Source organism: Emydura macquarii, unplaced genomic scaffold, assembly GCF_026122565.2.
Source record: "Emydura macquarii macquarii isolate MOO-44397 ecotype Brisbane River unplaced genomic scaffold, CSIRO-AGI_Emac_v2 contig_1644, whole genome shotgun sequence".
In the NCBI taxonomy this organism is placed as follows: domain Eukaryota; kingdom Metazoa; phylum Chordata; order Testudines; family Chelidae; genus Emydura; species Emydura macquarii.
Window position 1 is genome coordinate 24,290,788 of NW_027131781.1, and position 120,088 is coordinate 24,410,875.

The following is a 120,088-nucleotide window of genomic DNA, read 5'->3' on the forward strand; positions in this document are numbered from 1 at the left end:
TGCTGGAACGTCTCTTGCTTCTGCAAGTACTTTCCTGTTATAGCTTTGTTGCATAGAGTTAGTTAAGTGTTAAGTAGAGTAGTTAGGTTTTAATAGAAGCCCTTAGGGGGGCTGAGCCACGCCCGTCTCACCTGGCTTTAAGCCTTGCACCGCTTGCGGCAAGGCTTTCCCATGATCGCTGCCTCAAGTGGCTGGGAGAGCAGCCCAGGAGGGAAAAATGCCAAGTTGGTAAAGCTTTCAAGCCCAGGACTCAAAGAGAGAGAGACATTCAGCTGAAAGCTATCCTTATGGAAGCAGTGATCTGCCCGGCCTCCGAGCCATCTCACTCCACCTCAGCACCGAGCATCGCCTCGGTGCAGAACTCACCACCAGCACCGGCGTCAACTAGACATAAAGAACCATCCCCAGTGCCAAAGAAGAAGAGGTGGCAGCACATAGAGCGTACACACTCAACACCGGCACCATCAACACGGGTGGGGTTGAATCCGAAGGTGCACCAGCCACAGCCTGTAGAGCATGCTCCGGTGCCTGCATCTCCGAGCAGGGAGCCTCCCCCGACTCCTGGGGGTGGGGGAGTGCCCTGGAGGTGCCGTCGACACCTGAGGCTTGCCAGGCGGCAGGAGCCTTGCTGGCCTTGCCCACACCTCTGCCCCCCTCTCCGCCGAGGGACAGAGGGCTGGTGTCCCGGGGTAAACCCGTGCTGGGTCCCCCCGGAGACTGGTTGAGACCTCTAACGGGAAAAGTCTCCCACCAGACGGCCACTGAGGGTAGAGCGTGGAAGCTCCTCTCTTAGCTCAGAGTCTGACTTGTTGAGCATATCCTCCCCACGGCACCGAGGTTGGTCCCCAGCACTGGAGGCAACACATTCCAGGTGGCACCGCTCGAGGGCTGCCTCACAGTGCAGCTCTTGATCCCAGTCCCCGACACCAAGCTGTTCATCGAGGCGTCACCGGACCCATTCATTAGCACGGAGCCTGGCACCAAAAGGCTCACCTGCCTCAGCACGTCGCAGATACTGGTCGTTGGAGTCGGGTTCAGCACTGCAAGGCTCCAGGCGGCACCGTTCCCGGTCTCCCAAAGGGAAGCGGCACTGCAAGTCGTCTGTGCCGAGACGGACATAGTCCTCGACTTCTTCAGAGCACACCTCGTGGGGGGCTCATATGGGACAAGGTACTGTGTCAGTCCCATCTTCAGGTGCACAGTCAGTGCCCCCCCGTGCCAGACAGAGCGCAAGGGCCATTCCTCGGCTGAGGAATCGGACCCAGAGGAGGGACCCTCCACGGGGCCCCGCCAACAAGGGGGCGAGCACCCACAATCCTCCTCCTCCTCCCCCCCAGATAAAGCAGCTTCTTGGGACTACAGGCCGCCGCTCAGAGACTTTAAGGCGCATCAGGAGCTGCTGAAAAGGGTGGCCTCCAATCTGAATTTGGAGGTCAGGGAACTCTCTGAGGAGGAGGACTCCCTTTTCAGTGTGTTAACAGCGGAGGGGCCATCGAAGGTGGTCTTACCTGTACATGACAGGGTCCTGAAGCTGGCTAAGGCCCCGTGGCAACACCCTGCCTTGGTCACCCCCATATCCAAGGACGCCGAAAAGAAATATGTCCCCGCGGAGGGGTTTGAGTATCTCTTCACTCACCTGGCCCTGGGAACCCTGGTGATGGACGCGGCCAATCAAAGAGACAGGCAGGGGTACCAGGGCTCCACTCCCGAGAACAAAGAAAACAAAAAAATGGATTTGTTCGGGAGGAAAGTCTATTCCACTGGGGCCTTGCAATTCCGAATTGCAAACCACCAGACATTGCTAGGCCGGTATAATTTCATTCTGTGGGGCTTCCTCAGGTGGTTTGCTGAGGCGTTGCCCCAGGAGTAGGCAGCAGACTTCACCACGGTCCTAGAAGAGGGGATCGCGGTGCTGGGGGAGGCACTACAAACTGCCAGTGACGCCGCTGACACCGTGAGCAGAGCTATGGCCTCTGCCATCGCCATGAGGCAGCGTTCGGGGCTGCAGTCTTCGGGGCTTTCTCAGGAGGTGCAGCAGTCAATACAGGACCTTCCATTTGATGGGTTGGCCCTGTTCTCCGACAAGACTGATGAAAAGCTGCATGGCCTCAAGGATTCACGGGCCACACTGAGTTCCTTGGGCCTCTACACCTCAGGCCTCGAGGCGCCAGTCACAGCCATAGCTGCAACCACCACCCAGGCCATGGCCTAGACCATTTCAGTCCCGTAGGGACAGAGATAGAAATAGGGGGTTTGGACAGCATAATAGGCCATTCGTCCTCAACCTCCCAGCAAAGGCCCCCCAAGGGACCAGGCAACAAGAACGGTGAATTTTGATGGTGCGCCTGTGGGTGGCACTCCTACTTTTCTCCCGGATCCATCCCGTCCCTTTCTTGACAGGCTAAAGCCCTTCTATGCAGAATGGGAAAATGTAACATCAGACCATTGGGTCCTCGGAATAGTTCTCCGAGGATATGCCCTACAGTTTACAGCCTTCCCACCAAACAACCCTCCCCACTCCGTTCCTCTTCAGGGACCCCTCTCACAAGCAGCTCCTCCTACAGGAGGTAAACACCCTCCTCGACTTGGGGGTGGTGGAAACGGTCCCGCCACACGAAATAGGGAGAGGATTCTATTCCAGATATTGCCTAAGGCCCATATTAGACCTACGCTGCCTAAACAAATTTATCAAGCAGCTCAGGTTCCACATGGTCTCCCTAGCCTCCGTTATCCCTGCTCTGGATCCAGGAGATTGGTATGCCGCCCTCAACTTGAAGGATGCATACTTCCCTGTACCTATCCTTTCCAGCTACAGGCGCTTCCTTCGGTTTATGGTAGCGGGGCCCGCTACCAGTTTACGGCCCTGCCCTTAGGCCTCTCGGCTGTCCCCAGAGTATTCACCAAGTGCATGGCGCTAGTGGCGGCCCACTTGAGGTGCAGGGGGTGTGTGCAGATTTCCCCTTACCTGGACGACTGGCTAATCAGGGGCAGGTCCAGGTCCCATCTACAGGATAGTGTGTCCCTCACCTGTGCCACATGCAACAAGTTGGGGCTCCTCAAACGAGCAGTTGACCCTAACCCTGGTGCAGCGCATAGTTTATTGGGGGCCACCCTGGACGCTTCTGAGGCCAGTGCCTTCCTCCAGCAATGTTGGTTTGAGGCTATGGCTGCGATTATCACCCAGCTGCACCGGTGCGCCACGAGGACAGCCAGGCACTGCATATAGGTGTTAGGGCAGATGGCAGCCAGCACATATGTGCCGAGCAGACACCCCTTGAACAGGGTGGTCATGGTTCTCCCGTCGGTCCTGGCCTCCCTGAACTGGTGGAGGACCCCGGGGGCAGTGTTGAGGGGTATCCCCTTCAGGCATCTGGCCCCGTCCGTGACCCTGGTCTCCAACGCCTCGGATGTGGGGTAGGGAGTCGATATCAGTGCCGACCTGGGCACTCAAGGGCTGTGGTCTGAGAAGGAGAAGCACCTCCATATCAATGTGAAAGAACTCAGGGCTGTCAGGCTGGCCAGCAACGTGTTCCTTAGGTTCCTGAAGGGCAAGGTGGGGCAGGTGCTGATGGACAATACTGCAGCCATGTTCTATAACAGGCAGGGGGGAGCGCTCCTCGGCCCTCTGCCAGGCGGCCATTCAACTGTGGGACTTCGCATTGAGGCATGACTTTCACTTGTCTGCCTCTCACCTCCCGGGGGTCAGGAACGAGGCAGACCGCCTCAACAAGTTGTTTTTACCCCACCACAACTGGTCATTGCACCCGGCGGTAGCGACTCATCTTCCGCAAGTGGGGTGTTCGCCAACTGGACTCATTCACGTCGTCCTAGAACAGGAAGTACCCGAGGTTTTGCTTGCTCCAGGGTCGCGAGCCGGGCTCCATATCCAACGTGTTCCTCATCAAGTGAAAAATCAAGAGGGACAGAGCGGACATGATACTCATTGCCCCAGCCTGGCCGAGGTAGCATTGGTACAGTATGCTGCTGGACCTGTCGATCGCCCGGCAGCGGCGCTCCCGAGACGACATGACCTGCTTTCCCTGGACTTCCTACACCTCACGGCCTGAAGAGACTGTGGCTAACGGAGGGAGAGAGAGCTTGCTCAGTGCAGGTCCAACAAATTCTGCTGGGCAGCAGAAAACCCTTCAACACAGGTCGTGTACCAGGCCAAGTGGAGGCGGTTTACCTGCTGGGCGGAGTCCCAGGGCATCCTGCCCAGCCTCTCTCCTATCCAAACAATCCTGGAGTACCTGCTCCAGCTGAAACTCCAGGGTTTGGTACTAGCCTCCCTGAAGGTCCACCTGACAGCTATCTCAGCTTTTCATCAGCTATTAGAAGGAAGATCCCTGTTCTCCCACCCCATCTCGGGCAGGTTCCTCAAGGGGGTGGAGAGGCTGTATCCACAGGTCTGTGACCCGGTGCCTCCCTGGGATCTTAACCTGGTCCTCTCCACGCTAATGGGGCCCCCCCTTTGAGCCCATGGCTTCATGCCTTCTGCTCGTCCTCTCATGGAAGGTAGCCTTCCTGGTGGCCATTACCTCCACCAGAAGGGTCTCCGCGATTAGAGCTTTGACCTCAGAGCACCCCTACACCGTATTCTTTAAGGAGAAGGTGCAGTTGAGACCTCACCCAGCCTTCCTGCCCAAGGTGGTCTCTGTTTCATTATAAATCAGGATATTTTCCTCCCCGTATTTTTCCCCCAAACTGTATGGTTCGGAGGAGGAGCAGAGGTGGCACTCGCTAGACGAGCCCTGGCCTACTACAATCGATAGGACAAGGCCCTTCCGGAAAACAACGCAGCTCTTAATCACAGTAGCGGACTGGATGAAAGGATCACCTGTCTCCACCCTGCGCATCTCCGCATGGATCACCTCCTGCATTAAGTGCTGCTATGAGCTGGCAAACATACCACCCCTAGGGATCATCACAGCGAACTCAACCAGAGCTCAGGCCCCATTGGCGGCCATCCTGGAACTGATGCCCCTGCAGGACATCTGCGACACCGCCACCTGATCATCAGTACACACCTTCACATCCCACTACGCCATCATCAAGCAGGCAAGAGAGGACGCGGGATTCGGCAGAGCCATGCTCCTACCCACCTCCAAGGTATTGCTTTTTAATTACCTATATTGGAATGGCTATGAGCAATCACTCGAAGTAGGAAAAACAAGGTTACTTAACCAGTAAATGTTGTTCTTTGAGATGTGTTGCTCATATCCATTCCACACCCATCCTCCATTCCCGCTGTTGGAGTTGGCAGAAAGAAGGGACTGAGGGGCCGTAGGGTCGGCAGTGCCTCATATACCGCGGCATGAGTGCGGCACTCCAGGGGCACTAGAGCTGACCCTACGGGGTCTGCTAAGGGGAAAAAAGTTCTGGGAACCCGTGCACGGTGGCATGCACTCACCTATATTGGAATGGATATGAGCAACACATCTTGAAGAAAACAGTTACTGGTAAGTAACCCTGCTTTTCAGATGGTACTTGTGATGGGAACCATGCCAGTAATGAGATAGAATAGTATTTACAGCTTCTATGTATTGGAGAAGCAAATTCCTCTTCAGACCCTGCTATCCAATTGCATTTTTTAATCACAAAGAAAAAAAAAATCCCCAACTATATAGTGTAATACTTTAATCAGGGCAAGCTTGTGAACGGAAGGCAAATCTTCAGCTTTACTCACTACAGCCTACTTTGTTTCTCCCACTTCTGGTTACCCTCATTTCTGAATTAGGAAGGCATGCAAGGATTAAATGTTAAGTGTAGAGCTTTGTTCCTTTGCAGACCTTCAAAAGTATCTTTAACTCTCCCCCCAGGCTGTCATGGAGTCAGAGGCTGAAAATAAAAATAAAAACAGACACACTTAGCGCTAGGGTTGAGATTCATCATAAGACCTATTATGGAAAAAAAGGGATCCCTCACATTCATGGAATTACAGTCAGGAAACTTTTCTTTAAATTGCTTGCATAGGAGCTGAATACACTAACTGATTTACATCTCAACTTGAAATCAAAGTTTTCTTCCACATATGAACTACTGAGTTCTACTAGTAGCAGTACACAAATTGTAGTCAGTGACTTGAACAAGCTGTTCTTTTTGATTATAACGAGGTCGTTTGGAGAGAGTTTTAGCAATCTAGATCACGGTATGTCCCCTTTGGTGTCTATTGCATGCATACAGGAACACAAGGGCTTGTGTTCAAAATGTGTCAGTTTTATTCTCTTTTGTTCCAGCAGACTGAAAGTTCCAGAAATTTACTAGGAACTATACAGAATATGAAGGTTTATTTCAAAAGAATACATTTGCAAGAATACACATAGATGCACTCAATGTAACAGTACCTTCTGCAAAAATAGGTTACATAATACCCAGAAATGCAAGGAACAACCTTATTCTCTACAAATTAGAAAGCAAGTTTTATAGCCTGAACAACCTTCAAAATGGAGGTTACTGTTGTGTATGTTTTGTTATAAGTAGCTAACTTTAAAGCGTGACACCACAGAGCTAATGCTGGTAAATTAAACTACTAGCACACAGCTGCAAACTATTCCTTTATATTTATACAATGTTAACAAATATTTTGGTTCCAATTTATTTTGCAGAGCTCTAGTGCCGCAGGGAAAATGCTTATCAAAGATACACAAAAACTATCCAAAATTACAACGCAACTATTAAAAATGCCTCCAAAATTGAGAGGAAAAGTAATCATGTTAAAATTAAAAAAAATTAAACAGGATTTCCAGACAAGACTTCCTGTTTGTATCTAATCATGTAAAGTTTAGAAGAGATTTCAATAAGTTATCTTGAAACCAAGCAGCAGTGGATCTTAGAATCTTCGTGGAGGTCCACCCTTAAACGGCTTAAATCCTGAGCCACTTCCCCTCTGCATGGAATTGCCTGTGATCTGTACAACTCTATTAATTGGTGAAGAGTTACTGGAAACAAAGGTTTTAAAAAGAAGTGTTAAAGTGTATTTTGAGTGGAAGTATTATGAGTTTGTCAACACGTGTGTGAATAGTACTAACGCTCATGGAACAAAACTGTGGAACCTCAGAAGAGGCTTGGTACAACATAATGAAAGCTTTCCTGACAAAGAGGAAGTTACACATTTTACAGCAGAATACACTGTTGCAGCTGAACATTGCTGCTATTGAATAACTTCGCTAGTAGCAGTGCAGGGAATACTCTGCACTGTTATGAAAATGATCCAGATTCATGACTAAGCCAGCTCAACTCATGGGAAAGATGAGTTTCATGTTGTGCAGCCGCAACCCCTTCAACCGATTAGCTGGTGTTGCCTGGTTCTCATCCAAAAAGACTATGGTCGCTATGAAGAGCTTTGAGAGCTCAACAGTGGGGAACCAAGGGAAAGGAGCGTTTTTTGTACCTTGTATGTGGAGACATCATGCCACCTCCTCCACGGCCATCTCCCATTCTCCTTGCATCATGATACCCACTTCCTTGAGAACTAGGTCCATGCCATTCTTTTCTTGGTCCAGTTTCACGACTATGGCGTTCAACAACATGTCTGTCTTCATTATAATGCTAGGAAAATATACAGCCATTTATAGCAAGTCTGAAAAGGTCGCATGGCTTAAACTACACTGATTGAGTATTTCCTTCAAGAAACTTAGACACTCATTTCATGCAATGACTTTGGATTCCATCCAATGTATTCATGATGGAATTTACCCATTTCTCAACTCAGTGTTTAAAAGGTAAATTCACCTTCAAATTAAACGATTAGATCTGATATTTGAGTCTGATCATCTTACTTGAAAATACCATTTTTTAAAAATGGTAATATAGGAATTCCTTTGTGAAGCTGTTTCTGTGCAGCTTCAATTTCTCAAAGTTGGCCTGATCCCAAGGACTGGGAATCAAGAAATCTGGATTCTACAGCCAGCTCTGACATTGACCTATTTTGTGACAGTGGATAGGTAACTTCACACCTGTACCAGTTTCCCACCTGGAGAACAGCAGCTATTCTTCCCTTTTTTGTCAAGCACTGTGAGTTAGGATAGTTAATTTTACCTGTAGATCTCAGAGAAAGAATAGAGTCTGAGAGGTTCTTTTTCAGTCACTGTCACACTAGCAAGATTGATTACTCACTACAGAAGTGCCAGCAAGGGCAGGTCAGAAATCTAATTGTTCTTGGGATTTTTGTTATTGTTAGCAAACACTTTAGACATGCTCAGCCCCCAGGGAAAAGGCTGCACTGTATTCCAGTTAACTACTCCCCCCAAATTGATGTGGTATCTATCATTGGTTCCAGCAGCTACATCCATTGTTTTGATCCACCTGAAGCACATTAGATCCCCAAGAGAAGAAATGGATCTCACTTTTTGGATATTTAATGGAGAGAAACATGTTACTTTTACCACAGCACAGCAAGATGGGAATGGTACTGCACAGCGGTATAATACTATGGGTATAGAGGTCATTTCAGTCTCCAACAATTTCAATCAACATTAAACAGTTATAGAGCAGTAAAGACACTTACCTGCCCTCCACTTCCTCTTTCTCCTATGACTCCCCGTTCTCCCTCTCTGCTTCCATAACCAGAAGCGCTGCTACGGCTACCAGGAGCAGCACTTCTCACATGTCCAGACACCTCTCTTCCCGATCTCTCTGGTCTCTCTCCTCTGTAAAAAAAAAATAACCTAGTCAGTCAAATTTTTCTTTTATTGGCACGAGCAGTAGCTAGTAACAACTTTGTGTCTAGGCTAGAGAGAGTTCAATTCTGTGTATTTTGGGTTCTCAATGACTTGCAAGTAACTTCCTAAGAAGCAATGTGTAGGTCTGAATACTTAACACCTCATCTCAAAAACTGCTAATAAAAATAGTCTGCATCCTAGATTCTCTCACAGAGCTACTTACCACACTGCTACTATACATGCCCCAGAAGGAGGACAGCAGAAAGCATGAATTAGCAATACAGACAAGGTTACGGCAGACGTTAACAGAACCCGAGTTCTAAACTTTGCCAATTTCTGGTTATCTAATGTTTTTGTTTTTAAGGCAAATTCTCAAGTTACACTGATGCTATGAATTGGTTTTGCTGGAATCACTATCAGTACAGCTTGGTTTAATAACCAGCAGACTATTACCTGGCATCCCGTTTGTCTGTGCTTATGCCTCCCTCATTCTTCCAATTAGTCTGTCTAGGTGGATTTGAACCAGTCTCTCTTGGATGACGACTATGTGATATTTCAGGCCTATCATGAATTATTACTGTTCTTCTCTCATCTCGGTCTCCTCGCACTTCTCGTCTGTCAGTATCTCGAAGTTCACTTCTTGGTTGTGGGGGTTCATTTCTTCTAGACTCACTGAAATTCTTAGGGTACCTCTCAAACCCAGGTTCCTCTCTTCGCGCTGTCGGGCGCGTCTTTTTTCCTTCACTCTGATTTACAAAGCGTTCTCGCCTGTAGAAATTGGAGGGCAGAAAAAGTTATTTGCCCAGTCCACTAACTATTCTACAACCAATCTCCCTCCACTTCTACAAACATGGACTGGTGGATAAAAGATTCTAGACTTCTTTCCCCTGCTTGTTTTATGATCATATATCTCCACTTTTCCCATTCTGACTGCAGGAACCATACTTGCTGACTTCTAGGACACCAGCTGTTTCCTTACGTAGTTCAGTCAATTTAGTAGCTACGTATATACAATGACCAAAATGTGAACATCTACATTTATTGTAATGGTATAAAACTATTACAAGGTTCAACTCACAGCAGGCTGCAGAACACAATTTCTATAATGAGAACACACTTCAGAAACTCCTTTCCAGGACTATGAAACGGGGTGAATAAACCACAGATCCAACAGAAAGGGTAGGAAATTTGTCTATATAAAGTTTAATCAAAAAGTTTGAAAAAGGCTGCTTGGGCAGATGTTGCCATTTAGCCACAATTGTACATCAATGTCCTATCTAGACTACTGTGAAAATGTAGCTCTATTCTTCTTAGCAGATGTGCAATGTGCCTCAGGGTGGCACGTAACCAGGATTCGTCACTGAATTTGGTCTGCTCATTGGATCATTAGTTTCCCTGGCTTGGGCCGATTACTGATAGAGAGTGCAACGTGAACACTGATCCATGCCTCCCCATAGCTCTACTGGCCTACCATGAATAGTGGAGACACTTCAGCATTTAAAAAAAAAAAAAAAAAAAGACTGAACACCAACATCAAGCCTTAAAGACTACTTCCCCCAGTACCTGGCTTAAGGATTCATGGGCAGAAACTTCAAAGACTATCATGGGTCTCAAGCAGGTCTTCCGTGACTCTTAAAAATATTGTCTGCAAACATACCTTTCAAAAGAGGATGATGGCACTGATGAACCCTCTGGGTATCGCCCCCTCTCTCTGTGGTCAAAGTCATTAAACCTATTCTGCTGACGACTGTAGTCAGATCCATGACTAAAGCGTGCATCTGTATCCAAGGACAGCTTTTTATTCTCATTCCAATAGGGATCATCTCGCCTTTTAAAAAAAACAAAAACAAAAAACAAAAAAAAACCACATTTTTAATGAATACTTTACAGCAAGTTGTACAATAGTAAAAATGTGTAAGAGAGATAAAAAGTTGTCTTCAAAGTGAGTCTGTCCATTATTTAGTCTTCAAGAAATTTCCAGCTCTTGTAACAATGCTTAGAAATGATAATTTGTTCCAGTTTTCCATTACTTAATTTGATAAATGCATGACTTTGTTCATTCCTTTTTAATGAAAATCATTTTAGAAAAAAAAATCTAGACCATAATAGCAGTTTCCATTTTACCTCAGACTGCTTGAAGTAGACAAATATTCTTGGTACTAAAATACTATCTGTACAAATATCCAAGACTACCAGTAAGGACACACTGTTTGATTTCTGCACAGGGTAGAAACTATGGATAGTGAACACCAGAAGAACTTAAGGTAAGTTTTGTCTTCCAAACAAAATTACAAGAGCTAACATAGAGACATGTGGAGGACAACAGTAGCCAGAATGCCCCGTTACTCTGAGTGTTGGAGACATTATGTCATAGAACTATGAACTGATCAGATTGTCTATTTGAGGCTCTCTAAAGTAAGGTTGCGTGTTAATAAGTGTGCTATTAACAGCCTTGAAAACTGAAGTCCAGTTTCCCATTAAATACATACACCACTTATGGCAGCAGCCATATTTTGACTCATGTGGCAGTCATGACCACTTCGAGGAATGGTTTAGTATAGGTGATTCAAGCCTTGTTGAAAATACTAACGATGCCAATTGTAAGAGTTATCATCAGACAAGTAGTCTAGTGTAACGAAGACAATTCATGTCACTGAGTTGAATATTTGTCAGCAGCTTCTATCACTGAACTGGGAAGGAACAGATACAGCAACCTAGAAGCTAAAGGCTCTGTATTGCAGTACTGATTCACTGAGCCATCCAGCTCTAAGGATTTGAAGTTTTAAAACCAAGAGGCGGCAGCTGGAAACTTCCACAACTGTTTAAAATCAGGACAGTAAAATAGCGTGCACACAAGTTAAACCCTTGTTGGGCCATGAGAACTCTATCATATGATGCTTCCCTCCCGACTACAAGAACTGTCTCTCCCCAGAGTAACAATACACTCATTTAGGCATATTAGGCCCCAGCAAGTAGGTCAGAAGCAGTGAATATGCAGTTATGATGGCAAGTGTTGAATCCTAGCCAACCAAGTGTTCTCTGCATGAGACCACTTAACAAAAAGCAGAGGTTGTTTGGTAGCAGGAGCAATAGAGGACCTGGAAAATACACTACCTGTGATCTACATCACGTGGACGTTTCAAAGAGTTCCTTTTTTCCTGTTCGTAACGAAGCTGCTGCTGCTGGCGACGAAGCTCCTCCCTTTCCCGAGCGATACGCTCTGCTTCTTTGCGACGCTCCTAACAAAAAGGAAAAAAAAGAAAAAGAGGATTACATAATGAACCTATTAACTTTGTACTAGAGGCAAACAACAGTTGCCAGGGATACAGAATTAATTCCCAACAAACACAGATAAAATTCGGTTTCTGTACTAAGGCTATGTTCAGACTGACGGTGGCAAAAATCGCCGCTGCCAGATTGATCTTTCTTGATTGATTGAGCGGTCAGTGAGACCCGCTCAAAATTGATCAGGAAGTCGACTGAGTAAGTCCACCCCTTCAAGTAGCGTAGCGCTGAGTCTGCGCAGTGAGAACAGCGCAGAAGGGAAGCAGAGCAGTCGATGTCAGTTACGCAAACTACTCTGCGTAAATCACGCGGTAAGTGTGAACCAGCCCTAATACTGGAGAAACGTGCAGTAACAAAGACATTAGTCATAACTCACTATGTAATGAAGCAGAGCCAAAGGACCTTTGATATGCCATCTCATTACACACTTCTAATACCAATATGCTCTGAAAGGCATTTCATTTTCTGTTTGCAGTAAATTCAGTTACAGATTTAAGTTAGATTAACATAGCCAACAGAATTCTTTAGGCGCTTGATTGTGCACATCCACTGAGATCTAGACAACTCTCCATATATGCTACTGAACAGCCAGAGGGAAAGCTCACTACTGAACTGTGTACAGTTATATAGATTACACATAAGTAACAGGTTCCTTAGTTTGTGCTTTATTGCATTTTCATACTTTGTGGACTGCAGGTTCATTCGATTAAGTTTATTTTCTGCTTAAGAATCACAGCAAATAAAATGGAAAGGATTAAGTACAGCATCGTAATGATGTAATACTGCCTTTTGTGCAGACTGGCCTGTACCTGTTCAATACGAATTCGTTCTCTTTCCAAGCGCTCTCGTTCCATTCTTTCCCTCTCCAGTTTTTGTCTTTCAATCTCCAGTCGTTCTCTTTCCCTCTGCAAGCGCTCACGTTCTTCACGTTCACGTATGATTCGAATGCGTTCTCTCTCACGGCGCTCTCTCTCAGCGAGTTCTCTTCGCCTAGAACATTATTAATTTTAAAATTATGGCTTACAGGAGTTGCTTATTTAAAACTGCTTTCTCCTGTATAATACTACCACAGTATAGTCAGCAGGTGTTCAAACTGAAAGATGTGGTTGTGGGCAGGGTCGGTCCCCATCCTCCCTTACAACCCAATTGGGTGATCTGTACTGCATACCAAAAAGTCCATTTATTTAAGTGATCATCTGAGGTGCATGTAGATTGGATGTTGATCGAATAGGGAGCAGGTGTGTTACTGTATTTTTAATTGGCACCTGGTCTGATGCTATGGTCTGCATTTTCAATCTGCCAGGACAACAGCCTAGCAAAGGTATATATAAGGTGAGAATTAGATTCTTTGCTGTGTACAGCCTGTGTCAGCTTCAGCAGAGCTAGATAACCATCATCAGGGAGCCAATTACTGCTCCCCCAATTCTGACTTACAATAGCTGGGCCACATGCCAACGTGCAGCGGTCACACTAACAGTTCCCTACCCTCACACTAGGCTGCAGTGAGGGAGATGTAGAGCTGATACATCAGGCTCTGACACCTGCTGGAAATTCCCACCACCACAGCAATCCTGGCAGGTAACTCACGGGTTGTTTCTGCTCCCCTTGCAGAGCTTGACCCACATAGAGAGCAGAACAGGGGAGAGTATCTGTGCAGCTTCACAGACAGACTGACGAATGGGAGGCAAAACAAACAATCCCATATCATGCCCCATTGCCACGAAGATGCAAGTTAGTACTTATTGAATTAACCATTTCTAGTCACATCTATTACAGTAACCTGGACTAAAGAGGTCAGTAGTTTAAAGAAATAGATCAATCTCATGTAAGAGCTGACATACTACAGACCGTTATGGAATACATACCCGTTATTCTATCCTATGGACACATTTTCTATAACTGCTGTAACCTTCAGAGGATACGGGGGAAGGGTTAAATGAAACTTTTTGCACCAAATTTGGTCTCTAGATATGTGACTGAAGTGTTTTCATACTAATTTGACATGTGAACATGGTATTTGAGGAAAAAGCTTGTGATCAAATGTATTATAATTGGATTTCTAAGAGAAATGTTTACCCAATTAAGTCTTAAAGTAGTCTTAGCGGAAACAAGAATTTATCACTACCTTCGGAGCTCAACTGCTCGACGTATTCGTTCTAATCGAACCATGTGCTCCCGCATTCTTTGTTCCTTCATTTTCTCAAAAGGCAAGATATCTTTTCTACCTCTGTACTCCCTGAATTTCATTTTATCTTGAATGAAACGCTCTTTGTTCCTTAACACCGGTGGCTGTAGAAAGAAATTCCAGTTATTTCAAAAGTCACATAGGTCTAGAAAGCTTTCTGTATGCTATGCTAGTTTACAATATATCAACCTCAAGAATATTCTGAAGCTAACTATCTGCAGACAGTTACTTGCTTATTCATTGGAGATACGGTGGTTAAGAAAGTAGTGTGGAGACAGACAAGGATTGTGTTTCAAGTTGAGAGAGATACTTACTTTATCAAACCTTCCCCTTCTCACTGTCCTAGTGTGACCTTGGTCTCCTTTTGTTTGGTCTAGAACTACCATCTGACCTGGACTTTTTCCACCTAAGAAAAATGATGGTAACACAAGCATGAGTCTAAAGATGGTCTTGATTTAATATTACAATTACAAATGAAAATAACCACATTCAATGATGAAAATCAACTGCCTGCTCTGAAAAGTTTACTTGCTAAAATGAAAGTTGAGTCTTAACCGATATGACTCTCTATGATAGGACAGGTATGTCAATACATATCTGTGTAAATTAAAAGTAATACAAACTACTAGATTTTTGTATGACAGCACTGGAATGACTTTCTTACTTAATGATGACAGCGCTGGTACTAGAGATTTTAAGGAAACAAGGGTTTAGGGTTTATATGCAGTGGCATATTGAGTATTATCTGCTGCTCTAAAAGCAAATGAAAAGATGAAAACAGAGGCAAAAAAGTTATATTGCATACTTATTCGTTTCTTTTCTTCAGCTTTTTTAGTGGATTCTTGATTAGGGCCACTTGATCCATTATCATTCTTCTCATCTTTACCTTCAGTTTTCTTAGCTTCTTTACTTTCTTTTTTCTCAGATTTGTCAGATTTCTTTTCCTCTTTTTTGGCTGACTGAGTTCTTGTTAAAAGGGACATAAAAAAAGGTGAGAAAGGTTCAGTTATATAGTTTCAGCACACGTCATTATGTGTGGACAGTTCATTAAACAATAAGATGCAAAATAAGCTCTTACTTGCTCGTTTTATCACTTGATGCAGTCTTCTTATCCCCCATGTTTCTACCAGAGCCAGACTTCTCATCAATTTCTTTCTTCAGCTCTTTCTTGGAAGGATCACCTTTTACCTATGTTTTTTTTTAAGAAAGGTAAATTTAGTAGTATATGACCCCACAAACAAATAATCCTTCTTAGGTAAGGAGTATATATTAAACTTACTTTCTCAACAGAAATTTGTTGTCCATGCAGCTCTGTGCGATGGAGGTGTGCAATACATCTAGCCACCTCCGTACTGGAAGACATGGTTACAATGCCATAACACTTTGCTCCAGGGCTTCGTGCATTTGTGACCACCTTTGCACTAAGGACCTAAAAAAACATTTAAAAAATAAAGCTTTACATTCTGGATGCAGCTGTTATATACTCTCTATTCTTATGGAAAATTCTCACTAACAGTAAAATTTTGTGAAGTCTTAAATATGTTACCCCAACTCTCAGATTAATCACACTAAGTTGCATACCTGCTCAAAAGTAGAACACACACACGTTTTAAAAGTCTTATGAAATAGAAGAATAAAATTAGTACTTATCCACTAAAACAACCTCTTGTTAAAACTTCACCACACTGTTTACGTCTGTTAGATGCACAAATGAACCACCACCAACTTATAGTGGCAAAACACTCCATGCAGCAATCCACTCCACAAGTAAATATGGAGATGGTAACTTCTTCAAAAATCAATACCAGACTGTCACGTAATTACAGTAGTGTGCGCCTCTTTCTGAGTGGATATAATTGAGCAGGGTGCCACCTCTCGCTCCCAGTTAGGTCCAACTTGCTACAACTACATAAATGCTGGGGCATCGTTTCTGGATTCTGCAGCACTGAGGCAGAAGACTTCCATTTATTGGAGATGCTGCATAAATTCCAGTTTAAACATGCAGTATTGTGGCCTGTTTTTATTTACTTTTATTTACACTGTTCTCAAATTCAATTTTCAATAGGCTGTAAATTTATGTATTTTTACACTAAAGGAAGTCTGCACTGTGGAAAGAGAAAAGGACAGAGCTGAAGGGCTCACTACTTGAATAGGAACATTTAGAGATGTTCACATCTGAGGTGGTGCGATATAATTTAGGCCTGTGCAATATACACATCAGCTACATGTTTTAGAATAACCAACAGTGAAATATAGTGTTCATATGCAATTTATATCTACAGGTTTCTGGTTCTAATAACCCAGTGAGATGTAATTGTACAATCCTGAGCTTGTTTCAGGAGGTCTGCAAACTGAGGAAGACACAAAGAGTTTCTGAAGACTGAACAGATGCAACTATAAGACAAAAATATTTAAATGAAGGTTTAGATTCTGTGGCAAACTGCATAGCTGCAGAATCCATGAAGTCCTGGGGTTAAGTCAACATACCAAGCCTAGTAAACAAACCTGTGTAAACAGTTTTATGGATTTTAAAAAGTTGTATTACAAAGATGAAAAACTAATTCAAATTACCAGTTAATACCTAGACCACTGTCAACTTTTGTAGGATGCCCCAATCCAAAACTGTGTAAAATGAGCTTAGAAAAACAGAGCTGTCTGTTTATGTTAAGGTGTTTAAGGTGAAAGGCTGTGTGGATGCTTATTTCAATCTGAGAGGCTTCTCCATTTAGCTTAGAATAGACATAAGCCACTCAGACCAAAAAAAGTCCAGTCTTTTGCGCTATTCTAATCACTATTCAGAAGAAGAAAAAAGACCTATGAACAAGTCTGATGATTTATACAGTTCAGCTCCTCCTTAATCCCGACCTAAAGAGGTCATTTTAAGTTGTGATACAAAGCCTTTCCATTTGATCACTACAGACTATGGTATAGCCAGACAGACAGACATAGGCCACTGTCAGTTTAGAAAAGGAGGGACAAGACTTCTCTCTCATATTATATATATAGATATAGATTAGATTAGATATATAGGCAGTAACTCAATACCCCCACCTCCCCTGGACTCTCAGAAGCTACTCCAATAAAAGAACTTCCCCCTTCACTCCCAAGGTACTCCTGCATGGATACACTTATTCTGACTGCAGCTCTTGATGTTAAAGTTATGTAATTTAGGTTTTATACTGGTCAGTCAATCATATCTGGTCTTAGATCAAGTCATGTTAAAACATAGGAGTTTGTCAGTTCAAGTTCTTTCAATCCAAATACCGAACATAAAAATACCTTTCCATATTTGCCAAAGAGATTTTTCAAGTCAGCAGCTTTCGTGTTGGAAGAGAGTCCACTAACCCATAGGTTTCTAGTTGAACTTCCACTGCTACCACTAACACTGCTTGCACTTCCTGGAACAAGTTTCACAAACAGAACATTCAGTTACTAAAACGTGGTCTAACGTTACCATGAGTAAAGTTGTTGCCTCAATTCATGCTTTCAGAAAAAGGACCATTAGTTCATATAATCTGACCTCCTGTATAATACATACCACAGAATTTCATCCAGTTACCTCTGTATTTAGTCTAATAACTTGAGACTAAAACTTATCTTCCAGAAAGGCATCCAGTCTTCATCAAGAATATATCATCACTTCCCTTGGTCGTTTGTTCCAATGGCTAATCACCCTGTTAAAAATGTGTGCCTTATTTCTAATTTGATTTTGGCTGGCTTTAATTTCCGGCCATTGGTTATCCATGTCTCTGCTAACTTAAAGAGCCATTTAGTACCAGTATTGTCTTTTCCTGAAGGTACTTATAAAGCACTGCAAAGTCATCTCAATCCCTTTTTGTTAAAAGTTAAAGGCAACTGAGCTCTTTAAAGTCTCTCACTGTAAAGCATTTTTTCTCAAGCTTCATATAATTTTTGTGGGTTTTTTGCACCCCCTCCAATTTTTCAACATCTTTTAAAATGTTGACATTATTAGAACTGGATCCAGTATTCCAGTACTCACCAATGCCATAATGACAGGCAAGCTCTCCTACCTACTCACTACTCCCCTTTATACATCTAAGGATCACATGAGCTCTTTTTGCTGGAGCATTGCACTGGGAGCTTGTGTAGAGTTGCTTATCCACCATGACCCATAAATCTTTCAGAATCACTGGTTTTCAAGATACTGTAGGAACATACCTAGATGTATGACCTTGCAGTATTGAAACAGGGTCCTAGGCATACATGTAGGCAATGCCAAAAGTACCAAAATTGGAACTTCCAACCCAACCAACTATTTATTCTAAAAACTGACTTGCTATCCTCCTACTGGAGGGTGTATAGTCCTTTCCCATGTCATTTAGAGATGAGACTGCTCTTTCTGTACTGGGCCTCAGTAATAACAGAGAAAATTTGAACAATATCACTGACTGTAATACTGAAGTGTACTATATCTAAAAATACTAGATGGGGAATTATGAACACCTAATGCTTAGAACCTCCTTTTACATAGTGTACTGCATGCAAATCCAGAAGAAGGCAAATGTCCACGTGTTTTAAGATACCACTGAAAATCTTTTAGTTGTCATCTTATGCTTTAGTTGTAACAAAATAGACTTGCTGTATCCTAGTTATTAAAATGTTATTTGAATTTATGCATGAAGTTAAACATGCAAAGAAAACATAATGAACATGTATCTACAATACTAAGAAAGTGACAATTTCATGTTGAACACGTGAAGTGTTTTTCTGAAGACCAATTCCATTTGCTGGATAGCATTCTGTTTAGTTCCAAAGAAAATGTTTTGTGATGGGGACAAGAATTTCATGCCTGACAATTTAAGGACTTTGGTGAGAATCACAGCGAGGGGCCATATCAGTGTTTAGAACAAATAAACTAACATTTTAGACTTGGAGAGCAATTGGTTACATTACTCTGCTCACCAACTATATTCTATGTAATTTTTGTAACAACAGATACAGCAAACACAAATGGAATTTCCCTGCCAGAACAGTAGCTAAAAGGAGTTATGACTCTGCTAACTAGATAATAAACAAATGCCGGTAACTGGCATTGCTGCTGGTACAGCTACTAAGTGGACAGCTTCCATTTTTTAAAAAGGGTAACAATGCAATGCCAGGAGAATTTCTATAAACATGAAATTTAAGAGAAAGGCTTAGAGTATTATATATCAGCCCACAGGGCACTGACTAATTTTAGGTTGTGCATCTGAAGTACTTATTCTTATGGCAAGGAAGACATAACAGGTTAAGAGATGTTCTGTGGTAGACTCAGAGAATCATAGAATATTAGAGTTGGAAGGGACCTCAGGAGGTCATCTAGTCCAACCCCCTGCTCAAAGCAGGACTAACTTCAGCTAACTTAGCTTTTGGTCACCTCCTGGATTGATTCCCAAGCTTCACGTAAAGTAAAAGAGGTGGCTATCCAATGACTACGAATATAGTTTTACAGTATTCTATGCTGAAATCACAAGATGCAGCAATATAAAACTAAGTACTACAGTAGGAGATAAATTACCTTTATCATCCTTTGTTGTTTTGCTGTCTTTGGATTCCTTAGCAGAGCTGGAGAAGCAAATCATCAGAAGAACATTGAAAACACAGAATTTATTAGATATTGCATTTTACACTACTACTAACAGGCAAGTTAACATTTCAAAAAGGGGTGGACTGGGTTATATTTGAACAAAATGATTCCCTTATGGATTCTTGCACTGATTTTCCCCAAGATGCCTGAAGATCTAGATTTTCTGACAATTCTATTCAGTGGATATATGGCATTCTTCTCCAGATTTCAGGACGGGGACTTGACTTCATTTTGTGTTCTTAGAACTGATAGCTGTTCATTACCATCACCACAAGGATACTTAAACTTGTCAATTTGAAAAAAAAAAATAAATGCTGACAATTCGACAATGCAATCAGTAGGACACAGTGTCTATACGAAGATCTTGAATTTTTAAAAAATAACTTATGGCGGTCAAAAAAAAAATCTATAGGCAGGAGCATAAGATATTAATTATAAGATGCTTGCTGCTACCCCCTTAATGTAGAGTGATCTTACTGAATGCTGGTACTCAGTATCGTAAAGAACTGACATAGAAAAACAAACCTCTTTGCTTGACCAGAGGCCCCAGCAGACGAGGGACCTTTCTTCAAAGTATCCTTTTCTTTGTCTCCAGATTCTGCTTTCTTTGAACTTTCTCTGGCTTCCTTCTTGACTGGATCACCCTTCACGCAGTCTTCCTTCTTACCATCTTTATGGTTCTCAGTCATCTCATAATCCTTGTTTTCCTTCTCCAGGCTCTGTGCAATGGTGTCCTGCCCATCTTTTGGCTTACTTGCTTCAGAATCTGTAATTTTCACATTTTTACCTGTTTCTAGGAGGTCATCACCATCAAAATCCAGAGTGATGGCATCTTCAGCCTGGATTGTAACCGATATGTTATCATCCTCAGCTTCTTTCACAGATGTGTTAGCTTCCATCTCTTCATGAGCCGTATGATCAGCCTCAGCTAGGCTTTCTTCTGAAGGCAGAGATTTAGATACTTCTTGTGAACCATCACCAGAACCTGCTTTATCTAAGAGGATTTAATAGGAATAAATATGGCAAAACAAGAAGTTTAAACAATTTCATATGCATAAGCTAGAATAGGACCTAGAAAATACAAAGCCAGTTATTAGCACTGATGGAAGGTTAGGGAAAAAACAAGCTGTATTAACATATAAATAAATCCTTTACCCAGGATCACTTATTTGCCATAGCAAAATACATTTTCTAAAGACAAATACCAACAAACATTAGGAGTCAGAGAATGGTTCCATCCTGCAGATACAGTTTTTCATAGCAAGTATCCATTTTCCACGTTAGGTGTTAATATGCCATAAAGAAAGGCTTTCTTCAGATGCTTGCAGTTTGATTCAATCAATGTTTGAAAACTTCCTGGTTGTAAGACAACCTTCCAAAATCCTTAATTACAGCTGGGGAGTCTAAGTCAGTCTTCAACACTATTTCAAGGTTCTGTCTTGATCCTCCTTTCTGAACAGCTGTTTGGCAGTCAAGATAGCTGTACAACTCTAAAGTTCCCACTTCGGTTTCTGCAGTAAAGTTCGTTGCAAACTGGTTTTCAGTCTTCATCCACTTTGCAGATTTTCAGTATTCATTCTCAGTCCCATAATTAGTATCGTCAACAATATTCTTGCATTCACACAAAACAGAAGCTTCAGCCATAGGGTCCCTTGTAAACAGTGAATCTGTAGTCTTCTGTAACTTCAATACTGTCCATCTTGCGTAAAGTGAAAGTGCTCCATGTCCTTTCTAGTCCACAATACGTAGAATCCTTTGACTTCTCTCTAGAAAGTCTCTGGTTGGTCAGATGTGTCACATTGCTTCCATAGTGTCAGTAAGTAGGATGGCTTTTTAAAAACAAAAACAGCTGTTTAGACTCCTCCATGTTTCTGAAAGCTTCTTTTACCAAACTAAGCACAACCTGGTGGCACGTGAACGACACTGTGTGAAAAGTCAAGTAGATGATGGTCCATAATTGGTAGTGTTTTCAAGTTCAGAATAGTAACGTATGGTCAGTTAAGCACCTACCAGTTACTGCAGCGCAAGTCAAACTTGTGCATCAAGATTTACTGAATCATAGAAACAGAAGTCCTTGTATATTTGGTTTATTTTTTTCTTTAATTAATAATAGGCATACATCCACCACAGTAACTGATATGTACTATCATCAATTCTTAAGAGAAAAATAAACCCATCGAGTGCATGGATCTTAGTGAGCTTAATACAGAGACAGTCGATGTTTAGTACTAGAGACAAACCTAATATTAAGACTAAAAATTAAGCAAGTTTCATCTTTCATCATCAGTTTAAGGTGTTTGAAAAACCTCTCAACTCTACTACACCTCAAAAACATACCTTTTTCATTTTCTTCCTCTTCACCATTCTGCAAGACAAGGGGAAATCAGATTTAAGTATTTGTTTGCTCTGAGAGTTTAAGCACAACAAATAAGAATTTTAAGTCCACAGGAATCCAAATTTATGAATTAAGAAACTGTTTCCAAAAAACTCAAGAGTTTAACAAGAAGTTTTGTACACATCTTTTGTAGCCAGTGAGAATTTATATCACAGCATTCATTAACATCTTTATTTTCCACTTAAGGACAGTCCCCTTTCTATAAAAGTTCCTTTTCCAAGAAAGGGAATTTAACTGTTGGCAACATGTTACCAATTTATTGTGTAGCCAACAAAGTGTTTCTTAGCTATATACTGTTTTCTAGTGTTAAGGTCTTCAGAACAAGATTAACAAGTAATATGACCTCTTTTCTGTTGAATTGTTTCATCAAAGGCCATTAACTAGTGTTAGTGTTGGAAGTATGGGACCCCTGCTTTGAGTATTATACAGCAAATGTATGATACAAATGCTGTTTACTTTCTTGGGTTATTAAGGTTAACTGGGAGGGGGAGAAAGATCTTGCTCACTACTAAAAATACTGCTTCCACATGTGTATTTCACACATTCTAGATGTCTTCATCAGAAGTATCTGGAACTCTCAGTATGAATTTCAAAACTGGAAGAATTTTTTTTTTTTTTTTATAAAGGTAAAAGTATCCAAACCTTCATCTCCAGAACATCATTTTTAACATTTTACCTTTGGAAATGAAGTTCTGAACTGAAAGAAGGTTTTGTATACGCTGTGTTAGAGATAGCGTATATAGTTCTCAAGCGGCACTCAAGAAGTGTCTCAAAGTATTTTCGGATCGATTACCTAAATGTGTGTTGAATGCCCCCACAAGAGTGAAGTATAGTCACTTTAAGAGGGCATCTCAAAGTCAAGGCCATCCATAATACAGTGAGCAAAGCTTGCACTGCAGTCTGTTTTATACCATCAGAAGCTCAAAGATGCAAGTCTGCTAACTTAATTGAGAAAGAAGGTCACTTTAAGCCAGGCTTTGCTTCAATTTCCGGATCACAAGTTTAACAAGACTGTTTGAAACTTACATGGACCGTTGGAAAACTATCATCTTCTGTATCCTGAAGATCATTTTCCTGACATGAAAACAGACAGGAGACTTGCTAAACAAGTGAATAATGACACTTACAAAAGCATCTAAAGAGCCCGTACTACTCAGACAGGTTAAGAGGAGCAAGGGAGTTTAAAGTAAGTACTACCTCTTTTAGTGAGAGCTGAACAAGACACAAATTTTAGCTTCCCAAAGAACTTTGGACAGACTAAACAGAGATGTGTTTTTCGGATTAAAATTCATATAAATTTTAACAAGTCTGGCAAAGTACCTGGTTTTCAAAGTCCTTTTCTGCCTCTTCTGTTGCATCTCCCTGTTTTGAATCAAGATCTCTCTTCTTTTCTGAAGAAGGCAGTTCTTTAGAATGAGAGTTCTCTTCTTCATTTTCACAAGATTCTTCAAAGTCCTTCAGTTCATCATTTCCATCTTGATCGCTTGTATCTTGAACCTCCAATTCACTTTCCTTTCAATCAGAACATATAATATAACTAGAGGCATAAGCTAGATTTTGCTTCCAGAGAAATGTAGAGCCATTGTTTCTTCAAAAGGATATGAAATAGCTCCACTTTCAATATTGTTTATTGTTGTCATTCCTAGAGTTCCCATTTATTTTGATGCACACAGCATGCTCACATGTAAAATGTTATGCATCACGATAAACCAAGCCATATAATTGAATAGTCTATGGAATTAGGTATGATCAAATATCTTATAGTACTGTAAACAGTCTGAATAATGATTTAGATCTTCATTTCAGCTTGCATCAAACGGAGATTTTCAGGTAAAACTTTGCTTTATTTACCTGACTGGAACAGTTCAGTATATAATTTCTCAAAGAAACTTATTTACCTTGACAAAGGAATCATCTTCCACTGAAGCATCACCACCACTTAGTTCATCTGTTTCCTGTTTTTTACCTAAAATGACAGGATACACAAACAACTAGAGTTGTCAAGTCTTAAAATAAGAGTTGTTTTCATAGGCATTATGGTGCGGGGAAGGGAGGGCTCAATTAACTGTTCTCCATAACACCACAGCTCCATTACACTACAGCTCACACACCATAGCATAATTCCCAAAGAACACTGTTTTAAGATGAAACTCAATGGCTATGAAGTGGAATTGACATGTAATCATTTGTGTGTCATAGTCAATGAGACCCATCTAACAAAATGTTACTTCTTCAGTTTTGACCCCTCTCCTTTAGTATTTACATGGCTTTTCAAACTCAATTCTCAAATTTAAAAAAGGTATATAGTAATTCTGATAACTATAATTAATGCCACCTCACTGTCAGCAGCCAACTCTAGGAGCTAAACTTTAGAATTAAGAAAATGGCCTGGCAAGGAATATGAAATTGAAAATATTGGAAATCTCCCTCTCAGAGACAATTGTCTCAAATCTAGCACTGTGAATGTACTTTTTTTTTTTTTTTTAAATTAAAGAAGTGGACAAAACTACTGACAAAACTCCATTGGAGCCCATCAATCTCCTTTCTAGAGGAGTAACCCAAATGTTGTGCACTTCTAAACATACAGTTATTCGGAATCATTTGAAGACATTGAATCACTTCACGTAATCTCAAGCATCAGCTTTGAGTAAGCTTTGAAGAAAGATCAAAACGCATTCTGATCAGAATTGGTGTGACTGGGTTTCTGCTGGAATCCAGCTATGACCATCATTACAAGATGTGGCTGGGATGACAGCAGTTATGATCACTCAACTTCTCCAGTGAAGGCTTTTTGCTGTGTAGTGTATTTGACAATATTAACGATATGCTCTTCAACATTTCATCCTCCCCTTCGTCAAATGAAAGGACTGCATACTAGATAAAGTTCATCACTCCTTCACACAAATAGCCCCACACCCACCTCTGATGTAGCAAACATACATCTCTTGAAGAAAATGAAAAAAAGAATCTGAGGCTACAGCTACACTGACAGCGGCAAAGTCACCGCCGTCAGATGGATTTCTCTGGATCGACTGAGCGGTCAGTGAAGACCCGCTCAGTCGATCCAGAAATCGACGTACTAAGACCACCTTCACAAGTGGCGTAGTGTTGTGTCAATGGGAACGCAGTTCCTGTCGGCGCGGCGCAGTGCAGTGAAGATGGCACACAGAAGAGAAGCATAAGTCAACGGGAGTTACGCAAGTTTTTTGCGTAGCTTCAGTAACTTCCGTCAACTGCCGCCAAATCTTGGAGGTAAGTGTAGACAGGGCCTAAGTCTTCTAAGAGGCAAGTTCTAAACAGAACTTCAAAACTTGCAAGCTACGTGACTAAAGAGGGCACATATTGACTCTAGTCTCTCATTAGTTACATGAGTACAGATACAGGTAAATGCCCTCAAACTAGTTTTTACAAATGCATTTTTAGAATTTTAGATCAATTCAGATTGAATTAAAAAGGTATCCTTTTGCCACGTTTAGCTAGCTTAAACTTTGAGAAATGTCTGTTTTATATTAGGAAGTACAATACCATGAAATTAGCAAAGTACAAGGGGCAACAAAAAAAATATGATCAAAAGGCTTGTTTTAAGAAACTAGCCTCCCTTAGAAGGTGAGTGACTTCACAATAGAAAAATCCTTTCAAATCCATGGAATCCTTTGATCTTGGAAAAATGAGTAACAGACTGTTTCAGAATAGTACCCCCTTTTTTTTTTTTTTTTAAACTTGGGCAATTCATATCGCTCTAGTAATGACTCTATTCAGGTATGCTCCAACAATCTTATATAGTTTACATAAACAAAGGATAAATGAAGAATTAAATGTAACAAAAAGTGTCTTACTGAATAGTGACTTTTCTACATGCCCTTTTGGCTTCACAATTTGCTTCTTTAAAAAAATTCAGTCAACTAATTTAATGCTTTGTTGGCCTTCACTGGGCTTCTCCATGTTCTATCTTAGTTCCCTGAACTTCTCCTGCACCTGTATCCAGATAAACATACACTATGCTCGTGATCAAGTGTTCTTGATGCTACAGGTGTCCAGCCTATTTCATTCAGTCTCTAGACTCTTCAAAGGGTCTTTCTAAAATTCATCTGCTTGCTTGCCTCACACAGGCAAGATTAATTAGAATCATCCGGGGGAGGGGGGGGGGGGTGTGTTAGGGGTCACCTTCCCCCAACACAAGTCTCAGACTGTATGGCACTCAAAGGCATCTTTCTTGAAAGCCAGATTTCTGAAAGCGTCCTCACCAGAAGCCAAATGAATGGGAGCATCAGAATGAGTTTTCCAGATTTTTTTAGTATAACCTAGGATCTGAGGATACTTGCTGTTACTCCAAGTCTCTCTCCATGAGGATCAAATACTTGCAATCCACCTTAATACAGTGCAAAAAAAGCCCACATTTATTCCTTGATGTTTCTGAACACAAAAAAAAAAGGTGTTCAGAAGTATAAGAAAGGACAGTCCTCATCTTCAAGTGAAACTATAATGCCCCTGCCCCTCAAAAAAGTATCAATACAACTTATCCCACTACAATTACTACTTAAAGGTGCTGATGCAGGTAGTTTTCTAATGTTGGCACAATATGGCTCTCTACTACTGACAGTATGTCTTAACAAAAAGAGGCCCCCAGACTGAAGTGTTCAGCACTGTTCAACAGTGCTGATGTGAATGAACTAGATTACTACTGGTCCATCCACAGATGAGCAAGAACAGATTTAAATAGTGTGCCCACACAGCTAAGGTCAGACGCCCAGAAAGCATTTTTCAGTGAGAGAACAAATGTTATAACAAGATCAGCATCACCAACAGCTAAAATGCATAAAAGTTACTGTCACCAGAGAACACCTGATGGCACAGCTGTGATTATCATGTGGCTTATGAAGCAAAGCAAGATGGTAACACACAGGGAAGAAGTTCCCCATATCCAAGTCATCCAGTGTTGCTAACACAGCCTGCTATGAATCTGGGTTCTTGAACTGGAACTATCAATACATGTTTTCTGGAAGGCAATACTATACCACTTACACTTGGGGAGAGAGGCACTACTTTAGACACCAGATTTCATAGCCCTTGCAGCACCACTACTTCCAAACTGCCAAAGCTTATCTGCTTAAAGCGTGGTGGGCCTTTTCCTGCCTGAACTACACCATTCCTGGGACTGGAGCAAAGGATTCATAACAGAGTTAAATCTGCATGCTGATTTAATTCTCAACTCATTTACATGACACAGGTAACTATTCTGATTGTTTTAAGCATTCACAACCCTGATGATTCAGGCCACCTAAGGGTCTAGTGAATTATGAGAAAAAAGAATATTTAACTAAAATGTAACTGAGTGGGTGTTAAATATAAAGCTTTGCTAACAAATCAGGCACAGATTATATATTGGCCACATTATATTTGATGCACAGGTAAATTAAATACACAGTTTTAGCACTTTTAGTGTTTAAGAAAAAAAGGTGAAAAAATGTGATTATTGTATTTATCATCTGCACTGCAGTAGCAGCTAGCAGACCCAATCAGGCCCTACACTCAGCAAAGGTGGCCCCTTCCCCAAAAAGATTATACTTTGCAATAGTATTTAATTGTAATGGGCCTGATCCTGCAACCCTATGTTACCATTTGCCCAAATAAGATTAACATAACGTAAGTAGGGCCTTACCAATTTTACGGTGGTGAAAAAAGGTGTCTCGGACCATGAAATTGGCCTTTCCCCATGAAATCTGAAGCCCCTAGCTGCTAGTCCCGGATAGGCTGGGCCGCTGACAGCACAGAGTGAGTGTGGCAATCTTGCCACCCATCTACGACAGGTTAGCAACACTGCTCCCCCAACTCCATTTTGGGTCAAGACACCCACCTTGAAATATCAGCCAAACACACCAGAAATCGTGAAATTGACTTATTTTCAAATCCTATTGCCATGAAATTGACTAGAATGGACCATGAATTTGGTAGGGCCTTACAGAGAAGTTGACATTTTATCCTATTTCTGCAATCCAATATGGTACATTCTGAAGACATTGTACAATTATTATAGCTTCTCCAGGATGCCACTGTTAATACTCTAAATTAAGAAAAAAACGGAGCCAAGTCAGAAATGATCAGTTACTACATTGAAATTCTCCAGAGAATAGATTTATAGCCTTTGCAAACACAGAAATAGCCAAAATATTCTTTTTTAGTGTAGTTTCAGGTATATAGATCAAATATATTCACTTTAAGAAAGCGGTTTAAAAGTTTGATAAATAAAGTTAACAGAAAGTACATGAAAAAAACTAAGGAAAAATAAATTGTGGTAATACACTTAACTCCTGATAAGCAACGGAGCATCACAGATGTCATGAGTTTGAAGGTACATACTTTTTTTTAAACATATGTATGTATTGCCGATCCCTTTATCCAAAAGAGAAGAGTTGTATTTTACTTAAGATAAAGATGCCTCATAAGTCTCACAAAGGAGTCTCAGTCTCGGTGGTTGGCTAGCTGTTGATTTGAATTATATCAAGTCTGAATACAACGTAACTGGTGAAGACAGTCATCCAATACTCAGAAGCCTGCAAACTGTAACTGAGGAAGTTGCTTAAGGGAATCTGCCAAAGGGCGAGTTGGTTAAGCATTAACATTCCTTGAAAGCTTAAGGGCAACCTGAATGGCCTTGGTGATTAGCTTGGTGACTAGCTTGGTGACTGGGTGTATTCGGAAGAGCTGACCACAAGTATGATTTTGAACCCAGAACTGTGCATAGGAGAGTTCACCTGTATTTATTTTACAGCTCTACACTAAGAAGTGGAAACTCAATCTTCTTTATGTCCAGTGATGAGTTCAAATTAGCTCCTTGTGCGGTTGTTCTAATCAGCAAAATTGTAGAAAGAAATTGGGAAGAAGAGCAGCATGAAGATTTACTAATATGGTACTAATATCAAGGGAAAGACTTGGGTGGCAATTCAAAACTAAATTCAAGATTAACACAATTCATTTGTGCGAGCAGGGAACAGAGTACTAATGCCATTCTTGCATTCTTTGATGCAGTTCAAAACCATTGGTGCTTGTTGAACTAGAGGACTTGATTAGTCTCCACATGGGCCAGCTCACCATGTGGCGTAACATTTCAAAAACACTGACAGGTCTTTATGTTGGCCATGGAGACTCCTAAATATGGATGCATTAAGGACAGGGTGTTCCCCCTCACTCACTCTGATAAGGTTAAGGAACCTGATACAGGGATAGTTAGTGTGACAGACCACAGGAGGGGCTTAGGCTGGTGAAGCAATCCCTGATTGGAAGACTAAGCCCAGCTGAGCAGGTGTGGGCTGGGCTAGTATAAAGCCAGGAAACTGGCAAAAGAAAGGGCTGCAGTGAGGAAGCTTGCAGACACCCTCTGTGCATTAGAGAGGGAAGGGAGGAACCCAGGGAAAGACCCTGGTCCTGAGGGAAGGGTGAACTAAGGCTTAGTCTATGCTACAAACTTATATTGGTATAACTATATTACTCATGGGTTTGGAAAATCCACCCCCGAGTGACAGTTGTACAAACCTAACCCCTGGTGTAGACAGCGCTATGTCGATGGGAGGGCTTCCACTTTGGCTGTGTTGTAGGGTCCCTGGGCTGGAATCCACAATAGCAGGCAGGCCCAGGTTCCCCTATCAACCACTGATGGAATGGCATTGCCTGGACAGCAGAACCAGCAAGATTCTATACCCGAGAAGGGGAAAACAGTGACATGGATGGAGGGCTGAACCACAAAGAGGAAACTACAGCTCCTGGACCGAGAGAGAAGCCACAGAATGAGAGAGAGGACAATACTTTAAGAGACCTCTAGGAGAGGAATTATGAGACCTGGGAGACAGCAATTCCCAGAACAGCCAGGAAGAGGCACCACACATGGTAAGTGAGTACCCCTGACAGTGCCTAATAATAAAAAGGAAGGGGGGCAAAGAGATGAGATCACACTACTAGGCTGAGACATTTCAGGAGTGTCCCAAAGTAAACTGAGTGAAATGGTGGTGGAAGATTATCTAGTATAAAACAGATTAGCAATCATAATTTATCTTGTGGCGAACCAGTGTCTACTGAACCCATCAGAAAGAGACACAGGTAACAAGGGAGTAGCAGCAGGGAAACATATGCGAGTACAGACAAGTTTTATACCAAGAAACTTGACGGAACAATCAGCATGACCGTGTAAGTCACTTCAAATATCACCATCTCCCTTGGATAGGATATTGTGGTTTTTTGTACAGCAGTATTGTGTACAGTTTTTGTATTGATAAGTATCATGTTTGACTGAAACAGAAAATTTTGATTATACATCTTATTCTACAATTGTGTTGGTGGATGTCATTAACATCCAGGAAAACTATGGATTTTTTTTGGAGTAGAGATGTGCCTCATTCTATTTTATTGCTTTTGAAAGACAGGCATTCAGAGGGACACTATCTAATTTAGTAATATGAAGGCTAGGTAGTATGGGGAAATAAGAAGGCAATAGTACCATAGCATGTGCTATTCATACATATTTTAGTGATACAATGGGATTGGATAGTAAAAGGAACCAAATTAATTCAGGTAGTAAGAAGGTCAAATATCTATAGGCAGCTAGCTACATGTTACTTCCACCAATACACACTACCTTTAAATTGGAAGTATGGCCTGAAATTAGATCAGAAAGGAAGTTGTCATCTGAAACCAATAGGTCTTCTCTTAAAAGTAATTTAACAAACTAGTGTCCTTGCTTGCATTAACATCTTGGTATTAAAATCTATTTTAATGTTTACTTCTCATTCATCTTGTTTTGTATGTGCTATGGACAAAGAATGTTTCAATCTCAAATTCCCCAGTACTAGCACAAAGCTGAAGTATAGTGGGTTGCAAATGCTTCAGGGGAATGTTCACATCTAATTTCACATAAATTACCTAATTCTCTGGAGGTGAGCTACTGGACCTAGACATCTGACTAAGTTACTACGATCTTCATACGTGTCCAGAACAACATTTTGGTGATGCAGCATTCAGCACTGGACAGGAGATTAAGGAAGCAAGTTCTCTTAAAAAAAACCAAACCTGCATGCAAGAGGATTTAGCTACTAAATCCAGGAATGAAGAGGCACAACAAAAGTTACTCAAGCAAGTTTTATTTAGCACTGAGAATTCTATCTGGGCCTGAAACCTTAGACATTTGTTAGCTACAAGTAGATGCAGAAGACCTCACCACCTCACATGAGCTCAAAAGGGAAAATCCCTAGTGAGAAGCCCTGCACTTCTCTCACTTAACTGCTGGGAATCCCCCTTTGGGGGCTCCATCCTTCCCACAAAAGGAGAATTAGATTAGTATCAATTTGGGAAGAAGCTAGCATTTTAACCAGTGTGGTGACCCCACACTCTGCTGAGCAGGGTGTTAACCTATTCGACTGACATTAAGAGAAAAGATGGAAAGAGGGTCATATGCCTTGGTTTAAACAGGATGGGACTAGTTTTTCATATGAATGTCCAGAGTCCAAGAACTTTTTTCCACAATGCTGGAGATGTTCTGGCTTTTTTTTTTTTTTTTTTTTTAATATCGGAGTCAGTGTTGGGGTATTTTCTAGGTACAAACTCCGTTCAAAACATACTGCTATAGTGATAGCAAGTGTTCTGTTGAGAGGACTTGAAAGGGGCACCTACCTGGAAGTCTGTTTCTTTCCTTTTCTACAGGCACCATAAAAGTCACAGGGACTCAGGGGAAAGAGAGAATACACCCTCTATTCACTCTGCTATTCACACAGGCTAAGCTTTTCCAACCCAGACAGAACTGATCAGAAAGTAGCCATTTGTGTATTTCACATATCCAGAATGTAGACCCTTTTTTATTTTGAAAACCTCTACTAAAGGATGTCTGAAAAGTTTGAAATTGCTGCTTGAATGGAAAAAGTTTTGGACTCTCCTTTCACAGATGTTCTGAGGAAGGCTCTTTACAATTTTATCCTTCCCCTAGCTTCTTTCTAATAGATCTACCACTTCTCTTACAACTCTAGTGGCCGTCCTTGTTGTTCATAGGTTTCCCCCATCCCAGCAGTAGCTGTATGAAGACTGGGGAGAAGTAAAACTATCCTTTCCATAAAACTCTGAATAGCACCAGTAAAGCCTACTGAGTACTTAATTAGCTTCACCCTGCAGCTGCTTGGAGAAAGCTATGAGCAGCAGCAAGACCACTACAGCAATTTGTCAAGTCCATTAGGAAGAAAAAACTAAATTTGTTCACACTGGGCGACTGTTTTTGAAACCAAAAACAGCTAGACGCTTATGCTGTGTCTACACAACAGCTTATGTCAGCAGTTTATGTTACTCAGGGTATAAATAAACCAACCCCCACCAACATAAATTACACCAACATAATAGCGCTCATGTGCACAGTGCTATATTGGTAGGAGAACTTCTCCTACCAACATAACTTCTGCCACAAATGGCAGAGGTTTTATTTATGCCAACGGGAGAGGTCTCTCCCATCGGCACAGTGTTTTCACCAGATGCACTGCAGCTGCCCAGCTACATGAGTACAGCTGCACTGCTGTACATATCGACATGCCCTTATTCTTAAAGGAAAGTTCAGTTCTGAAGAAATTAATGACTTAAATTCCACTGCTCACCAGGGAAAAATTCTCAGTGCAAGCTGAGTTGGTTTTTCAAGTGCCAGTCTTTCCAACGGAAGGAAATTATTAGGTTTACAAGAGATTAAAATATTAATATTTTAGTAGAAGAGTTAGATCTTTGTCATGGAAGAAAGAAACAAGCAGGAGGGAAACCAACATCATCAGCTTAAACCTAACCCAAAAAAAAAAAAAAAAAAACCAATCAAACAAACAAACGAACGGCTATCTGGTTGCTAAGCAGTGACTTTGTTCTCAATATGCCCATAACATGGAAGTATTACAGTAAGACTACCAAAAGCCAAGACGGGGAGAATCTGACAGATCATACTGACAGAATTGAATACATTCCTCCAGGGTATTCACTTTAGAAGATGACTATATCCAAATATGGTACAATAGTATCATTCTTCCATGCAAAGTCAGCCTAGCACTGTGTTGTATGTTATAAAAACTAAAAAATATGAACAAAGTATGAATTATATTCAGGTTTATCAGAGGACCCTTGTTTATGGAAAAATTCATGAATCAAGTAAGTATCCCATTATAATCAATTTTCATAGGTTTTCAACGTAAGTGAGAGGAGAAAGCGAACTTATCTTAAGACAGTGTGTTGATGGCATCTTTTTGAAAAAAGGGAAGGATTCATATTCTGTATGCAAACCCACAATTTAACCCTAAGATATGGCTTCCAGCTTTTCTATAACTAGCAGCTGTTGAAGACTTGTCCCCACAAGGTAATATAGTAGGGAAGGTTGAGAGACAGGGTAGAGGCCTAATATCAGGGCTATCCAAGAGGGAGCTTGTCAGAGGCCAATTCAATATAGGTATGTGTATATCATTCATGATTTAGAAGGCTGAAGAAGAAAGTAGGCAAACACTCCTCATAGCAGCAGAAGGAATAACTCAGGTCTGTTTACATTTTGCTTAAAAAAAAAACACCACACCTCAAATCACCCTGTGGAAACAAGATCAGTATAAATGTTTCTAAATTTTCAAGTTTTCATAGAATTTTCTTAAATTTCCTCATACAGTGTTCACAACCTTAACAATGAAGCAATTTCACCTGAGTGTGAAATTGACTATTAAAAGCAAAACCAAGTCACTAGTCTATTTTCATTGCAGTAAATGCAAAAAGGAAACACGGCACACATAAGACTCATTCAAAAATTCTTTGTGCGAAAATATTTCAGTTTAAGATTGACATGCAATTCAGTTTTAGACTGGTTGCTATTTATGGCATACTGTACTATTTATTTTTTCAAGTTGGATGACAATCTTAAATAGATGCTGAGCATTTCCAGAAAAAAAAGGTAAGTAGGAGTTACCTGTATATATCTGTAAGTAGTCACACAAATACATTGTAAACAATGCTACACATCTCAATTTGGTGGGTTTTTTTTTTCTTTTTGGGGGAGAAAGAGGGAAGAGAAGAGAGAGAACCACATTTGACTACATTTGTGTAAAAGTGGGCAAAATTGTATAACCATAACCAAGCACAACTACTCAGAATTTGGGCAGATATCCACAAAAACTATTTCTCAGTATTCAGACTCAGAAGAAGTCTTATATTTCTAATTTGACAATTAAACTTAAAAATCTCAAGTCAATAGACTTTCAAGATATAATTTCCATTAATAGATTTTAACCTTTGCCTTTTGTTGGTTTCTTGGTAGGTGTGTCAGCGGAAACAGTTATTTCAATATTATCTGGATCTCCTCCTTCTTCTTCAATAGCCTAAATAAGACAAAAATAAATAATGTTTTATCAAGTTTAACTGGAAATTGATCATTTCCAGTTACAAAAGCCTAATCAGGTGTTCTTCCTAAATACAAAGTATTATTGAAGGGATTCAGACTAGATAGTACATTTAAAACACCTTGGGAGGGGGGAAAGACAGGACACTACTACAGGGAATGGCAGCAGCCTACGCTATTAGATTAACATTTTAATAAAATCTAACACAGGTCAGCCAATTACTCCCACAAAACGTAATGCTACGGGGCCATTTAAATGTAAAGACAAAATGTAGGTCAGGTCAAAGCCCTAGGAAGAAAACTGCCTCACTAAGACTATTAGGAGAGGGAAGGGGAGCCCAGCCCAGCGCCGAAGGCGAAGAGGCGCTTCCTGGCTGGGCTCAATCCCGCAGCACCGGCGCTGGCAGCTGAAAAAAAGCTGTGGGGCGGCGATGTCCAAACGCAGATTTCTCCCTAAAAGCGGGCAAAAGCGAGACCAGGCCGATGCCACCAGCCTAGGGCACCACCCCCAGCCTCCACCCCCACCCAACCGCCAGGGTTTAAAGCGGGTGTGCGGCGGGCTCGCCTGCGGGCTGCGCGTGGCCAGACAAGCGCGCGAGCCCCTCACCGATGCGCGGCGTTTCTCGTGGGCGACAGGCGCGAGGCCCCACCCCGGGCAGCGCCAGGAACGGCCGCTGCTCGCCCGCCCCTGGGGCGCAGAACGGGGCCGCCCAGCAGGCTCCCGGTCCAGAGCCAGAGAGCAAACTTCGGCCTGGCCTGGCCGCGCGGCCTACGCCGGCCTCTCACCTGCTTGAGCCGGGAGATGAGCACGGTCTTCACGCCGGTGATGTCCAGGTTGCGCCGCTTCAGCTCCGATTTGAGATCGATGACCCGCAGGTCAGTGATCTTCTTACTCTCCATCTGGGCTGGCCCTGCGGCCGGGCCGGCGGGAGAAGAGACGGCGGCAGCGGCGGCCATCTTAAGGCGAGTGAGCGCGGCAGCTGCACGCACAATGAAACCCCCTCCGCCGCTCGCTCCCTCCCTCCGTAAGTACCCGGATGGCGGCAGCCGGCAGCGCAGGACGGGGCTGGACCGGGCATGCGCATTGCCTGGCTACCTGCTCTCGTGTGGCTTATCTTGAGCCCTGTCGTTTCCTCACCACAGAGTAGAGCAGAGCCTCTCCGCCCTTGGCCGGGTGGGCGTGTCTGGGGTGACTCTGGTCTCCCCGCACGGGGCGGGGTGCTCTGTGGGTGCACTGGGAAGGAGGTGGAGGTGAAGGTGGGCTGGCCAGGAAAAGATGCTCTAGCTGGGGGCTGTGGTTTGCTTTGTGCACGCTCCCTGCCTGGCACCCCTCCTGGGGAGCCCCTGAGGCCCAGAAGCCAATGTGCAGAGCCTCTGATCAGCCAGCCCTTGGGGGCGCTGGGGTTTGGGAGGTGCTAGGTCACAATGGTTGACTCAAGTCTCCGAAGCTGAACAAGAAACTTTTTTAGCCTAAGGACAACAGTATTATTCCGAAAGCTACTCCAGCATTGCCAACGCCAGGTCCTCACAACCCGTGGGTCAAGCCCACCCAGAAGAATGAGATTGGCTTAGAAATCATGTAAATTACAAAGAATCCTCCACTTGTTATTTGCCTTCTGGCTTTTGAGCCTTTAGGCTTCATGTTTTTAAGCCTTCTCTGAAACCATGACACCATTGAGTCCAGTCCCCATTCACATAATATATATCCATTCAGAAATGTAGCAAGAATCATCTGTCTGAAAACCAGTTAGGCTGTTTGCCCACACTACTCCTATTGGAAGCCGGTTTCAGACCCTCACTCCTCTGATGGTTAGAAACCTTTTTCTAATTTCCAGTCTAAATGTATTCATGGCCAATTTATAAATGTGTTCTTGGGCCAAAACTGTCCTTTAGCTTAAATATCTTCTCCCTCCCCGATGTTTACCCCCTGCTGTATTCATATAGACCAATCATATCCCTTCTGTCTTTATTTTGCTAGGCTGAAGAAGCCAAGTCTTTCATAGTCTCTTTTCATAAAAATGGAAATCCTTTCCATTCCTGTGTTCCTAATTATATGCCAAGTCTGTGTTTGCTGCTCTCTCTTCTGAAAGGAAAGAATGAAGAATAATACAGATGTAAAGCACGAAGGATTCTTTCGCCAAGAATCAGGCAGCACAGACAATACTGAAGAGGTTTATTCACGATACTGGGAAGTCTGATAAATCAGCTTCAACATCATGGTGTTGCAGTGGTCAATTACATACGCTTTCTTATCGATTGCATAGTACTTTTTAAATTTTTTATCTATTCACTTTCAAATATAGACATTGTCCCATCCGGAGAGAACAACAGTGATAATGGTTGTTACATGCAGAGACACTTTAATCACTCTACTTACATCAAGGATCCTAGGGCTACACTCGGGGCGGGGGTAGGGTGGAGGAAGAAGGGGGAGGGAGGTCCTTACAGATAGGTGGCAAGTGAGACAGAAATTCTAAAAGCAAATGTGCTGTTCTAATTGGAATTAGAATCACTAAGAGGACATCTGGCTTCCTGAGCCATCGGATGCTTACACTAGCCATTGTCCTTGAGGATCAGGTATGCTCGTTAGCCATTTAAATGAGTTTCGACCCACAACTTGTTAGCTGAAAACAGCTTCAAGCCTTATAATTCCCTCCTGTTTGACAAATTGAACTCATAAGTGAGATATGATCAATTATTTAGATACTTTGATATTCATGATATTAGGATTATACGGGTGAGGTGTTATGGAGGGGGGAGGAAAACAGGGTGTGGGGGCAAGAGTAGAGAGTATAGTAAAGTTGAAAACAGGACGAGAAGAGAAGCAGCAGCAACAGCTATTTGCAGGATAGTCCACCAGGTGATGAGGCTGTAGGATGGACCAGAAGTTGAATCTTCCAAGCGGGTTACAATCTGGGTGGAGAGTTGGACCTTCACACGGCCTTTAGCAGTGTTCTTATGAATGGTGGCAGACAGAGGCAGCAGCAAGGACCCCTTTAGCCAGCAGCTCCTTTGCTATTTGGGCAGGGGTATTGTCCGGAAATAGATTGCCATACCACCAAGGAAGTGTTGTCATTCCAGTGAAGATGCGGCCAGGCAAATGAATGTCACTTGGAGTGAAGGAGTCTGTAATCTGTAGACGCATGGAGGAGTTGACTGGACACTGCAGTGGGCCGTAGTTGTAATATGATGCAGTGGTGATAAAACACCACTGCGTGGCCGACACTTGAACAGCAGTCTCAGCATCCAGGAGAGGAAGGATAGTAACAACCACAGAAGAAGTATTCAAAGGGTGGAGGGTAGAACAAGAGCAAATAATATAGTCAGCAGTTTCTGTACAACAGTCCGAAGTTGTTATGAGCACGCCACCACTGGGGGAGGGAGACATAAAGCCAGAAAGTCCTATTGGATAGGCAGTGTTGTTAGACACACAACCAATAGATTTAAAATAAAAAGAGGAAGGAAAAACATGGGTGGGGATAACAAAAGGGTATGTAAGAAGAAAATCAAAAGAGGGGGTGGAAGAGGTTTCAGGGGTAGGGAGGAGGCAACCATTAACTGAGCAGATTTATGTTTGCCAAGTTTGCAAGGGCAGAGGAAGAGAAGGTATGGGAGGGAGGAAAACCAAGGCATATATCTAACATATCTTCTTTTAACATATTGAAAAAATCACGAGCTAGCATATCACAAGCACGTCCCTTAGATTGGGATATAGTCATGTTGATTATGATATCGGAGGATTTTTTAATTGCTGTATAGAATCCATCCATGGCTGTGTCAATAGCAGTGAAAGAGTATAATAAGCCAGCACTGGTGTATTTTAGGGCCTGGGTAGTCTGGCTTTTAACCCAGGCATTGTAAGATCTATCCGATTGGCATTAAGCGAGTTTATCATGGAATTTGAGCTTCCAAATAGTCCCCCAATGTCACCTAGGTTGCCTCGCTTTTGTCTTTTTACTGTGTGGGTGCGGACAGTATATTGGTGCACTAGTAACTTTAACTGTTCTTGTAGCCATTGTAAAGAATTGGTGGTCGAAACATACATTTTGTAATGGTACAGTAAACTTAGACAAATCATATTTAACTTTAACAGAAACCATAATTACATCATGTAAAAGCGTATTCTTAGATACCAAATAGATAATACCATCAGGAGGGGTGGAATGGAGCACAGAGCATGTGGCAGAGGGGATATAACCACATTTTCACCTGAAAAGACAAAATTAGTGCACAGAACACATATTAGATAAACTTATTTATACATCTTAATTCTGGTTTTGTGAACCCATGTTGGGATTTCTTGTACCTTCATGGATGTATCTGTATGGACCAATACCATATGCGGACCTGAGTATTTTGGTTGGAATACACCAGGATTGTATGTTCTTTCCATGACCTGATGTCCCTCCTGTTAATCCACACAGGAGGGGGATTCTGGGGAGTCCTGAGTTTCCTGTCTGTCTTTGACAGTCAGTCTCAAAGGCTGCAAAACTTCATTTAAACATTTGATGTATTCCCATGCAGTATCAGAAACCAGAGGGAGGGGAGCCGGAATTACACATCCTTTTCCCCAAAGACATGGTCATTCCAGTAATGAGTTCAAAGGGTGAGACTCCTGTAGTGGCATTAGGAGTTGCCCTCATCGAGAGGAGAGCCACGGGTAGTTGAGCCACCCAGCTAGTTTCTTGTGAAAGTAAGGCTCTTGTGATTTTCTTTTTCAGTGTTCAGTTGGCTCGTTTCACTAGCCCAGAGCTCTCAGGGTGGTATGGACAGTGAAATTTTTGTTTAATGCCTAGAGCAGAGCAGACTTCCTTCATGATTCGTCCTGTAAAGTGGGTTCCCTGGTCTCAGTCCACTGAACATGGTAAGCCCCATTGAGGGCAGAATTCATTGGCCAGTAAGCAGGCCACTGGGCTGACATCATTTTTAGAGGTGGGAAAAGCTTCAATCCATCAGGTGAAATGATCAGTTATGACCAGGCAATATTTTTTTTCCCTCTTACAGGTGATAGGGGGCTGATGAAGTTGATTTGAATCTTTTGCATAGGACCCGTGGGTCAAGGCTGGTGTCTCATTGCCACTTTAAGCTTTCTGCCTTCATTACATTTAGCAAATACAAGACACCGCCGACAATAGTCATGTATGTCTGCTGTCATCTTGGGCCACCACCACTTTCCCTTGATGTGGTACAGCATAGCTTTTGGGTTTGGGGGGGTTGGTAGGTGATAGAGATCACAGAGGTGAGCCACAATTGATTTAGGGGCTACAAATTGCTGATCCTTTGCAACCCAAGTGTTGGCATTATCAATTTTACAAGCATTTTCAATCCATGTCCATTTTTCCTCTCCAGTGCATTGTTCTTGTATTTCAGGTAGTGAAATTTGCTTCATGTCAGGAATTTGGGTGGCTGCCACTTGGAGATTTTCCTGTGGAATTGTTGCAGCCTTTTTAGCAGCCTCGTCTACAGCTGTATTTGCGAGAGAAAGGGTGTCATTGTTCTGGTATGTGCCTTGATCTTAAGCACAGCCAGCTTAGAAGGTTTTTGAACTGCTTCCAATAAGCCTTTAATATACCCCCTCATTTTTAAGAGGGGTACCGAATGAAGTGAGGTAACCCCTATTAGTCCAAGAATCAAGATAGTCATGAACTACCCCAAATGCATAGCGGCTGTCTGTGTAAATGGTAACAGCCTGGCCTTCAGCCAAGAGGCAGGCCTGTGTTAGTGCCACTAATTCGGCTACTTGAGCCGAGCAGGCAGGCGGCAAGGAACCCAAGCGGAGGCAAGTACCTGACAGGTCGCAAACTGCCCAGCCGGCACAAGGCTGACCGGCGACATAGTACTGGGATCCGTCAACAAACAAAACAAGATCAGAAGAGGGTAGTGGTTGTGCAGACACAAGTCGGTCCTGTATAATGGTGTCCTCAGAAAGAGGGCACTGATGAGGTTCCCCTGTTGTTGGCATTAAGGTAGCAGGATTAAGAAGGTTAGAATGTGCAGTTGTATTGGGGGAGCTTAGAAGGGTGCATTCCCACTTGGACCATCGTGCTGAGGTGACCTTTAAGAAGCAGCCCCCGTCCAAGATGTTGTGAACTGCATGAGGCATTAAAATTGTAAGAGGGGCTCCAGAAACCAAAGGTGAGGAAACATTAATGGCCCAGGAGGCTGCCTCTATGGCTTGAAGACAGTGGTTAAAAGCCAGAGTTCCTGGATCAAGGCGGGTGGAATAGTAGGCCACAGGGCAGCGCCTGTTACCCCGGTTCTGAGTGAGTACAGCAATAGCATGGCCATCTTGTACATGGGTCCAGAGCTCGAATGGTACTCTGGAGCCGAAAAGAGAGCTGTTTTAAGCTGCGTTAAGCAGTGGTCATGCTCTGGTGACCAAGAGATGGGGTCCGAGGAGGCTTGGGTCCCTTTAAGAAGGTCATTGAGGGGTTGTGCTAAGGTGGAAAAAGATGGGATATATTGTCTACAAAAGTTAAAGAGGCCCATAACTTATATAATTCCTGAACTGTTGTCAGCCACGGGGCTGCAGCAATTGCAATCCGGTGGTCTGAAGTGAGGGCTCTGGAGTCCTGGGAGACCGTGTAAACCAGATATTGAACCGTGTAGGTAGAGCTGTCTGAGCTTTCCGAGGGTTGGCCTTTAAGCCTGCATCGGCTAAGGCCTGGAGCAGCATTTGAAGGGCATGTAAGTGGTCAGAGACAGTGGAGGAAGCAAGCAATAAATTATGAACATATTGCAAACAAGTAGAATTGGCAGAAGCCCAGTTTGCCGAAGAGAGGGCTTTTGCCATAACCCAGTGAAAGAGGGTGGGAGAATTATGATGTCCTTGAGGCAAACGAGTCCAGCTGAACTGGGTGGGTTCAAAGGTAAATGCAAACCAGTGTTGTGACTCTGGATGCACGGGGAGGCTCCAAAAGCCGTTTGTAATGTTTAACACAGTGAAGATGTAGTAAGAATGATCAGGGCCTGAAAGAGCAACTGATGGGTCAGCTACAATGGGGGCAAGTTTATCTGAATATTGATTAACAGTGCGGTAGTCGATGGTAAGGCGCCAGGAGCCATCAGGCTTTTTAACTGGCCAGATAGGATAGTTGGGGGGAAGAGGGGGAACAGGGAACAAGTATGCCTCGTTGGTGTAAAGAATAAATAATGTCACCTACCACGTTTAAGGCCTCAGGCTTGAGAGGATATTGTTTGGTAGGTGGGGGAAGTTGACCGGTAACTTGGATGGGTGGGCAGAAATGAGCAGGCACCAAGCTGCAAGATAACTTGTCCTCAGCCCAGACGGAAGGAAACCTGGAACATAATTCTTGAAAAGGGTGAGAGCCACAGATTTATCGGTGACAATAGAAGAAAGAGACTTGTTGCTGCGAAGGGGAATGTTATGAGTGTGCATGAGTTTATCAGTAAATGTAACTGTGCTCTGAGTGAGATTAAGTGTAGCTGCAAGATTGCAGAGGGCATTCATACCCAAAATAGTTCCCCCAGCATTTGGAGCTACATAAAAAGATTGAGTCCAGAAAAATAGATTGGATTCTATAAGAACGGGGTGGCTCCTGTAGTCAGGGATGCGTGTGCCTCCTACCCCTGAAATAGTAATGTATTGTTTAGTAATGAGGAGGGGGAGGTCAGTAAGGGAAACGGACGCTCCCGTGTCCACAAGAATTGTGCATGGCCAGCCCCTTATCTATGCTTGCAAATGTGGTCTTGAGAGGTTTATATCCGCCTCCTAGAGGGTCATGTACAAAAGTCTAGCCATTTCTTCCCTGCTCAGGTGTGAGTAGGGGTTGGCAGTGGGCTGAGCTGCCGGGTGGGGTTGGTTACCCGGGGCTGTCCGGATTGGGCATCCAACTGCCCAATGTCCAGTCCCCCCACAGATAAAACATGGCAAAGCGGGGGGGCATAGGAGTGGGGCCAGGACCGGATTGAAAAGGCAGAGTACTGCAGGGATTCAATTGGCCGTGGTCCCGACCCTGACTAGGGTTCTGGGCTTTATGCCTACAGGTTTTCTGGGTATGCTCAACACCCCCACAGTTATGACAAGTTATTTTACTTTTTGCTGTTACCACAGAAAGGCGGGAAGGTTTTTCTTTGACTTGTCTAGCTTCACATTCAGAAGCCCACAGGCAGATAGATTCATAATCAGAACCTGGGTTTACTCTCAAATTAAGGGTCGTTTGCAGATGGGAGCTGAAACCTTTCTTTAACATGTTTAAGAATGTCTGATCGATCTTTTTGGGGTCCAAGATGCCTGCATTAGTTGAATACACTTTCCATTTTTTCTCCCAGTACTTGGCAATGGGCTTATCCTTGCCTTGCACGCAACCCACTATCAGTCCCCAGTTACCAGCTCCATTGCCCAGAGCATTTTGAACGGCTTTTTTAAAATCAGTGCAAGCATGAGTCATATCAACTTCTGATTTAAACAACTTAACAGAGGCCCAATTGCCGTTTTGATGTTCCTTTAAAAGGACCTTGACCCATGAAAGGTTGGGGCATTTAGCTTTAGTCAGGATATGGAGATCCCTAGGATGTAACGTATATGTTGTAACCATTTGATTTTTGTATTATTTTTTTTTTCCAAAATATCAAGTTTGGGTCTTTGGGCTTTAGATCTGGGAGATCCTTTAATAAGCCCCTCATTTCCTCTGTACTGAGAGGAGTAGGCTTATAAGTATGCTGAGCTGTTCTGTTACCTCCCTGTCCCATCCATTTTTGTATTTGTTTTGTGAGCTGTTTCCAATTAATTTCTTTATGGTTATTTTCATTATCATTGTCTGAACCAAAATTGATGTGATCCTCCTGTTGCATGATAGCAGCAATATGATTTTAACCTTTAAAGCACAGTTCTCCGTTTGGAGTTAATTTAATTTATGGTTCAGATCTGCCTTTTGGCTCTGCACAGATGTGAAAGCCTTTTGAAGTTCCTCTAACTTTTTTACCTTTCTTTCCTATTCACAGTAAAGTATCACAACTCCTTTCTCTAGCTTTCCTTTTGTTTGACCAGACCACCACAACAAGCTGTCCTTTACACTTACACCAGTCCATTCCTCTTTTACCATAGTCTCCTGAACCTTTGCATGCTTTTCTTTTAGAGATTCAATGATTTTTCCTCCCATTGAGGGGATCATTGATGCACCCTGGGGCAATTCGTACGACATTGTCACCCAGGTTCCTAAAACCCAGTTAAATGGTGTTTCAGGGGAATCAGCAGAGCACACTCTTGTACTCAACACTACTGAAGCACACTCTGGTGCGCCGTACTTGGCTTTGCAGCCTTTGCCGGAGCAATCCCTGCAACCAGGAAACCCTGGCAATGCAGCCTTCGCCAAAGTGATACCTGCACCCTGAAAACCCTGGTAATTCAGCCTTCGCCGAAATGATCCCTGCACCTCAAAAACGTGGCCAAAACTACAACCCCAAAACACAAACCCTGTTCAGTCCTCTTGTCTGTGCCTTATGCGTGGTTCGTTTTATTTAAAAAAAGGGTGCAAAGGGGTACCTCAGGGAGTCCCAGACCAAGGTGTGCGCCAGAGGTGGTAAGTATAAAAGGTACTCACCTCTGTCCTTGGTCTTGGGAAGCACTCCGAGGATCCCAGTCACACCCTGCTTGCTGCGCTAAATTGTAAAGCACGAAGGATTCTTTCTCCAAGAATCAGGCAGCACAGACAATACTGAAGAGGTTTATTCACGATACCAGGAAGTCTGATAATCAGCTTCAACTTCATGATGTTACAGAGGTCAATTACATATGCTTTCTTATCGATTACATAGTACTTTTAAAAATTTTTATCTATTCACTTTCAAATACAGGCATTTTCCCATCCGGAGAGAACAATAGTGATAATGGTCGTTACATACATGCAGAGACACTTTAATCACTCTACTTACATCAAGGATCCTAGGGCTACACTCGGGGTGGGGGTAGGGTGGAGGAAGAAAGGGGAGGGAGGTCCTTACAGATAGGTGGCAAGTGAGACAGAAATTCTAAAAGCAAATGTGCTGTTCTAATTGGAATTAGAATCACTAAGAGGACATCTGGCTTCCTGAGCCATGAGATGCTTACACTAGCCGTTGTCCTTGAGGATCAAGTATGCTCGTTAGCCATTTAAATGAGTTTCGACCCACAACTTGTTAGCTGAAAACAACCTCAAGCCTTACACAGATAAATTATCAGTGATTCTTAATTTAAAGTTTAATGCATTTGGTTGCTGTAAAAGAGAAACACTATCTTCCACTCCAAGGTATAGTTTTCTTGTTGAAGTAGTGTATAATGTAAAAGTGAGAAGAAGGTTGTAGAAATTAGTTTCTGCTTTAGCTCCAATATAATTCACCCACAGGATAGCAAGGGAAAGAACTATAAATCAGAAAATAATATTCTCTTCCGTTTTATGAATAAAATGTGCATATTTTCTAGGAAATAGCCATGTAATGTCCTGGTCTGAAATTAGATCATGGAATGGAAACAGGTTGTTTGTTGAAATCTAAGTATTTTAATTACCTACGCTTCTTCATGGAAAAATATAAAAACAAAAAACACCGTAAAAAAATATATATACTACCACATTTGGTCCCACTTATTTTACCAGCATTGAAAAAGTATATTGATATTATCTTTGCATAAACAATATACATGGTGGAATGTTTGTTTTTGTTTTTCTATGAAAATATTAATTTAGTTTGCTCACAAATAAAAAATACTTCTCCCTTCAGCATGTAAGTCACTTCTATGTGATCACATAAAATATAGAAGTAATTATCATTCTTACTATACCTTCTTAATCATGTCACTAGAAAGCATTTAATGAGCATCTGATTGCTTGACCACTTTATGGATTTATGTAACTATGTAATTTCTGAAGGCCATGTACTGCCAAAATTTTGTGTTGTACCACTCAAATATGTCATGTGGCTCTATAATATGAAATGGACTAAATGATCCAATAGGTCTCATCCACCTCTAACTTAAATTCTGTATCCACAGAAAAGGTATAACACAGACAGCGGTAGTGCTGATTTTCCACACTGCATATGCTTCAGTCTTCTTCCTGTCTCATATAGGCCACTGAATGTAGGAGTTCAGTTTCACAACACACACAAAGTATACAGATGGGTGTGGGGACAAGGACATTTTGCTCAAATAGCTCCAAACTGAATCACTGGCCAAACCTTGTGCCCCCATGAGGCAGCCAAATTCTAAGGCAACCTGAGTAACTGTAAGATTTTTGAGCATTTAGGACAGTCGAACTTGAACCAGAAATTTGGTCTTAACCTTAACTATAATGGAGCTATTGCTCCATTATAATGAAGAAATCAAGTATTCTTTACTGGCATCAATCATCCATGAGGAACAAGGATCTGAATGGAACTCTGGCAGGGCATGTAGAGGTGAACCTCTTGGCTTTTAAACTGGGTGAAACTCAGGATACAAGAAAAAACTAAGTTGGCAACATTCTCTGTTCTATTTATAATACATCTTTATTTATTTGTATTTTATTGAGTGATAGGGAAACTATTCTATAACTTTTAAAGAACAATGCTTTAGCATAGGTCTGAATCCAGCACCAAAAACTTTTATCAATTAAGCCTTCATAATGAGGAGGAAAAGGGCACCTTAGCCTCTTGCATACCCATAACTATGGTGCAGGAGGGAGAAGACTCCTTATTGCAGATGCATTCATCACGGATCTTCTGCTGCCAGAGCTTTTATTTAAGTAAATTTCTAGCTCTGGCTGTTGCAGAGAAGAGCTTGAAAAGAGGAAGCGACTGTACCTGAGAGCTCCTAAACCACAAAGCAAATACAAAGAACCCAACGTTTATTATTTAACAATAGCTGGAGCTGTCTGAGCCGGTCGCATGATGTGCTTGGGCCTGGCTGAGGACTGTTGAACGCTCAGGTTTGGCAGGATTGCTTAGTTATCCCCTCTGCCCTCCTCCAAGTCACCGTGGGGCGCAGCATAGCCTGGGATCCGGCTACTGCCGCCGTTGTCGCCTCCGCCCAACAGAGGGCGCTCCTCAGCACAGGCCGCGCCACCCTAAGCACCGCCCAGGCGGAGGAGCCGCGCGGAAGGAGGGGTGGTCTGCGCAGCGTCTGCGCTTTGCGAGCTGCTGTAAAGCAGCACCAAGTGTCGTGCCGCGCCGCGCCTGGGGAGGGAGGGCTTAGTTGCAGTGGCGGTCCGTGGAGGGGGCTGCGCAGCAGACAAAATCCCAACCGCCCAAGCTGCGCTTTCGCCGGGCTCCGGGCGGCTCCGGCTGGGGAATCGGCCAGCGGGGCGAAGGCCGCGTTGCCGGCTGTGCGTGAGGGGCGGCAGGGCCCCGGGTGAGCGCAGCGGAGAAGGGAGCCGGGGCCTGCTGGGCCGGGCCGGGCCAAGAAGACGAGCTGTGCAGGGTCCTTCCGGTGCTTGGCGACGCCGCTTCCTTTCTCTCTTCCTCCTGGCTGGGGGCTGTTACCACCCAGCGCCCCCTACCTCGGCGTCAATGACCCGGGTACGCTGGGGGCCCCCCGGTGGGAGGGGGGCCGAGGGCTGAGAAGAGGGAGGCGCTGGGGGAGGGGGAGGTGGGTATTGTCCACCGTAAGTTGTGCGTGAGTCCGAGCCTGCCGATGGTGCCCCAGTGCGCTGGGGAGCAGATAAACAGTCCTCGGGTGAACGGGCCCATTTGCTGTGTGAGGTGGGTCAGGCCTTTCCGGTGTGAGGTGAGGGGGAGGGAATCAATGCAGGCTCTGCCGACGAAGTTGCCTCAAAGAGTGGGGGCAGTTCAGCTGATGGAGACGTAATGTTGTTTTTAAAGGGCTCGTTGACCTGCACGCCCAGACCTCTCAACGGGGAGAGCAACATTTTTTTTTCAATTAGCTCCAGAATAATCTCCTGAGTGAACGAGGTTTACATTTGCTGTGTGTCTGTGAGAGAGGCTTGCATTGAGGTCACGGGCCTTAATGACAAAATGAGGCACGTTTTTTAATCTCTGAAAGAGTAATCACTAGGTATATTTGGCATCTGTTTCTCATAACTGTCATTTGTCTGTGTGTGTTGGTTAGCTTGACCCTCTTCTAATGAGGGAATCTTAGGGGAATGTGACCTACTCTATTATTTATAGGGGGCTGCAAATGTATTTTTCCTGCTCTGCTTATCTCGATGTGTTATTTTGGATGCTGCAGGAAAATGCATGTTTGACTTGTCTTAAGAACCAGAGAAGAAGGGAATGCTTAAAATGACCTTTTTTTTTTTTTTTAACTAGCAAGTAAAATTACATATCACAAGCTTTTAAGTCTAAAAGATCATTTTATAATTTGCTGGTTCAAAGAAAGAAAGTATTTTCCTTGCTGTGTGCTCTAAAAATGGCCTATTGGTAGACTTTCTAGCAGACTGTCTTGTTCTTTATAGTAGTGCTTGGGGGCTAACTGAGAATGGGGCCCCATTATGCTAGGCAGCATGCAATGTAGTAAACAGCCCCTGCCCTGACAAGCATACAATCTGAATAGACAAGACCGATAAAGGGTAGGAGAATGGGATATAACATACCAGCAGAGTGATGTCTTGCAATTGCCATGTTAATACCATGATCTATTAAAAATGTTACGGGACTAGCTAAATGAAAAGACCTGTGGTGTATGTGTGATAATGGAATAAGGTGAGAGAGAAGAGAGAGGGAGGGAGGGAAGGAAGGAGGGGGAATATGCGTGGAAGGTGGCATGTGGCTGAGGTATGGGGAGAGATTGGGGCAAACAGGAGACAGAACAAAATGTCCAGAATCAAAACTGTAGGAAGTGGTCTGATGACATCACTGGTGTACAATGTTATGCTGCAGTACCTGCTGAGGTTCCTTGTGCGGAGCCTAGAGTTCCCCTTAGCCAGCTAACACATACTGCAATTTCCTTGTCTACACTAAGATCTTAAAATAAGTGAACTATCGTTAAAAAAACCCACCTTTTTTCCTAGTGTGGAAGAGTCTTAAGGAACAGCTGGGGAGGTCTGATCAACAACAATGCATGTTAAGAAACTTAATCCCTCTGTATATGTATTCATGGTTGCATGTGTATGGGTGAAAACCTGTACTATATTTTCAAAGAGGAATATTCTTTGCACTTCAGTTTACACATCTTCAGCATGGTAGTAACTTTCTATTTAGAAAGCTCAGTTAATGGTGCTTTTTTCACAGAATGATGAACTCTGGAGGCTGAATTGTCAGATAATTGAGATAATGGCACGAATTTTAAGAGGGGAAAACTTAATTCATATGTAAACGGGGTGAACCAGCCATAATGCAGGCAGATGCTGCACAAATGCTTTCCAAACAGTTCTACCAATGCGTCTTAATCCTGATGTGCAGTGCTCATACTATTCCTGTTCCAAACCCTTCTGGCCCAAATTTACAAACATACATATTGAGCCAGATTGTATAGTGACTTTGTGACGTATAGTTTGGGACTAAGATGAATCTTATTTTCACTTTAAGTGAGCATTTGAACTCCAGTTTCTTCTGTTCCACACTGCTGTTCTAAGATATTTAAGGGCTTGTCTACATAGGGAAATGGGCTATAGTTACAGCAGTATAACTGTATACTATTAAATTTCCCCCTGTGGACAAGCCCTAAATTGAGGCTTGAAACATCTATCATTACTAGATGGAGGATTAAGCCTACTAGCAAGAGATGAAAGATGAAGGGCTAATGAGATTCCATGCCTTCTAGTTACTGCCAGTGAAGTCTAGTTCTGTTTTCCTGGTTGTTGCCAGCAGTAGAATGTCCACTATTACCCCAGAGTTTCCTGGCTCCATTGGGGTGGCAGAAATGGAAGAGGTCTCTGCTACACTCATTCACCAACCTGTATTAGTTGGCTGTTCCTCCCTAATGAGTAATTCCGATGTCTGCTTCTGTCCAAAGCAGCATTATTATTATTGATAGTTTCACTCCCACATGCGAGATTCTCAATAATCGTGGCAGTGATCAGTCTTGTTTCCTTCTGCTGTTTAGCAAAGCTATGAGCAGCAGCAATGAGAGTTGTCTGCAGATTCATGATGGCACTGCATTATTATACTTGGTTTATGTTTGGAAGGTTTTTTTAGCAGTCCCAAGGGCTAGAAATGTGGGGTGTTTTTTTTTTCCTCCATTCTGTTGTAAAAAAGCAACTCTTATTCTTGGAGTCATTGCTGTTGTATTTGCCGTGGAGATCACTGAAGCTAAAACATTCCTGGATTATCAAATAGTAATGCTCACACTTTAAAACCATGATTTACATAGTGCTAATGACCTAACTGGCCATGTTTTAAACCAAGGCTGAAATTAAGAATACTAAATGTAAGGGTGAAAATAAAACTGGAATTTTTGTAACAATAACAAGATTAGATTAAAAATTGGACAGTTTTCTTGCCAAACCAGTTTTATTGCTGTAGTACAACTAACTTCAATACCTGTTACATTTTTTTGTTGTTGCCTGTAATATGGCTGACTCTTAGAATAGAAATATGATTGTGTCTGTGTAATGAAATACCTTGCTAAGTCAACTAATTAAAGTATGCAGTTATAGACTTGAGTTCAGTGTTTTTTAGAATAAATGTAAAGCTGAGAACTATTCTAGCAATGAAAATGTATGCCTTGTCCAGCTTGCAAACGTTCTCTACTTGTCCTCGTATAGTCTTTTCTACTAACAGATATCCTGTAGTACTTAACATGAAAATGTTTTTTCCCTTGTAACCACTTCTGCTTAGTAGCAGTTGCTGTCAATAAGGCAACCTCCCTAAATCTTCTGTTATGCATTTTATACTGTCATTGTTACCACCTAGTGTGTGCGTATAGCTATAATTCCTTTTGCTCTGCTGTAATAACTGGGCATCTGTGAGCTTAATGGACAAACAGTCATGCATTTTTAAAATTCCTTAAATTTCAGATTGTTCAAGTGTCTTAACAGCTTTGTACAACTTGCTTTTACTAAAGTTAATAAATAATAACAACCTTCCCCTTTAACCCTTTGCTCTTAGGCCTTGTCTACACTGGCACTTATGCAAGCAAAACTTCTGTCACTAAGGGATGTGAAAAAAACCACCTTCCCGAGCAACATAAGTTTTGCTGGCATAGGCTCTTGTGTAGCCACGTTAAGTCGATGGGAGAGAGCTCTCCCGCTGACATAATAAAACCACCTAAACGAGCGGCGGTAGCTATGTTGGCAGGAGAGCGGTCTACCATCGACATAACATGACTACACAAATGCTTATGCCAGCAAAATTTATTTATTTTTGTCACATCCCAGAGCAACAAAAGTTTTGCCGGCATAAGAGCTAGTATAGACAAGGCCTTAGAGGTTATTAGGGAACAGTGTACTTCTGGATCAGGTTGTAGTAAGTGGCAGATCATCTGGGATCTGCTAAAAATTAAATACAATACTAATCTAATTCTGCAGAGTCTTGAATCAATTTTGCATAACTTGAACTTTCTCTAGCCATTTCTGAAATTTGGTTTTAAGCTTGTGTAATAGCTTTAGAGCTAAATTTAATAAAATATGGTATTTCTTGTGCTTTAGTATTGCCTACTTACCATGATTATAGGATGGAATCCAGCTAAAGATGTTAACCTTTTTTAAAAAAAGCCAAACTTTGGAAGTATGTTAATAATGTTCTGATGCCTTTTTTTCGTATTTTTCAATTACAAATAAACACCAACTCACAATGTTTATCGTTACTTTATACACTCAAAAACTGCTATAGTAATGCTGTTGTAAATGAAATCTATGATGAAGTGAATTAAACCTAGTGTGCCACTATCCTTGCTTCCCTGATTGTGAATTCATATTGGTGTTCATAAATTGTTGTTAAGATTTTCCATTACTCTGAGAGGCATGTGTGAACTCCAGAAAGTTGGCAATGTAGGGCTTTATACTTTCTTTGCTCCTGTTTATTTGGTTCAGGACCTTTAGACTGTCTCTTAGCTTAGTTTTAACTTTTTTGTTTTATTTCTTGCTAGGACTTCTCTGATTTAATAGATACTTCCACAGTTTCATTTCCAGTGTAAGATTCTAACATCAAATGTAAAATAGTAATAGCAAATGTATGGTGTATGCTGACTGCACATCTTGATGTAGTTTAAAAAATATATCAATGGCAACATTTTAAAGTAAACACTCTTTATGTTGCGTTAGAACCCAACAGCACCATATTAGGCCTGGTCTACACTAAAAAGTTAAGACCCAGGTATGTCACCCAGAAATGTGAAAAATCAACTCCACTGAATGATGTATTTAAGGCGACCTAACTTTCAGTGTAGACAGCCCTAGGTCGATGGAAGAATTTTTCTGCCAACACAGCTACTGCTTCTTGTGGAGATGGATTACCTACCCTGATGGGAGAACCCCTCCTGTTGGCATAGGTAGTATTTACACTGAAGTGCTATGGTGCTGTGCCACTGTAGTGTTTCAAGTGTAGACAATCCCTTTGTAACCAGTCCTTTAGGATCTGTCTTGATGGGCAAAAAGAGTGGCTTTTAAAATTGTTTTAGCTTGTTACCTTAGCATGATTAAAAAGTTAAGATGCAGGCTAATATGTGGATGTATTTATACCAATATAAAATAATCCATACTGATATAATTTCTGGTTTGGGAACTGGAATATGTTATACCAGTGAAAAGCACCTTTGCAGTGTAACTGTGTCTACGCTAGAGCTGTTACTGGTATAATTATGCTGACAAAATAAAAATAAAAATCACATCTCCAGCCAACATAATTATGCCATAAAGATTTTGTGTAAATCAGCTCTTGATTGAGCTAACATGACTGGAAAAATACACCTTTTTGCACCCCTCAAGCCAGTCTCTTACTATTGAGTAAGATTGCTTTAATTTTCTTTCAAGTTTTGAAAGGTGGGGAAATTGGTCCTAGTGTGAATGAGTTCAGAAAGTACACAATGTTGAACTTCTAGTGTGGGGCTATATATATAGTGATGAACTTTGCTAGCTGAAGGTGAAAGCACTCTTCTAGTCTTAAAAGTGACTAGCTAAACAAACTGGGGTTTGTGCTGCTGTCTTTTCATACATATAAAGGCCTGAAATACTCCCCAAATTATTTTATTTTTTGTTGGAAATGCTGGCCTGAGCTACCCTTTTTCTCCTTTAAAACTGGTAAGATTGCAATATCATACATGCCATGCCATTGAAACCTTATATTTATTCAGACAGTTTAAAACCTTTTTAAAAATACCTATTTAATTAAAAAACCTGAATACAGTTATGCTGCTATTAAAGATCATATCCCTCCATGAATGGCTGAAAGAGCGCATAAGTCATGGCTGAGACCTTCACGTAACTCAACAAATAAGGGAGCACCAGACTTGTGCTAGATACTCCTAAGGGGAGGGGGAAAAGCAGTTGAATGTTTTAGGTTTAAAAAAATAGGGGGGTAGGATGAGTCCAGTTACCTCCCCTATATTCCCTTTGCAGGGCTGTTTAAACAAACAAACACACATTTTAACTGCCTGGTCCCAGTTTAAAAAAAATCTGGCTGTGTTCTGACAGTATACAAGCTTTCAAATTAATGAACTTTGAGGTGACTGAAGTATTAAATTCTCAGCTGCTAGAAGTTTAATGGAAAATTCTGGGAGAACTTTGTCAATAGGGCTCTGTGCAAGGATCTAGCTAGAGGATCATGGCCTTAGATTTTAAAGGGTGGGGAAACAGAATCTGTAAAGGCCCACTGAAACTAGACGAAAAGTATTGTCACTGCTGTGGCAGTACTTCAGAAAAGTAAAGAATCCAACTTGAGAAGCACATACGTTTCTCTCAACCTTGAGTGTGAGGGTTTACTTTCATAAAGTACTCCCACTATAGAATCTTTGCTATTTAATGTCATGCATTGACTTCTTGTGTTGCAATACTAGTTTCTGCAGTGGCAATAAACTTCAGGGAGTTTTTGGAGATTAACATTACTGCATAGTTGGCTCAGCAGAGGAGTTCAGGCTGCAGGCAGAACTGGGGATAAGGGAGGGGTTAGATAGGGAATGGGGGTGGATCTGCAGCTGGGCCGGGGCTGGAGCTGTGTAGCGCTCCCTCCTTGGTTCCTCCCTGCGTGCCCCCTTGAATGTTCTTCCATGCCCATGTAACGGGTCTTGCCCCACAGTTTGAGGGACCGCTGCCCTAGGATGTGAGAAGCTGTGCGTCCGTTACTGCTGCCAGTCTGTGTAAAGAGGACCTCAAAGTTGGAAAACTTTTTTTATTTTATTTACTTATTTATTTATTTTATGAAATGGGCTCTTTCCTTGAGACCTGTGGCAGTCTTTGGAGAACCTGGAAGGTGGCATCACAGGACCTTTATTTCTGATGTAAAACAGTAGGTTTAAAAAAAAATTATCTGGCCATCTTGGTACAGCACAAGAGGAATGCAAATTTGTTTGTTTTGCAGTTCACTGTCAACTCCTGGGCAGCTCATAGATACAATATGTAATCTAGTAGCTACTACACTTCTTATATTTTCTTAAATAGAATTTAGCTTACTATAGTTACCTGCAGTGTCGGCAACATTTTGCACAGCGATTCAGTTGTTCTCAGTACACTTTTCTAAAGCAAGTATGTGATGTTTGAGATTCAGCACTTCAGGCTGTGATCAAATTCCTTGTTGTCTTGTTATTGCGATGAAGACTGTACCAGACTGGAATTTTCAGTACATATCATTTAATTAAAAAAAAAAAACAAAAAAAACCCCCCAAGCTGTAAGTAGTGATCACTGCTGCTGAAAGAGCTCCACTATTTGCTGTTTCTTTTAGATATTGCCACAGATGTGTAGAAATCCTTCCTCAAATATCTGTTAAGAAAATGTTTCCACATCTAGTAGTATTATAGCAAAATAGGGTAGGTGAGTAGAGATGGAGGAGAACATAAATCTGTGGGTATGTCTACACAATCGGGACTGTACTGGTATGGTTATGTTGCCATAACCCTGTAGTGTAGATGAGCCAACACCAAAGGAAGAGATTTTTTCCATTGCTCTAGGAACACCACTTTACCAAATGATGGTAGCTGTGTCAATGGAAGTATTCTTTGGTCAATCTAGGTAAGTCTACGCTGGGGGTTAGATTGGCATACTTTTAGTGGTTAGGGTGTGAATTTTTCACACCCCTAACTGAGACATAGTTGACAACCTATATATAAGTGTAGACCAGGCCTCAATGGAAGCTCTGGTTGAGGAGTGGTGCATCTCTAAGAAACATTGGTGCACTATCAGTATTGTGCCAAACAGTACCACTGTAAAGGTGATCTCACAAAGATACCTAAAAAAGGGGCTGGGTGGGTGGGTGGGTGTGTGTGTGTGTGGCAACCTGAATTATTTTGCAGCTTACATTAGAAGTATCAGAAATCTAAAGCCTGGGACCACTGGGAGATTGTGTGTGTATGTCGGAGAGGGGGCAAAGCGGGGTGTTTTTGTGAGCTCTTAATTCTTGTACTTGCGCTGAAGTGGGCAGGGTAGGAGAAGGGAGGGTCTGAATGTTGGGCCTTAATTAAGACTTTCTTTATTCAAAATGTAAATGTAATCAATGGAGTTAAATAAAGTCAAAATTTTAAACAATTTGACTAAAATCCCTTCTCCTTTCTTGACTCTTGTAGGTGTCAGCACTATTCTTCAGTTGCATGATCTCCCAACTTGAGCTTGGTCTACACTTACCTGGTGATTCAGCGGCAGTTGACGGGAGTTACGCAAGCTATACAGAGTAGCTTGCGTTACTCCTGTTGACTGCTGTACTTGTGTTCTGTGTGGCGTCTTCACTGCACTGCGCCGACAGGAACTGTATTCCCATTGACACAGAGCTATGCAACTTCAGGAGGAGGTTTTAGTACGTTGACTTCCTGATCGATTGAGTGGGTCTACACTAACCGCTCAGTCGATCCAGGTAAGTCGATCTGATGGTGGTGACTTCGCCGCCGTCAGTGTAGACATACCCTTGGAGAAGGCATGAATTTCTGATGTGGATTAAAAAAAAAAAGAAAAACTCTATTTGAAAAACTTTGGGTCATTTTGTAGCCTTTCTTTAAAGGAAAACACGGATGCAATGTTGGTATTTTTTTTGTGCCTGTGGCGCCACTGAAATTCAGTTAAACCCCTTCCATCCCCAGGCCAAAACAAATTAGGGCTTGCACTGGGGCTCTTTCACCATATTTTGGAAGAAGCTTGATGTATAGGGATAATACCACTAAGCATCTTCTGTTTCCTAGTTCCTGGTAAAAATTAAATTAGTACTTTGTTGAAAGCTCCAGCTAATGAATACATAACTTTGTCCATCTTCAGCTGGCTTATTTCTTAATGATGTCTCTTATATCTCTGGGAAAACCATGTAGGTGCAAATTTGAAAGTGTTGCTATGCTTGTACGCTCTTTACCGTCCATAACACTTTTTTCTTTTATGTGATATCTTTTTTTCTTAATCTCTCAATCATTGGTTTTATTTTTCCCATGATACTTGTGACTTTCCATCACAAATGAATGCAAGAATAGTAATGGCAAAATGAAGTAAAAGTGGGGCTGTTCTGCATTTTGACATAATTCTAGCAAAAGGTACCCAATTGGGTACCCATCCAGGTACCCAATGTCTTTTGATAATTAGCAATGATATTTTTGTGTCTAACTTGCTCCTGTCATGTTCTTCAGGTTTGTGAATGTTTTTGCTTAGAGGCTCCCAGGGAAGCTGATGACCACCTTCTGTGTTGCAGTAAAATTTAAGTGGAAGGCACAGAATGAATGCTGAGACAGAGATTGTGTTGGGGTGCCCTGGTGTAGACACTTGCTACCACGATGGAAGGAGTTTTTCTATTGCTGTAATTATTTCACCCACTTGACGCAGTAGCTAGGTCCATGGAAGAGTTCTTCTGTTGACCTAGTGGTGGTTATATCAGGGCTTGCTTAGGCTTAACAATGTCTCTTGGGGTATGTGTGAATTTTTCATATCGCTGAGCAATGTAGCTAGATTGACCGAAGTTTTAAGTGTAGACCAGGCCTAAGTTGTGCCCATGTAACAATCCTAAATAGCAAATGTTTCCTATCAAATAGTCTGTCTACTTTAATAAACTGTGCCTTGTGAAGGTGAGAGTCAGAACCTGATTGTACTCTACATACTGGTGGAAAAGGTCTTGAGTGTGGTGTTAGGTGACGTTAATTGTTTGACCAACTTCTAAATGACCAGACCTACCTTTCAGTTTCTCTGCAGTGAGGTTCTTTGAATATTGCTGATGTAATCTGCAATCCCAGTGGACAAGGGAATAAGCATTGTTTCTTAGGCCTGGTCTGCATTGTTGGCGGATTTTGGCAGCAGTCGACGGGTAGCTTGCGTATCTCCCGTCAACTTATTAACTTCTACTTATTGTGGTGTCCCCACTGCGCTGCACCAATAGGAAATGTCCTCCGGTCGACGCAGTGTTACTTTTCATGAGGGTGTGGATTAATGGCATCGACTTCTCGGATTGATTGAGCGGGTCTCCACTGCTGCTCAGTCAGTCCCGCAGAATTGATCCTGCACTGCCAACAATGCCGCTGGCAGTATAGACACACCCTTAGAGCGAGACTACTGATGTGTAATACCATTGTTACATGTTTGCTTAATGATATAGGATAAAATCCTAAAAACATGGTTTAGGCCACTTAATCAGGAATTTTACTATTAGAAAGATTTTTATTGTGACTAGAGTCTTCCAAACCGAGATGAGGCTATCCTGGGCCTTGTGGATTTCATTGTTGTTTATGGTGGCTCAGCTGCAGCAAATACCCCTTGCTGCAGAGTTCTGTTTCAGAATTTGCTTTCATTTAACAAAACAAGCACTATTGCTTATGATGACTATGAAGAGAATGCAAAGTCGATGTGAACTGATGCAGTATTGTCTTTGAGCTTGCAAATAGTCTGAAACAGTCTTTGAATTAACTCTGAAACCTAAAGATAATTATGTAAATGTTGGTATTAACAATATCATAGTTGCTGATCTTAGTAGAAGCAGCTAGCTGATGAACCTGAGTTTCATGGCACTTTGATGTAGCACACTCAGTAAGACTGCAGAATTTTCAACCTAAATTCTGTTGCCTTTTGCAAAGTAAACAAGGGCCTTAAGTATTGGTGGCATCCAAAATGCATTTGTCCACCCCAAAATTCCACCATAGGAAGAAGTATTAATTTGGAGATGCAGGCGCAGTAACAGATCACTGACCTCTTAATAGAAAATAATTCTGGTTTGTTTGGCGAATTCCATGTGAATTTTAAACTCTATTGTGTACTTCATCGGTTGTTTTCCCATCTTATGTTAGAGAATGTAATGGCACTGATATTCCTGTGGTGCTACTTGGTGTCCTGCTTGTTGTTTGCTCTAGTTTGATTACTTTGAGAGGAATGGGGGTGCTTCTAATGTTATCACAGTGGGAGCCAAATGCTGTTGTATTGTCCTTTTGGGAATCTAAATGGAAGGTGTATATGCCAGTTGAAGCACATTGACACTAAACACCTTGCCAAGGGTATTGCTGTTTTATTTCACAACAATTGTAAGAGCAAAAGTTTGTTGTTCAGAATAGTCTGTGGAGACTAATGTTGTTGCATACCAGCAGCCTAACATTCCAACGGTGAAGGAAAACTTCCCTGGTAGCAAGTACCAGGGACGCTAATGTGATATGGGGACACTCTGCCAATAATTTGCCACCATATGTAACATAGGGTAAAGTGTTCATGAAGTGAAAATAGGAGAGCAGTGTATAGATAAGGCTATTTCAATATAGCTCTTTTCTTATGAAAGGGTAGATCATGTACATACATGGAATTTGTATCAGATCTACTCAAATAATAAGCTGTAACATGTCTTCTGTTTCACTTTGCCTGGTTGTTGACAAAAAATAAACATAATTGCAAATTACCAGATTTGCACTGATCGAGTGTCAACATGCCATAGTTAAATCTTAGATATCTGCCACATTCATTCTTCCTTTTGAAAGATGATAGCACAAGCTTAATGAAATTATTTAACATAATGCACAAGTACATGTTTGCAGACATTATTATATAATTTCACAGCAGCATACAGGGAATCTGTGCCATAAGAACCTTTTTTTTTTTTTTGAAGTGTTGCTCTTAGTTAATCCTGTGAGCTGTTTGCATGACAGATAGTAGGCAGTGGATGTTGATGGTGTGAACTGGGAGAACAGGTTGAGTGCTGAGAAGCAGGTGAATAAGGGTATGTCTACAGTACGGTGGCACTGCTGCAGCTGTACTGCTATGATGTAGACTCTTCCTACATTGATGGAGGGAGTTTTTCTGTTGATGTAGTTTATCTGCCTGTCCAAGAGGCAGAAGAATTATTCCATCAATTTTAGTTGTCTTACATTAACCTAATTACAGCACTTGACGCAAAATTTTTCACGGTTCTGAGCAACGTAGCTGGGTCAATCTAATTTTTAAGTGTAGACAGGCTGGTAACAAGCAGAATGCCCCAGGGATCAGTCCTGGGGCCAGTTTTGTTCAACATCTTCATTAATGATCTGGAGGATGGGGTAGATTGCAGCCTTAGCAAGTTTGCAGATGACACTAAGCTAGGGGGAGTGGTAGATACCCTGGAAAGTAGGGCTAGGATACAGAGTGACCTAGACAAATTGGAGGTTTGGGCGGAAAGAAATCTGATAAGGTTCAACAAGGACAAGTGTAGAGTCCTGCACTTAGGATGGATGCACAGCTACAGACTGGGGACCGACGGACTAGGCAGTAGTTCTGCAGAAAAGGACTTGGGGGCTACAGTGGATAAGAAGCTGGATATGAGACAGCAGTGTGCTCTGGTTGCCAAGAAGGCCAATAGCATATTGGGCTGCATTAATAGGAGCATTGCCAGCAGATCGAGGGAAGTGATTATTCCCCTCTATTCGGCACTGGTGAGGCTGCATTTGGAGTATTGCGTCCAGATTTGTGCCCCCACTACAAAAAGGATGTGGACAAGTTGGAGAGAGTCCAGCGGAGGGCAACAAAAATGATGAGGGGCCTGGAGTACATGAGTTATGAGGAGAGGCTGAGGGAACTAGGCTTGTTTAGTCTGCAAAAGAGAAGAATGAGGTGGGATTTGATAGCAGCCTTTAACTACCTGAAAGAGGGTTCCAGGGAGGATGGAGCTAGGCTGTTCTCAGTAGTAGTAGATGACAAAACAAGGAGCAATTGTCTCAAGTTGCAGTGGGGGAGGCCTAGGTTGGCTATTAGGAAAAAGCTTTTCACTAGGAGGGTGGTGAAGCACTGAAATGAGTTACCTAGGGAGGTGGTGATATCTCCCTCTTTAGAGGTTTTTAAGCTGCGACTTGACAAAGCCCTAGCTAGAATGATTTAGCTGAGGTTAGTCCTGCTTTGAGCAGGAAGTTGGACTAGATGACCTCCTGAGGTCCCTTCCAATTCTAATCTTCTATGATTCTAAGAACAGAGGTGGTGAAAAATCAAGTAATATTGGGGCCTGTAGGTGCATGGGGACCCTATTCTGAAGCTGGCTGTGGTAAAAGTATTCAGTTTCTTGAACAGTCAAGCTAGTGCCTCTCTTAATATGCGAGAGCAGAGGGAAACTACAAGCTTGCAGTTACAACTACCTCCACATTTGGTGGTATTAGGTATGAATTATAACTGTACTCCATTCCACTTATGTGCCACCATTTGTCATTCATCAGCTGCTTCATGTTCTTGTGTAGTGCCTCTTCCCGTCTCATCTTCGTGAGATCATTCAAAGAGACAACATCTAAGACATGGTTTTCTCTGAGGACAAATATGCAAAGGCTTATAGACGAAAAGCCACTTTGACGAATCTTCCAGGCTCATGGCTACAGGGTTTCCAAAATGTTTTGGTGTGGTCAAGGAAATAGCTGTGTTCCATCACTGTGTTTGGTACCACATACTCAGCTGTGAACTTATGCCTAGTTTCACCAGTTTAACTATAGGAATGATGTTACATTCATTTATTTTAAACAGTGCAACTTGTATACACAAGCCCTTATAAAACCTGGGTTTGAAGAATCCACTTAGAAAGGAAACTTTTCCGAGTGAGAAACTGGGTGTAAGCCATTACATTTTGCAGAAACTAATTGATCATTAAAGTCAGGTTACTAGCCCTTCAGGTTCTTGCAACTGTATAAAATGTTAACTGACCCAGTACTATCTTCCTCATTCTGCCAGTGTACAGTTTCAGTATTTACAATGCTATTTGTAGTTTTCTTGAGTAGCGGCAGATTGAAACCGAAAAGGCTCTGTAGTCTCATTGCCCACAGGGCTCTGAAGAAAACAGTTAAACTGAAAAATCAGGTTAATATCACTTTGCTGCTTACTAGGAAAGCGATGAACGGGAATAGCAGAGGTATGCACTGGTTATTCATGGGGTCAGGAAAGTGTGGATTGGGAATCCTGAACCCCACTCACAGGAGCCAAGAGTACAATAATAGAAGCCTTCCTTTTTTTTTTTTTTTTTTTTTAAAAGACTATGAATGAAATGAAGTATCCTGTTCCCTCTCTCCTGCAACAGAGGGGGCCAGCAGAGATTCATACTTATTAAATATTCCCTATCTAGATGCTGCTATGAAAGAGAGCACCTAAGCATGGTTAACGACAGCATTGTGGTAGGAAGTGCAGCACCCTTGTCTTTCCAGCAGCTGGCTGTGGTTGATCAGAGGTGGGCTACTCACTATGGCAGTGATCTTTGCTATTTTTCAAGCGGGGGTCAATTTGGCAAAAAACGTTCAATGTGAGAGCCACTTCAACTACTAAATTAACACATTGCTTGCTAGTCCTTAATGATGTAATGTTGCAGAGCTACTCCTAACTAAAACTTTTGCTTGTTCGTTTCATTAATATCCACAGTTACGTTTTTACCTGCTTTTTCTCCTGTTTCACTTTCCCATTTTCTCTTCAACGGAATTAAGACTCTATCCATTCTTTCCAGTTACTCACTGAGGCCAAAAAATAATACACGACACAAATGGTTGAACATTCAGAGTTCTACGTTGGTTGCTATGGTAATATTACGGTTATTATACAACTGATATACTTAGATGTACTTATTGGCGCACATTGTACCATGTGGTCAATGTGACGTGTAAAGAAGGCGGACTTTAATAGGCTCAGTACATATTCTAATATTTATCAAATAAATTGGAATATAAACAATTAGGGCCACCACTGGCTCCCGGGCCTTGCAATGAAGAACACTGCACTATGACAATGTCCTGGGCCTTTTGGGTGGAGATACCTCCTCTACTGTAGGAGTTGCTGATGGTGACAAACCAGTTTATATATATCAGAATTACTTAAAAAACATGCATTAACTTAAAGGCAGTCTAGTATGATGAGCATATTTTAGAAACTAGTAAGCAGTTTGCCCCACACAGTCACTAATCTCTTGACAAGCATGTTGAGTTACATGTGAAGTGTTACAAGATAATATCTGTAAATTCCCCCAAAGCTAATGCTTTTTCAATTTAAACTTCACTGTGTGAAATTAAATATCCTTTGGTTAATCTTCTGACACTTTAAACAACATTCCTAGTGCTAGTCAAAATAGCTGACCTGAGTTAACAAAATGTTTGTACTAGATTTTGGTGGGCTGGATGAGCCCAAGCTATCTGCAATTTCTAGAATTGTTTTACTCCAAATAGCTGATGCAAAACCTGATGGGACGTTAAAGTAGTATCTGCCCAGAATGGATTGGCAAATACTGGCTTGCTGGAATATTTCCCTTTGACAAAACTTTCTAAAATGATTGTGAGTATTCATATCTTTCCACAGAATTATTTACAGCAATGGGAAAGACAAACTAGTTCTGCAGCACCTTTAGTGTCCTATTTAATGTTAAGATTATAAAAAAGCACTTTTATTACAGTTTTAGGTTGTCTTAAAAAATGAAATTGACAAACTCTGAGCATTGTGTAGATTATATTGTAAAACTGAGAGTACCCAATGGTAAATCCCTTAATACTGTAACTCATTCAACACTTAAGTAAAATACGGTAATGGCCAGAAAGGAATGGTTCTATGTTACTTACATTGCAAGTATATGAAAACATTATAAAAATGGTTTGACAACTCAGAAGTTCTGGCTCGGTATGGAAAACTGCATTATCTGTACTAGATGGTTAACATCCCTAAAGCTTGCTTGCTTTTGGTTTCCTTACCAGGTTTCTGTCTTGCTTCCTGGTGATTGGAACCTCTGAATATGCAATGTTGGATGCCTTGCTATAAGTTATTGGCTTATAGTGCAAAAGGTTTTTTGGGATCACCAGCAGGTTAAGTCATTGAAAACCCATTATATCATCATTGCCCTGTCTGAATATTTTGGAGTCACCTATTTATACACTGTATACTTAGACTAGTAAGCCTTTATGCTGAAAGCAATTGAAAGTAAAGCCCCCTGGGCCAAAAGTAGAATGGACATTTTGGCTGACTAAATTTCTAGGAACTACAATCTGGAATAAAAACAAAATATGTTTCTAGCAGGAAAAATACTTATTAAAACCAATGTTTTTTCCCAGCATTTTAGTGGAAGAAGCAAAATAGCTAGTTATACTCACATTGCCACTAAAAGATGTGGTATTTTTTTGGTGCTAATCTATAGCTATTCTAGTGCAATATTAATAATAGTAAGTTAGGTTTTTGTGTTTTTTTTCTTGATGCATGTCTGATTTTCTTTCCAGGCCTTCCTCGCAGTTTTCCATGTCTCAATGGACTCCCGAATGTAATATAGTCTATACTATAAAAGCGGATATGAAGAGTGAAGTTCCCTCTGATGCACCAAAGAGACAGGAGAATCTGAAGGGGATCCTCTTGAACCCTGAGCCCATTGGGGCAGCCAAAAGTTTCCCTGCAGAAGTTGAGATGATTGCTAGTAAAGTAGGGAATGAATTCTCTCACTTATGTGGTGACTCTCAAAAGCAGGACATGAATGGCAATCATCCAGAAGAAGACAAAGGTATTGTGGTGCGGAAAAAACGCAAGAGTCAGCAGGCTGGCCCTTCGTATGCTCAAAACTGTGGTGTTAAAGAAAACCAGGGAATTTTAGGACTAAGACAACGCCTAGAAACACAAAGTGAGGACAATGATTCTTCTTTTAGTGACTGTGTCTCTTCACCTTCATCTAGCCTACATTTTGGAGACTCTGATACAATCACATCTGATGAGGAGAAGGAGGCCCCTGTAAGACATTCTCAGGCGGTGTTGAGTACAAGTAGAACTCATAGTGCAAGGTCACAGAAGTGGCCTCGGACTGAGACAGAACCTGTACCTGGACTGTTAATGAAAAGACCCTGTTTTCACAGCAGCTCACTGAGAAGACTGCCATATAGAAAGAGGTTTGTGAAAACCACTTCCTCACAGCGGACACAAAACCAAAAAGAACGAATTTTAATGCAGAGAAAAAAACGGGAGGTATTAGCTCGAAGAAAGTATGCTTTGCTACCCAGCTCTAGCAGTTCCAGTGAGAATGACCTCAGTAGTGAATCTTCCTCCAGTTCTTCCACTGAAGGGGAGGAAGACTTATTTGTATCTCCTGCTGACAACCACCAAAACAGTACAACTGTTCCTTCAGGTAAAACTAAACACTTGTTTTTTAGAGTGAGTAGTCTAGTTGGTTATTAATTTGTTCATCGTATAGTGTATACATGGTTTTCCTTAACCTTTTTATTTATGGACACTTCAGCTGGTGCTCTTCCTTTTAAAAAAAAAAAAAAAAAAAAAAAAAAAAAAAAAAAAAAAAGTCGGTTTTTTTTGGGAGGGTGTGCTATAGTTTGTATATTAAGATATTTCAGTATTTAATATTTATCTTAGTAATGGTGCAGTTTTATTACATTATAATAAAATTAAATTCAGAGTTTAAGTTCCTACAACAACCTTAGCTCTGCCTCCTGCACTAGAATAAAATATTGGTTGCCTGACTGGTCTACTGGCAAGATGGATAAAAAACAGTTTGTTTTTTTTTTGACCTTTAAAATAAACACAAGTTTATATTAAAAAAAATAAATAAATAGGAATTAGCAACCTATGTTAAGGCCTAAGTTTATTTCAGTTATTGAAATCATTTAAATTTAAATTAAATAAGTAGTTTTGAGCAGTGTTCATGTTTTTGCTGCTGTTTTAAATAGTCAGACCACTGAACAGGTGGAAGTCACTGGCTAACCACCTGGAACCAGAGTTTGTAGAAGTGCTAAAGCAGCTTTTGACAGTAGTAGCCTCTTCTGTAGGTGCAGAGAGACTTTTTTCAGTTTTAGTTCAACTAGTTCTGTTCAGTGACTAGGTAAGAGTTTAAAAACCCAGTTTAGAGTTGAAAAAGCAGGAAAGCTTCTTTTCCTTTTCCAGTCTCTGGGTAAAACTAGGTATGAGAGATGAGACCTAGTTCAAAAATATTGAAGAATATGGTGACTAGAAATATTCAGTTCACTAGCTACAGATAATAAAATTGTTAATTCAGAGTTCAGGTTTCCCAGTGACAGCTTGTAACCTTCTAGAACATAGAGTTCAGCAAAACTTAAACTTCAGAAAACCATGAAATATAAAGTTAGGGTACACACGCACACAACCTTAACTCTGCTGCTTTTGAGCGACAATCCTAAAACACCCATATCATGTGTACTCATGCTCTGATTTTTTTCACTGCAAAGGAAAGGAGCTACCTGTCCTATACCCATGTACTTAGGGCAGGGGTGTCAAACTCGCTGATGGTGATGGGCCAAATTCTCATAAACTGCACTTCACAAGGGCCATGCAATACCCTCCACCAAAAAATTCGAGCCATCTTCCCCTTTTCGGTGGCACAGCATCAGTCCTTTTCAGCGGCGGGATTTTGCCGGGGACTGTGTTGCCGGATTGAGTGCATTGCCGCTTTAAGGGATTTCTCTGCGTCCGGCATCGACACTTTAAGACATTTCACGGACTCTTAAACCAGCAATGCCAAAGGCAGAGAAATCTCTTTAAGTGCCAATGCCCTCACTTTGGGCAGCAGCATGTCTCGAAAAAACTGGCCGGACACGGGCCGGATCAAAAAGGTTCACGGGCTGGATGCGGCCTGCAGGCCGTATGCTTGACACCCCTGACTTAAGGCCTTGTCTACACTTGAAATGCTACAGCAGCACAACTGTGCTATTTCAGTGTAGACACTACATTGGGGTTCTCTCGTCTGCGAAAGTAGGTGTAGGAGCTGCTCTCCACAGGAGAGTCCTAGCTTCCCCCACTGAGGTCCCTCAGCTTCCTTATAAGGCCTAGGTGTCTAATGAGCCTTATGGAGCTCCTCCCCCAAAGGACAGGAGGCAGTCAGTCACAGATGCACTATTTGGCTCTTACTCCTATCACTTGTTAGTTAAGGGGTTAAGCCTCATCAGTGTGCAACTAAATAAATATATTTCCAATGTCTGTGGTATATGTAAATTGTTCCCTTTTTCCAATAAGCTGGTTCACTCATTGAAAGTGGGTGTGTATAATTGACTCCTGGCAAAATTGTCATGAAAATGTTACCATTCAAGACAAAATCTATTCTGCAAACTGATGACAATGGGAGGAGAGAGGGAGCTCCATATATTACTTGCCTATCAGAATCTCTCTCTTGCAAAGTGACTGGGTGAGCACAACTTAGCAAAACTGGCTTAATATTTTGAATATTTGTCTCCAGATGTTGATTACTGTTTTACTTTTTCCCCAGACATTTAGAAACTAAAAAAACAGTAAGCATCCTCTTAAAAAAAAGTGTTTGCCAAAAAAGTTAGGGGAAAAATATTAACAAAATAGTGCAAAAAAAATCACTAACTTGAAATTTCACTTGTATGGTCTTGCAGACATCAGCATTCCCATCACTGAGGAACTCTTATTTTAGCTTCAGAACATGCTAACTTTCTATTTTTGAATATGAATTGCAATGGCAAAAGGAGGGGGAAATACAGTTTTAAGTCTCTAATTATTTACTTACAAGTTGTAGAGAACATAATCAACTGGAAGAATAGTTCATGTAAGTTTAAACTTTGTCCTAAAGTCTTTTTGGCATTTACATTTTTTATTTTTTTATATATATATATATATATATATATATATATATATATATATATATATATATATATATATATATAATATAGTTTTGCTGGGACTTCATGCAAGTTATAAAATGCATACAGTCATCAAAACTCAAGACACAATCTGTACAATCTACACCATTCCTTGCCCAAAAGTCTTGGTAGGCTGTGTAAAAATGCCTCAGAGGTAAAATTGGTGCACTCAGACCAGTGTGAGAGGCGAATTCCTGGGTCATTGGCTTTATTCATTGAGAATTTCCTAGAGTTGGCGAGAGGTGAGCACACGTGGGACTCTCAGAAGAGATGGCATGCTAAAAGATGAGCAAGTACAAGTAAGCTAGGTTGTGGGTGTGACCTCAAATGGGTGAAGCCTATATTCAGGAATGCATAGTGGTCACCTAGCGTGATTTAGGAACACACATACAAGCAAGTTGTGGCTTGGGCAGGTGTAAGTTTGGAGACACAGAAGAAAATAGCCTTCCATTGGTTGCTTAGCTAGCTGGTACAGCTCAAAAGAGGAAGTAGTTGAGGAGCACACTGGTACCTGAGTTGCTTGTTAACTTCTGTGGGCTCTGGCTGCTCATCCATATGGTGATGGCTTGAGTCTTCTGGGTTAGCTGCCTTTTCTCTTTCACCTTGACTAACTGGACCTTCTCTAACTGCAGTTTTGGTGACCAGCTTATCCTCTTGAAGGATCTTGTTATGCACACTTCGTTCCTGATGCCTATAGTCCTTTTGTTGATGCTCTCAGCGGTCACCTTGTTTTCAGTTGCTGCTTCTGACCTTGCTGACTGCACAACATTATTTGAGGAGGGAGTGTGTCTCCTCCCCTCTTTCTCCCCATCAGTGGCTTATATGGACAAGCCTTTCTGCAATGGGTATGGTTGGAGCCAAAAGAATACTTTGGAAGAAGTATAGTGCTACAGTTCACTGCTCTACTTTGTTGGTTTTAACTACAGCTGACTGAGGCAGAGCATAGAAAGTGCATATGAATTTTTAACAACTGAAAGAGACCTAAGCAGATGTGTAAGTCAATGCCAATAATGCTCTTTGCTTCAAGCACCAGTGGCTTGTCCTTTGTGCCTCCTTGAAGAGATTGGCAAGTTGCCATGGTAACAGTGCCAGGATGTTGAGTACATATTTATCTAGGAATCTTCCCTTCCTCTAGTCTGTTGTCATGATGGTGAAATGCTCTGCAGTGCATTTTTTCTGGCCTATTTGTGAGCTTCTTATGCATCCCAAACTTGAAGTTATTGTAGCTGATGTAGATCTCCATGTCTTCGGAAGCAGCTTGTTTGTAAAGGTCCCATATGAGCTGAACTGTGCTGGGACCACACATGCTGTAGTGCAGGGTGCATGCATAGAGTGGAACAGCATAAGGATCCTGTTCTGATTCCCAGACCTAGTGTGACAGACTCCTGGGGTTTCCAGAATTGTGAGTTACTGTGTTATCCCTCCCAGCCTCAGCAAGTGAGATCTCTGCTACTGCTAAGCTGTGTGACAACTCCTTGACACTAATAGCTTGTCTGTCTTGCCAGCAGTCTTTTCAGGACTCTGCCAGCCCAAATCTTGCCTTGCAGGTAAAAAACAGTGTACCACAAATTCCCCATAATAAAACTAACATAAGCCCCACACCTCTTGTTGAGATGTGAGGCTTAGTTAGGGTGACACAGTGTCAATGTAGACACTATGTCCTTTACATCATCTGTGGAGCTGTCTGGGCTGGAATGGTGAAATTGACAAGAAAGCCGCCTTTGTGCAGGTGCCGGTCCCCACGGGCCCATGCAGGCTTTTCTCTCCCCTCCCAGCTGGGAGCTCGATGAGAAACCTGAGTGGTTGGTTTCTTTCTGCTCCCGGCAGCTGGGAGCTGGGTGAGAAGCACGAAAGCTTCTCCACTGTTTTAAATAATGGTTTTAATTATTTAAAGCGGGAAACATTGAATTAAATCACTGATTTTTAATCTTGTTCTGCATTTGTATTTTGTTTCCTTTTTCTAAAAGGTTGATTTGCATAGGTTGGCACCCACTAAAACATGTTGATTTGCAACTATATAGTAGCCTTTATCCTAAACTTGATGCTGCTTTTTGCTAACACAAAGTATATACTATGTCTATACGCTTATTTAAGGATCTATATACTTTAACTTACATTTATTCAGATTCTTAATTTTTTTTTAAAGTTATAAAATGGTGAATGATGCATGTCTGATTTAATAGATTAATTTCTTTTAAAACTTGTGATTTGTGTCAAGATCCCTTTGGATGGAAATTCCATTAAAATGCATGACACCATTTTAGAATTCTCATAAGCTAAATAAGACTACCTTAAATGTGCTGGTATATAAGAGAAACAAAGTTTATCAAAACATGTTTTTTCAATTTAAAATTGATGTATTAAACGAAAGAAGTATCTGTAGTTAGTGAATTGAACTAATTGCCTTTCAAGATTTTAGAATGAATAGCTCTTATCCACACACCTTGTTTTTATTCACGGATAAAACTTTCCTGCTTTTTCAACTCCCAATCAGTTTCTTAACTTTGAATGAACAAGTCATTGAACTAAACTATTTGAATAAATTAAACTGATGAAAATTCTCTCCTCCTCCCTTCCTCCCTCCCGCAGCGCCCCCCTCACAACGAAGAAGCAATTGCTGTCAAAAGCTGGTTTATCAATCAACAAATTGTTTCCCGGTGCTTAGCTAGTGACTTCCTTGAGTTTAGTGGTGTGACTTCATTTAAAACTTCAGCAACAAACACATACTGCCTAATACTATTCTTTGTATTTTAATTTAAATGATTTTAATAGATTTGACCTTAACATAGGTTATCATTTTAAATTTAATTTTAAATAAGTTTATTTTTAAAAAATGAATCGGTTTTAAATGAAAAACATCTGATTAATTGTAAAAAAAATTAATCCACTGTGATCTGCTGCAAATATTACAGATAGTTGTGGATTTTTTTTTTGTTTTGGACTATTTTGCAATTAGTTGTATTGTCACAATGTCAAGCTGTTGTCTAGTTGCAAAATATTGTTCTTATGCACTGGGAAGCATAAGAATTCAGGGAAAAGATGAAAGTAAGGAGACTGATCCAGTATCTTGCCTTTTCCAATATGTGAGATTTGCCCCAAAGTTCATCCTAAGTGCTGTGAGAGTTGCTGAGCACTCTGCATCTGTGATCTCTCCCTCAGACTCTGGCAGGATTTTACATGTAATTTTTCCTGGAGTGGATCTCCTCAGTTCATGTCACTTTAGACTGGATCACTAGGCTACAACACCCGCTCTTCCTGCTGTAGTGTCTGTTATAGGATGAGTGTTGACTTTACCCCATTGCAGTGCTTCATGTGTGCACTGTTCCAGACATGTTCACATTACTTCATGGGATCCCAGTTCTACCACTTTTAGAGTAGGTCTCTCAGTCTCAGTCCTGCAGCTTCTAACCATATTAGTGTGACTGGCCCAACTGTATCTGGCACCTGCAAGGCACTTTCCTTTGGAAGCCTGTGATCAGCAGCTGATTAAGGTGACTCAGAATAGCTCCTTCCAAACAAACACACTGTATATTCATCCAAAAGTGTACAGCAAACAGATAAAAGGGTTAACACCACAGAAGAGCTGCACACTTGGGTCTGTCTTATGCTTTTGAGACAAGTGGTAAGCTTAGGCCAGCCTAGCCGACCCATTGTTCTGCTAAGGGCCCTTATGTCTAGCCATTGTTTTGTTTCCTGCTTATTCTTCCTAACAGCTCCTTTTAATTCAAAACCATCTGGTCAAACAGAATAATATCAAGCCAATAAACTGAGATATATATAATAGGGGGAAAAAAAAAAGAAAAAAGACTTTTCTATCCTTCTCCAGATGCATTCACAAGTCCATGGCTGCTTTGGATTGGGGTGCCTGGATCCTGTTGTTATACCTTCCCACAGTTGTCAGAAGACTTGCCACACTAAGCAACTACAGTGGAGCTAGTTACCATGTAGGAACCTTGTACAAGGTGCCAGTGCTCTGCTTGCAAACGGAAATTGTCTGTACTTGGTCATTCATAGTTCTGATCAAACTTCCAGCGTGTCTAGTACATGCATATGCAGGTCAAAGAAAACCCACTATCCTGTACACATATCTGTAAGCACCAATATGTTCATGCAAGCTCCTTTAAAATTTTAGATCACCGTTTGGCATTCTTCACCTTTTTCTAACCTCCTTTTCTAGGCTTGCCTTTTAATCTTTTAGGCGAGCATTAAACAAATTTGGTATGGATAATGACTAACATGTTTTTTATTAGCTATGGTAGAACTTCCATATCTACTTGCTGTGTCTGTTTCTAGTCTTTGAACTTCATCTTATTTACTACTAACAGAGGAGAAGTTCGGTTCAAGATTTATCAGTTACTCTTATCTGTTGCTTGAGTAAATTTTTGTGTTGCCTAATCCTGGCTCATAAACAACAAAAATGTAGTTGTTGAGGGTTGGGAAGGGGTAGGGTTAAAGCAGGACTGCTTATCTGAATAATTACCAAATTATTTTGGATCAGATTTAGTAGGTGCTTTTGACTGGTTTGCGTTACAGGTTTGTTATATGATCTATACTGTATCCCTTTTACTTGTATATGCTATAAAATTCACATAAACTTTAAAGATGACAGTTTTTTACATATAAAGGTAATATCCATAAACAAAACTAATCTTGCGTGACAAAGGCAGTGTCAAATGTACACAATCCAAACTGTTGACTTTTCTCTCCCCCTCGCTGCTCCAGGAAGTATTGATGAAGATGTTGTAGTGATTGAAGCATCCTCCACTCCCCAGGTCACTGCCAATGAAGAAATCAATGTTACCTCAACAGACAGTGAAGTGGAAATTGTAACAGTTGGAGAAAGCTACCGGTGAGATTAGCCTCTATCTCTGTTTATAGTTGGTGAGGCAGATGGCTTATCTACCCTATAAGTATCTTTATCTTTAACAAAAATGAGGCTAACCTCCTAAAAATGCAGCTTAAAAGGTGTGGGTGTGGGTGGGTGGGTGGGGTAGTGTGGTAATGCCTTCACTAACAGCCTGAACGTAAGTAAGAAATAATGTGGTGCCTTGCCTTCAAATTCACACTAACGTTCAAAATGGTTAGCATGTGTGGAGCATATCCATATCAAAACTTGTTTCTCATTTCCACTAGAAATACTTTGTTTTAGGAGGATACTGGACAAAGCTCTCAAAGATGTTGCAAATGTCTGTCTGTCCTTGAAGCACATATGGTGAACCACAAATTCTCCTGATTAAGCTGCCTTCCTAGTAGAGCTAGACACTTTTGTCAGGCAACTTTGCTTGAAGCAGAAAACTTGGCATTGATGTGATAGAGGCACCTGATTGGCTCTACACACAAATGTACCTATTTATTTGTTGTTGGGGGGTTGTGCATGTGACATGCCTCAGGTTAAAACCTTGACTGTGGAATTTCTGTGCCCCCTTAACGCTCTAGCTCAGGATACCTCTTAAACTGCTCTGCTAGTGACAAGCAGGCCTTGCTCTCACACAGCCATTAGCACACCCAAAGTTATGTGAAAGCTCTAATAGCCACTCATGAACTGTACACAGGAAGACAACCACATGTTCTCCAGCCCCAGCCTTGCACCCCAGAAATGTGTCTTGCACTGCTCAAGACCCCCTTTATCAGAGTAAGCTCATTAATTAGTTCATTATACTATCAAAGGGTACGAATATGCACCAGCCTTTGAAACCTGAGAAGACTCCCCAAACTTCCCCAAAACCACAGTGGTTTAGATAAAACATCAAAATAAGTTTAACAACTACAGAAAAATAGATTTTTAAGTGACTGTAAGTGGTAGAAGCATAGAAATTCAGACTGGTTCCAAAAGGAAATAAGAGAAAACCCGCAAGATATTTCCTAAACTGTATCAGGCTAAGGCCTTATCTACACTAGAGAAATATTACTAATTACTGCAGTGGCTAATGTCCACACTACCCTTCTTGGGTTGGTGGAGTGTGTCCTCACCAGGAGCACTTCCACTGACCTAAGAGGGGCAGTGTGGGGAGCGGAGAGGCCCATAGGCTGCCTTCTCCCCGTTTCCCACCAAAACCCAGCCCCAGGCTTCTTCCCTCACCATTCCCCATTGGGAACTGGGGGAAGCTGCCCAGGGCGTCTCCATTCCAGCTTTTGGTTGGGAACTGAGCAGATGTGTGTTTCACAGCTCAGCCTTGTCAGAAATTGACATGTTACTTTAGAAGTAGGTTGTTCTTTAGAAGGCTGTTACTTTATCAAAGCTGATTAACTTATCAGCAACTAAGGGAGTTATAGACTCAGCGACACAGAGGCCAGAAGGGACCATTACGATCTACTCTGCATCACATTGCAGGCCACAGAACCTCCCCCACCCACTCCTGTAATAGACCCATAATCTCTGACTGAAGTCCCCAAATCATGACTTAAAGACTTTGTTACAGAGAATTCAACCTTTACACTAGTTTAAACCTGCAAGGCCCCCCTGCTCCATGTGCAGATTAAGGCAAAAAAACCCTATGGTGTCTGCCAATCCGACCTAGGGGAAAGTTTCTTTCTGATCCCAGATATGTTGATCAGTTAGATCCTGAGCATGTGGACAAGACCCACCAGCCAGACACCTAGGAAAAGATTCTCTGCAGTAACTCAGAGCCCTCCCTATCTAATCAGTAGCTGTTGGAGATATTTGCTACTAACAGTTGCAGATCAGTTACATGCCATTGTAGACAGTCTCCTCATACCATCTCCTCCATAAAAGTATCAAGCTCAGTGTTGAAGCCAATTAGGTTTTTGCCCCCACTACTCCCCTTGGAAGGCTGTTACAGAACTTCACTCTTCTGGTTAGAAACCTTCATCTAATTTCAAGTCTAAACTTGTTAATGGCCAGTTTATAACTATTTGTGCTTGTGTCAACATTGGTGCTTAACTTAAATAACTCCTCTCCCTCTCTGGTATTTATCCCTCTGATGTATTTATAAAGAGCAATCATATCTCCCCATAGCCTTCTTTTGGTTATTGTAGTGGCCGGGAGGTGTGGCCTCCCTCAGAGACAGACAGTGAAGAAGGGCCCAACCCCCTGCTGGGGGGTGGAACCTGGATGCGCACATGACTGGAAGCAGAGGGGCAGGACAGGAAGGGGAAGTAAAAAGGGCAGGCATTCCAGCTCAGTTGGGAGAAAGCTGTCTCTCCCTGGGCGCTGGGATCTGAGCCTGACTGCTACCCCGGAGAGAAGCTGCCAGAGCTGCTCACTGCATGGGGCCCCAAGGATCTGCCGGAGCAACCTGAGCCCAGTGTACCTGATGGAGGACCTGAGCGCTGTGACCTGGAGGAGCTGCCATCCGCTGATGGCCCTGAGGAGCTGCTGGACCTGCCACTGATTGACAAGGCCAAAGGGTTCTGGAACCTCCCCCAGCAGAGTATCCTGAGGAGATTGAGGGTGGCTTGGACAAGGTCTGCCAGGAAAAAGTGGGGAAAAGCAGCCCAAGGAGGCCAGACACCAGTGTGTTGTGGCCTATGGCCGGGTCAGTGCAGTTTCAGCTGGAGCACTGCTGACTCGGTGATGGGAGACTCACTGCTAGGGCCCTGGGCTGGGATGCAGTGGAGTCAGGTGGATCTGCGTCCGCCTTCCACCTTCCTACCCAGACCTTGGGGTGAGCACCCTGCACGTACCAGAGACTGTCTGCCTTGTTGGCCCCGCCCTATCTGGGAGTCAGGCTGTAAACTATTTGTTTGCCCTGCCAAGGGCTATAGACTATTTTCCTTGCCTGCCCCGCCCTGCTCAAGGGCCGCATCTTGGGCTATTTGTTCTCCCTACACAGGGCTAGAGACTGCTCCTGTCCTGCCTGAGGGCTGGGACCTTTGAACTGGCTGCTCGCCTTACACAGGGCTAGAGATTGCTCCTGCCCCGCCTTGACTGAAGACGAGTTTGAACTGGCTGTTCGCTGTACACAGGGCTAGAGACTGCTACTGCCCTGCCCTGCCCTGCCCTAGGCCTGGGACCTTGAACTATTTGTTCACCCTACACAGGACTAAAGGTTACTCCTGCCTCTGAGGGTCGGGGCTGTGAACTACCCGCTCACCCAACACAGGGCCAAAAGGGCTAATTTCCCCCTGTTAGCTCAAGCCTCCCCACAGGACATAACGGCTGGGAGGCGTGGCCTCCCTCAGAGACTGATTGTGCGGAAGGGTTACTAGCCCCTGCCGACGCTGGGGAATGCTTACAGTTAGGTTAAACAAACCAAGTTCTTGAGTCTCCTCTCATGGTTTTCTATTACTCAGATCATCCTAGAAGCCCTTCTCTGCACCTATCACAGTTTGAATTCATCTGTCTTAAACATGGGAAACCAGAACTGCACACATTATTCCAGATGAGGTCTCACCAGTGCCTTGTGTAATGGTACTAACGCTTCCTTATCTCTACTGGAAATATCTTGCCTGATGCATTCTAGGACTGCATTAATCTTTTTTCATGGCTGCATCACATTGGTGGCTCATGGTCATCCTGTGATCAGCCAGTACATGCAGGTCTTTGAATACTAATGTTTAACAAGAATGACAAAATGATATTCCAGCAGTCATTTTGTTTGAACAAATTATCTGCATCTAAACATAAGCATCTCATGCTTAAAGAGTATGTTCAAAAGCAGTAGTGGGCCACTTATTTTTGGGGGAAGAGGTGTTTCACAGAACATCTGTTAATACAACCTCCACTTCCATAAATTTATTTTGTCTCAAACATGACATTTGCTTCAGACATATAAAAAGATTAGTCTGTGCACCAACAAGATTACACCCTAATAGGCAACATAAAACAAGATAACACACAATGGGAAGGAGAGCAGAGAGGCTTGAGATAAATCAACTTTATTTTTTTCACTTAGCCTGGCCCGTTGCTCTTTATTTTAATTTATTTTCTTTTTAAAATTCTTATTGTTCCTTTGGAGTACTGTTTCTTGTTGATGCTGCATTTTTAGCCTTTGCCTATTTTTTTGGTCTTGTGCATTTTTAACCTTTGCCTATCATCTTCAGAGATCTCTGATCAGTCCACCTCAAGATACATTATTAGGAACTACAGCAATACTTTGCAGCTATGCTTGGAAAGATTTTTCAGATATCTCTCGGAACTATCACTTAAAGCTTTTTGTTTACTGTATTGCAGATAACTTTTGAAGTGTTTAAAAATTAGCCGGGATCAAATTGGTTGCATTCATAGAACATTAATTCAAGGCTTGATTAAAGGTAGATGGGATTCTTTTATATATTCAGCTTTCTCTCTGCTCAGCCTAATTAAGAAAATTATCTTTCTTCTCCTCCTCCCCCAGAAACATGAATCCTGCTTCCATTGATGGCAATGGTAGTCTTGCCATTAACTTCAGGGGTAGCATGATCAGGTCAAAGGCCTTTTCCAATGCACTTTGATGACAGCTGTCAATAGGATTCAGATTTTATTGAATTTGCCAGCTCCTTCAATATGCAGATTCCTGGTAAATTTAATTCTTTAGTTTCATTAATGGAGTGGCAAGTCTAAATTTCTGTTCTTCTGTATACTATTGGTCTTCAGTTTCCAGGAAAATACAGTGCTTTTGTTTCAGAATGAGGTATCCTTGGCAGCTTTCAGTTGAACACATGCAGGTAATTACTGTATCTTTATCGACACTTCTCTGGTTCATAACAGCAATACTGATCTTCAGCTCCAGGATTCAGGCATCTAATGACTCAGAGAGATCAACTCAGCTTTGAGCCTTAGGTGATCATTAAATTCCAGAAAATGTCCTCTCTGCCAGTGGTGAAATTATCTGAGTATTTCCTATTCAGATCTAAACTCATGTGGCCTGGTCAGGCACATCACAGCATTTCCAGAATTACAGATTCTGTTACTGTTCTGCTGAACAGAAGGTGCCCTCAGGAGTCTTAATATGCCAGTTTAATTCAGAGTTTGTTTCAGATGTTGTGACTAAACTGAATGTTGTAAAGATTGTTTACCACTACTTACAATATTGTTCAGACCAAAATAAGTAACTTATATTCTGTTTCACATAACTCTCATATAGATGAGATGTGCTATATTTCTAAAAAGTCAAGTATGTGTTTTGGAGGGAAGTAAAAATCTAAATCAAATCAGAATAACATGAAAATGCGGTTTACAGCACTCATCTTTATAGTATGGTTTTTCTGACAAATCTAGAAGACAGTTTTTTTTAGTCAATACATTTAGAACAGGTATTCTAAGTCTTGCTGCAAGGAATTTTGAATAGGTGAGGTGATACTAAGACCCCCACCACCCCAATAGGTCATAGTAGTGTATGAATGTCATCTTGGCTTCAGTGATATGAATGGCTGTAAAATTTAAAAAGAGAAATTTTGCAACTTCTATGATTCACAAACTTTTGAAGTTTTTTAAAATCTATTTTAGGTATTTTGTCATGAAGTTAACTTGTTTTCTATATCCTTTAGTTTCCATGCCCAATATATACAAAAAAAAGGATGGAGGTCAGGAGGTGTAATACTCTATTTATTCCATATAATGGAAAATGCAACCTTTATTTCATGTTAAATGACTTTAGGCTCTGATCCTGCAAACAGTTGCACATGTGCTTAACTATACTCCTGTTAGTAGTCCCATTTATTTTGATGAGTAAAGGTAAGTACGTACGTGTTTGTGGAATTAAGGTTTTATAACAGAGCATCTTAATTCAGTGACTGAGGATGTTCAGTGTCATAGGAAATGTGTTTTAATTTTTTTAAATACTCCCTTTGAGATTTTTCAAAGTAGTCAAGGAATATCAGATGTCTTCTGCTAAAATTAATGGAAGTTGTTTCTAAATCTTTTAGACTACTCAACCCTTGGGTTTTAAATATCTGCATACAAATTTCCTGTTAGAAAACTGAACCAAGGACTCCGAGGTACTGCTGAAGTTGCTTCATGGTATTCTTCTGAACAACCTATATGGGAAAAGAGTTTTGAGAGATTACATTGAGACCTTTGGGGAGCGGGGGAGGCTTTAACAATAACTTCTTTAGTAGATGATGATGGTTTGTGCCTCATCAACTAGTTGTTGATAATCTTGATAAATATTTTGCATGCTACAGTAGGTACTTCCACTGTAGAAATGGACGTTATGTTCTAGCTCTCTATGCTTGACTATAAAAAGACTGGTAGTGAGAAAAATGGCGATCTGTTATTTTGTTACCAGCAATCCTACTTAATGAATTATAAGGTACGTGTTATTGCAGAGAAGTACTGTTTACAACACATTTGGGAATATTTTGTAAAATATTTCAATTGTTTGTCATCAAATCTGTTAGTTAAAATATGGATTATAGTAATTTCTGTGTTGTGCTGTTGATCCTTTATTAAATGACTCACTTGGTAGTTTTCAATAGTTTTAACATTAGCTTTAGCCTTATTGTTTAAAAAGTGCTTGTGAGCAGCTAACTATATTTTGGATGGTTTAGCTTTTATTCAAGTTTGTCACTGGATTTAAGTAATGGTAATTTAAAATTTGTCTCTCCTCTGGGGGCGGAATTATATTAGGATTGAGACATGGGGTTACTTTTCAGATATTTGATCTTAAAGACCTTAAGTAATACTCTCTCTTTAGTTCTGGCAAAGTAAAAATCATATTTAAAATTCTGAAGTGCTAATGGTGTGAAAATTGAAAAGTTCAATATTTTAAAAACGTGACATTTGTTAACTTCAAGGTGGGAGATGAAATACGGGTGAGAGATCTGAAATTGTGACTTTGTATAGGAAACCTGTTTGTGGTGAGACTTTTATTTAAAAAAAAAAAAAAAAATTAGTTGATCCCTACTCTTGCATAAAAAGAACTGAAGAAGTACTAATCCCTTTCTTTAATACTGTCCGAAAGGCAATCATGCACAGAACCCTTAAAGTTCTTAAATTATGCATCCGGTATATGTTTAATTTACAAACTAAGGAAGTAAAACGGGGCAAAAATTATGATGCTTACTTAACCTGCATTCTACTACAGTTTATTTTTTGTAAAGAAAAGGAACAGTACACTGCATCAACCTTTTTTTTTTGGTAGGAATGAGGTGGGGAAATCTTTCTGGAGCTCAGCTGGCTGTTAGTATGTTGAAATTAATCCCTACTGGCCACTCATAGTCAAAGCATCACTAGTTAGAGTCAGAAGGAAGAAAATGTAATACTAACAAAGCACTTAAACTGATTTGGCTCATGGTGAGCCCTTCTTTCAGATGCTGGAAATGTTACTTGTGGGGGAGGAGGATCCTGAGGGAAAATATGCATACTGGAGCCATGTAAGGAACAATAACTCCATTTTGTGAAGGATTTTGAGATCAACTTGTTTTGTTTTGATGTGGTACAATAATAAAAAAAATGTTAAACAAAACCCTGAAAAAAATTAGTTAGCAAAATGTTTCATTTTGATTTAAAAAAAGTTTAGTCTCAAATGTCATAGCACAATGTTTTGACCTGGAACAGAAACTTTGCTAGTGGCCATGTTGTGTGCAATTTTCAGTGTGTCATTTAGTCAGGGAAGGGAAGAGAGGTAGCAGAGGAGTAAAACACTAACTTTTTAAAAACAAATGAATTGGTTGGGGGGGGGGAATGATGGCAGAGGGGGGATAAGTGTATAGTGTGCAAATCCTTTTCTGAAAGTTCCTTGAAAGTTAGAGAGGCACATTTAAAGATGATTTTTAAACCTATTTATGCACCTAGTCCCTGATCTGGGGAGGGCATAGCCCCTTGGAAAAGTTTTACCTAAGTCTAGGAGTATCCCTGTCAGCTTCAGATCCACTAGCTCAGCTCCATCTAGAAAGACTGTGATGGCTTCACACAGAGATAGGGCTGATAAAACCTAATCCTCAGATAAGAGGAAGCATTGCTAATCTGCGGAAAGCAGGGACAAATCCTAAATGGGCATTCCCAGCAAGAAGAGGTTTAAGTCATCCCACCTTTCTGGTTCTAAGGGGTCTCCATGGTTTGATGTGGGTGACTTACTCTGAGGCAGCATGGTACTGGGGTTCTGGGTCTGCTTGGGGACTATCTGAGTTTAGAGTTCTTCGGAGTCAGTCATTATGGTACCAACCTCATCAGTACAGCTCTCCTTAATACTGCTCACTTCTGCACTGACTGTCTGTACCAAGTGTATTGACAAAGTCAACCCCCAGTACTGCCTTTTCCTGCACTGGCCTGCTCAATAAATTAAAAAAAAAGCGTGTAGTACCAATGGACCTTCAGGTCTTAGAAAACTCAGTCTCCTTTGCTATCCACTGGACTAAATACCCCATTGTGGTATTGATGACTTCTACCTCATTGGCACAGAGTATTGCCCTGGGGCTAATGTTCTGAAGAATCCTAGTACTCAGGCTTTATCAAGCCCCCGCCTTAGACCTGGAATGTTCGTTGTCTTCTGACTCACAACACAGCAGGGAAGGCTCCCCTACTTATTACAAATCTGAAGGGGAGTAGAAGGTTTCATTTAGGACACAGGAGGTTTGTGAGTAGACACTTGTGCTAGTGGCCCTTTATGATATCATTTTACAACATGACCCTATTGAAAACTGGGGGGTCTTCAAGATCCTAGATATCATGCCTTTATATTATCTCCTAGGATGAAATCCTCTTCTACCCCTGTGTCCGGAAACTATAGTGTCTCAGATTGTACACCTGGCAGTTCAGGCAATAGCAGCAGCTATTTTGTTCTCATCCTTTGCTGAGGCAGTGGTTCAAGTGCTAGTCCCGATGTGTATTCCACACGTGGGTATGCATGCGTGCCATGTGCTTGAGTCTGGAGGTTCTTAGTAAGCAGTGTCCATTGGCCTGCACTTTTGCAGTTGCTCTCCTTCTGCTCCAGACTGAGGGTATAAAAGGCAGTGCAGGCCGATGCCTCTCCAGTTCCTTCTTACCTGCTGCATGGCCAGAGTCAGAATCTTCTGTGGCCTCAGATTTCTCCAACTTCTATCTTAATTGCCAGACAATTGTAGGCAGTATCTAGAGCTCCTATAGAGGATAACAAATGACCTCCAGATCCCAGGGGTGGAGATCCAAGATGCCCAGCATCAGCACCCTGACATCCTGCAATTGATAGGTCCCTGCAAAGTGGCTCTTGTAGTAAATAAAACCATCATGGAACCATCCGGGCTTGTCTGCATACCCTGGTTGTCTGTGCCCCTGCACCTAAAATTGGCATTATTTTGTCCCAGCCAAAGGAGCTGATTTGCTTTGTACGAACCCAGTGCCCAGCTCCCTAGTGGTGCAGGCAAACAGAGAGAACAAGGTTACAACACCCTACAGTACCCTGGCTGACAAAAGCTCAAAGAGATTAGACCTTTTAGGAGAGAGAAGGTATACTCCTATGAGCATAAAGTTTCTTATCGCTACCTGTCAAGCTTTGTTAGTGAACTATGACCTTAATTACTACTACAGACGTGGCAGACTTTAAGGACAAGCTTCCCCTAGAGGACAGAGCCCAATTTCAAACCTTTGAGGAAGGCAGACTAGAAGGAAAAACATCCCTACAAGCTACAATGGATGCAACTGGTATGGCATCTAGAGGGCTAGCCATTGTTATAGTTATGTCACTTTTCAGGGTTTCTAAGGGAGGTGCAGGATGCCATAAAGGATTTATTGTTTGAGTTGCACTTGTTCCATGACAAAACTGATGAGTCCCTCCCTACACTAGTTGAAAGATTCTAGAGTGATGCTCCATTTCCTGGGAATTTACACTCCAGTCCCAAAGAAAAAACACTACAGGCAGGTGTATAGGCTGAGGCTTCTCTCTTCACAACCATTCTACCACCAGCGCCCAGCCGAGCTTTCTCTCAAGCATCAGAGGGGCAGAGACTTTGATTTTTCAGCCCCCTTGTTGCCATGATCTTCATTCGCTAAGGGCTAATTTGACGCCTTGGTTGAGAACTGACTGCCTTTATTGATGCCAACCATTTGTGTCTCTCTCCCCCCTACCCCCCCAAAAAAAACTTTGAGGACCCTTTCACACTCCCCCCCACCCCCTCTCAATTGTGGACTCAGTCATGACAGACAAGTAGATTCTAGAAATCCTTCACCATAGTTATTTCATTGAATTCCCATTCGTGGCCCTCTCCAGGGATCACTGTCATGAGGAAATTGTCTGCCAGCAGACAGATTCTCTCCTCCAACGAGGGGCAATAGAACAAATGCCACTTCGCTATCAAGGGAGAGAGAGGGTTCTATTCCCCATACTTCTTAGTATCCAAAAAAGATATTCTTACCCTTCAACAACTGAATATCTTTATTCTGAAGTCAAAATTCAGGATGATTACACGAGTGTCAATACTTACAGGATAGAACTTGGTTTGTAGCTCTCAGCATGAAGGATGCCTATTTTCATGTGGATATTCATCCTTCCCACAGAAAATTTCTCTGGATCCTGGTAGGTCAGGAACACGACCAGTTCAAGAGTCCTTTCCTTTGGGCTACAATGGCAGCCAGGATATTCACAAAGGTATTCTTGCTGGTGGCAGCCCAAATGAGATGTCATGGCTATATAGTCTTCCCATATTTTGAATAATTGGCTCCTAATAGGTCATTCCAACCACAGAGTCAAGTCAGTGGCTTTGTTTCTGCTCCATCTTCCAGCAAACTTATCAAAGTGTTTTCAGTTTAAACCTAACTGATTTATTAAACAAAGGAAGTAACTGCAGTTAGTGAATTGATCTGATTGTTCCTGGTCACCATGTCCTTCAAGATCTTAGGAACTAGATGATTTCATCCTCCTACCCTAACTTTAATTCATAGACTGGAAGAGGGAAAGTCGCTTTCCTGCTTTTTCAACTTTGAACTGAACTAATTGAATTAAATTGAAATGAAGAAAATATTCTCTCCACCTGCAGAAGAGGCTACTGATGTCAACAAATTCTGATTCCAGGGTCTTGGCCAATGACTTGCACCATTTCAGTAGCGTGACTTGCTTTAAAACTTCAGTAGCAAACATACTATTTGAATAGTTTTGTTTAATTTATTTTAATTGTAATAAATGTAGGCCTTTAAATTTTGAATTATGACTATAATTTTAAATAGGTTTATTTTTTAAAAGATGTATTTAACTTAAATAAAAACGTTTTTTAAAAAAAAATCATCCTTTTCTCCACCATGCTCTTTCCCCATTCCATTTTAGGGATTCTTTCCATGAGAGACTGTTACAACAGGAGGTGTGGTTACTTCTCTCTTGAAACTATAGGAGAAGTTCCTCTTCAGTATACGGGGAAGGGCTTTTATTCAAACTACTGCCTAATACCAAAGAAAGGAGGATGATGTCAGACTTCTGGATATGACCTCGGTAGCCTTGGCCTCCACTAGATCCACAAGACTGGTTTGTGGTTCTTGACCTGTTGGATGTGTACTTCCATGCATCATGCATACAGGACATATTTAAAATTTCAGTTAGGGCTGAACCACTCCCAAGACAGAGTCTTGCTGTTCATTCGCTCTAAATTCACTCTCAAATACTTAAGGAATTAGGTGAAGCAATATCTGAACCATTAGCAATTATCTTTGAGAACTTATGGAGGACAGGTGGGGTCCCAGAGGTGGCCTGAAGACAGGAAAACATAGTGTCTGTCTTCAAGAATGGGGAAAGAAGTACTTGGGTATTAGACTACTCAGCCTAAATTTGATGATTACCTGTTCTGTTCGTTCCCCATCTGGCAGGTTTTTCCAGACTCAGGATATTCACCGCTGTAATATCCTTTATCCCTAAATAGCCTATTTTAAAATGTAGGTTTAAAGGAACAAACTAGTGAAGGGAGGCTGGTGTCATTAAGTGGGTAGAATTAAGGTCCTTTTAGATTTCCTTGTCTGTTCATTTCTGTATTTTTACTGTAAAGATTAAACTTTGGACCTAGACATCTGAATTTCCTGGGTTTCTAATGCCTATATTTTGGGAAATATAACATTCTTGTATAGGATTCTCCCCTTAAATAACTGATATGTACTCTCAACCTTAATTCCAGCATAACAGAGTCTTTGGTCTGGGTGTCTGGCTTGTGGATGGATGTATTTAATTTATTAGATGTAAAGTTTCAGCCTGGAAAAATAAAACCAGTGGTTTCTATAGACATGGTTCACATTTATGCTTGCTATTCCTTCCAAAGTTATGTGAGGCAGGGCTCTGAATTATCCCTAGAGAAGAAAATAATACCATGTATCTGAAAATGAATAAAATAACATAACATATATAAAACAATACTTAGTGTTATAGATTCTTTAATACAATGGCCATTCCTGTCATCCTTATGTCCAGTATTTCACAAATTTGATACAAATAGTGGTGTGGAAGTGAGGATTGGGAAAGACCCTTCTTTGTTTTTTAACTCTTTTCATAAAGCAAGGGGAGGTATAACCTCTAAATGGTGGGAACTACAGCTGTAGGGTTTCATTTTGAGGCTTTTCTTTCATCATCTGTATTTGCTAGTCTTATTGTGGTACTTTCTCTCCAGGCAGACTGGATGGCAGTATTAGACTAATGAGTTCTAACATGGGTATGAATCCTGTCTGTTTGGAAATTTTCCAGAATTAAATACTCCACTAGTACTATCACAGCTTTGGAACAGGCTACTAGTGTGTGTGGTATAATGGCATATTTGAATGTGGCAAAACATTTAGAAAATCACTGTATTCCAAATAAATACAGTTTGAACCAATTCACAATGAGCAGAAAACTGGTTCAGGTTGTCAGGGATGGAAACTGAGAGACACCGTATCATGTCAAGGACAAAAGTATGCGTTACTACTTTAGACAACTGCATTTTTTCCCGTCAGGTCTCGTTCAATGCTTGGACACTCAAGATCTCACTGGAGTCAAAGCTCTAGCTCTCATGCTGCTCGGTCACAAGAACAGCGAAACCGTAGTAGGATTTCCACAGTCATACAGCCACTAAGACAGAATGCAGCAGAAGTGGTGGACCTCACAGTGGATGAAGATGGTAAGTTATAATTGTGAGTTAGACCACTATATTGAAAATGTGCCTAGCACAGGATGTTCTGTCAGAAGAACAGAAAACTAAGTTAACACTAACAAATGAGTATTTGGTTAATATTAAAATATAGGTGTTGCGATCAAGGTAAGCCACAATAAAACTACTCTTCAGCCGCTCAATACGAACTAAATCTCGAATGTTGTTGCTGAGTTTACTTATGCTAAAAATAAATGTATTAGTCTAGTGGACATTAAATACAAAAAGTAGATGACACCTTTTATTGGATTAATAAGAATTTTGCTCTTACTATGCAACTGTAATGGATTGAAAGATACAGAGTAGCAAGATTCAAGTCTAACCTAAGATCAGAGGGTGACTTGTCAAAACAGTTTGGCATTTCTCTTTCTAATTAGTCTATATTTATCATGACACTCTCTATGAATCAGATTTAAAACAAAGAGGAGAACATCAGAAGCAACTCTTATTTAAAAATATGTAGAGTTGTTAGAAAATCAAGAATTTGAGATCTTTTATAATAAAAAGAGGTAATATTAAGGGAATATATGGGCAGTTTTTAACATTCCACTGTGTCCAATGGTTATTTCGGCTATTCAGCAAGGAAAGGGGGGGGTGTACGTGTGGTGTTTTTTAATGCAAAATTTCTTGACTCAATGCTCTTATTAAAAATATCACACATAATTTGGTATCTACACTTGGCATTCTATAGCGTTTTTCTGATATCACAGCAGTTTTGTTTAAAATAGAAATTCTGAGAACAGTGATTAAGGAAAAATATATCAGTACTTTTTTCTTTGAATAATGGCTTTGTCACTAGCAATCTAATATTGACGTGGTAATATACTCTTCAAGACTGTGGAGTAGGTAAGTTTTAAAAGCAATCCTATTGCCAGATTGTTGTCCTGACTTTATTGCTCAGCTCTTACTACCATAAGCTTACCCATGCTGGTCTTTCTCTTGTTGTTTTGATGGTCTGTATAAAGGGAGAGCAGTTCATTACTGCCTTCTAGTGGAGGTAAAATTCTGATTTCACCTGGCACCAATGCTCCCATTTTAAAAGCCATTGGATCAGAGAGACTCATTGCTATTATAGAACCACAATAAAAATCTAGTGCACCTCACAATTGTAATTTCAGGGGGTATATATGAGGAGCTGATCTGTGGGCTCAGGGAGGCAGGCTTAGAAGCATTAAAGAATAGAAGTAGCAGGCAGAGCTTCAGTAGTGCTATCAGCACATCTTTGTAGAGATCAGTAAAGACAAATTAGGATAGTGACTTTCTGTTTCCATGTAAATTTGGAAACTTTTTCACAGTGAAGTTTGATGTATGTAAGGACTTTAGTTTGGGAAAAAACTTTCAAAAGGGCTCATTTAAAAACGTCTCTGGCAAAGTCAACTAATTTTAAACAAAGGGTATGTCTTCACTGATGGCGGCAAATTTGCCGATGTCAGATCTATTTATCCGGATCGATTGAGCGGGTCTTCACTGACCGCTCAATCGATCTGAAGTCTACGCATTAAAACCACCCCCTCAAGTGGCGCAGCGCAATGAAGACGCTGTGTAGAAGAGTTAAAGTCGACGGGAGTTATGCAAGCTACTCTGTGTAGCTTATGTAACTCCTGTCGACTGCCGCCAAATTTGAAGGTAATTGTAGACCAGGCCAAAAAAATTATGGAAAATAATTTTAGGAAGAATTACTATGTGAAGTAGATAAAATTACATCATTTAAATGTGAAAGAAGATTTGTAATTTTGCTAATTGTGACAATCACAAATAATTCTTAACTATGGAGCTGCTAGGGTACCTCCACAGTGATTCGAGAGAGACTCTCTCCTGTTGTTGTTGTTGACTTTTCTTGCCTAACTTAGTGATTCCACAGTCTAGTGTTGATGGATCATACCATCTTCAAGAAAGAGACTATGATATTATAAACATTGCATAATGACATTGCGTTGAATGACAGGATGAGCAGGATAATTGAAAAAGCGGGGAGAGCTTCTCTTTACACCCTATCGCTAGTAAGTGGTATGTTGGGAAAGAGTACCAGATGTGACTATTTTAATGATGTTTTAACATTGTTCTATTTTCCCCCAACTTCGGGAAGTCACTGCTAAAGCTTCCAACAGGCACTTAAAAACCTATTGGCATTTTACTGGTTGAAAATAAAGAGGAAAATATTGAAAGTAAACAGGCTTTTTTAAAAACCTTTTCCTCTAACATACTTTTTGGAAATACTCTACTCCGGTGTTTGAAAAGGAAATGCAGTTAAAGCAGCTCTTTATTACTATAGCTATATGCTTTAGTTTATTAAACAAATATTGTTTGAAAATGGTTGATTTCAAAAGGGGTGCCAACTTGGCTTGTAACTTGCATAATGAATTATGCCCAAAAATCAGAAGCAATTTTTGAAAATCAGAGCTAGTATGACACATTTAGAATGACTAAACTTGTGTAAGAACCATTAATTAAGAAATATGCAGGTATTGGTGTTTTTTTAAAAGCCACGGGATCAGGTTGCCTAAAGTTGTGCAGTTTACTGATGTGCATTAAACATACACACACACACACATATATATATGTGTGTGTGTGTGTGTATCAGCTGAGTATGAACTACAACTAATCATATAACTGCTTGCATAGGGATATGTTAAAGATGGTAGTAAATGAGTAAACCAGTACTTGCATCGTGTCACAATGACTTAGTTTCCTTTCTAATTATATATAATTGCCAAATAAATCAAATTCTCTGTTTTAACATATTTGGCTTGTGGAATGATTTTATACTGACTTTTTGCAAAGCTTGGCTTTACTAAAGCAAAAGAATACTAACTTTAAAATTGTTCATAATTGGGATTTTCACACTTGTGGGGGAAACAGCACTAACATCACAGTTTATATCCATCAAGCCACTTGTTCTGACTTTCTCAGCATCTGGTTGAAATAGAATCCAAAATTTCCTGTAAAATAAACAGTTGTAAGGAAAACTGAATTTCATGGGAACTTTAAAGACGAGTGGCATGTACAGTTGTGGTAATAATTATATTGATTCTCTCTAATGTCCACACTTCCATAGAGCCCACAGTTGTGCCAACAACCTCAGCTAGAGTCGAAACCCAGGTTGTGAGTTCTACTTCTGGTAACAGTTCCAATACATCTACCTCAGAGCAGGCCTCTGATGCTGCTTTAAGTGTCTCCAATAGCCAGATCTCTACAGCACCAGAAACGTTGACTACTCTTCCCAATAGCAGCACTGCTGGGACTTCAGTGGGAGGTACAGAATAATAGAACTTTTTCAAGATCTGTTTTATGTTTAAAATGCTTTGCAACCTGATGAAATATATTTAGACCTGACTTTCATTTGTTTAAATGAATAATTGTCTGTGTAGATACTGCTCAACAAAATGGCAAATTTGGATACTTTCCAAAATATCAGTTTAATATTTCACACTGTAGAAATAAAAAGGAAATGAAAGGTCCCATGAGTTTAAGGCCAGACTATGCCTGTCCCTGTGTAAGTGTGCTAGAGAGGAGAGAACTTAAGGAAACTCTCCACAAAAACTCCCTCAAACACACACATGCTGGGATCATTGGACTTCAGGGGAGCATGAGGTCAGCTAATGCAATACTAAGAGACCCAGAAGGGGAACACTGTGGCCACAATGTGTGTGCTTGGGACCTTGGCTGTGTCCCTCACAAGCAGCTGCAATGAAACCTGGGTCTGAGTGTACTCTGCATGTAATAATGCAAGATTCTTCCTCTGACAATTCATATGACCCGATCTAACTGATCAGTTTCAGGACTTCTAATAGGAATAATTGAATCCATCTTTCATAACCTTTTAAAATGTTTGAGTTTCAAGTGTCATTTGGTAAAGTTTCACGTAATTTTGTTTTGGTGTGGACATATTTCCTAGCCAATTAATCATTATTTAATGGGTTAATGATTGATTAAATTCAGATGTTTCTACTTCAGACACCATTTCATGATGCATCTTCCACTTCTTTGCTCTAGTTTCAGCAACACTAAATTTGTTCAATTTCTCTTCATTTTAAGATGATGTAAGGAGAACTGCCTCTAGCACTACACTGGAATCTGGTCCTCCTGCCATGCCAAGGTTACCATCATGTTGCCCCCAACATTCTCCGTGTGGTGGATCTTCACAGAATCACCATGTATTAGGACATCCTCACACAAGTTGTTTTCAGCAGCATGGCCACCACTTTCAGCACCACCATCACCACCACCATAATCCCCACTCAACTGTCCCACTGTCTCCTTCGTTCAGCGACTCCAGTTGCCCTGTTGAAAGGCCTCCTCCAGTGCCAGCACCTTGTGGAGCAAGCAGCAGTACTGGCACCAGCTACCATGACCAGGCATGTTTAACTTTTATGACTTTTCACTTTACATTTTTAAAGTGATATTAAATAAATAGTTAATAGAATAAAATAAGACTACTGAATTGGGAATTCGCTTCTCATTATCTGTGTCAGATATAAAAGAAGCTTGAAATAGGAAAATTTGAAGCATGAGTTCTGAGCAATGAAGTTTAAATAAATCCCAAAAAACCCAAAACCACACATTTATCCATTGGATGTTGACACTATCTGTTTGTACATTTCTGAATTTTTTAATTTTTCCTGATTTTTAAAAAACAAAACACCAATGGCTTAGAATATACTCTACAAACTTTGGACTTCTAGACGGTTCTAAAGCATATAGCAGTCTTCTTTAATATGATCTGTGACTCCAGGGTCTTGAGGTTACCATTGTGCGGTGACTAATTCAGCCACTGCAGAAAAACAAATTTGTCAAGTATGTTTTTCAGAATCCTTTTTAACATATTTGCATTTCAATACTTCATTTTCTGCTAATTTAAAACAATTTTTTTAAACTTAAAGTTCCTTTTAGAAATGACTCTATTTTAAATAGTTTAAAACTGCAGTTTCATGCGTCAGGAACTGAACTGTGTAACTTATTCCTAGAACCAATGATTTTTTTTAACAGTGCTTCTGATAATTTTTATAACTATGAAACTTGTATATCAGTTAGGCCCAACTAAGAAGAATACTAAAGTAACTGTTTGCATCTCTGGAAATGTAGAATGACCCATCCTCACAGGCATTGAATTAAGAATTCTTTCTTTTTAGACAAATGACTAAAAAATAGAAAATGAATGAAGCGAAATTGAAGCGCTCTTATGAGTGTGAATATTCTTGTTCAGTTCAGTCCTCTCTCACAGGGTTCACTAAACTTATGAACTTTAAACAATAATCATATCTAAAGAGTGCTCTAAATTGGGGCCTTAAGCATTTATCACATTAAATATTTCACTTGCAAAATGTTGCAGTAAATATATTTTGTCATAGTACACTTAAAGGTGACCTAGCTTTAAATACTTGAAGAATTGCTTGAAAACAAGTCAGTTTGTTTATACAGCAGGCACTGCCAGTAGACTTAAGCAACAATGGTATAAGAAGTCATGGAAGTGGTGCTTTCCATGGAGCATCAGCATTTGACCCTTGCTGTCCTGGTTCTTCATCCCGAACTGCAATTTATGGGCATCAGGCTGGTGCTGGCCCAAGCCAACCAATAGCAATAGATGGATATGGAACAAGCATGGTTGCACAGCCCCAGCCCCAACCTCCTGCACAGGCCTCGCTCTCATCCTGTCGACATTATATGCACTCTCCTTGTAAGTACACTTACTCTACCTATAAATATACTTTTGTGAAATACAAAACAGGAAAACATAATTTCCCTGGCAGCTTTGGTTATACCATCCTCTTGATTAGGCTTTAGAACCAGCATTCCTAAACCTATAGTAAGAAATAATTTTACTCCAGGTAAGCCATCAGGGTCCTTCTGAGAATCATTTCAGCATGGAGAAATTTAAAATAAAAAAACAAATACAGGATGTACTGCTTTGATTATGCATAAGACACAGCAGAGTATTTTAATGTTTGTTACTGTGAATTAATTATGTACTCTGAAAGTACCAACTTTTATATAAAAAAAAAAAACCCTTGAAATTGAAATAATAAACGACTTTTGGGGTAAATCATCTTTTAGGCCTAATTAAAAGGCAACGTTCTCTTTTTTTTTTTTTTTTTTTTTTTTTGAGCGTTTTTAAATAAATTGTTTCCCACATAGCATTGTATACAGTTTATTTCAAAAGATTGCAAGACCAGAAATTTGATTATCTACATAGGAGTTATTTTTCTTTAGGTTCACTCTTGTTCATCTGAGTTCAGGCACGCACATTGTTTTCCAGTTATACTTACGTCAGATCTTTGAGGCTCTTTCCCCCCTTGCTATTTTATCTTAACTGGCCATTTTCTGATTCGGTAAATATCACTCTTTTTTTTTTTTTTTTTTTTTTTTTGCTTTCTTCCCCAGCTCATCTGAGACTGGCAGTCTAGATCCTTTAATGTTCAATCATTTCCTTAGAAAATAGGAAAGTAGAGACTTAACCCTTCCCCTCCTCCCCCCCTTTTTTTTTTAAATGCCACTTCTGGGTTTCCTTACATTGGCCTCCGTTTTGCAACGAGCTCTTCTTGGGCAGACCCATTAAGTTAGATCCCTGTGCTTGTGAGAAGCCACTCTGTCTACCCATGCAGAGCTAATTGTAGGGTTGGGGCCTTTGTGCTTTTCTTCTCCACTTTGCCTCACAAAATCCATTTTTAAATAATACCTTTGAAAGATTTATGAGGCTATTACACAAAATTAATCCCTCTTTGTGTGGGCTGTTGTACGGGAAGGGAAACACATTTAGTGCTTAAATGCATGTCTACACTGCAATGTAAGCCCAGAGTTTGAACTCCGGTTCAAGCCTGATACTTCTTTCTGTCAACATACAAATCATGCTGACCCAGGATCCCACGGGGGGGTTGAGGGTCTGAACCTGAGTCAAGCTGGAACCCAGGGTTTAAGCCATATTGCTTTGCAGTGTAGACACAACCCAACTGGACTCCTGCTCTGGGAATCCACCACAAGTGTGCCACAATCCCATGGGCTGCCTTTGTTCTTTGGACATTCAAATTTAGTGGACAGTCAAGTTTTCCCACACTTCATCATGAATAAATGGCTATAGTGGCCACTTTTTTGGGAGGATGCTAGGAAGTCTGGGATATGGGTGGTTGGACTAGGGCCTGCATAATACAGTGTAGATGCTGGCCCCCCAGGTTGGGACCCAGGGTTCAACAATTCCTAACCTGGGGTTACAAATGAGCGTACATGCTCAAGCCCTCAGTTAATACACCCAGGGTTTAAAAATTCGAGTTCTGCTAAGGTTACATTGCTGTGTAGACATACACTGTCAGTTGGGATTGCCAGGGACTTTTTTTTTCCTTGGAAAAATACCAAGTACTCAAAGATGCTTATGTTTTGAGAACAGTCAGGGATATGGACTTGCTAGAAGGTGTTGGCTTTTTTTATGGTGGTGGTGGTGGTGGTGGTGATTACCACCGTAACACCTAGCAGCCCCAGTCATGGACCAGGACCCCACTGTGTTAGCTGCTGTACAAAGACAACAAAATTCCTTTCCTCTTGTTTCTCTTAATACTATGAGTTTTAACAAAAGAAGAGGCTGACAGCATCCTGGTAGTTCTGATCAGTTGTGGTATGTGGATTTTTCCCAGACTTTTTTTTTGTCTATTGCAATTTTGCCAATATTAGCAAGTTGGATTTTTTTGTAAAGAAAGGATGCTTATTTTTTTTCTCATGCCCATCAGTCATCTGTAATGGAAACCAATTGGTTGTGTATCCTTCCACCTTTAGTTATCAAGGAACATCCTATGAAAACTGGCTTTCTGGTTTCAGTTTTTCATTTTGTCCTGCTCATCTACATTGATGGGAAACCTTGGCTTTTATTTCACTTATTTTGTGAATTTCACATGTTGTTACTGATTTGTCAGTGCCTATTAATCACTGTGAAAAGTTAAATATTTGTTATCATAAAGATATTATTTGGATAGGAATAGAGTGTAGTATAGCACCGGTATGAAGTTATTATAACTTCTTATACATTTGATTGAGGAACTTTACTTAACAGATTAAAAATGCCTGGCATTTTCATTCCAGATGCTTCTTTGACGAGACCTCTTCATCAATCTTCTGCATGCCCCCACTCTCATGGAAATCCTCCTCCTCAGCCACAACCTCCCCCTCAAGTGGATTATGTTATCCCTCATCCAGTGCATCCCTTCCATCCTTCCATCTCCTCTCATGCTGCTTCTCATCCGGTACCACCTCCACCTCCACCACCAGCTCACCCGTTAGCCAATGCAGCTGCTCCAATTCCACAGCATCTTCCACCTACGCACCAGCCTATTTCCCATCATATTCCTGCAACAGCACCTTCAGCACAGAGGCTGCATCCTCATGAAGTGATCCAGAGGATGGAGGTCCAGAGAAGAAGAATGATGCAGCATCCAACGTATGTCATAAATGTACTCAGAACAATAACTAAACATTTAATGCCTTACCCTCAGGTTTGTAAAATGCTGTATGTGTCTCTTTTTTGTAATACCACAGTTAGTGGACTGTTAGAATCTCTTAAACTGTGGTGAGAGGTTAATCTTATTATCTACCACCACAATTAATTTTTGTATTAGCAGTTGCAGTAGACCAGGCAAGGATTGAATGAGCAGTGAGGCTGAACTACCTTCTTACTTGGCCCCTCCATATAAGATCAGAGGTACTCTAGTGAAGAAGTATGGGGAAGCTTGTACACTGGTCCTTTGAGTCAGCAGAGTTCAGTTTCAAGTGCAAGCAATTTGCACTTTTTTATTACCACTAAAAGGTAATTTGAAAGCCAGCATTAAACATTAATAATACATAATTAGAAATCAACGTTCATTCTTTCTAGTAGTTAGGTTAAATTAATTGTCCAACTTCCAAGCAAATCTTTAAATGTTTTTTGCACTGTTAAAGTCAGCAAGATTTTTTTTTTTTAATAAATTGGTATTTTAAAACAAATGAACAACTGAAGGGGAATGAGGTGGTTTAAAAAAAAAAAAAAAAAATCTTGATCTTGGAAATCATTATGGATAAAATCACTTCAGTTTCCAGCTATGTTAAAACAAATGTCATGAAGAGAAATTATTTGACTTTTTTTCCATAAGTGCTATTGGTGATGTGACAACCAAAGACTAATTGGGGTCAGGGTTTTAAGGTTGAGTGGGTCAAGGATTCTGGACCAGTGTTGCTTGAAAGAAATAAATGGTATCTTTTTATAAGTGTTACTAAAACTTTTAAAGAAAGAAAGAAAAAATAGCTCACCAAACTTATTTATTATTAATAGCGTTGTTTTTAGTTTAGCTTAAAGAAATACAACTACCAAATCAAAGTCAAATCAACCAATGAATCTCAATGCTGAATTGGAATTGAATCATAAAATGCGTCAAATCATCAAACTAATTTGAGATAACCAGTTCTTCGAATTCTCTGGAGAATTTAGAGAAGGTGGCTGTATGTTTGGTTATAAACCCCAATTAAAGAATTTTACCAGTTCTAATCAAATCTTTGAATTAGATCAAGATTTTAATCATGAAAGCTGATTTATCAGTTCTAACATCTGAACCCAACATCTGAGGCCAATTAAGCTTCTTTCTTAAAATTCTGTTCTTATGTGGTGGCAAAACGTTTCCTTCCCCCATCTCCCCAAAACACATATTCCAATACAGACTTAAATACCTTTGATAAGCGAAAGTTTGACAACTCCTACTTACCAGAAATTATAGATGACCAATTTCTTGTATCCTAGATCTTTTTAATTATAGGACGCAGGACATGCTTTGATGAGTATCATTCAGACAGGTTTGTTTTTTTTTTTTTTGGACTGTTTAAACTTGGGAAACTTACTTTCTGGCACCTTTCCCTTGTAGACTGACTGCTTATAACATGCATGCACACAACCACATTTTCACACTATAAAAGTAGGAAATATTAAAAGGCCCACACCTCCAGCTAATGAAAAGAAAAGAGAAAAATATAAAAAGGAAGAATAGGATTTGCTAACTCTACAGCTATCAGTCTTCTGAACTCTTACAGAATAGGAGCTGGAACTGTAGCCCAGGAGCCAGACGGTGATGTTGCTGGCACAGCACTTATTGCTGGCACTCTCAGGGTCCTGAAATGTCCATTTCCCCTCAGGTGACTAGTTGGCCCAAAAGGCAAAGCATCACTGCCATACCATTGATTCTTAGAGTTTGCAAACTTTGCTTACCCAGTCTTCCTGTATCTCCAGTCTTCAGACAAGTCAGGAGCAAGGCCTACCTTGGAGCCATGCAACCTGTCCGAGTCAGTTTTGAATTAGGTAATCTGTAGTTGGTATTGGTTCTGGAAAAATCCTGTTCAAATCAGGGTGGATTGATTTAAATCACCAAGAGAAATTCATTGATTTAAATCAAGCTTCCCATTGATACTACTTCACATATTTCTTAAACAATGGTGCAAATCTGATCACTAAAACATATTAATTTACAACTCAATACAGCATTTGAGAATGTCTAGGAGGGTATACTTTGTGTAATTTTTTAGATAACTTGATTTTTATTAATTTAGGAAGTAGTACATAATACCCATTACTTGTGTCAAGCTGCAGATGCAGCACCAGTACATTAGGAATGGTAAGAACTAAATCACAAACACAATAGCACTTACATTTTATTAAACTAAAATCTTAAATGTTACATAAATGTTTCACATTTGCAATTGCAGCAGTCTCCTGAGTTGCTGACTGACAGCTGTCCTTAAACCCTTTTTTTTTTTTTTTTAAATTCTCAGATTTTATTAACTGTAACAGACGAATCATCACAACACTAAATGTTATTCTGTCCTTAAAACTTCTACAACTAGCTCTCATCTTCCTCACTCCCACTGTCATTTTTATTCATAGACTGAAAAAGAAATACGAGTTTTCCTGCTTTTTCAACTCCCGGTCGATTTCTTAGCTTTGAGCGAATAATACCAAACCATGAAAATATTCTCTCTCTGCCTGCAGAGGAAGCTACTTCTATGAAAAGTTGGCTTAGCAACTGAAGGAACTCTGTTTCAAGGTGCCTGGCTAATGATTTCCACCAATTCAGGGGAGTGACTTTGTTCAAAACATCATCAGTAAACATGTACTGTTTAAATGGTTCCTCTCCAGCCCTGAAATTTATTATGACTGGCATAACTGAAGAGTGATTTTTGAGATGCCCATGCCATCTTCTTCAGAAGTTAGGCATCTATCTTTACATCTGGGGTCAAGAATGTTCGCAAGAAAATGAGGTGGAGTTAGTGCTTGATTCATTCACTTCTTTATTGCCTGCAGTTTAACTTTCTGGTGAGGTATTTCTTTCTTCAATGTCTCTTGAAGTGCCTTCCAAATTTCGACAGCAGCAGCAATGCAGCAACAATTTCTCTGAAGTTTGTTTAAGGCTATGGATATAGGCTTCAGTATACTGAGCATATTCTTTACATTCCTCTTTAATACAATGTTAGATATTTTGGATGAGGTACTTTCATCTATTTTATCATGGTTTTCTTCACAAAGTTTTATGAGAATAGGCCATTTCTTAATAAATTGTTCAAAACAATCAACCACAGAATTCCATCGAACATCTTGAGCGAGAATTAGTTTGGATCCTCCTGCTCTCCTCAGTGAAGCTGAAGCACAATGGTTGTTACGGAAGTGTTTTACGACTTCAACAACATTTTCTTTTATTCCTGGAGAAGACGTACTTAAGTCTTTGGCTAAAATATGCATTAAATGGGCACTGCAGCCATATGTTATTAAGGAGCATCCTTCCCTTTCATCTTCTAAGTATCTTCTCATCTTTGCCACGTTTGCAGCGTTGTCTGTGACAAAACTGTGCAAGTGACCGTTGAATTTTTGTGTATAGTTTATTACAGCTTTCACTGCCACTTCTTTTAAATATTTTGTTGTGTGGGCATTTCCTGATGTATCTATTGTTCCTGAAAGATAGGCAACCCCATCTTCTGTTGTCACACAGGCACACGTTACTGGATCATTGTGTACATTGCTCCACCCATCATGGCTTAAGCGGGCAAATTTCAGTATTTCTTGCACACTGCTCAAGTTCCTTCTTATACACTGTATCTAGCAGCCTTCCATCAATGACTGCTCTACCAGGTGGAGTGTAGCCTGGTTGTAAGGACTCAACCATGTCAATGAAGTGTTTATTGTTAACAATGCGAAAAGGAGAATTTGTGGCATAAATGAGCCGAGCAATCTTTTCATCTATGGTGTCTTGTTGCTATTTGCTGGTCCTTACTACAAACCTATCCATGGCGGTGGTTTTACTTGATGATTGAAATCTTTTGCTTGCTACTGGTACTTTGTTGTCTGAAATATGTTTAGTTGCAGCACTGCTGCTAAAAATACCAATGGATGACTCTGAAGTTGTTGCAGATAAACAGTCACAGTCAAAGTCTCTTAAGCTTAAGTGGAATCCTGAAACAAAATTCCAAAATGATTTTGAATAGTTGTTCTTCTCACTCTATTATTCAGCTGATCATTTACATTTTTTTCAGCAAGGATGCAGACCCGATTCCAAATTACCAAAAAAAAAAGAAAAAAAAAAAAAGCTAAGACTGACTGCACTTAGAGTGCACTTAATTTTGGAATAAGCCCCATAGAACTTACTGGCACTTCTGTTTTTTGAGAAAACAAGTATAGGATGGGGTTCCCTTGGGAAAGCTGAGTTATGTTGAAGTAAAATAGGGAATAGATTTATGCATCACCATTATGGTCTGTAGCCATGATGTTCCAAAATAAGGGGCATGTATTATGTAATATAAAATAAGAAAATGACACCCAGTGGCAACTGGCAACTCTAGATTTCTCTTACTGCAGCTTTCTGTGCTGTATACTTGGGTGATAGATTCTAAACCTAGTTAACTAATTAAACAAGCCATAAGGATTAGCTAAGCTAAACTTTTTTTTTCTAGCAACATCCAACATGGCAAACAGCTTGGGAATTTGCTTGTTAAATCACACTTATACTAAAAGGCATAGAGAGAGAATCTTGAAGAGTGATGCATGGCAAAGTGAATTATTTAAGTTACTAACCGGTTAATCCACATTGTTCTTCAGACATATCCACATTTTTATCCACATCATTTTCTCTCAATAAGCAGTTTTCATTATGATGTTTCATTCTTACAACTAGGTCCTGCATCTTCTTCTTGCATTGCTTACACTTGACATTTTCCTTTTTTACCCAGGGAAGGAATTTCTTCAAAATATTCCCAGATAGGATATCTCTTATGCCCAGAAGCCATGACCATTTTTCTGTGGCAAAAGTGTGGGGGAATATATGAAGCTGTATGTGTACTGAATAATGTCTTCCTTTTTTCTTTCCAGTCCACTCCACTGTTCCTTTCTACTCTGCCTCTGTCCTTTGTCTCTCTGTCTTTAAGACAGTGTCTTAACTAACTCCTCTGCATTGCTTGGCCCAGCTCCACCACCACATAAGCACAGACACAGGCTGGATAGGACTGTTGTTGTTCTGTCTTTGCACATATGACTTTAGTCGGCTGAGAAACAGAAACTGAAAGCACAGAACTTTCAAGAAGCAAAAGCTAGTAGTTAGGCTGGACAGACTATAGCCATTAATTAATTTTATGAGAATGTAAGTGTAGGTTTAGCATGTTTGTGATGAGATTTAATTGTAACTTATTTTTTAAACGAGAGAGAAATTTAGTATTTTTTTTTAAATCCAATTTAAATTAAAACTGATTTTTAAATTAAAAAAAAAAAAAAAAAATGTATCCACCCTGGTTCAACCAGTAATTAAAAAAATTATTTGGGGTTTTACATACCACAGAGACTGAAAGTCTGAGACCCCCACCTTCCCCCAAAAATTTCCACTTTGTCACCAATTTACAGAAAATTCAGTATTATAAAAAGTCCTGTACATACAGCAGATTAAACCCTTAGCACTAACCAATTGATCACCCAGCAACAAAATAAAAAAGTTAAACAACTTATGACAAATGTTATCACTTCTTGCGACAAGACGATTTACAGTAATTTCGTAGTTTCATCTTTTCATAGTTTAAGGCCAGAAGGGACTTTCAATTGTCTAGTTTGATCTGTATATCACAGGCCATTAAATTCTACTGATACCTCTATATTAAGGTGAAATAAACTAAAGCATTTCAGTCCTTAGGAGACTGAACTGTGTGACACAGGTAGAGAACAGGACAGACGAAGTTGCCACTAATACCTGTGGCCCTTGCAGTGGCAGGAAATTGATTAGTAGAGGGGTGCCCAGATGATCCCAGCTGTCAAGACAGGCCCTAAACCGTTATATGCATGCCAGTCTAACCTGTGGAGAAAATTCCTTCTCAACCCCAAATCTGGCGGTCAGTATGATCCTGAGCATGTGAACAAGACACACTGACAAGGCATCTAGAAGGAGGATTCTCTGCACCACCTCAGAGCACTGATCCACCCTGTCTAGTGTCCCGTCTCCAGCTGTGGTCAGTCTCTGATGATTCAGAGGAAGGCCAAAAAAAAAAAAAAAAAAAAAAAAAACCCTCCAAAACAAAACATCTAGAATATATCTGGCTGTGTGTATGTTGGAGGACAATAAATTCCTTCCTGACCCCTAGAGATGTTTGGATAAAGCCCTGATGCATGAGATCTTATTATATCATTGAGTTACATGGGTTATGAGTATTTCTGAAGTATTGCAGGCTACCCCATTCTCCCCATGGCGAAAGGGAAAGAGCATCAGGTCTCATAGATTCACAGATTCCAAGGCCAGAAGGGACCACCATGACCATCCAGTTTGGTCTCCCACACCTGCAGGGCCATAGAATTTCTCCCAGAAACTGGATTAAACAATATTTTTAAAAAAGATATCTAATCTTATTTTAAAATCTGAGTAATGGTTAGTCCACAGCCTCCCCTGATAAGATGTACCAATGTTTTATTATCCTCACAACTAGGAAACTACATCTTTAATTCAGAGTTGATATTTGCAACTAGGCAAATAGGTCAAACAATTTATACTCTAAAGTGTAATCTTGATAGACTTAAGTTACTTTAAAACCTCTCAAGATGAAACTTTTATTTAAACTATAAGATTTTCAACTTTATCTAATTTTATTTATCTGTATTCTCAAACACTGTTTCACTCACAAAGAGCACTTTTGACTACTACCATAAAGAGTCACTCTGGGAGTCATTATCAAGCTGTTAACTTATTTTTTTAAGGAGCCATTTCTCTGCCTATAGGTTCCTTTAGCAAGAACCAAAAAATTGTCGTAAAGTCTGGGTCACACTGATGTGACAAGGTTGAGAACAGAACTTTTAAGTTCAGTATTAGTTACTTATTTGGCTATTGACCAGGCAGTTTTCCTATGTCATTCTTCTATAGCAGCACAGAAAACTTTCGGTTCCTGCCAGAAGAAATTATAGATTGGTGGCGGCCTTCTTGGTAGAAATAACCTTTGCTAGAGTTTTATGCAGCAAAGCAGCTACCAGTAACGGCTAAGCCACCTGCAAAAAGCACCATCTGGCAAGAGAATACTAAAGTTGTTGTTTGGACCTGATGCCATCCACCCATTGTGTTGCTTTGGGAAAACACACGTTTCTAAACTGACAGAATAAAGTGAAGAGGAAACTTATACCTGCTACTCCCCCTACAGAGTTGTATACTAATCCAGGCTTCAAAGCTTTTAAAGTTTTAAAAATTTTCCATGACTCCTTTGGAAGCATCAGATGATGGATTACAACCAACTGTTCTGTAGAGTACATTATGCAAACATTTCAGATGCTCTTTGTTCACCTGTTGCATGGAGAAACTGTACTCCTATCAGGTGGACTAGTAGGAAATTAACTCAGTATCATCAACTAAGAGAAATTGCTGCCTTTTAATGTAGAAAACAGAAATAAATTGCTTCATTTGAACACCTAAATATCTTAATCTACCGGGAATTGCAGCAGTAAAAGATTAAGAATATGAATGACTTTTCAGCTGTGAAATGTCTCTGTATTTTGGCATATAATTATGAAACTGGATTTTAGATTGGCAAAAATGTTTAACGTAATGCTGAACATTTAGCTAATTTTCTCTAGTCATGTCTGTCAGACAAAGGTTGAATCCTTGTAGCTTGAAGGTTTTTTGCACTCTACCTCGGGCTGCCAACTACATGGTCCATTTCACATTTGGAAATGAATGACAGACAAGTTTTTAGTTTATATATAGATTTTAAATTAAAATTGTCTGTCTGAATTTCAAAATCAGGCTTAAAAGGATGAAGTAATTATTTTTGTTAACTTATTCTATCGAGATAATTGATTTAAGCTTTCATGTTCATCTTAACAAATATGCGACAAGTGAACTGGTGCTGTCTTGTATTCTAACTCCTAGACGTGCACATGAACGACCTCCTCCGCATCCTCACAGAATGCATCCCAACTATGGTCATGGGCACCATATTCATGTGCCTCAGACAATGTCCTCACATCCTCGACAAGCTCCAGAGAGATCAGCCTGGTCAGTACTCTTAATTACTTATTAGTGTCCAGTGACTTGGTAGGTGCCTGTTTATTGGTATTTGCCATCCGACCTTTCATCTTGAGAATACATTGATAATGCTGTTTGTGATTTAATTTAACAAAACGCCAAGTGCATGTGCAAGATAAAATGTGTTAAGATGGATATCTCTGTAAAGTGCCTTTTTTTTTTTTTTTTTTTTTTTCTGCTAGCCAATTTAAACACATTTCCAGTTTGCTTTTACAAATGCCAGCAAATACCTACCAGTTTTTTAAAAGTACTCATATAGCTGAACTGGTACCAGCAGTAACAAGAATTCAAAACTCTTATGTGCTGGCAAAAAGGAATTTATACAATAGAACGTTCTTTTGAGGTTAAAAGTGCAGACCTTTTTGAGCTATAAGTTAATTTACCTTTCCTCTTGTGTGTCTGAATTTTTATTTAAAAGACTTTTTGCATCTGATATGTACTAAAAAAGTAAACTTTAACTTCTGAGCATGATCTAGTCAGAAACTATTAACCCTGTAATTTTGTAATCAGTTTTTCTGTTGTGTTGCTACATGGATTTCCACTCCTAGGAGCCTCTGTCATTACAGTGCTGGAAAGTTCTGGAAATTCTAGAACTTTATTGCCATGATCTAAGATAATGGCTCACAGCCATTGGGCAACTTCCTGTAACCATAGTGAACTGAGAAGACTTCTTGTATGAAAACACATGATTCCAAATCAGTAATAGAGTAGTGCATAACACATGATTTCGAAGTTAAGTCTGTACAGGTATTTGTTAATTTTTATTTTGACTGGTTTTTTTTAAATTTAATTTTTAAACAAGTTGCTTAGTCACAAACACGTTATTTGAACCAGTGATGGGATTACAGAACTGATTTAATGGAAAATGCTTATTTACATGTAAAGTATTTTTTATTTAAAATTTCCTTTGTGCATGTGTTTAGAAGCCATGATATACATTTCCAAAGCAGTGGAGATATAGCTAGAGGGCAAAAAGTAACTAGACTAACATGTTAAATTTTGCTTATGTGACAGGGAACTGGGAATTGAAGCTGGAGTGGCTGCAGCTACATATCCGCCGGGCCCATTGCACCCTCATTTGGCACATTACCATGCACCTCCTCGACTTCATCATTTACAAATTGGTGCTCTTCCTTTAATGGTAAGGAGATAATTTGTGGAAACTCATATGGAAGTTAATAATTATCTGTGATTTCTTAAAGAATTTCACCTCTTTCGTGCAAGATTTGTTACATTTAAATTGGATATGTACAGAATATTTCAAATAAGTGTTCAACTGAACAAATGAAGAAAAATCTATCCCATTCGTACATGTGCTGATACTAGATGGGAAGCTAGTGCAGATTTGCATTAATTGAATAAAATGCATTTAGGACAGCAACATTTCTAACTTCAGCCTTGTAAATGGAAGACGTCTGAATGAAATTGTCTCTTGCATAAATAATGCATTGACCCTCTGCATCTGATTTTAAAAGTTCAGATCTTACTGTACCAGTGTTAGGGTGATTAACTTTCCAAGCGGTGTGTCAGAATTAGTATTGATGCTTATTTTATAGTTTACCTTACAGCACAGTAGGAGTTAAAACTTATAGATTTGGCTATATTTCAAAATAGTTCATTTGACACCCAAAGTTGTTTCTTACGAGAGGCATCATTAACATAGAGAGACAGTGCATGCTTTCTGTCGCATAAGAACAATGGCATGGGGAGGACAAAATATTTGGTGTTGGCGCTTAAATGTCCCTTGTTTTGCTAAATTAAAACAGCTGTTTACTTACTGACTTCATTTTTTTAATCATCTAAAAGTGGGAACCCTAGGCACCCTGGCTGTAAATCAAAAATAAAATCTAGGCAGTGAATAAAGAACCTGCAAACTTTTGGAATAATAGATCCCCCTCTTATAACTTGTTCTTACATTGCTTAAGCTTTGCTAGTTAACCAGCATAGTAAATTCCAGTACTTCAGTGACACATCAAGATTCCTATTGCATTGATGCACCATTAGCATACTTAGAAGTGAACCAGTTATTTGTTGGAATGTATAAAAGTAACTGATGGTTAGTTCTATCAGTGGTGCAACCTTATTTTTTGAGCAGTATGTATAATTCCATATTTTAATATGGTCAACAATGTACTGGTTACAGCACAGTCTATTCAAATATTTATATTTTTAATCTGTGTTGCATGGGCCATCTGTGCAACTCCTATTTCTTTGTCATATGATTTTAAATTAGATTAATGATCTTTAATAGAATAAAACAATTATATTTTCCTCATTTTATACCAGATCATAGGTAACAAACATGAATAACATCAGTTACTTTCAATGCATAGATTCCTGATGCATATGTATACTGCAATAGTCCAGTAAACTACACTGGTATCAAAAAGGAATAAGATTCAGGTTCCTTATACATCTTTGTTCCAGTTTATATCTACAAGACTAACAAATTGGTGTGGAGAAAAGTCTGGCAAACTTTGACTCTCATCCTAACCCTTAAGAATTCCAGAGAACCTCAGCTTTTCATCACATGCTGTACAGAATGTATAATTTTAACAAATTTTATAAACTTAGCAGTTAAAGGAAAAAGAGCCATGGGTTAATTACAGGAAAGTGTGTGGCTTCTTGGGATCTAATTCCAGTAGGATAGTTTATGAATTCTGGGGTTGGAGAGGTATTAGAGGTTAATTACTTGTATTTTGTGAGGGACCTAATGTGCCATACAAAGCGCTTTCAGCCTGCCTTAAAGTGCATACTTGTGTGCCAGTTTAAGCAGCTGTGCTCCTTCTGTCACCTTTTGGTGGTTCAGGGGGGTAAGTAGCACTGCTGTAAAAACATGGGGGCCTGAGGGTTTTGGGTCCTTTGAATCTTGCTGCAAGTAGGAGACGCTGGTTAAAGTTAACATCGTGGATTCTAAATCAGAAAGGTGTTGAAATGACCTGTGACAGATGAATGTTGAAGGGAGGCTAGAGCTCTGGTAGTGGGAATCATTCTTTGAATTCAGTTCATATAATGAAAATACAATGATACATGATATCGTTGACCATGAGTAGGAGGAAGAGGTGGTGGTGGTGGTGGTATTTTTGACACTATCTGCTCTAGCATGGATAATGTTGCTCAGATGGTATGTCCTAGATACCACTACCTCAGAGGGTAGTGTTGGATTACTGCTGTTCTGCCTTGTGGAGTGCTGCAAGTTTTATTTCTGGGACTCACTCCCCCACAAGTGGAGACAGAAGTGGAGTTTGATCTTCAGTGTTTGCTATGGGGTTCTGACCTTTTTCCTGAACAACCACTTTGGGAAAGGTTTGAGGCTTCATTGGTGAAACAACTGATTGACTTTCGAACTGTCATCATTTCACGCTTTGTTTTGTGCAAGCGTTTAAAGAACTTGACAAGCATATTTTAGAGATTTCAGTGAATAAATGCTATGGATGCAATATTATAAAAGCAATAAGGGATGGAAGATTGGGAAGGGCAAGCAAAAAATGCCAAAAATGAAGGGCACCTTGATCTCTTTATAACAATAGCAAGTCCTAGTTCAAGGCAATCTTGGAAAAATGGGAGTGAAGGAGGAGGGGGAAGAATGAGTGTAAAGGAAAACTAATATTTTTCTAGAGCAGCAAAATTCCAAAAGCAACTTGATGATTTCCATCAACAGTGACATTAAGTGCACATGGATAACTAAACTACATAAACAGAGAGCTAAATTGCAGTTTGAAAATTCTACTCCCACAGCTTGTCTCTGTCATCCTCTTTTCTTCATGCGACACGCTAGTCACTCCCATACCTGTACATTCCTGAGCCTGCTTTTATTTACATACTATAAATTATGTACTTTATTTTAGCAGGGCCACTGGAAGTTTTGAACAAAGCAGATTTTGATTCTGTATAAATAATTTGTGCTGTTTCCTGAGTGGTTTTATTTTAAAAATGAATTCCTAGTTAGCCCTTTCCAGTGCAAAAATTGCTTCTGTCCCCGCCCTACCACATATCATTGAGGTGAATGGGAAATTCAAAGCCAATCTGAACCATTTAAAATGTTTCTCTGCAGCCAATATGATTTTTCCCTGATCAGTCTGCAGTCGCCAACATAATCACTTAATGTTATGCTACATTAAGTGACAGCCTGTTCTATGTGTATAATAGAGCTGGTTGATTTTCACAGAAAGAGCTGCCTCAAAGTATATTTATATTTGGTCTTCCTTGAAGAATTGCTCGTACTGATCGTCACATGTGGTGTATAGGTATGCTCTACATAGAAAGCAGAAACTCTCTCGAAAAGCAGTCTTTTTGGGTCCACATGTATATTTGCTAGTGGATCTGAACATTCAGACTTGAGGATATATGTATTGTGGCCTTGACCCCATCCAGTTTCTGATAAGCTATTGTGATAAAGAATGTCAGAGTTCTTTAGCTGCAGTTCTTTTGCTTTGGTCCCTGTCCCACCACTGTCATTGAGGTGAATGGGAATTTCAAAGCCAATTTGAACAATTTAAAATGTTTCTCTGCAGCCAAAGAACATTTCTATATTTACATCGGGGATCTTTTTACCTGTTTTGTTTAGTGATGTTAACAGTTAAGGTGGGTAAGTTTCTTTTAGAAAAGACTGCCTTCAGTGGTACAACTCATTCAGAGTAGCACCTGCAGTCCTAGTTAGTTCCACACACTTCTACTGTTAAGCCCTGATGACATTGAAGCGTTCAGGATTCAAATAGTGTGACTCTTGGAAGACATCAGTCTCTGAACATCTTGGTCAAGTGCCTCTGAGTGGGACCTCCCCTCCCTCGCCCCCTGGGCCTGCTCGATTGTGTGGACTTATGTGCAAATCAAGGAAAGGCTGAGAACCAGTTGAAAGCTTTTCTTATGGAACTGGCCTTACATCTTCAGTGCTCATTTTCTCATGTCCTCAGTCCAAGCACCTGCTTGAAACAAACTCCATTTTGAAGTTCCTGAGGCAGAAATGCAGAGCACTTTGAGATTCCAGTATGGCTGAAGGGTAGCTTCAAAAGCCTCGAGTAATCTACACTACTCTCCAGATTAGAATAATAGGAGACACCAAGAATCCATCTGGTCAGTTACTGATCCAGAGAGGCACAGTGGTCATTTTAGTGACTACTGATCCTCAGTCTAGTAGCTCTTCTCCCCCTGCCAGCAACAAGCTGTGGGCAGATTCTGCTTTCTCCTGTGACACCTACATTTCCGATTCTTCCTCTTAGTGCAAGCTCCACTGAGATTCAACAATCTCTTGGGGTTCATCTGCTCGTAAAATCTGAGTCCTGAATCCAGGCGCTTCAGGGTTTGGACTCTGCACCATCTGGAATGATGATAAAGTGGCCCTTTCCAAGGTTCTTTCATCTATAAGACTTTGCACAGGCATGTCTCTCCTTTTAAGAGATGAGAGAATATATCTGCTGGTACTGGGGGAAGGTACTGTAGCTCTCAGGCTCAAGTTCTTGAACCACTGTCTTTCTAGGACCTCTTCAATTAATTGAGACAATGGCCAAAAAACTAGTCTTTGGAGTATTCCTCTGCTACCCAGTCTGCAGCTGGACAATGGCTTCATCTTCTAGGATGATGTAGCAGTGTTACTTTGGATAGATTGCCAGCTTCAGTGTTGACTCTGAGATTTGGTCCCAGAGTGATTGAACCACATGGTTCTCACTTTGAGAGGTGAAGGAGAAGACAGGCCTGTCACTTGAGGGCAGTGACTAAAATGGTGTGAGCCTGGAGGTGACAGATGGCCACAGACCCAGCAGATTTATTTGTTTAAAATCAAGCTGGTTGCTGAGGGCCATTCTTTAAGAACTGTCATACCACTGCTGCTCCCAGATTGATAGATCTCTCACTTTTTTTCAGACCCCTTTAAGCATTGCCTAAGGGATGCTTTCAAGGACAAAAGGGGATTAAAATGCAACTCACCATGTAACTGTGACAGGACTGAGATTTCCCTTCCAACTAGAATACAGGCACATTAGGTGTCTCCTTGGGTAGGGGTTTCACAGAGCACCGGGGGCCTACTTCAGGAAATTACAGGTAGGCAAGTAAATACTTTTGACCCTCATGGGCACCTGGTACTCTATGATCCATTACATCTGGGAACGAGGCAGCAGTGATCTCCACAAATGGAAGGGAAACTTAAAAAACAAGAAAGCTGAACCAAGAGGAAAAACAGCTTTTATTTGAGGTTTCGGGGTTTATTGTGTTTTTAATTCTTCCTTTCTCCCTCCCTTGCTCCCTTCACCATAAGAAGGGGTTTTAATGAAGGCAAATCAAGAGAGAGAGAATGCAGAATCTTGTCTAAGAGCTCCTTCAGATTAAAAATCTATTTTATAGTGATACAAAAAGAATGCACTGAAGTCCAGGTAGCAATATGGTGAAAGTGTCTGAATGAAGCACTGTGCTGTTCTCCCATCTAAAGATCACCTGCCTGATTGAGTGAGGCTTCACAGAAGGAGGGATCTTTTATGAAGAGCTGTAAGCCTGACAAATTCCTGATTGTGTCGATCTGGAAACAGTGGATAAGGATGCTCCGCACACTTCTTCTTTGGTCAGCTGTGTAATCCTAAATTTGATTTGCTTCAAGGAGCAGTTTTTTCATAAACCGAATTTGAATGTCCCAACCATATTTAAAGTGGGCAACTGATTGCCCTAGTTGTGCAAGGGTTTACAACACAAATACATCGGTTTAAGTGAAAACCATAATTTTGGGAGCAGAAAACTCTTATTGAAAGCCTGAGAATCATCTGAGCTGGGGGAAAACATGGGATTACAGCTAGATAAAACCCACTAAATTTACTAACTCTCCCGGCCAGTGTAATTGCTAACAGGAAAAACACTTGAACAGAAGGCATGGGGATCTCCTCCATATGTTCAAAATAAATATAAGAAGAGATTAACTGAAGCAACATTCTCTGTTTGTCTCCTGATGGTGTCTCTACAGGAGTGCCGTAGATAACAAAGGGCTAGATATAGACAGAATATATTACAAAGCTCCTAACACTCAGACTCAGATGTTCAGGAAGCGTGTCGCAGGGCTTCTTGGCTCTTTCCAGTGAGCCTGGAAATCCTTGAGCCACAGCTTGAACGGAGGTTTAGAGCTTCAATGCTGAAGTTAAAACTTCATCAAACCTGACTCACTTTCACAAGCAGTCTTGAGTTCAGTGAACTGGCATTTTCCAGTGAAACTATTTCATCAGGAAATTTCTGGTCAGCTCTGCTAACCACCTCAGTAATGATAGGAAACCCCCCAATTTACTGAGCTATCCTGCCTGACTTGGCTATGCCTTTGCTGCTACTGCTGCCCCCATCATCATATATATCTTCCTATCCTCTCCATGATCTCCTTTTGTTTATATAAATATATATATATATAAATAAAAGGAGCTCATGGAGAGGATAGGAAGAGCAGAGCTGGGTAAAAACACACAAGCTTAAAGCCCCTTACTTATGTAAAATGCTGTGAGATGTAAACCCTTGATGAAGTGGTTATACAGTTGTACAAGATGGGACACTCCCCTCCCTGAATGCTAACATATGGCAGAATCGTAGCCATTCAGATTGTCCATTGATGGTGAGGGGGTGAGCATATAGATACTCAGCAATGTCCCTTGGATGAAAGCTCTTGTTAGGTTCAGTGAAATGGTAGGCTAGGCTAGTCTGGCATACATAAAGGGGAACTGGAAGGATGAAAGCTTAATTGTCCCTCTTCTGCAGATTCCAGCTGTTCTGGTAGTCTTTTGGTACATGCAGGCAGTTGTGGTTAAAAAGCTAGGTGGAGTTACACTACATTGACTTAAGGGAAACCAGAGAGAAAATGGAAGGTCTCTTTGCACTGAAAGGCTAGCAGTTTGGGCTAGAAGAGCATTCTGTGCTGCATTCTGCAATAAAGGAAAAGCAGTGCTAAAATGGTGGACTGTACTAGCCCACACTAACACACTCACACTTGAGGGTGCCAGGGTAATAGAGGGCTAACCAGCACCAGCAGGCTGGTAGTGTGAGCCAAACTGTTCTGATGGCTCATTAAGCCTGTGGATTGTGTGATGGAAAACAGCAGAGGAGGCCTTGCTGCAAAAACCTGTATCTGAAGGAGCTGCAAGGAGAACAGAGTCACTGCACAGACCCCTCATATAACAGCAGCTGATAACACACAGGGGAACTGGGGTGGGTGGGTGGGTGGGTTGTTTTGTTTTTAAACTGGTTTCAGTTTCAAAGCCTGAAGGAGTCAGAGTTGCCCTCAGAGGGAAGCTGATTGACCTATCAAGGGGTCATGGGTTCAGGATACAGACCACAGTAAGAACTTGCTAAGGCCATTCCTGGAACAATTGGGCAGAAATCCTTGGTTACTCTGTTTGAAATTGGTGAAGCTTCCTGCCATGTGCCTTTTTCCTGCTCCTCTGATTTATCAGCCTCTTGGAGACTGTCCTGGACACCATGTTTCACTTCAGTCAAAACAGAACATTCAAGGATCTCTGGCTTACTGCTTCGAAAATGCCATCTCCTGCTGGTGAAGTCCCACCCGTGACAGCTTAAGGCTTGCCTCTCATGAAATTGTACAGTTGGGGAAGGGATGGAATGGAATGGAATATGCCCTTTTGAGCTTAACTGCATAGTTTGACTTCTATATTTGGGGGGGAGGATTGGGGACCAGTAATCCCCAGGGTGCATTTTTCCATTCCTCTCCCAACCTTGGCCCTTTAGCATAGCTTCAGGCCTACAGCCCCATCCACTTGCCATGCCTGACAGGGCCTGTGCAGGGAAAGCATATGGCCATGCTCAAGGACTGACGCTGGCAGGAGGCCAGTACTCATGGGGTGCATCTTTCCACTCCCCTTCTGAGCCTGGCCTTTCAGTGTTGCAGGTGCCACCTCTCCTCCCCAAAGGACAGTGCATCCCATTGACAACACCCCTAGATGTCCCCACCCCCAGTCTCTGCCTCTGTCTAACTGGGCCTGCTCTACTGTTTTCTCATCAAATACTGCTTTGCTGTAGACTCCTGTTTTCAATCTTGGGGCGGGGGACACCAAGGCAGAGGAAGAACGGGGGAAAAAAACGACAATGGAAAGAGCTCCTGCCTGGAAGATAGGAGGTTCCTCTAGGGCCCACCTCCCTCTTTCTTTTAGTGGAGGCAAGAGACTGAGGAGTTTGAGGGGCAATTGGTTCTTAGAACATGTCATGATACAGTGTCAGCAAGTGGAAGCTAGATAGGTTGTTGTTGTTGTTTAAAAAAAAAAAAAAAAAGCCTCAATACTTGTAAAATGAAGAGGAATAACCGAGTTGTAATGGATCAGATTACCAGTAACTGTTATCTTCCTAAATAATTGCCTGTAGACATCCCTCCCACTAAACTCCCCCAAAGTCATAGCCAAACTATTTATAATGTCATGTTCAGTCAGATGTGAGGGGAAATGTGTAAGTGGCTCCAATAGATGCTGCTTTTATTTTTTTAAGGGAGGGCAGGAGTGATCAGTTCTGCAGGTAGATGTATGCACATTGTACAAATGTAGCTTTATACTGGCAATCATACTGACTTACATTTACTGGTAAGTAACTTTTATAAAAAAATCAACATGAATGTTCCATAACGAGTTGGCTGTGTTCTTAGACTGATCCACTCTTGAGTCATGCTTCCTAGCCTTTTGAGTCATGTTGTCAGTAAAAATTGGGGATGGGGACATACGCTTGTTACTTTATATCAGTATTCATATACTTGCTAATCTGAGATTCCTGTTCAGTTACATACTTACAGAAGAATCTTCTCCTGTACTATGCTCCCTTGGAAGCCTGGCAAGTGGACTCCTGTCAGTTTATCTTCACTGCTTGTAGTAAATAATTTAATACACGGCGTGTGTGTGTCTGTTTTGCATTGGCAACAGCTCCTATCTCATTATTAGATAGCACACTAAAATATTTGAACAACAAAAAATATATTCAGTGAATTGGCCCAGAAAAAATCATTGCTGCTACTAAAGCTTTTAAAGTTGTTATTGGTTAAACTAAAGTAATATTAAAGTATTGGAAGTATATTGGCAGTCCTATCCAGAAAAGCTTTTCTTTATGAAGTCCATACAACAAAATATTTTTGAATCATTGTGGATAGAAAGACAGTTTACTGATTTGTCTTGGCATATTGTCCATACCAAAACTATCTTAAAGGTGAAGTTAATTAGTTCCACTTAATCACATTACATATTTTATAAGTTTGAACAGGAAAGATTGAATGAAATCTTCATTAAACCTGTAAATATATGCTCGAATGTACTTCTCTCTAATAAAAAAACCAAAACAAAACTGGGACATGGAAGTATTCAGCACAAAATGAAAGTTTTTAAATTCTCCAAGATATCTTGCATTTCTGATTTGCTGATGACATCTCGGTGTATTATTCCGAGCCATTACTTACAATAGTCAGGAAGGTGCTAGCTGACTGTTGGAAATATTGCTTCTCCTCCATAGTTAAATCTAATTTCAGTGCACACTGTTTCTCAAGGTTGACATTGCACATTTTGGGGCTTGACTAAGTTTTCATTTTAAATTGGCTGCTCACTTTTAAAGTAATATTTTTTTACCCTCTTAACAGTATGCCATGACAAGAACGGTTCTTATAAAACTATTAAGGATGTGTTTTCAAAATAAGATAAGGACTATTATTCATACATAGAATAGTAATCCATCTCTAAGGAGACTAATTGGGATTGGCCCCACAGTATTCTAGCCACTGTATAAATATTAAAATAATCCCTGCTCCAAGGATCTCAGTTTAGGTTATTAGGTTTGCATTTTAAATGTTTACCGAAACTTGGGTGTTCTCTCTTAGATTTGCCTTTGTAAACATTAAGCGTGCAAAAATGTATGAGGTTGCTTGGGTAAGATAAGAATATTGATCATTGTTATAGAGTGAGTGTTTATATTGATTTTTATGTAATAGCAAAAGTTTAATGTTTGAGAATCTACCGCAGGTTTGATAGTGATTTCATACATCAGCTTGAGGTGTTGAGTTTACCAAGATCTGCCAGTATTTATGGAGTGTCTATACAGTTCAGGTTGAGATTGTGAGAGAATTAGCAAGTTTTAAAATTTTCAATACATTATGCAGAAGGTAGAGGGAATTATAATTGAAGAGCATCTCATCTCCCATAAGGGTTCTTTCTTCTGGTTCTATTAGAGAGCATTATAACAAGGAAGCTCAGTGTGGTGTTGCAGTACTTATTAGTTGGAATTGTATATGCTAGTTCAAGTTGAGCAGTATATATGAGACTGAGTGACTTCAATAAAAGCAAAAGGATCTTATATTTTGCAACATGAACAGTAAAATACTGAAACTGTTCTGAATAGGTTTAACTTACGTCTGCTATTTGAATAGGTTCCAGACATGGCGGGCTACCCTCACATCCGTTACATTTCATCGGGATTGGATGGAACATCATTCAGAGGCCCTTTCAGGGGCAATTTTGAGGTTTGTAATAGAATAAATAGATATATGCGAAAATGTGTTGAGGGAACGAGGGGAGGGTGCAATGCAGGATTAGCCCCACATATGGATGTAAAAGAAAGAAATGCATAGAAAATGCCCTTAATTTTTAGAATGATTTTTGGCTGTTATCACAGACTAGGAGCAGAATAGATACTAAAAGTGAGTGAATGGTATCTGAAAAAAGTTAGTCAATAAAAGGTGCCTTTTCCTAGACAAGGTAGCATTAGGTGGCTATTAACTGACACTACATCTAGCTCTTACAATAAATAGGACATCATACTTTCCAAGACAGTGGTGAAAGGTACTGGTGCCTCTAAACAACTGTAGAGATCCACCTGATGAGTGAAACTTGGCAACTTTGGTGCTGTCCTCAGTTTATCATGTAATACAGGAATTGAAGCTATAAATATGGTATCAGATGCAGAGAGTTAATGAACTAGTCCACTGAAAAAAAACCTTCAGTGAGAGCTCATGGTTTTAATAAACTTGTATTGCTGGAGAATAAGAAACTATATATCCATCGTAAGCTGTCTTTTCTCTTTCTCTTAATGACTGTTAGAAAGCAAATATATTTGAATACCATTTTAATAACATTTTCCTCACAAGACACACAAGTATTTATGAACATACTAATCAGTCATTTCTAGATTATAAAAACAGTTGCCAGCTTTTAGGATAAAACAATATTTTTCTCTCTCTTAAAACATCAAAAAGTTCTGTGTATCTTTTTTCCAGAAAGCCCCAACTTTTCCTTTACATGGTAGATTTAATTGTAATCCTGCCACTCTTGGGTAAATTGTCTGAGAGTCAATAAGTGGGAGAACCAATGGTGTTGTTTTGTATATCATTCTGTGGATAGAATAAAACTAATTATTTAGCTACTTGGTATGTCATTGTTCTTATCTTGGTTGTCTCTTGACTTCAGGAGTTGATTCACTTGGAAGAGCGATTAGGCAATGTTAATCGTGGAGCCTCCCAGGGAACTATTGAAAGGTGCACGTATCCACACAAATACAAAAAGGTGAGGATTTCTCTACATTTGTATATTTTCTTTTGCAGGTATACTAAATATTACCACGTGCAGCTATTCAATTAATTTCCAAAGGCACTTGTTTTCTATATACTCCTAATCTAAAGGTTTGTAAGCAAAATTATCTCAAAGTTGCTGCTCTTTTGAGAATGACAGCTAGATTTTTCTCCATCCAAGTTTTTGGTTAACAGCTGAATGAGGAGCAAGTACAATTTAATAGCCTAACCCTTTTCATTCTTGTTTTAAGATTAATTCCAAATTCCGCTGAATACCAAAAAATCTAAAGATATAGGTGGAACTTAATGTTTTTTAAGAAAAAATGTTAGTACCCATTAATGAAAAGTCAACTCATAAACAATTTTCGCTCATAGGTATGGACATACCATTTGTTTGCATTTAGAGCAAGGAAAGAATATTTAAAATTTGAGATTAATAAACAGTGCTCTGCTTTTTTACATGGAACACTGTAACACAAGTGTCAAGGGGAAAAAAGCCCATGCCTTTAGAGTATGCCTTTTAGTCCAGTTACAGCCCTTGACTTATATGAGCTAAAATTCTGAAGGGAAACTAGATGTCTAGAGTTTGAATTTGACTACAAACACAACTTCCAGCATTCTATGGAGATCACTCAGTCCTATGTGATATTAAACCTGAAGAATTCAGCAGGAGCCCAAGAACTATGCAGCACTGCTCTCCTTCCCAGGTCTCACCTCCCTCTGTCTCCTGTCCAGTTCCATCAGTATAGCATTCCTTTTACTTTTATCCTCAATTAACTTTAGTCTGCCTCTAAATTTTAGTGTACTGCAGAGTTCTGTACCGACAAAGTAACTTAGTTGTAGCAGGGAAAAGCTGAAGACTTAAGCAGCTGGGTAGGGGATGTTTTGGACTTTTTGCATCCAGGAAGGTGTTTGAGACTAAAGGGGACAGGTAGGTCTGAGTTTTGGTATTCAGAAGTCAGTTGAGAACTTTTGATAGTATAAAGGGAATGCATCTTCTCTTTAATATCTCTTCTTGAGCAAAGAGAGAGAGGTGACAGTTTGAGTTCCCATCCCACTGACTCTTGATAGCATCTAACCGCCACACAACTCTATCTCAGAGTATCTATCAATACCTCCAATAGTGGGTAACCACAACTTGATGGCATTGCTGAAATGATCAGCAATGAAATGGTTAATGCTGACATTTTAAATTGCCATTAGACTTCAGTGTTCACATTGTGGAGAATAATAGATGTATTTCATCTTAAGAGTTGTAACAAGATGTTTACAGACTTGGGCAGACATCTTCGCTTCCATTACTCTGTTCATATTCTGCTGAAGGCTTCCATAATCCTAAGGATTAGACTTTCATTTAAAATGAGAACTTTGATTCTGGAGCAGTTATGTGGCAACTTAAAAAGAATCTACAATTATGAGGCAATTTAGGCCATTGGATACTGTTATATATACAAGATCCTCTCAATCTGGATGGTGGTGTTTATTTTGATAGGTAAAGGTTTAAGGTACCAGATATTAGTATCTGAGTATAATTCAACAATGAGTATGAGTTTTGCTTGAAATGTTTATTCATGCATGAGCTGAAAATATTCACATGCTTAGAGACACACACAAAATCTTAACTTCACAGTCCAAGTATCTTTTAAACTAATATTTAGGCTTTATTAACTCTTTATTCTCGTTTCTATACTCATTTTTATCCATTTGATATCTAACAGAAGCAAGCAAGTTGAAGGTTTACTTTTTAAAATGTCAAGTGTAATTTGTCTCAGATGTTTTCCTATAAATGAAATATTGAATATGCATGTAAACAGATTTTACTCAGTTTGTCAATAATGTCATCTCTACTAATAAGGTAACAACTGATTGGTTCTCACAGAGGAAACTGCACTGCAAACAAGATGGGGAGGAAGGAACAGAGGAAGACACAGAGGAAAAGTGTACTATCTGTTTGTCTATATTAGAGGAAGGTGAAGATGTCAGGTAAATGCTACTAGTACCTAATAATAAAACTTTAGTGCCAGAACACCTTTGGAGATAGTGCCCAGAAAACAAAACATTTACTTCTAAATTTTGCAGTGTAAAAGCACTCACTTGCTATATTTACAAATATAATTAATCAAAGGAAATCTCTTACTCTGTTATCCTCAATTTCTACACAGACTTGTTACACAAATAATAAATTCTCATAGTATGAAAAGATTTTAGGGGCCGTTGGCACATCAGATCCTATATCCTCCCACTGAACCCACAGAACTGGCTGTTGTTGGAGAAAGGTGAAAGTCCTCTTAATGCACTGAGCTGACTATCCAGTACTGTACAGTTGGTGGGGATGCAAATGGCAGGTCCTTTAATGATCTCAATTGTCATTCAAGCTCGTGTCTTGAGCCAAGACTGATACACTAATAAAAAGTAAAATTAATTGCAGATGCTATTAGTTTCCTTTTAAAAAGTCTTATTATGCTCTTTGCCTCACTATCTTGGGCAATGGATTCCACAGGTTAATTCTACACAGCCCAATTCTTCTTTGCTGGTGCACGTCTGGAGTAACGCTACTGAAGTTACAGCAGATTTACATTGTTGTAGGAGAGCACAATCTGTTTCATAATAATAATAATATCCTATCTTTTTTCATCTTGATAGTTGATTTAATGAGGTATAGCCCTTTGTTCTTTTATTTTGGTTGGTGCCAATTTTAATATAGTTAGTGAGCTTTCGGCAGCAAGAAAGACTAATAATTTTTTATAGTATTTACAGTATTAACTTTCTTTTCTGGTAACAGGCGCCTTCCATGTATGCACCTTTTCCACCAAGTGTGTGTAGATCAGTGGTTGATTACTAACAAGAAGTGCCCCATTTGCAGAGTGGACATTGAAGCTCAACTGCCAAGTGAAAGTTGACACCATTTTCCAGAACTTTTGTCCTCCTTTTCTCTCCCTTTCATCTTTCCTGGTACTGCAGTCTACCAAAGATGGCATGACTTACCTGCGCAGATTTGGAAGCATCGATCCTAGAGTGCTGTCTCTGCTATATGGTACAACTAATGCTAGACCTACAGTTTATGTAGACAGTTGAGTTTCAGTGTATTTATAAAGCTTTTTTAGGTTTTACATTTTTTCTTTTAATTCATCTTACTGTATTTTGCATGGTTCCTTGTATTGCATTTGTTTGCACATATTATGGGCTTTGTGACCCCAAACTTGCAGGCAAGATTAGCTGCTTTAGTAAGTAGAATTGTGTGTGGTTCCCCTCCCTCCCAAATATAGTATCAAGCTTTGAGAATATGATTTCACTCATTACTAACCTTGGATTTCTTAATTTAATCAATCATGTATTTTAGTTTAATGTATAAAGATCACCTAGAAAAGGATAATATTGTATATTAAGACATTCCTTAATTAGGAAAAAATGGCTGCTGTATATTTACAATATCAGTTCTGAGTCAAATACCATCCTTAATCCTGGGAACAGAATACAAACTATATTCAGTCTGACTGATACAGCTGGTATTACTTATCACCAGAATTTTGTCTGATCAAATTTTTGTTTTTAAACTTTCAGCACAATAAGGATATATTTGAATGTCAATATTAAACATTTAGACTGCTGTTCAGATTGTATTTATCGTTTTCTAACATCTGGAAATTTGAATCCCTAATTAAATATTTCTTGCTGTGAAACAGCTCTAATGAACACTAAATACTGATTTTGATTAGCTGGATTATAGATACTTGCAGACTGAATTCATTTTTAGGGAAACAAAAGAAATATGTAGAATTTTGTTCAGTCTTCTGCTAAATACTTCAGATTATCTGCGCATGTTGGTTTTGTAAAACCATTTCAATGAGGACCTAAAATTGCAGTTCTTATGGCAGGTATCCATACATTCATAGAACTTTTAAAGATCCCAGATTTCTCATGGGATTTTCATTAGTTTTAAAGTTAACAAAGTCAGCTAAATCCATCTGTCACTGGTTTCATTTGTCATTAGTAACTTGAAAATCTGTAAATCTCTGTAGAAACTGACACAAATTATATGATTACCTTGTTTTGCTTTGATCATAGATTCCCTCTTTATAAATTACCAACAGTCCATCACTGATTGAAAATATTTTCTATAGTTAATATTTGCTGAATAATATAGTATATAGAATTAAATTAATGTACTAACATTTCTCCTTTGGAGGAAGTTTTAATCCACTTCAGGACAAGTTCCTTATCAAAATACTTTGAGACACAGTATAGTATAGTTTATTCAAATGTGCTCAAGAGGCTCAAGAACATCAAGACAGCTTTACTATCACAACCTGGAAGAGATGTTCCTGTGGGATCATATATGAACATGTCAATAAGCTTGCATAAAGCCAGCTGCTTTGTAAGTGGATTGAATAATAATACCTTCAGTTTCCCTTGTCTTTCATAATCAGTTAAGTGTAAAGCAGTTTACAATAAAACACATCAGAATGTTTTGTTTACACTCAGCAAATTGTGATCCATTTATAAATGTGACCTTCTCTAATTTGATGCCTGTTTGTCTGGTTAAAAGCAGCCTCCCTTTTTTTAATCCTTTCATGTCAGGAGTAGCATTTTCCAGTGCAATGTCCATTGCTGGCAATAGACTTAACACCTCTGGCACATTAAGCAGGTAGAAGTTTTGTCCTAACACTTGTGATGAATGGACATTTTAAAGCTTACTTGCATTATTAAAAGTAAACTTAATTTGATGACTTAAACCACTTTTGTTTGATTTGGGGTGGGGGAGAGTGGGAGAAAGGTAATGTGTGATTTGGGTGCTCCAAATTGTCATGATTTTAAACTGGAGCTTTTTAAGAGTATGTGACTATAGCGATTTGTGGTTGGATATGAAATTGAAGCTGTAGTGGATAAAATTAACTGGAAAGACCAACCAGAAACCCGTTTTCCACTCTTCATTGTGTATGAACAAAAATGAGGGGAGGTAGCTCTTTCCGGGAGGTGTACCCTAACTGATGCTTGAAGGTGGGAGGACACTCGCTTTTAAAGTTACATCGAAGATACTTAGAGACATGGAAATAATTGGAGACCCATGGTGCACAATGAGTTCACTTTGGCATACCTTAGGGGGACAAAGAAGCACAGACTTTAAAAAAAAAAAAAAACACACACCAGATTCGGGTGTCTGGTACTAGAGGTATTTTAGTGGCCCATGAGTTGACCTATTTTATAACTGCTACTGATATTGTCTTGCTTTTAAATGTATACATAACATATTGTAAAGTGACATTTAACAGTTATGTGCCAGGAATCTCAGTTCCTGCTATGTGCTAATGCAGGGGCTAATAACGCTGCAGCCTACTCCTATTCCAGAAAGTTGTGACCTGCTATAATTTAGGGAAAGAAAAATGAATGGGTTTTTGAAAATTTCCACCACTTACTGTGCTTTACTTGCTTAGATGCATTGCCTTAAGTTTTCTGCAGCATCTTTGACTTTCAAGATGAGTCTCAACAGTATGCATCAAATTACTTTTCATATAAAATTCCATTGTCAAAACAAATCCTTTTGTATGCAATAAATAAAATGTTAGATGATATAATTTGAAGTCTGTTTTTTCATTAAAGTTTTTTCCCCTTTTGCCTCCTAGTTTATAAACTCTTCATTTGAACAATTATTCCTTGGCATAAGCTGTTTATTTGCATCCTAACAATGGTTGTGATATTCCCATAGAGACATCCCAGTGTGAAAGGATTAGTTTTACAAAGAACCAGCTATGTACAAAATTCAATATCAATTAAAACAGTGGATTGTTTGAAATGCTATATCCATAGCATTCTTCATTTTCTCTACAAATAAAAGAATTAATGTAAATTACTACTAGAATAGTTTACTTGTGTACATAAGATAACACTTGGATATCCTTTGCACTCAAATATAATGTAAAGCCAGTTGCTAAAGAACATAAATTAATACTTAATTGCAGGGGATTAAAATGTTCTCCCATGACTAAACCACACAAAGGGTCTAGATGAGACTATGATATGGAACTTGAAGGGGAGGGAGAAGGAAATTCTCAAACACCTTTGTTGATTGTTCTACAACACAAATGTGAGTGAACTGAGAACTAGCTTCTGAAGCAGGAATATGCATGCTTCATGCTGATGAAAACTGAAGAACTATCAAAACTATGAAATAGTCAAAAGCAGGCATGATGGTACCATGTATTGGTTGCTTACCTTTGACATTTTACTTTGGCTTCCATTATTGCATTGAGGTACCTTGGGCCTTTATCCTCAAGTCAGCAAAATTTTAAAATCTTACAATGCATTTGTGCTGTCATCAGTGAATTTGGGAAAACCTTCAGTATATGAACTTCCTTTCTCACCATTTTTAAATGGTTTTTTACTTCCACACAGACATGTCCAGCCTTGTTCCCTGCACAATAATGCATATACTATAAACAAAGGCTTGCTGAGGAACTCCATAGTGATGAAGGTGGTAAATCCTTATTTGGAGCAGCCTCAAGGGTGGACCTCCCATTATACCACTATCCTAGTCTGACAGGGACTGACTATACAGCATAATCAAAAAACTAAAACATTTACACTGTCGAAAC

General features: G+C 40.5%; 2 protein-coding genes across 5 annotated transcripts; one reads left to right on the forward strand and one right to left on the reverse strand.

The window, feature by feature from the left end:
* Positions 1-5,603: 5,603 nt before the first annotated feature.
* SLTM (SAFB like transcription modulator) lies at positions 5,604-35,484 on the reverse strand. Of its 2 annotated transcripts, none has more exons than XM_067555950.1 (21): positions 35,275-35,484; positions 34,381-34,468; positions 24,011-24,078; positions 23,433-23,624; positions 23,139-23,186; positions 22,055-22,082; positions 20,243-20,711; positions 19,649-19,695; positions 17,410-17,528; positions 15,410-15,559; positions 15,209-15,318; positions 14,936-15,096; positions 14,445-14,536; positions 14,071-14,234; positions 12,755-12,935; positions 11,775-11,899; positions 10,318-10,488; positions 9,114-9,428; positions 8,507-8,648; positions 7,391-7,548; positions 5,604-5,838 (listed from the first exon to the last, which is right to left on the reverse strand). In XM_067555950.1, exons 1-21 carry the CDS (start codon positions 35,443-35,445, stop codon positions 5,832-5,834), a joined length of 3,006 nt encoding a protein of 1,001 aa, XP_067412051.1. In that variant the 5' UTR covers positions 35,446-35,484; the 3' UTR covers positions 5,604-5,831. The 2 variants fall into 2 exon arrangements, with proteins under 2 accessions (XP_067412051.1, XP_067412050.1); XM_067555949.1 differs by lacking the exon at positions 5,604-5,838 and adding an exon at positions 5,874-6,938.
* Positions 35,485-46,400: 10,916 nt separating this feature from the next.
* On the forward strand, positions 46,401-119,110 carry RNF111 (ring finger protein 111). Of its 3 annotated transcripts, XM_067555954.1 has the most exons (14): positions 46,401-46,977; positions 63,132-64,021; positions 71,244-71,370; positions 84,280-84,443; positions 87,529-87,726; positions 88,509-88,828; positions 89,892-90,147; positions 92,535-92,889; positions 100,844-100,969; positions 102,014-102,140; positions 112,362-112,454; positions 113,398-113,493; positions 115,354-115,481; positions 116,281-119,110. In XM_067555954.1, the coding sequence occupies exons 2-14, from the start codon at positions 63,151-63,153 to the stop codon at positions 116,396-116,398; spliced, it is 2,979 nt and encodes a 992-aa protein (XP_067412055.1). In that variant the 5' UTR covers positions 46,401-46,977; positions 63,132-63,150; the 3' UTR covers positions 116,399-119,110. The 3 variants fall into 3 exon arrangements, with proteins under 3 accessions (XP_067412055.1, XP_067412053.1, XP_067412054.1); XM_067555952.1 differs by lacking the exon at positions 46,401-46,977 and having other exon boundaries at positions 63,004-64,021; XM_067555953.1 differs by lacking the exon at positions 46,401-46,977 and having other exon boundaries at positions 63,004-64,021; positions 115,378-115,481.
* Positions 119,111-120,088: the final 978 nt, after the last annotated feature.

Coding starts and splice junctions, on each gene's coding strand:
- SLTM (XM_067555949.1), bottom strand. CDS start 35,445: ATGGCCGCCGCTGCCGCCGTCTCTTCTCCCGCCGGCCCGGCCGCAGGG. Junction 23,187..23,432: donor AAAAGGACTTTGAAAACCAG/GTACTTTGCCAG, acceptor TTTTCATGTCAG/GAAAATGATCTTCAGGATAC. Junction 9,429..10,317: donor CCATCATCCTCTTTTGAAAG/GTATGTTTGCAG, acceptor CAATTTCTACAG/GCGAGAACGCTTTGTAAATC.
- RNF111 (XM_067555952.1), top strand. CDS start 63,112: ATGTCTGATTTTCTTTCCAGGCCTTCCTCGCAGTTTTCCATGTCTCAA. Junction 84,444..87,528: donor CCTCACAGTGGATGAAGATG/GTAAGTTATAAT, acceptor ACACTTCCATAG/AGCCCACAGTTGTGCCAACA. Junction 112,455..113,397: donor CTTTCAGGGGCAATTTTGAG/GTTTGTAATAGA, acceptor TCTTGACTTCAG/GAGTTGATTCACTTGGAAGA.